This window comes from Pinus tabuliformis, chromosome 4_1, assembly GCF_031772625.1.
Source record: "Pinus tabuliformis cultivar Carrire ecotype Pingquan chromosome 4_1, CPIR1, whole genome shotgun sequence".
Lineage (NCBI taxonomy): Eukaryota > Viridiplantae > Streptophyta > Pinopsida > Pinales > Pinaceae > Pinus > Pinus tabuliformis.
Genome location: NC_142303.1, coordinates 80007541 through 80151719, shown reverse-complemented (window position 1 = coordinate 80151719; position 144179 = coordinate 80007541). Strand labels below are relative to the sequence as shown.

Genomic DNA, 144179 nt, shown 5'->3' with positions numbered 1-144179 from the left:
CTGCACAGAATTCTAACTGCTTATGAAATGAGGAAAGGAGGTCCATCAGATAGGAGAGAAGCTGCCTTCAAGGCTTCAGGCAAAGGAGAGTACTATGAGTCAGGACACATGTCAGAAGAAGAAGAAGAATCAAATTTTGTCAGAAATCTTCAATGGGGTACTGGAAGATTCAGAGGTAAGTTACCTTTAAAATGCTTTGCTTGTGGAAAAGTAGGTCACTATGCTGCCAAATGTCCTCATAAGGATAAGATTGACAAGGGAAAGGAACCTGTTAGATGGAACAAGAAACAGAATGCAAATAAGAAAAGCTACTATACTCATGAAGACAGTGATGGGCTATCAAATAGTGATGAAGATGAATGAGGTAATGACTATAAACTTTTAATGGCTTTTGAAGATGATGATTACATGGATGCTATAGATGTGGATAACTTTTATGAAGAGATTTCTAGACTCAAGACATGTTTAGAAGAAAATAATGTGATCTTTGATACTCTGCAATTTCAACTTGATGAAAAGGAAAAAATTCTTGAGAAGTTAGAATGTGAAATTGTTGGCCTTAGAAAAGAAATTGAGAAAACAAAGGCTCTTAATCTTAAATTTGTTAAAGGATCTGAAACTCTGGATGAGATTATCAATGTTCAGCGTTCTCCACTAATCAAGACAGGTCTGGGTTATAATGGAGAAACATCTCAAGCATCCACCTCAAAGAGTTATCTTGATGCAGCAAGGAGGAATGAGCAAAAGACCAATGGAGATCATCAGGTAAAACAGGGACGAATTACATCAAGAACAAACAAAGACTACCAGGTAAACCAGGGGCAATCCATCTTAAGGATGAACAAAAGCTACAACCAGCCACAGGTAAAAACTTCTCAGTTTGCTTCAAGAATGGATGACAATAGAAATTACAATCATTTGGCTGGTAGATTTGATAATCGCAGAAGTTTCTTCAATGGCCAATGTTTCTCTTGCCATAACTTTGGTCACAAAGCAGCTCAATGTGTTGCCTATAAGACAATCATGACTAGAGAAGCTCAAAAACAAAGAAGTATGACTGGGATTACGAAAAGGACCTATAACAACTTTTCGGCACTTGAAAATGAAATTGAATGTTCTATTTGTAATAACTTCGGTCATGAAGATTCTGAATGCAGGAGCAGGTTTCGGCAGACAAAGGAACAAGCCTCAAGCACCAGAACATGGAGAGTAAAGGAACCACAACCAGAAAGATGTGGGATAGCTTTTTATGCAGAAGGACAGGAAAATCTATGGTACATCGATAGTGGATGTTCAAAGCATATGACAGGTGATAAAGAAAAACTTGAATCATATACTGCTTTAGAAAAGGGAAAGAAAGTTTCTTTTGGAAATGATACCCCTGCAGCCATAAAAGGAAAAGGCACTGCTCAGTTGAAAGAAAAGGTCAAAGCTGGAAATTTTTGTATGTTGATGGCTTGAAGCTAATCTTCTGAGTGTCAGTCAGATGTGCGATCAAGGAACCGAGGTAATATTTCGATCAAATGGATGTAGTGTTCGTGATCTTGATACAGGAAAAACAGTGATCAAAGGTAGAAGAACTCCAAATAATTTATACATATTTGAAGAAGGACAACAACAATGCTATTTGAGCAAGGATGATGAACACTGGTTATGGCACCGGAGGTTGGAGCATCTAAGCTTTTCACAAATAAGGAAAGCATGCAAATATCAGGCAGTTCGTGGTCTTCTAGATATCAAAATTCCAGACAACACAATATGCAAATCATGTCAGTTTGGTAAGCAAACCAAAACTAACTTCCCTGAAAAGGAAGGATCAGCTAGTAGGCCTCGTGAGCTAGTCCATATAGATGTGTGTGGTCCCTTTAGGACCAGGTCACCTCGAGGAGAAGAATACTTTATATTATTCATTGATGATTTCTCCAGGATGGTTTGGTTAGGACTTATGAAGCACAAAGATGAAGCATTTGAAAAATTCAAATCCTTCAAAGCTTTGGCCGAAAATGAATCAGATCACAAAAGTAAGTGCCTCAGGTTTGACAAAGGTGGGGAGTTTACCTCAAATGAATTTTTCGATTTCTGTGAAGAACATGGAATAAGAAGGGAATTCTCTACAGCTAGGACTCCTCAGAAAAATTGAGTGGTGGAAAGGATGAACAGAACGGTCCAACAAATGGCTCGTGTTATGCTTGATGAGTCTGGAACTCCCGCAACCTTCTGGGGTGAAGCTGCATTTTCTGCGGTGATTATTCTCAATGAAACAAATGTCCGAGTGAACAGCACTCAAACTCCTCACAAGCTCTGGTATGGTGAGACTCCTTCGGTAAAGCATTTCAAAATTTTTGGAAGCAAATGCTATATTAAGAATATTGATGAACAGCTTGGAAAACTTGAACCTAGAGCAGATGAAGGCATTCTCCTTGGTTATTCTCCCCACAGCAAAGCATATAAGTGTTACAATAAAAGACTTCGGAAGAGTTGTTGACAGCATTGATGTAGTGGTTGATGAAAAAGGATACATCCCTAGGCAAGTAAATCATGAAAATATCGAAGAGGATGAAGACTACTCTCCAAATCAGACAGATTATGAAGAAGAACCTCAAGAGGCACCTGAGGAACAAATAAGGATAGAAGAGAAGACTCCATCCAGGTACGTTCAGAAGAATCATCCATAATCTCAGATTTTGGGGCAGAAAGAAGCAGGTGTACAAACAAGAAGAACAATTGCAGAAGCCTCAAGCTATTTGGCATTACTCTCCTCCACTGAACCACAAAATGTAAGAGAGGCATGCAAAGATGAATGTTGGGTCAAGGCAATGGATGAAGAACTTGAGCAGATCGAAAAGAACAACACTTGGGAGTTGGTTCCTAGACCAAAAGATAAGAATGTCATAGGGACAAAATGGATCTTCAAAAATAAGTTGAATGAAAATGGGGAAGTAATTAGAAACAAGGCCAGACTTGTGTGTAAAGGGTATGCTCAACAAGAAGGAATAGAATTTGAAGAAACTTTTGCTCTCGTTGCTAGACTTGAGTCCATCCGAATGTTCCTTGCTCTCTCAAGCTTTCAAAAGTTCAAAGTTTTTCAAATGGACTTGAAATCAGCCTTTATGAATGGGGACTTAGAAGAAGAAGTGTACATTGAGAAACCAGATGGTTTCATCCTTGGGAATGATCCAAATCTTGTATGTAGACTAAAAAAGGCTCTATATGGTCTTAAACAGGCTCCAAGGGCTTGGTACTACCGTTTGGACAAATATCTTCATTAACAAGGTTTTTCAAAGGGATCAACAGATAGCAATCTTTACATAAAAATTGAAAATGACAAATTGCTAATACTTGTTGTGTATGTAGATGATATTATCTTTGGCAGCAATGAAGAAGCTATGAGTCAAAGCTTTGCCTTGGTGATGCAGAAAGAATTCGAAATGTCTTTGCTTGGAGAACTGACATATTTTCTTGGATTGCAAATCCAACAAAATGAAGGCAATATCTTCTTGTCTCAAACCAAGTATCTTAAGCAGATTTTGAAGAAATATGGCATGGAAGATGCCAAACCAGTATGTACCCCCATGGTCACAGGATCCAGCCTTAGTGCAAATGATGAATCAACAGCAGTGCATCAACCAACCTACAGATCTATGATTGGAAGTCTACTTTATTTGACAGGTACCCGACCAGACATCATGCATGCAGTGGGAATAGTTGGAAGATTTCAGGAAAATCCAAAGGAAAGTCATCTTCAGGCAGTCAAGAGAATCTTCAAGGAACTCAAAACTATGGCTTATGGTATCCTAGAGATACAGATCTCACACTTCATGCTTACACAGATGCAGATTGGGCCGGAAGCATGGATGACAGGAAGAGCACAAGTGGTGGTGCATTCTTTATGGGTTCCAGATTAGTATCTTGGTTCAGCAAGAAGCAGAGTTCGATTGCTTTATCTACAGCTGAAGCAGAATATGTGGCTGCTGCACTCAACTTCTTTGGATGATGCAGACCTTGCAGGATTTTCAAATCACTTGTACACCACCTATCTCCATCTTATGTGATAATACAAGTACAATCAACATTTCAAAGAACCCAGTCATGCATTCAAAGACCAAGCACATACCGATCAAGTATCACTTTCTCCGGGAACAAGTGTTGGAACAAAAGGTCAAATTGGTGTATGTTCCTTCTAAGGAACAAGTTGATGATATTCTCACCAAACCACTGCCCAAAGAGACATTTGAATACCTCAGACAGAAGCTGGGAGTAGTTGATGCATCATCTTGTTGTTAAATCGTGTCTGTTTCAGAGAAAAATGGGTGTACGTGAGTTGAATGAGGAGGATCCGCGTACATACGCCGGTTTGTGCAGAGATAGTCGCGTATATGAAGTTCTGAAGAAAATCAACAAGGACAGACTCTGGTTGAAGAGAGTCTAATATGGGTCTGGCAGAGACCATCTGGCACAGGTTCAGGGGGAGCAGATAATCTTCTAATAATGCATTGTTGGCATTATCTTAGAAGCTTTTGGTTCTAGTTCACAGCTGTTGTTAGGTGGAGCAGAGGCAGAGGGAGAACAAAAGGAAATCTTGGTTACTGATCTGATTTGTGATTGACAGATGTTGCTGCTATCAGTTATTGGTGACTTTCATAAGTCTTGTTCTAGATATTTTGTCTCTATGTCATGTATCTCTTTTATGGTGTCAAGGTCATGTAACGGCCTATCTTGGTTTCCCCACTATGCCTGGGATGAACATGTAATGAACTTGGTTGTCATATGTAATTTTCTGATGATCCCCACTTGGTTGGGTTGAGTCTTTTGGTGATAGGAAGGTCTTTTATAATGTATAAGTCATGGTTCTTCTTGAAGAACATCTTTTGCAGATATTGCCTACAGTCAGGGGGAGCATGGTCAGCACAACAGGGCAGAAAAATTTTAGCATGTACTCAGGGGGAGCACAACCCTTTTCCCTTGATGACAAAGGGGGAGAATGAACTTGAGGATTTTGGGTTGCCATCAAGTCCAAAGGGGGAGATTGTTGACATTATGGCACGGGTTTGGAGCTATGGCATAGGTGTTGTCCTTGATGGCAACTCTCTTTGGTAACAGATCTCAGTTCAGGCTTCCAGAATGAAGGAAAAGACATATCCGCAGGTTCATCTAGACAAAGACGCGTATACACGCGGGTTTGATGTTTCAAAGGTGCGTATGCGTATACACGCACTTTCATGCAAGGAAAAGCGCGTATATGTTGGAGAACATACTTTTGGTCCGTGGTAGTTAGTCCTCGGTATTTGAACCTATGGTTTTGGACCATGGTATCTCGACAAGTGTGTTGATCCCAAGTATTGGGCCCTTGGTATTGTTTTGTTATGGTTTTGGACCTTGGTATTGAGAAATACCTAGCACTATAAAAGAGGGAGGAGATCATTAGGAAAGAACACCATCTGAATTATTGAATATCTGATATTGTGCTAGATCTGGAATACTAGTGATTGGATTATGGTGCAGATCTGGATCTAAAGGAAGGAGGAACCTGAGTGCAAGAAGGATAAGGTTTATTGATGGATCAAAATCTCAAGGCTTGAACATTGGTATCTTTGTATGATTTTGATCTATTGTTCAGTGAAGTGCAGGCGCATATACATGCTTTTTCTTTAATTAAAAGATGCGTATACGCAGGTTGGTTATGGTACAGAAGCGTATACACGCAGGTTTCTAAATAGTGAAGTAGCGTACATATCTTGATTTATGCTCTAGCTACTTCTGTTTTATTTCTGTAGTGTTTTGGGTTCAAAATTTGGTGTTTGGTTACAGTTACTGTGTTCTGGGTACAGCGGTCAGAGAAGGGTTTATTTGATTCAACTTTGATTGGTGAAAAGAAGTTTGGTTGATGCAGAAATTCTTGATGTTTGATTGTTGTTACTTGTGGATCTAGTCTGAAAATTAATGAAACGAGGTCCCTAAAAGCAAAGAGAAGGTTGCAGCCTTCTGCAGGTAGGAGCCTGCGTACTAGTATCTCAATGCTAGTACAAGAACTAAGGGGGTTGGAGCTCCCTTCCAGGAAAGCTGGAGAACGAGAGAGAGTTGTAGCTCTCTGCAGGTTGCAGCCTGCGTACTGGTAACGTCTGCACCAGTACAAAACATTGTAAATAGAAGTTTCTAATTAAAAGGAAGATAGAGATGAATTGCAGCAGGGGGTTTTCACCCACATTGGGTTTCCTCCTTATATCTTGTGTCCTTGTGTGTGACTATCTTCTACTCTGTTTCACTGTTTCTGGTACTGTTTATTTACTTCTGATTCATAGATTAATCACTGATATCTGAAAGATAAATTAAATAATAAGTCTGCTTTATATACGCGGGTTTCTTTATCTGTAGTTGCGTATATACGCAGTTTTTATTAACTGAAGTAGCGTATATGATCTGAAGTTGAAAAAGAAAATATTTGACTTAATAATACTGATTCAACCCCCCCCCCCCTCTCAATATTATTTCCAACACATCTATCCTAACATTTTCTTTGATATGGACATATTTATGAAAATATTTCCTAACATTTTTATTTAATATTCTTTTTGTCCATATCCTATCTTAACATTTTGTAAACATATTTTTCATTTTTTGACTAATTTATTCTATCTTATCAAAACCAAAAAATGCTACAACATCGGCTCCAACTGGGGACTGCTTTCTCCTGTAGAATTCAGAGAACCTGCAGATCCATGTGCCTTCTCCTCGAGCTCTGGATTCTTTGTTGTAGAAAATCTCACTGACAGCTTAAAAATAAAAGAAATTGGAATATTTACAATGAAATGTATCCCAACTTCTTAGTACTGAATGAAATGTTTGAAAAACCTTCCATTTACAGGATAAGTGGAATATTGTCCCTCAAGATTTTGCAGCACAAAGGTGTTGTTACCCTTTACTTCAGCAATTGCTAATTAACCAAACCATAGATTATCAAACTTGCCATGCTTTCCCTTTTCCTCTCTCCTGGAGTCCCATCTTAGAACTAGGTCACCTTCTCTGAAGTCCCTTTCCCTGGCTCTTCTGTCAAATAGGCTTTTCATCTTATTCTGATATTTCTTCAATTTGTATTGAACTTCATCTCTATTTTCATTAAGTTCAATAATCTGATTTATTCTCCTTGAAAAATCATCAAGTTCATCTGTTGAATCCTGCAGGAATTTTAAAACAGGGAAGGCAAAATTGGTATGGAAGGTTGCATCTTTCCCATAGACTAATTGAAAAGGTGATTTCCCAATAGCTCTTTTTGGAGTTATTCTGTTTGCCCATACTGCATAAATCAAATGAGAATCCCAGTTCTTTTTATGATCAGCTAGAGTCTTTTTTATTACCTTTACCAGACTTTTATTTGAGGATTCTGCGAGGCCATTACCTTGAGGGTAGTATGGAGTTGAATGATGTAACAGAATCTGATATTTCTGGCAAAACTCAATCATTTTAACACTAGAGAATGTTGTTGCATTATCTGTGACAATTTGAGTTGGGCAACCAAACCTAGATAAGATGTTTTCTTCAATGAATTTAATTACTACTAAATCAGTAGCATTTCTTACTGGAATTTCTTTTACCCATTTAGTGAAGTAGTCTGTTGTTGTGAGAATCCATCTATGCTAATTACTTAAAGTGGGATGGATTTCTCCAATAAAATCTAATCCCCATTGAAGGAAAGGTGCTAAGATTATTGATGGTACTAGTGGAAGAGCTGCTAGTTTCTGCTTACCAACAAACATCTGACAAGGAACACAACCTCTGACCTTTGCCCCTACTTGCAAGAACAATGTTGGCCAATAAAATCCTCCCCTTAATATCTTGTATGTTGTTGCTCTCCAAACATAATGTCCTCAACAAAATCCTGTATGAAACTAATCAATGATTCCTTCAGTTTCTGATTCTGTTAAACATAATAACAAAATATTTAGTGGATCTTTCAATTTAAGACTCTTACACTGGGCTTTGGAAAATGATGTTGGGCATTCAAAATGGAGGAGAAAATTTACAATGTCTTTATACCAATCTGACAATAGAAATTTGTCATCAATATGTAAAGGGCTAATCTCATCTGAAGGTAAAGGTTCTTGTTGATTCTTTTCTTTAGGTTGAAGAGAAGGTTCTTGTGGATTCTCCCCTTGTAGAATTAGGAAAGGTTCTTGTGGATTCTTTCCTTGTGTAAGGACAGAAGGTTCTTGTGGATTCTTCCCTTGTACTTCTAAAATAGAATTGATTCCAAGCACTTTGCAATTAGATTCTCCTAGAATCTTAGCTAATCCCTGGCCTTTTACTAGCTTTGTAGTTTTGATAGTTAGATCAAACTCAAGTATTTGAGTGATCCACCTACCTCTTTTCCCATCAGTGTCAAGCTGAGTTAAAACAATTTTTACAGCACTATTAGGAACATAAACCGTAATAGGTGAATGTAGGACATACATCCTGAAAGATTTCAGGGCTTGAATGAGGGCATAAGCTTGCTTCTCGATTATGTCATATTTAAGCTTGACATCTCTCATAACCTTACTAAAAAAGGATATGGGCTGGTCATGGGAATCTTCATTCTTTTGTAATAGGACAGCAGCAAGGGTTGTTTCTGAGGCAAAAGAAAAGATACTGAATGGTTTAGTATAATCAAGGTTGGCCAAGGTGGGAACTTCAGAGATAGATTTCTTGATCTGATCAAATGCGTGCCTGGAAGAGTTAGTCCATTTAACTTCATGATCCTTTCAGAGCATATCAGTTATATCTTTTACAATCTCTGCATAATTCGAGATGAATCTCCTTAAAAAATTAATCTTACCCAGAAAAGCTTGAATTTATTTCTTGTTTCTAGGTAAGGTCAATGTTTCAATGGCATACACACGCTTAGGATCAATTACCACTCCTTCCTTTGAGATTATATGGCCTAATATTTTTCCTTCTTTAATAGCAAACAAAGACTTTTTAGGGTTCAATGATATCCCAAATTTCCTACACCTGTCAAAAACCTTGTTCAAGTGCTTTAGATGTTTCTGATCAGATTTAGAAAAAACAATAATGTCATCAAGATAAATAACTACAAATTTGTTTACCTGACCCATGAAAGCTACATCCATAGCTCTCTGAAATGTTGCTCCAACATTTGATAAGACAAATGGAATTCTAGCATACATAAATGTACCCCAGGGTGTAGTGAAGGTTGTCTTTTCCCTGTCTGCTCGATCAACATTCACCTGATTATAACCTGAAAAACCATCAAGCATAGAAATTATTTGTGCTCCTGAAACCATTTGAAGTAATTGATCCATCTTGGGCAAAGGGTAATTATCTTTTAATGATGCTTTGTTCAAATTCCTAAAGTCCACACAAAGCCTGATTTGTCCATTCTTTTTCCTAACTGGAACTAAATTTGCAACCCAATTAGAATATCTAAGAGGGAGAATGATCTGGGCATCTAGCATTTTCTTAATTTCCCTTTCTACAGTTGGTAGAAGGGCTAGATTTATCCGCCTAAGTTTCTGTTGATAAGGTTTTGCTTCTGGCTTCAAAGGAATCTTATGTTGTATTAATGAAGTGTCATAGGTCTTAAGATCAGCATAAGTCCATGCAAAAACATCCTTATAATTTTGAAGTAACTTAAGATACTGAGCTTTGATCTCAGGGTCTAGAGATGCACAGATTTTGATGCTTTTGACATCATCATTTGTTCCAATGTTAATTTCCTCTATGTCCTCTTCAGAAGAAATGGACTGAGGATTTTGGAGAACATCATTTTGATCAAACAATTTTTCTAAAGGTATCAAGCCTTTTGGAATAAAATTGTTAGACAATTGAATAATATTATGATCAGCAATTTTTGAACTGAAATCTGAAGTATCATTCTCACTTGTATTTTCATTTATTTCAAATCTATCTTCATCAATTTGTAGAAGAGAAAATTGATCTACAAGTTGCAGAAAAGATTTCAAGTGTTCATCATCTTCAAAAATTTGCTAGTGTTTCAGATTGTCTGGGATAGATGGTCTATATTTGACTTGTATTTGGTAGAGTACATTAGTCTGATCAGGAATTTTAAATGAACTAGCAGAAATAGCTAAGGCATCTGCATGAATATTGTAATCTCTTGGAATATAAGTCAAATTAAAGGCATCAAAGAAGTTTTCAAATAAATCCCATATTTCATTTCGGTAAGACCTAAGTCTAGGATGTTTAGTCTGGTAAATACTTCTCACTTGTTTGACAATAAGCTTTGAATCAGTAAAAACACTTAAGTTTCGAACCTTTAAGATTTTGGTTAATTGCAATCCTAAAAGGAAAGCTTCATATTCAGCCACATTATTTGTAACTTCGAAGTCGAGCTTACATGATTGGGTAATGTTTTCTTTTTCTGGTGATATTAAAACTACTCTAGCTCCTGATCCATCTTTTGTACAGGAGCCATCAAAGAATAGTTTCCATATATCAGTTTTATTTGGTACTGGACTTTCAATTACATCTTCAATTTTAACTTGAGTTTCATGCACTTGGTTTGAAGAGAGTTGAAAGCAACCAAAATCTTGGTCAATTGCATAAATGGGATGGTTCCTTGGCTGGTCTGTTTTACAAACAGTGTGTACAAATCTCACCTCCCTATATAATCTTAGTTGTTCTCCCCCATAAACTGGAATAGTAGCATAAGACATGTCCATCTAAAGAGTTCCCCCTAATTTGGCACAACAAGACCTTGAAAGGAGCATTCCAAATTTGGGAGGGATATCTATGACAATTATATCAAGTACTATACTTTTCATTGGAATTTGGGCTAGGGTGACTACTAAATCCTTAATCAATCCTAAGCAAGGCACCCCCTTAGAATCAAAGGTGTACAAGTCATGATAGGATCTAGTTATGTCAAGTTTCAAATGATCCATGATAGTTTTTGGCATGAGGTTATGTGATGCCCCAGAATCAAGCATACAATTATAAAACATGGAATCATTTGTCTTAAGAGTTACATAGAAAGGAGGCACTATTTCATCTATCATATATGAGCTTGGGCCAAAAACAACTGCTGGTTTTTCATCTTGCAGACTAATGATATCACCTTCAGCATCAACCGAGGTATTTTGTATCCATTTGGAGACCTTATTTTTATACCTAGGGTTTTTAGAAAGTTCTGAAAGAGGAATTGGGATTTTAACTCTTTCTAACTCTTTTTCAACATTAAAAGTAGTCAATGCATTTTTTTCATTTTGAGGAATATCAATTGGCTGTTCTAATGGTCGAATAAAAGTAGTTTGAGTTTGAGAAGCTTTGGCACGAGGTTCAATTACTGGAGTTTCCTTAGGAGGTCTTCCAGGGCCAGGCCTTGGCCTAAGGTCATATCTTTTGTTCAACTCTGCAATTAAAAATTCAGAGAAAGCATGGTATTTAGAAACCTGTGAAGATTCTTGATCTTCTTGAACCTGATTTTGTTGTGAGAGAGGAATGATAACTGTTTGATCAGAGGAAGTATCCATATTATTTATATCTTCAGTGATGGTCATAGTATTATCATCAGGTTGTTGATCATCTATCAACAAAGGAGTGGGAACTTGTTGATCATTACTAGGTCTCTGAAGAATTCGTAATGGTGGATTTCTTTGATTCTGACCTTGATTTTGATTTTGGGGTCTGAAAACTGTTTGTTGAGTTGTCCTAGGTTGAGTCTCAATCTTGGAAATTCTATTAGATAGATTTCTAAGAAGAGAAGTTATGTCAACTATTTGAGAATCTTCAGTTTTAGTCTTAGAGGAACTAGAAGCCTCTGGTGTCGATTTGAGTTTTCTTTGGGCCTTTTCCTCTTTAGCTCTCAAAGTAGTTGAAGCAGCCATGTTTGCTTCTACCTAAATAGCATTTGTTTACATATCTTCAAGAGTTCTTGAAGTTCTCTCTCTCAGATAACAATAAAATCATCATCAAAGGCTTTAGAATATCTAGACTTTGTTGTTGCTACAGGGGGTTTACAATCAGGGGGCATTTTATGATAAAGCTTATTGAATCTTTTGATAAAGTCTGATACAGGTTCACCAAAATTTCTTTTAAGTTAATCAAACTCAGTAAGAAAGTAAAGAGGATCTTTTTTCACACCCCACTCATTTTTAAATATAGTTGTAAGCTCTTCCCAATTTCTAATGGTATTTGCAGGTAAATGCCTAAACCAAATTCTTACATTTCCTTGAAGTGACTGTACAAACAATCTCATGTAGATGTTTTCTCGTTCAATATCGATGTTATCTGCAAATTATAAAAAGGCTTGAAGATGGTCTTCAGCAGAAGGACCGCTCCATTATACCTGGGAAGGTATTTCAAGTATCAAGTTGGGAATGCATCGAGATTAGGAGGTAAGACTAAAGTTGCATATCTAGCCTGTACAATAGGTTGGAAAGCCATAGTGGGAGGTGGTGTATGAGGTGTTTGTGTGGATGTAGAAGTTGAAGAAGATGAAGAAGAAGTTGAAGAAGGTGATTGAGGGGTTGAAGAACTAGTTGGAGGTGAAGAAGGAGGGGATCTCCTGAGTGATTTCAAAGGAGTCCTAAGAACTAACTTTTGGACCTATGGATGAATACCTTCCTTTGTTTCAAAGAGTGGATTTGAATACACTGAGAAGGTCTCTTTAGGTTGTTTAGAAGTAGAAGCTTCAGGTTGTCCAAAAGTGGGAGGAAACGAATAAGTGGTAGGGGATATGAAATCTGTTGGTTTATATTCTGGTAAATTAACACCCAAGTCAGATTCAGTTTTAGGAGATCCTGGTGGTAGTGAGGGTTCTGGATGAGTTTCAAATGAATGAATGAGGAATGCTGATTTAAAATCAACTCCTCTCCTCAAGAGTTCAGCAACCCTAGGTGATAGGTGGGAGTAATCTGGACTAGATGGAATGTTACTATAAGGATCAAATGATGGTAAATCTTCAAAATGCAAGACTGAAGAAGAAGAAGAAGAAGAGGGTTGATGTCCCCTTTTAGAACTGGCTTTTCTCATAATTTTTTCAGGATCTGACAAAGGATCAACTAGGTTACCCTCTGAACGAGATCTGGTGTGCTTAAAAGGTGCCAGTTTGAGAGAGTGGAGTCGCTAGGTGAAGGATTTTAACCTTTCTAGACCTTTAATCACCTTAAAGGAATAGAATACATATCGTTTCCCCAGGAAAACTTAATGAAATTCAAGTCCCCGGCAGCGGTGCCAGTCTGATGTTGTACCTCTGAGATAATAGTGGTCAGCTATCAATGCCAGAGCATCTAAGATAAATGTTTTGGGGGTTTTTGTTTTGATTTGGGAGACCAATGAATAAAAATATAGAACTGATATACCTAACCCTTTGAATAATATCAATATCTCAGTAAAGGGCTGCTATAAAATTTCACACAGTGATAAAGCTTGAATAGTGGTGAGCAGAAAACAAAAAATAATATGATTATCACAATTCTCAGATAGACAATTACATAATCATAAGTATGAAAACCTCTGACCGATGTTCAGAAGGTTCAAGAGAATATGCTTATGCTTACAACAAGATGTTGATGATTTATTGATTCAGAGGGAATTAATTAAACAGACAGTCCATTAATCCATTCTCTTTAATGATTATCACTTCAGAAAGCTTATAGGAATAGATTGAAACATAATTATTCCTACCTAGTTATCTATGTAAAGTCATAAGAATATGAAGAAAAACATAATGAGTAATACTGGAAAAACTTACATGAAACACAAACTGTGCAAAACAGAATTCAGAATCCTTTTCTTCGTATTGAGGTTCTAGAAAAGTCAAGTACATCAAATGTCTAGAAATGCTTCATCAAGGGTGCAACCAGGTTCAAAGCTGAATAGTGAGTAATGACCAACGAACAATGAACCCCTAGATAACTCGAGAAGAGAGTTATTTATACAAAAATAAGAAAATATCCTAAACTGTTTAAGGATTTATTCTAGGAAAAGGAAGAATCTTCATGCAAGAAGATAGAGACAGCTATTGAACTGCTTCTTGTTGTCCCTGTTATTTAGGTTCTACTGGCTTTGGTTTTTGATATTTTGCCTTTTAAGCTGCTTGTCTATTTGATCTTTACGCTGGATGTGATGTTCACTTATGATCTTTCATCTGATACACTTTGACCTCTGTGAATATCCTTTATTGTGTCCTTTTACCTTTACTGTACATTTCAAGTTTTTATTGTATATTTCAACAGTAAATCATTTAACTTTTATGTCTCAGCATCAGGTAATTTGGATTTTGATCATCTCGTTTGTCCTTAACTATATGCAGGATTTTGAATTCATTTTCTTGTAAACCTGGGACAACAGGTTTTGTATGATCACCTACAAAACACAACAAATGTTAAGAAAAACACAGGTTGGCAGGGAGGGCCGAAATGGCTTCATTTTGAGTTGAAAGGTCTATGTAAGGAGTCTGGAGCGTTATCGGAAGGTAAACAATGGTTATATGGGTTGCAGAGGCTTAGGGTGGGGCAGGAGGGTTTATATAGGTTTTTATGTGTAAACGGGCGAAAAGAGCGAAGGTGAGGGTTTAACGTTTAAACGGGTAAACGTTCAACTTTTCAAAATTTTGGTGCAAATTAGAGTGAATAAGGAATACCACATTCGGGAGTACGGTGGAGTGGTAAGCGGAGCCATCGCACTGCTTTTGTGGCGAAGGTGGTTTTTAGAGGCGGTCACCCAATTCCACTTATCGTGTGACACATAGCGTCGGGGGTCAGGGGGGAAACCACTTTATCGGGCGGGTAAAGGATGGACATCGGGCGCGGCCGATATGATCACGAGCCATTGGATGATGGGGAGGGATAATCAACAGTGATCGGGAGGCGAAGCTGCGCGGCGATTTAGACATAAAGTTTTTTTGTGGGGGCCCATGGGTCCAATTACCGGCGGTATAAGATTATCCTAGGACTTAATCTCATCAAGGACGCTTTAATACAGGCTTAAAGACTGTGGGCGGGGTTTTAATATATTTGTGGGATATGGGGTAGTAATATAGTTTATAAAATAAACTAAGGGGCGGGGTTAATTTATATAAAGGAGTTAAATACATACAGGACAATGGGTTTCTCGGAAATTTATATAATAAAGTTAAAAAAGTTAATATGTGGTGAAATGAGCAGAAAGGGTATTGTACTTATATATAATGAAATGTTATGCGTGTTACATACACTTAGTACTTTAGGATAAATCTATTTGGTGGGTTTTTGCATAAAACATGTTTATAAAGGGGTTTTCCTAGGCAAAAGAACTTAACCTTAAGAAAAGGGGTTTTGTGAGGGGGATGAATGATTTATAAGGGAATTTAGCACCTTTCCTTCTTAAGTCATCAATTCGAGGGTCCGGTCCCACCAGAAGTCAGAGAAATGCTCTGAGCCTTTATAACTGAAGGTTTTAGTATTGGAGAACATTTGGGAAGGGGAAATTAATAAGTATGTAGTGGAAGATGAGATGAAATGAGGGGGAAGTTAACTAATCAATTGTGAACTTGAGCAACCTTTCTTCTTCTTACCCTTTGCTTATCCTAACATTTTTCTTCACTTAATGGGTGCATTTAAGCTAGCAAACCCTTTTCTTTTCCCTTTTTCTTTTGAAAAACAAACTATCTAATTCTAACCTTATAACATCCAAGGGCTCAGATTAAACTAATGAGCTCCTTATTATTCTTTACCTAACTACTGATCTGCCAAGATTAAACAGTTTGGCTAGATCTTTATTCTCTAACTATAAACATGAAATTTAAAGCATGAAGCAGTCAAGATTAAATTATTTGACTGTCATGGGTTGTGGCATTTATGACAAGTTGCACACAACCATTATTTTGCAGAAAAAGGTAAAATAGTAGTGGCATTTGAACTTGCACACTTTTAGAGTTTATTTCTTTTTCTTTTCTCCCTAACCTAACGTTTTCTTTTTTTTGTCTTGATTTTTTAGGGCATCTATCCTAACATTTTCTTTGATATGGACATATTTATGAAAATATTTCCTAACATTTTTATTTAATATTCTTTTTGTCCATATCCTATCTTAACATTTTGTAAACATATTTTTCATATTTTGACTAATTTATTCTATCTTATCAAAACCAAAAAATGCTACAATAGATCTCAGGTTGGAAATGAAAATAGAGAACATCTATAAACAGAGAGACATAGATAATCAGAAAGCCAAAATAATAGAGCTCAAAAACAAATGCAAGCATCTTGAGGAAGCCATAGCCTATATCAAGTCAATCACTCAGAGCCAGCAAGGGGAAAACTCCACTCAGCAAAGCAAGAAGCACCACTCTCAACAGGAGCAGTCAGTCAACTAGTATTGAGAAATCATTTAATTTTATATGTATTGCAAGTTTATTTTACTTCTAGGACAGTATGTACGGCAATACGCCAAGCTAGTCAAAGGAATACATAGAAAATTGGATTCAAGCTTAGAAATAAGGAATGCGCTCCCATTTTCATCTTTCTACTTGAATCCAAACCCCATCGAATGTAATAGGAGTTTGCTTCTCTCTTTTTTTGCAATATAATCAATATTCGATCGTGTTAAAAAATATATATATAATAGTATCTGCCATTCTTATTTTATTACATTTTTATTTTTTATTTTTTATTATTGATTTGAAATGAATACTTCTCTATATAAAACTAATAAAATATTTAATATTAATAACAATAAATATTTAAAATATTAAATTATATTTTTGAATTATTATATATTAATCTTTTATTTATAACTATAGATTTGAAGTGGATGCTTACCTATATAAAAGTAATATAATATTTAATATCAATTTGGATTTTTTTTAATGTATATATGCAAAAATATATTTTTATAATGGAAGAGTTTTTTCATGATAAATAAAGTAATATAACATAACATTGCACTTTGAAACTAAAGGAATTTATGATGATAAATAAATACCCATTACCTAATAATGTAAGAATCTAATGTACTATTTTACATGTTTTTGTCATTTTGATATTGGAATTTTGGCTAGTTTCATGTAAGCAAGTACCCACATCAAATCCCTTTGGGTTAGGTGCAATAATATACATTAAGATGTTTATGATGATAAATAAATACTCATTACCTAATAATGTAAGAATCTAATGTACTATTTTACATGTTTTGTCATTATTGATATTGAATTTTTGGCTAGTTTCATGTAAGCAAGTACCCACATCATAATCCCTTTGGGTTAGGTGCAATAAAATACATTAAGAGTTTATTAGGAATAACACTCACTAATATGGGGAGATATGCCTTGGGCTTTCCCTTGACATTTTTTGGGTATATATATATATTACATATTTTAAATTTCACTAGCATGAAAAGGTGACATCAAAATAGATGATGGAGATTTTAGTAAACATGTTTATAGTGTATTTTTAAGAAACTCATGGGGCCTATGCACAAAGTTAAGTCCACTATTTTGGGCAATTTTAATGCATCCTTGTTACTAACTTCCATAATGCAAATGTGTCTTCATTGTTCAACCTTAATTACTAGGGCTATGATTAATATTATAAAATGTTAGGATTGAGTAACACATAGATATTAGAAAGAATAAATGACTTACATATCTAATGAAAAATATTGTGCATGTGTTATGTTGTTCATAGAAAAAAAATGAAAACATGTGTCCCTATACTTCGTTTGCTTCTTCCAATGCACCAATAGTCGAGAACAATTGGGAGAAAAAACATACATGTGATTTGGAGAACATAATATTGTCATCTTTTCCATTAGGTACTACTTTTTCCTTATTCTTCATCAAATAATTGAATCTTTTTCCTTGGTCTTTTTCGAATGAATTGGAATAAAATTTCAACTTCAATGAAATCATTTTTTGTCTCATAAACAAAGTTCTTATTTTGTGTCTAATGGATCCTTGGAACCTAAAACCTGAAACTCATACTCCCAAGACCTTGATCATAGGAATGTGAACCAAAAACCTCTAATGCAAGAGGTAGAAATGGAAAACCAAACATTCAATTCCTAACCTTCATTATAATATAAATACTAATATATTCATATAATTGATATTTTTAAGACACCTAAGCTTTACATTTAGAGGGGGAGGCCATTTCTATTTTCCAAGATGTTTCACCAATTTTAACACCCTAGCACTAGTGAGATTCTTTAAACTAATAGACCACACATTTCTATCAATTTGCGCACAAAAATAAATATTAAGATTGGCTAAAAAGATTAAATCTAATCTAAAAAGATTTGAAATTAAAATTAATCTATATAAAATTACTCAAATATTCAATATTAATTAGAACAAAAAATATATAAAATAGTATTTGAGATTATAATATTATTAAATATTAATTTTTTATTTTTTATTATAGATTTGAAGAGGATACTTCCCTATATAAAACTAATAGAAATTTTAATATTAAAAACAATAAAATATTTAAAATATTACATTACATTTTTTAATCCTTATATATTAATCATTTATTTATCACTATAGAGTTGAAGTGGATGTTTATAGAGTTGAAGTGGATGTTTATCTGCATAAAACTAATCCAATATCAAATATCACTTTTGGATTTTTTAATGCACATATGCAAAAATAAATAAATAAAATTATAATGAAATAGTTTTTTTCATGATAAATAAAGTAATAGAAAATAATATTGCAAGTATGTCTCCACAACTAAAAGAATTTATGATGATAAATAAATGATTATTACCTAATAATGTAAGGATGTAATGTACTAAGGGAAATGTGAGCCTCTGAAGAGCGACGACAAGATTGAAACCCTGCAAAACCCTGAGCTCGGCTCGGCAAGCCAGCCTGCAGAATCGACCAATACAAGACAGATCTGCAACGGAGCTCTCACCTGATTCGCTCCATGCACAACTCCGGGGGGGGTTCGACCCCCCCTTACTTTACGCCTTTCATTTTCGGCAGCATCCCTATGGAAACCCCCAACTTCCCTACCAGCTCCAGATCTGAGGGAACCAGCCATGAATCGGAGCCAAAAGGAACTGAATCAATGGGGCACAATCCCAAACGACACAACGAGCAAGAATCGTCCCCATGCAAGCCCATCTCAAAGGAAATACCAAGACTAATCATTGAAGATCCATGGATAGACGAATATAGAGACCACATGAGCAAACATGCCCTGATCTGCAGATTCATGGGGGTTTGACTGAATGAAAAGGCTCTATGTTGGTGGATAAACCATAAATGGAAACCCAAAGTGGATTTCAAGCTCCAGCTGGGATCGAGAAGCTTTTTCACCGTCATCTTCACCCACAAGGAAGACCAAGATCGTATCTTCGAAGGAGTACCATATTTCTACAACTCTGTCGGACTATATCTCATGTACTTGAGGCCAAACTTCGCTCCAGAACAGGAGGATTTCAAAAAAGTTCTAGTATGGATTCGCCTTCACTCTATGCCTGTGGATTACTGGAACAAGCGAATCTTGGAGGCCATAGGAAACAAGTTGGGAGCCTCAAATCTAACATCACAAGGTAAGTACACGGCTTATGCTAGAATCTGTGTTTACTTGGATATTTCAGGACCCCTCCCAGGCCATATGGAGCTGATCCACAGAGGAGTGCACTGGAAGCAAACCATTGATTATGAAAATATCCCATTCAGATGCCGAACCTGCCGCCAGGATGGACATCTCAGCCATGGATGTCCTGTCAATCAATCACATCCCAAAGCACAACAGGAACAAGGGGAAACTCCAGCTCTTGGCTTCACCCCGTTTCAAGAAAGAATAAAGGGAAGAGAGGCAAAAAGGCTCCAAAACAACCCACCAACACTACCCGCACCAATAAGACCCCCACCCAGCAAAATAGCTTTGAAATTCTGGGCAATCTTGACTCATCAGAGCACCCAACAGCACCTCAGGCCCCCACTGATCATAATCTAACAGATTCAAGCCAACCCACACCTACCACCAAAGCCCTAAGCTCAGTATCTGACCTAATCCATGCCCAGGCACCGCAACATCATCAGGACTCCTCTTCCCTCCAGAATACCACCAGCCAAACCTCAAAGCAAACCCAGCAAAGCATAGAAATGCATTTAGATCAGCCCTCCACAACCCCCTCAAGCAATCCTCTGGAGGAGATCCTTGGTGATATAGATCTTCAAAAGGTCAACGAGCAATGGTCCAAATTGGGAGTCGATTCCATTCCTCAAGACCATTTGGAGAAGATAGAAATGGCCTACTTGCAGCTGGAATACATCAACCAGAATGCAGCCAAAAGGCAATGGGGAAATAGCAGCCAAACAGGAATACAAGCCAACATGGACCTGGATCAATATAAACCATAGGGACCAGGTAGGAAAAGAGGGCGCAAATCCACAAGACAACAGATACAAGAGCTGGGCAGATGCCTAATCAATGAGGGGAAAATCAGGGCATTGGTCCTTTCTACTCCAAAGACTGCTCAATGAAAATCACAACCTGGAACATCAGGGGGCTCAATGGTACCTCCAAAAGAAGGATCCTGAAAAACCGTCTATTCTCGCAGCACCCAGACATTTTCCTGCTGCAAGAATCCAAATGCTCTTCCAAGAGCATGGAAACTCTCAAAAAACTTGTTTCCAACAGTCATCAATGCATCAGCATAGATGCAATCAGGCAAGCAGGAGGGTTGATCACATTCTGGAACAAAATCAAATTCATAATACAAAATGCTTTGTCCACCAAGCACTCTCTATCAGTGATTTTTAACATGCCAGATTCAGGCACCCAACGACTTCAGGAAAAGCTCGAGATGCTGCTAGACCTGGATGAAGTCAGACAACACCATGGGGCAGATCACTGGATTTTAGGAGGAGACTATAATATGATTACCAATCTAGTAGAGAAAAATGGAGGACTACGAAGACTGGATAAGGACTCGGAAGCATTCAACACTTTTATTGCTGCTTCCAAACTCATTGACATCCCCACCGTCAATGGTCTACATACCTGGAACAATAAGCAAGGAGGAAACCGACAGATAGCTTCAAGGCTTGACAGATTCCTCATGTCGGAATCCATTCAGCTGCAAAACATAGACATGGAGGCCAGCATTCTACCCATAGGGGGATCTGATCACTGGCCAGTGCAGATCCACTTCACCAATTTGGATAAACCCCAAAACAAACCTTTCAGATTTGAGGCCTTTTGGACAGAGCACCCATCATTCATGCAGAATATACAAAACTGGTGGACTCAAACCACCATAAGGAGCGACAACATCATGTACATAATCCAGCAGAAGCTCAAAACCATAAAGACCAACCTCAAAAAATGGAACAAAGATACCTTTGGCGACATAATGCAAGCCAAAAAAGAACTCGAGGTAAAAATGGCGAACCTCCAACAAACTTTGATCACAGAAGGGCCCAATGAGGAGCGGAACACTCAAGAATCGATTCTGCAAAGGCAATGGGAAGAAAGACTAAAACAGGAAGAGCTACTGTGGAGACAGAAATCGAGAGTGCAATGGTTAAAACAAGGCGAGCGCAACACCAGCTTCTTTCACAAGTCTACCATCCAGAATAGAGCGTTTAATCGCATCCTATCCCTCAAAACTGCAGATGGCGATCAAGTCTTCTCAAGGGATCACATCGGATCTGAGCTCAACTCCTACTTCACCTCTCTTCTCAGCGAACCCCTTCAAGATCGATCCCAAGCCATAAAGGAAATTTTGGGGGCCATACCCAGCTTAGTTACAGAGGATCAAAACGCCCTGCTTCTAAGAGAGTTTACTGAACAGGAAATTGAAGAAACCGTCTTCTCCATGGCCACGAACAAGGCCCCCGGACCTGACGGATTTACTATTGAATTCTTCAAGGCGTGTTGGCCCATCATTAAAGCTGACCTTCTTATTCTTGTAAGAAACTTTCACAGAACCAAGAAAGTCCTTCCTGCCATTAATGCCACTTTCCTTACCTTAATTCCCAAATCGAACCAGGCTGACTCCCCTGATAAGTTCCGCCCCATAGCCCTTTGCAATGTCCTCTATAAAATCCTTTCCAAATTGATGGCTGACAGACTTAAATCCATCCTCCCCTCAATCATTTCTCAAGAGAAAACTAGCTACGTCGAAGGAAGACAGATCACTGACATCATAATCCTCACCCAGGAAGTATTGCACTCTCTCAAAACAAATAGATCTCCAAGCATGTTAATCCAGCTTGATCTGTCCAAAGCCTTTGATAGAATCAACTGGAAATACATGAAAGCAATCCTCCAAGCTTTTGGATTCAGCCAGCTATGGACAAACTGGATAATGGAACTGGTTTCAGGTGCCTTCTTCTCTATTCTGCTAAATGGAGGACCCCTACAACCCTTCAGTCCATCCAGAGGTATCAGACAAGGAGACCCCCTGTCTCCTTTTCTCTTCATCATAATGGCAGAAGGGCTAGGAAGATCCTTAACCAAGGCAAAGCAGCAGAACCAACTCAAAGGCATCAAACCGGTACACCAAGGACCCACTATAACGCATCAGCAATTCGTGGACGATACCATGCTCATGGGCGCCCCCACAGTACAGGAAGCTCGCACCATCAGCAAGGTGTTAAACACTTTCTCGAAAGCCTCAGGTATGGAAATAAACCTAACCAAATCCAAACTTTTTTTCTTCAACACATCCATTCATGTGCAGAGAAATCTCAGCAAAATTCGGAATATTCAAAAGAACTCCCTTCCAACCAAATACCTTGGTATACCGCTTTCGGAACATGCCTACAGATCGAGCAACTGGGAAGCCCTCCTCAACAAGATGAGAGCTAGGTTAAGCAGTTGGACCCACCGGGCACTAAACATGGCCAGCAGACTGATACTGATAAAGTCCATCCTTCAAACCATGCCAGCCTACATGTTCTCAGCACTTGCAGGCCCCAAGGTGACGTACAAGACCATCTGAAACATTCAGCGCTCCTTTCTCTGGAATGGACCCTCTAAGAAATCCAAATGGGCCCTCCTCAAATGGACAGACATCTGCAAACCAAAAATGGAGGGAGGTTTGGGCCTCCGAGACCCTGAGATATTAAGCAAGGCCGTAGCAGCAAAAATCTGGTGGAGATGGGTTGAAAATCCTGACTCCCTCTGGGGCGCCCTGTGGAAAGCGAAGTATACAACCCAAATCAGGGACAAAGACCTCATCTGGCTTACAGGCACCACTCAAGGATCCCCAATCTGGAACAAAGCCTGGGAAAATAGACATATTGTTCAGCAGCATAGCTTCTGGGAAGTACACCAAGGCAACACAGCCCTATTCTGGGAAGATGCCTGGCAGCAGCTTCCAACCTTGGAACACCCAGACTGGAACACTCTTAAAAGAGCCATGCAGGAGGAAGGCAAGATTACGGTAGCAGACTACTGGCAACCGGTAAGCGAAGCAACCATATGGCAGAACTGGATTTCCAGAGAACAATGGCATACCCCAGCAGAACGAAGGAATGTAGACATTTTTCTACGAGAATTGGACAAAAGAAGAATCCTCAAATCCAACAAAGAAGACATCCTAAGATGGGGAAGTAACCCCAAAGGCATGTTCAATCTCAAAGAAGCTTATAAGCTCTTGGCAGCCTCCCCGGATCAGCAATTAGACCACAAATGGCAAACCCTGTGGAGCAGAGGAACTTGGCCAAAAATTACACTTTTCTCTTGGCTAGTCTTGCATAACAGGGCTCTCACATGGGACAACCTTCAGAAACGAGGTTTTGTAGGCCCTTCTCGATGTATGCTCTGCAAGAATGGTTCGGAAACGCTCAATCACCTGCTCAACACCTGTCCCACGGCTTGCTCTCTGTGGGATGACATGGCCATGGTCTTCAGACAATCAGATAGAGACAGAAATTCCATCCAAATTTCACTAAGCCAGTGGAGATCTTCCATATCCTCCAATCCCCTGGTCAACAGTGCCTGGAATTTAGTTCCGGGCGCATTAGTTTGGATCCTATGGAAAGAGCGAAACGCAAGAATATTCAAAAACATAGCCACAGGAGTTCATATGATGATAAGGAAAGTTCGACTGCTAATCACAGAAACAGTCAACGCCATGGGCATACAGAAGATAGAGGGCAACGCATCTCCAAACGAGGCAAGAATAATACAGATACTGCATCTTCAAACAAGGACCAACTCTGCTGGAAGGAACCAGACCTCAACAGGCACGACACAGGACAAATGGACCCTGCCCCCCTTTAACACATTCAAACTCAACTTCGACGGGGCTTCAAGACAAAACCCGGGCATGGCAGGCTATGGGGGAGCAGTACGGGATCACACAGGAGCAATTCACCTCATCTATCATGGCAATCTCGGAGTGAACACCAATAACGCAGCAGAACTAATCGCTCTCCTCCAAGGCCTCACTCTGGTTGGTCGATACAAACTCCTACCTCTGATAGTGGAGGGCGATTCAGAGATAATAATAAGGCTGATCAGGAAACTCCAGATGGGCGCACAGGTGCACAAAGTAACCCCAAGCTGGAGGCTGTCAACAATACTAAAAGATCTCCAAGGCCAACTCTGCAACATGAAAGGGATCACCTTCCAAGTCGTTCGAAGGAAAGCAAACAAGCTAGCTGATGCATTGGCAAATGAAGGGATCGACTCCAATCTGGAAGAGTACCACAGCCTTTGGCAGGATCAGGAGGTGGGAGAACTCAGAACCAACTTCCACAATATCCATCAATCGGATCTGCAAGCACAAGCCTAGGCCACTTGAGGTCCTTGTTATAGGAAATCATGGCAATCTCAAACAAGGCCCAACGAAGATCAAAGCCAATAGGATCGGGCAAAATCAAGCAGCATCCCGTCACACCGGTCTCTGGAAACGAAATGCAAAATGCTTGATCACAATCTCGACCACAATGCAGAATGCTCGATCACAATCTTCAGACAGCGCAGCTCTGTGCTGACCGGACTTTCTGGAAGCGCCAGAGCGTGTAGGGCCACAAGGACAGATCTACTGGCCAAGCGACCTCAATCTTCCGCGAATATATCCATTGGAAGCAATATCACCGGGAGGTCACATTGACTCCCAGGAATCTATGTAATTTTATCCAACAAAATTAATATGATCTGCTTAACTTTACAAAAAAAAAAAAGGATGTAATATACTATTTTATCTCTTCCCTTATTATTGATATTGAACATTTTGCTAGTTTCATGTATGCAAGGACCCACATCAAATCGCTTTGGGTTAGGTCCACTAATATACATTAATAATTTATTAGGAATAACACCCACTAATTTGGGGCAATATGCCTTGGGTTTTCCCATGACATTTTTTGGGAAAAAATAGTATATATAATTACATACTATTTCACATAGTATATAATTGCATATTATATGTCAGGGCTTGTCCAAGTGTCATCACAAAATCGTGTGTGTCAATGTATTTTGCCACATCATTTGTGGAATATAATTATTGTATTTCTAAAAAGGAGGAAATGCAAAGTGTTTAGAAGACCAAGGGTCCCACATGGAATATGAAGAGTCACTAGAAAGTTCTAAAGTCATGTAGAAGCCTAAAGGTTACTTAAGAAATTGAACATTCATAGTAGAAGCTCAAGTGTCATGAGGGAGGTAAACAGCCACATGGGAGGTGGAGAGTCACCTAATTTGTTATAAATACATCTCCATGAGTCAAGAGAAGGGACTTTTGGGACTAGAACTTTTCGCATAAAACTAAATATTAAGGCTAGCTAAGAAAATTACATTTAATCTAAAAAGATTTGAAATTAAAATTAATTTATATAAAATTACTCAAATATTCAATATTAATTAGATCAAAAAATATATAAAATAATATTTGAAATTCTTATATTATTACATATTAATTTTTTATTTTTTATTATAGATTTGAAGTGGATACTTATATAAAACTAATAAAATATTTAATATTAATAGCAATAAAATATTTAAAATATTACATTACATTTTTGAATCGTTATATGTCAATCTTTTATTTGTCACTTTACAGTTGAAGTGGATGCTTACCTGCATAAAACTCATCGAATATTCAATATCACTTTTGGATTTTTTAATGCATATGTGAATCTTTTTTTATATATATAATGAAAGAGTTTTTTTCATAATAAATAAAGTAATAGAAGATAATATTGCAAGTATGTCTCCAAAAATAAAGGAATTTATGATGATAAATAAATTATTATTACGTAATAATGTAAGGATGTAATATATTGTTTTATATGTTCTCTTATTATTGATATTTAATATTTTGCTAGTTTCATGTACACAAGTACCCACATCAAATCCCTTTGGATTAGGTACACTAACCTACATTAAGAATTTATTAGGAATAACACCCACTAATGTGGGACAGTATGACTTGGGTTTTCCCATGACATTTTTTTGGAAAAAAGAATATATATTACATATTTTTTATTTCACTAGCACAAAAAGGTGGCATCAAAAGAGGTGATGGAGATATTCATAGTGTATGCTTAAGAAACTTATGGGGCATATGCATAAAGTTGAGTCCAATATTTTGGGCAGTTGTAGTGCATCCTTGTTACTAACTTCCATATTGCAAATGTGTCTACATTATTCAACCTTAATGATTTCCATCCTATTACTAGAGAAAGGCTTGGCTTGCAAACATCACAATGAAGTTCCATGCCATCAATGCCAAGTCATGGCTTGTCCAAGTGTCATCACAAAGTCACATGTGTCAGTGTATCTCACCACATCATTTGTGGAATGTAATTATTCTATTTCTAAAAAAGAGGAAATGTAAAATGTGTGGAAAACCAAGGGTCTCACATGGAATATGAAGAGTCACTAGAAAGTTCTAAAGTCGTGTAGAAGCATAAAGGTCACATGAGAACTTTAAAAGTCACAGTAGAAGCTCAAGAGTCATGAGGGGGGTCAAGAGTCACATGGGAGGTGGAGAGTCACTTCATTTGTTATAAATACACCTCCATAATTCAGGACAGGGGAATTTTGGGACTAGAACTTTTCACCTTGGTTTCTCTAGTTGGACATAGGAGAGAAGATCTTTCTTTGGAGGAGCAACTGGTGACTCAATGTTCCACTATTGGGACTAGTGTGACAACATTGTACTTGTATATTTTCCCACTTTCACTTAATATATGAAGCTATCAGAGTTGGTGCACTTTCATGCATATCTCGTGAATGATTGTGAGACTATTCTTTCATTGTTTACGATATATGCTTATGTGAACACATACTAATGAAAATGATCTATCTCATTGGCTTCGGTATGTACCATGTTGAATGTGCGTTGTTACTTTCTTTTATGATCATTGTTATAATGTGAACGACTTTGCATCTTAATCAACAATTCTCCTTTCAAGCTCTTGTGTGTATCTTTTAAGATAGTACTATTACTCTCCTTCTAGAGGCTCACTCTCTCTTTCCTTGCCATGAAAGTACCTTATATAATTTGAAATTGTATGTGTCACAGTGTCAATTTAGTTTCTTGTTTCAAGGATTGTTGTATAATATCTTTTGTTGATAACTGAAGCCAAGGAAAATTCCTAAGAGTAATGGAAAATGACATTATTTCTAGTTTGGGATCCTACTCCAAACTGTGTGAGGTCTTATTGGGACTTGATACCGGGAAGACCCCTTGGTAGATGGATTTCCAGCATCATCAACAGTTGGTAATAGAAGGAGGGCTAGATAACAAGCTAAGCCCGTTGAGTCTATTTGAATCTCTTATCTTGAATGGCTCATTTCCAAATCATAATATTGGGATGTTTCTCTAATAGAGAAAATCTTAAACTCCCGGTAGAACTTCTTTCCACCATGTCTCAATTAAAATTTGATGGCGAGGATGGAATATCCATAACTGAGCATACATCTCAATTTCTTAAGTTTTTTGATATTAATGAAGTAATTTACGAAGATGTTGTTTGTCAACTATTCACCCTCACAGTTGACGACCAAGTTAAATTATGGTGTCATACCTTACCATCTTCTTCTATTCATTCATTTGAACAACTCTTTAAGGAATTCATCAAGCATTTGACAAGTATGATTACCAAGATGTTTAAAAAAGGATTAATCAACTTAGGATGGAATCTAATGAATCAATAGAGGATTTTTCTAATAGATTTATGCACATGTGTTATGAGTTTCTTGAAGAAGATAAGGATTAGAATTAATTCAATGAAACGTTTCTACATTTGGCTCAAATCTCCTTGAAAGAGTTTGAATCTCAATATTTGGTTGATTTTCCTCTCCCAACTTTTGTTAATCATGAGACACCTCCCATCTCAAAGGAGGAAATTATTGTTCCTTTTGTCACTTATCCTCCTCCCTTTTCATTGCCTAACAAGGTTGTCTCTAGTGCTATTGTTGAAGTTGAGAAGTCTGAAAATTAGATTGATGATCCATTCACGCCATCCTCATTTTATCTTCTTGTTCGATGCTCTATGCACAAGAAACCTAAGGTGAATATTGGTCCCTTGACTCCCCCAGATCAAATTAATATACATAACTGAAATCTTGAATCTAACAACATTAAAAGTGTTGTTTCTTCAAAGGACACATGTCATCCCCTATCATCTACATGTCATGACCCTTTGTACCTTGATTTTATTTATCAATCTCCTCTACCAGTCAGTACTTCAAATAATTTTGATTTTCAATTTGTTGGTTCAAATGGTGATTAGGTGCAAGGTGGTTACATTTCACAGGTAGGGGGACAAGAGTTTGAAGATGATATAAATCTCTTTTCTCTCTTTCAAAATCATTCCTGTCAAGATGATGGTTCTTCATTCTTGGTTGATTTAGAATCTAGTGATATTGGTAGTCAATCAGATGAAATCGCGATGCTTAATCAATCGCAAGCCTTGGGAAATCATAATTTTGTTGACCATGACTCCATTGATGTATGTGGTGATGATTGCCTAGGTACATTCATTGATTTCATGATTTTTCAAGAAGGCTTCGATTTGAAAAGTTTAAATCTCATTTGAGGAAATTTCAGCCTAAAAGTTCCCATGGATTTTTCATGTAATTTCCATGTCATAATATGTAAACCAATCAAAATACTTTAAATTTAAAAAGAGGTACGTGTAAATATTTTGGAGCAAAAATAATAAAAACTACTTTTTTTAGTTGTATTTGGCTTATCTCCTTATAGGTTTACTCAAATTTTAAGTTTAGACACTCGTTGGATGAAAAATTAAATTCCACATCCAACGAGTACCCATTATGAATACATTTGAGAAGACCCACCTTGATAAAATGTGAAGATACATTAAAAAACATGTTGAACACACTTTTTTAATGTATCTTTAATTTTGATCAATGTGGGTCTTCTCAAAAGTATGTATAATAGGTACTCATTCGATGTGGAATTTAATTCCACATCCAACGAGTTTCTACTCTTAAAATTTGAGTAAAACTTTAAGGAGATAAGCCAAAAATACAATTTAAAAAAAAATATCTTATTTTCCCTCCAAAATTCACAGATCTTATTTTATTATTTTAACTATTATTTTATTATTTTTCCTTAAGATGTCACTTTTAGGATGAAATTTACTCTAATGATAATATGATTTTTCAAAGAATATTATGTTATGGACATTCTTTCTTCATCCCACTATCTTTTGTGTTCTCCTACTTGCAATGAATTAACTCTAGATGAAAATATGCCATGCTCTTCGTTTTCACAATCCTATGAGCTAAATTTTAAATCGACACAAGATAGTGAGATCATTCATGAAGAATAAGAAAGCAATCAAATTATCAAGCATCCATCAAATGCTTCACAAACTTCAGCCTTGCATCAGGATAATTCTTTAGTACATGTTGCTCATGAGGTTTATATATATATATATATAGATACACAATCAATAGAACCTTATGACTTAAGTAATATGTTTGTTGAAGTTGAAAAATATGATCAAACCAATGAAGTAGATGGATATTATTCAGATATTTGTGATATTGTTGTAACTGGTAGTAGCTGTCCACACACAGTGCATAATCTGACCCAACTCTCAAATTGTACTTATCCAACATTTCAAAGTTTTGGGACTTGTCAGGGAGTAGAGACACTTCAACTCCCATTGATGGTTATCATAGGTTCTTGCAATCCTAATGAGATCCCCAAACTATGTCAGATATGGATTCTCTCGCAAAATTCTTTTCTTCATATTGTTTCACTGGACGCAGACTCATTTTTGATAATTTTTTTGGTTTTTCGAGATAACACTTCATGTAAATCTCTTGCATCGAACTATGGATTGGAGTGCTCATTCTCCATGGATGCATAGAGTTATGAAGCTTACCATTTTAATCATGATGACAAAGATTCTCATCGGTTGAAAGAATCACATATATCAAATGCTTTTGACAATCATCAACTCTTGATCCTTATTGTGAATATTGTAATGCTAATCATTTTCCTTATGGCACAAGTTATCCTATTGAGTATTAATGAATGATTAAGTTATTTGATGAATCAAATTCCTCATCTTGACAGATTAATTTCCCAAGTTGATATAAAGGTTAAATCTGATTCAGCACGTGTTGATTCATTGTACCTTGATTGGTTTCCCATATTTTCTATACTAGCAGTCATCTTTAATTTTTCTAATTAGATACAAATTAGTGACTTTTCATATTCAAAATGTGAGGAGAATGATTCCTTTATTCAAATCATTTGTGAAGTTGCTCAAATTGATCCCTTTTTATGTTCAAATAATGGATAATATGACGTCCTAATCAACCCATATGATCATAACTTTGGCCTTAACAATAGTCTTTCAATTCATTATTTTCCCACGAGTATATCTGATGATAATTATTTTACATTTGTTGATTCCATCAAGGCCATAGATTCTTATGATTCATCATTTGATTTTTCAAATACTTGTCAAGTAGTTAAAGCACTTCAACTATTGTGAAGGTTATGTCAGGCCTTCATGATATTGACAAGCCTTTTGAACATGATCAAACACATTTTCCCTTACAATATTCTCCCCTTGATTTCATGCCATTAATTGAAAATTCATTTTCTCAAGGATTTCAAGGTTTTCAAGAGGATTGTTTTGGATTTCATGATCAAATATATGATTTGTTGGAAGCATCTTACTTAACAAGCTTTGTCACTAATAATAAGCTTCAAAATTTCTTGATTTTTTCTAATGATGATAACACAAATGAAGGTATATTCACAAGAAGCTTTCAAGGTTGGTATGATTGTTTTTCTAACCAAAAAGTTAAGGATACAAGATGGTTAAGGTTAGTTTTTAAGGCACATATTTCTACTTTTAGCAAATACCTTTTATCTTCTATGCAAATTACTCACGATCATATTTAAATTTTATTTTTGCACATTGCTTTATATTGTTTTTAATTGCTCATATCTTTGTATTTGTGGGTCTAGAGTTGCTTCGGTGGCTACATTGGAAATTTTAGTACACTTAACCCTGACCTTCTAGCGGGTTAGATTAGGAGTAGGTCTAGTTTCATTTTAGTTCTTTTTGCATTATATGGACCTTACATTATGCTCCACATATATTTTTTGCATTTTCTTTATCTCTTGCTTCCATCTTGCATGTTGTTTTTCTTTTTAGTCTTACATTTGTTTTTTTTATTTTTCTTTTGTCTTTCTTGTTTTGTCATGTCTTTTCTTTTGGGTTTTGTTCAATAAGACCATGCATAAAATCTTCTTTTGTCTTTCTCATGAGAACAACATGGTAAATTTTTGAAAAGGAAATTGCATTGGCGAGTGACTCTTGGCTAATCTGTCTCCCTCTTCTTTGTTTGGGCCTACATATCTTTTAAATCCTATCATGTTTGAATGGAAAATATGATTCATTCAAGTAGAAATCCATAAGCAGAACCATGAGGCCTGTATCTACTTTAGAATATTCAATCCATGACTCAATATAGTACTTGAATGGTGCTCGACATGCCAATCCAATCAAGTAGAGAAGGGGAAGGGGAAAACTAATGGCGAGCATATTTATTACAGAGGTATATAAATTTTCTCTGAAGGAACAACCTCGTTTTCTCTCAATAAGTCAGGATCCCTCTTCCACCTTGGCAGTATAAATGTTGATAAAATTCCAATGAGCACATTGAAATAAAATAAAATAAGACATGGAAGAAGAGAAAGGCTTCCTTTGTAGGGAGGTGAAGTAAGTAACCTCATCAGGGTACTGAAAAGGATGAATGGCAGCGAAGAAAGGCTTGTGTTCTGGTAGTCACTCTGTCGATGTATTGAACAAGCTTGCTGACAGCTGAGAAAAACCAGAGATGAAATGAAGACTTTGATATTTCCAAACTCACAACTAAATATTATCCTTCTCCTAGATCAAAACAATTCTGATATGGTAAGCTTCATGAATATGTTTTCAGCTGAGAAGGGGATAGAAGAAACTATACTTATAACCATGATAAATGGGGAAGCTGAGGCAATCCACATGGTGAATTAATATTTCTTAAAAGAATAGACCTTGTGCATAAAGATAAACCTAAGAAGGGAAGCAACAGTTCTTCCAATGTGCCTCCAAGTGTTGTAGCTACGACAAACACCCTCCAAAATTTCGACTACATTTGAATTTTGGAAACTACTTAAGATCCCATGATTTGTCACTTCAAATTGTTCCCAATGTGTCTCCAAGTGGGATCCAATGTGTCTTAAAATGGGATCCAATGTGTCTCCAAGTGTTGTAGCTACGACAAACACCCTCCAAAATTTCGACTACATTTGAATTTTGGAAATTATTTAAGATCCCATGATCTGTCACTTCATGACCGGTTTATGATTTTCTATGTGTTTAAGTCTCCTTGTGAGATTTTGAGTATCCAAGCCACTTGCTCACACATGGGCAACCTTTCATGCATTTGCAAGCGCTCTTCTTTCCAACAAGTTCAATGGTCAATGTTTACCTTTGAAGAGAGACATTTTAAAATCCTTGAGAGTAGTCACTACGCAATATTTGATAGTAGTGCCTCTACAGTCCCTAGATACAGTGATTGTGTAGTGCCCAATGATAGTAACTATGCAACTTGTGATGATAGTCACTGCGCATCCCTTGCTGACAGTGAATGCGCAGTTCATAACGATAGTGACTACGTAGTTCTTATTGATTGCAAGTGCACAATCTTAGTTGATAGTGAACATGCAATTGTATGAGATAGTCATTCTCTCGCTAATAGTTGCAGTTATATTACCATTCTAGTGAGTTTCCTCAATTGTCATTTTTGTGTGCTTTTTCTTTCATAAGTGTCTCTTTCACTTTCACGACTCTCATTTATGCTTTCTTTCACTTTATCAAGTGTTACTTTTTCTTTTTCTTTTCTCTGGCATGTTCCTCTTTCACTTTTTCTAGATTCTGCAAGTCTATTTTCACCTTTTCTTATTGTTGCAAGTATTGCTTTTGATTGTTTTCACTCCTACATGTGTTGTACTTTAGCAAACCATAAGAGGAAACCCTAGCACATTATTTTATATTATTTGATCATATATATTATATGAATATGTGGTAGACACTCTCCTGTAGCTTAGCGCACTTTTCGGTTGCAGTCGACACTCCTGTGGTAACTCACATCCTAAGTGTCACAAAGTGATGTTTCAACTATCACACTTAGAAATAAGTGTCACTTTGTTGTCACTTCAGGGTATGCATGTGGATTTTGAGTCATGTGTTGATGTTATCTAGGTGTGTGATCATCATTTCATGGATTTTTTCTTCTCTCTTGTCTCACTGATCCCACACTTGGCTATTTTTGGAGCTTTCACTGTCTTTACGACTTGCTCAATATTTGACCAATGTTTCTACCCTTTATAATTATGCATTGTGTAGCCTTATCTCACAATGAAGCACCCTTGCCTCCTCGTTTTGTGTAGTATGTAGTCACTACCTCCAAGGATTGCATATTACACAATCATAATGCACAATATATGCTTCGTGCCCTTAAAACTATGCAAATTTCTCTCCTACTGATTCTTCCATTGTACTTTGTGCAGTCTCAATCAATATTCAGGCCTCACTATCTCCCTGACCTACAAAACTACACAATCACCTTAGTATTCTCTGAATTGCGCATTGTGCAATCATGGTGAGAAAGCATGCCTCACTACGTCACTCTCTCCCTTAGGTGCGGAGTTTTATCTTCCAGACCCTCAGACATAACACATTATGAAATCATAGTGAGCAAGCCTTTCTCACTGTCTCACTGAGTTTCTCAAATGCATGGTTCTTTGTCTCTTTCCTTCCAAAACTGTGCACTATGAAATCACAGTGAGCAAGCCTTCTCCCTTGCCTCACTAATTCCCTTGATTGTGTCGTCCTACTTCCTTATTCCTCAGTTACTGCACATTGCATAGTAACAGTGACTAGACCTTTATCATTGCCTCCTGGAAACACACATTATGCAATCCCTGAACCTCCTCCTCAGTATGACACTCTATCCCGGGTTTAATCAGTTGATTGCATGAAGAACTTACACTAGGATATTTCCAGATTGATGTCGTCTTTTCATGAGTAAATTTCATCTATAGGTACTCTACCTTCACATGAAAGGATGGTTCTCTAGGAGGATTCCAAGGAGATCATGCAATAACACACTTGTGAAGCTGAGGATAGAAAGAGACTATGCAGCAAGAAGATGAAGGGACCTAAGATCATGACAAAAAATTTAAGATCAAAATCACAAGGAAGACTTCACATCATCCAAGATTTGAGAGGATGGAGATGAAACACATGAAATATTTATCATGAAGATATAAGGGAGATCATCAAGAAGAAGCTACAATAGAACACATAAGGCTAAGAAGCACCATGTAAACCATCATGAAGGTATGAAGAAATCTTGGACCATGATAGAATGGGGATAAATCATGCTAACTTGGAAGGTTCTAATGCTTATCCAGGTCCTTTAGAGGATGAAGACAAAGAAAAAGCAAAGATCCATTATGAATAAGATACATGATTGCAGCCAGGATAAAGTATTTGCCCACACACATCACATTGAAGTTCCATGTAATCAATGCCAAGTCATGGCTTATCAAATTGTCATCACAATGTCATGTGTGTCAATGTATCTCGCCACATCATTTGTGGAATGTAATTATTGTATTTATAAAAAATAGGAAATGTAAAATGTGTGGAATACCAAGGGTCCCACATGGAATATGAAGGGTTCTAAAGTCACGTAGAAGCTTAAAGGTCAGATATGAACTTGAAAAGCCATAGTAGAAGCTTAATAATCATGAGGGAGGTCAAGAGTCACATGGGAGGTGGAGAGTCACCACATTTGTTATAAATACACCCTCATAGATCAAGAGGGGAATTTTTGGACTAAAACTTTTCACCTTAGATTCTCTAGTTTGGCATAGGAGAGAAGATCTTTCTTTGGAGGAGAAAGTGGTGACTTAATGTTCCACTATTGGGACTAGTGTGGAAACATTATACTTGTATATCTTGGCACATTCACTTAATATATGAAGTTCTCAAAACCGACACACTTTCATGCATATGCCTTGAATTATTGTGAGACTATTCTTTCATTGTTTGCAGTATATGTTTATGTTAACACATACTAATGAAAATAAACTATTTTGTTGGCTTTGGTATGTACCATGTTGAATTTGTGTTTTTACTTGCTTTTATGATTGTTATTATCTTGCGAACTAATTTGCAGGTTAATCAACCATTATCCTTTCATGCTCTATGTGTCTCTTTTAGGATAGTACTATTTCTCTTCTTCTAGAGGCTCACTCTTTCTTTCCTTGACATGAAAGTACCTTCTATACTTTTCAATTGTATGCATCTCAGTGTCAACTTACTTGCTTGTTTCAAATATTATTTTATAATCTATTATGTTTATAATTGCATCCAAGGAAAATTCCTAAGAGTAATGGCAACTAGTAGTATTTCTAGTTGGGGCCCCTATTCCAAATGGTGTGAGGTCTAATTGGGACTTCATACCGAGGAGACCCCTTTGGTTGACGAATTTACAACACCGTCAACAATTGGTGCTAGAAGGAGGGCTAGATGACAAGATGAGCATGTTGAGTCTATTTGAATCTCTTATTTTGAATGGCTCGTTCCTAAATCATAATCAAAAGATGTTTTTCTAAAAGAGAAAATCTTACACTCCTGGTGGAACGTCTTTTTAACTTGTCTCAATTAAAATTTGATGGCGAAGGTGGAATATCCATAGTTGAGAATACATCTTAATTTTTTAATTTTTTGTGATCTTAATGAAGTAATTAATGAATATGTTGTAAACTATTCACCAGCACACTTGAAGGTTGAGTTATATTATGGTGTCATACCTTACAATATGCTTCTATTCATTCATTTGAACAACTCTTCAAGGAGCTTCATCAAGTTCTTGAAATGTACGATTAATGATATGTTTATAAAAGGATTAATCAACTAAGGATGAAATCTAATGAATTAACAGAGGATTTTTCCAATAGATTTTTTCACTCGTGTTATGAGTTTCCTGAAGAAGATATTGAATGGGATTAATTCAAGTAAATTTTTTGACATTTGGCTCAAATATCCTTGAAATAGTTCAAACTTGAATATTTGGTTCATTGTCCTCTCCCAACTTTTGTTAATCATGACACACCTACCATCTTGGAGGAGGAACATACTGCTCCTTTTTTCCCTTGTCCTCCCCCTTTTCCATTATCTAACAAGGTTACCTCTAATGCTAATGTTGAAGTTGATAAGTCTAAAAATCAGATTGATGATCCATTTATCCCCTCCTCATTTTATTCTCTTGGTTGATTCTCTATGCACAAGAAACCTAAGGTGAATTCTACTCCATTGACTCCCTTAAATCAAATTAATGTAAATAACTTAATATTGAATCTAACAACCTTAAAATTGTTGTTTCTTCAAGGGACAACTATCATCCTCTATCATCTACATTGTTAGGCCCCTATAATATTAGTGATTCCCCCATTACTATTGTCATTGTATCCCTTATTTTTATTATCATGCCCCTATTGTCCCCATATTTTTATTAGTATGCCCCATAGAAACCCACTATTGTTATTTTTGTGCCCTTATGTTATTACTATTATGTCGGCTTGATTATATTGTGACCCCTTAGACTCCTATATATAGAAGGGAGGTTTAGTCATTTGTATCATCCAAGAATTGTTCATTTGTGTAATGTAAAGGAGGTTTCCCCCTCGAAGAGGCTGAATTCTAAGGCGTTGATCTATCTTTTCTATCTTTTTGTGAGTTGGTTTCCTAACATTTGGTATCAGAGCTTTGGATTCTAGGGTTTCACTGCTCCAAACAGGTCATCGTGGAATTTTCGCTATAAATTTTCTTCTGCGATGTTTCCGAAGCTACAAAACAAACCCATTTGATCTGAAATCGTTCTAAACTTCGAGTCCGAATTTCAGAGCTTGTCTCGCTATATTTGCGGAGATATGATCTGAGGAAGTTAGGGTTTTTGCAGACTCTTGAAATACATTCCAAACAGGTGACCTGGTGAAAATCATCATAACTTTTGTTTTGAGAATCAAATTGAAATTTCATAAGAAGTTTCATAAATAGGATGGCCTGTAGTTTTCCGTGTATCAGTTTCAGATACTAAGGTAAAAACAGTGCCACATGGCACGTCGTACAAGCTCGCTCTACTGAACTAGTTTATACTCAAGTCACCGTGGGATATTTGGCATAACTCTTCCTTGGAGAATCCAATCTTGATCAGACTTGTGGGCTTAGAAAGAGGACTCAAAGTGCTACCGCAGGACGAGATTTCAGATATTCGAGATCTGCAGTTACAGAGATACAACAAATTCAATATCGAGCTCTTACAAAGTAAAAAAAAAAAAAGGTCTGTAGTTTTTTCAAAATTTTGCATAAGATTGGTTTGAAAAATTAGTTTGAAGGAATTCAAAGGGAATAGTGAAGAATTATTAGCATTAATTAATTCCCCAAAGAAATAAAATGGAAACACCTAGTAAGAAACCTGAAAGCTCTAGCATGACTCGTGAAGAAGAGGAAGAAATGCAACATGATATATCAAAATTACAAGACCAAGTACAACAAATTTCACTTTCACTAAAGGTAAATGAAGCCAAGATGAATGGCGTGGAAGCTAATATGAATGGCATGCAAGTTAAGATGGATGGCGTGGAAGCTAAGATGGATGGCATGGAAGTTAAGATGGATGGCATGGGTGCTAAGATGAATAACATGGACGAGAAGATGGAAGAATTGAAGATAAATTTGAATAAGTTGCTACAAGAAATGATCACTAATGGTGAAAGGGTAGTAAAAGAAACTCATGATGAGAACAAAAGAAATGTTAATCATGATTTCATAGACTCTAATGTTGGATTGAATACCCACCATGTTCCAAAAATCGATATGAGGAATTTTGATGGCAAGGATCCCGGAACATGGATACTACAGATGGAGCAATTTTTCGATCTCCATAATGTGCAAAACACACAAAAGGTACGTATTGCAACTTTATATTTGGAACCAAATCAGTTTGTATGGTATCGATGGCTTTGCTCTTGTAAACAAATTGTCACTTGGGCAATTTTTATGAAATACATGATAGCACATTATGAGGATACAAAAAGCAACACCTTGTTTAGCCAATTGATAAATCTCAAACAAAATGGTTGAATGATGGAGCACATTGAGGACTTCCAAAAATTGAACATAAGGGTAAAGATATTCCAGAGGAGCATAGGATTTATGTGTTCATAAGGACTTTAAAGGATAATATCCAACATGAGGTTCGTCTTTGGGAACCCGATTCATTAGAGAAGGCATTCAGGTTAGCAACAAAAATGGAAAGCAAAATTATGGAAACCATGAAGCCTACCACTTACAACTATAAATATGGAAGTGTTGTTGCCCCTAGCCTTCCACAACCTACAAGGTTGACTCCACAAAAATTGGAAGAAAAAAGAGCAAAAGGGCTTTGTTACAGTTGTGATAGCAAATACACTAAAGGTAATAAGTGTGCTGAGAAGAAATTATTCTACATAGATTGTGAAGAGGAGGAAGAAAAGGAACAAGAAATGTCAAAAGAAGAGGATATACTCCAGGAACAAACCCTAGATAAAGAAGAAATGAATTCGACCATATCTTGTAATGCATTGGCTGGAATTACCACTCGTCAAACTATCAAGATAGAAGGACATATCAAGAAGAAAAAACGTAATAGTGTTGATTGATTCGGGAAGTACCCATAATTTTATTCATTGTAAGATAGCAAAGGAATTAAATTGCTTCCTATATCCAGCACCAGAGTCTCAAGTGATGGTTGCAAGTGGAGGAACCATAAATTGCTCTGGAAAGTGCCATAATATCAAGCTATCCATGGGAGAATATGTATTGAATAGCCCAATGCTTTCCATTCCAATGGGTGGTGCTAATGTTGTACTAGGAGTCCAATGGCTACAATCCTTGGGTACAATACCTTTTAATTTTCAAGAACTTTTGATGAAATTTTGTGCGGAAGAAAAGGAAGTCGAATTAAGGGGCATTGCAGGGAAACCGAGAAAGATAATCAGCTCTAATTGTATGACAAAGCTTCTAAAGAAGGAACAACGAGGTGTAATTGCACATTTATGTTCGCTAGAGGTTCCCACATCGAAATCATCTATTTCTCCAGATCTTCAAAAAGTCTTGGACAATCATTCCAAGGTATTTGAGACTCCCAAAGGTCTCCCACCTATTCGTGACCATGATCATGCTATTCATTTGATTCCAGGAAGTGTTCCTCCAAACATCAAACCGTACAAATGTCCCTATGCCCAAAAGAGTGAAATTGAACGTATGGTTGCAGAAATGCTAGAGGCTGGTATAATTCAACCTAGTCAAAGTTCTTTCTCTGCTCTAGTAGTATTGGTGCACAAGAAGGATGGATCATGGCGCATGTGTCCAGATTATAGGGAGCTCAACAAGCTCACTATTAAAGATAGATTTCCCATTCCTGTCAATGATGAATTATTGGATGAATTTCATGGATCAATTTGCTTCACCAAGTTGAATCTTCGTTCAGGATATCATCAAATCAGAATGAAGACTGAAGACATTCCGAAAACAACATTTAGAACTCATGAGGGTCATTATGAATTTTTTGTCATGCCTTTTGGCCTTACCAATGCACCTTCTAAATTTCAAGGTTTGATGAATTCCATTTTCAAACCCTTCCTTAGAAAATTTGTGTTAGCACTTTTTGATGATATACTAATCTACAGCAAGTATTGGAAGGATCATGTTGAACATGTTGTCAGGGTGCTCAAACTATTGGAGGAGAAACAATTATATGAAAAAAGCTCCAAATGTTTCTTTGGAGTACAGGAGGTGGATTATCTGGGTCATATTGTATCTCATGAAGGTGTTAAGGAAGACCCTAGCAAAATTAAAGCCATTAAGGAATGGAAAATCCCCACATCCATAAAGCATCTGCGAGGATTTCTCGGGTTGACACTGTATTATCGCAAGTTTGTTAAGAATTATGGGAGAATAGCATCACCTCTAACAAAATTATTGAAGAAAGATGCATTTTCATGGACTCTAGAAGCAACAAAGGCCTTCGAACACCTTAAAGAGGCAATGTGCCAAGCACCAGTCTTAGCTACGCCAGACTTCACAAAAACCTTTATTGTGGAATGTGATCCTTCAGGAATGGAATTGGTTTTGTTTTAATGCAAGATAAAAGACCCATTGCTTTCGAAAATCGTCCAATCAAGGGAAAGTATTTACACAAAGCTATTTATGAGAAGGAAATGTTGGCAATACTACATGCACTTAAGAAATGGCGACCCTACCTAATGGGAAGACACTTCAAGGTCAAAATGGATCATGATAGTCTTAAATACTTTTTAGAACAAAGATTATCCTCTGAAGAGCAACAAAAATGGGTCATAAAGATGTTGGGTTATGACTTTGAAATCATCTACAAAAAAGGGAAGCAAAATGTTGTGGCAGATGCACTCTCAAGAAAGGATGAGGATGTGGAAGCATTGTTGTGTGCCATTTATATTATCCAACCAGATTGGATAAACGAAGCAAGGGAGGAATGGAAGAATGACGAAGAAGTGTGGTCACTCATTCGAAAGTTACAACAAGATCCCGGTACATCTGATACATTTAGCTGGAAAAATGATTCGTTATGGTACAAAGATCGCTTATACCTATGTAAGAATTCCCAACTCAAACAAAAGATTCTTATGGAATTGCACACTTCTCCCTTAGGAGGGCACTCAAGATTTTTAAAAACTTACAACAGGTTTAAGAAGGATTTTTTTTGGGATGGCCTTAAATCACATATTCAAAAGTTTGTGGTGGAATGATTGGTTTTCCAACAAAATAAAGTTGAAACAATTAAGACCCTAGGTCTATTACAACCTTTATCCATTCCAAGCCAACGTTGGGAGGAGGCTTCAATAGATTTTATCACAGGTTTACCCAATTCTGAAGGAAAGAGTGTCATCATGGTGGTAGTTGACAGACTTACCAAGTATGCACACTTTTGTGCATTATCACATCCATTTAAAGCCAATACAGTTTCTACTGCATTTATGGAAACAATTCAAAAGCTACATGGAGACCCAAAGATTATTGTAAGCAACAGAGATCCCATTTTCACTGGAAAATTTTGGACATAATTATTTTCTTGTCTCGGTACTCAGTTAGCTCATATATCATCTTATCATACTCAATCTAATGGGAAAACTGAAATAGTAAACAAATGTTTGGAAGGATATCTTCGTTGCTTTGTATCTGATAAACAGACATAATGGGTCAAATAATTTCCTCTCGTTGAATGGTGGTATAACACTTCCTTCCATATTGCAGCAAAAATGACCCCATTTATGGCACTTTATGGATATCATCCACCATCCATCACATCATCTTTAAGAGAAAATTCTAAGGTTCAAGCAGTGGAACATCACATCGAGCATCAACAACAAGTTCCCCAACTCTTAAAGGATAACCTCACGTTGGCACAGAATAGAATGGAACAACAGGAAGATCAACATCGCAGCGAAAGAAGTTTTGATGTAGGTGACTGGGTATTCCTACGGCTACAACCATATAAACAAATTTCCCTCAAACAAGCTAAGCAAGATAATAAATTATCACCAAAGTATTATGGTTCATATTGGGTGTTGCAAAATATTGGTACTATGGCATACAAATTGGAGCTTCCTGCAGCTTCCCGAGTGCACCCAGTTTTCCATGTTTCATGTTTAGAGAAGGTTATAGGTGACAAGCTCCCAGTTCAAACAATATTTCCAGAACTTGATGAGGAAGGAAAAATCATATTGGAACCGGAAGCAATCACAGAAACAAGAACTTGAAAGCTACGAAATCAATCAATTTCAGAGTATCTCGTCAAGTGGAAGAAATTATCCATTGAAGATTCCACATGGGAGGATGAGAATTTTATATAGAAGCATCCAGAACTACTCAAGCATTGAGGACAACGCTTTTCGGAAGGAGAGGGGCATGTTAGGCCCCTATAATACTAGTGATTCCCCCATTACTATTGTCATTGTATCCCTTATTGTTATTATTGTGCCCCTATTGTCCCCATATTGTTATTAGTATGCCCCATAGAAACCCACTATTGTTATTTTTGTGCCCTTATGTTATTACTGTTATGTCGGCTTGATTATATTGTGACCCCTTAGACTCCTATATATAGAAGGGAGGTTTAGTCATTTGTATCATCCAAGAATTGTTCATTTTTGTAATGTAAAGGAGGTTGCCCCCTCAAAGAGGATAAATTCTAAGGTGTTGATCTATATTTTCTATCTTTTGTGTGTTGGTTTCCTAACATACATGTCATGAACCTTTGTACCTTGATTTGCTTGATCAATCTGATCCATCAACTAGTCCTTCAGATACTTTTGATTATCAATTTGCTGGTCCAAATGGTGATCAAGTACAAGGTGGTGGCATTTCATAGGTAGGGAGACAGAAGTGTGAAAATGATCTTAATCTCTCTTCTCTCTTTAGAAATCCTTCATGTCAATATAATGGTCATTAATTCTTGGTTTATTTAGAATCTAGTGATCTCAGTAGTCAATCAGATGAAATCATGATTCTTAATCAATCTCAAGGCTTAGGAAACCATCATTATGTTGACCATGACTCCATTTATGTATGTGATGGTGATTTCCTAGGTACATCCATTGATTTCTTGATTTCTTAAGAAGGTTTCGATTTGAAAAGTTTAAATATAGAATTTGATGTTGTCAAAGAAGATTCTATTATGGACACATCTTCTTCAACCCACTGCATTTTCTATTCTCCGACTTGTAATGAATGAAATTGTGATGAAAATATTACATGCTCTTAGTTTTCACAATTTGATGAGCTGAATTGTAAATCCACATAAGACAATGAGACAATTCGTGAAGAAGAATAAAGCAATCAACTTATCAAGCATCCATCCCACGCTTTGCAAACTCCATTCTCGCATCGGGATAATTCTTTAGTACAGGTTTCTTCGATCTATATATTATTGGATACAAAATTAGAAGAACCTTTGATTAATCTGTTTGTTGAAGTTGAAAAATATGATTAAACCAATGTTGTAGATGGCTATTATTCATATAATAGTTCTCTTGTTGTAGTTGATAGTAGTTTTTCACATACCATGCACAATCTCACTCACCTCTCAAATACCATTAATGGTTATGTCAGGTTCTTATAATCCTGATGAGATCCCCGAACAATGTTAGATATCAATTTTCTTGCAAAATTATTTTCTTCACATTGTTTCCCTGGATGTAGACTCATTCTTAATAATTTTTTGGATTTTTCGAGATAATCCTTCATGTAAATAGCTTGCATCAAACTCAATATTGGATTCCACATCTTCCATGGACACACAAGGTTCTGTTGTAGCGGCAACAATTACCCTCCAAAATTTTGGCTTGCATCCAATTTCAGAGCCTCCTTTGAGAGTTTTACTTGATGACTGCACGCACTTGGGTTCACTTCATGAGCTCGTGTGAGTCCTCACACCCACCTTGCTTGATCATTCCACCCAAGCTTTTGCATGTTGATGTCACTATCATGCTTGCGCCAATGTTCTGATTGTACTCAAGGTTTTCACTTCATGTGTACATGTTGTGTTCGATATGTAAACATCTTTCGCACTCACATACGGAGTCGCATACACTATCGTGTAAGCATCGTCAAGGTCGGCCAACGATCAATCAAAAGTGTCGCGGTTGTCGCTCACACCATCGGTCAGTCATGTCGAGCATGTGTGTCTGGATGGTTTGAGTCGCCTTGTCGTCTAGTCATGTAAGTGTGTGTTTGCAAGATCACGTATGCATCTTTCACTCATTCACACACTTAGTCACTTTGTTGAAGTTCTGACGACTGGATTCCCCTCTGAAAGTAGGACCATCACCATCACCATCGACTTGATCGATTGTCACCTATAACAACGCAGAAGCACCAAGCAAGTGATTTAAAGTTGCGCTTCCTGCAAGCGAATCAATCAACCTTCATGGTGGTCAACTGAAGAGTTTGACCTGGCAGCCACCCCGGGACTGACTCCCTTGAAAAATTGTGCAGAGGATCCAGAGCTTACCCGCTCCGCTAACTGAGAAAATTTCGCAGACAGGTCGAATAGACACCAAGTGCCCATCCCTATCTCCCTCAGAAAATTGCGAAGTTTTTCCATCCATCCCTCCCGATAGTCGACCGGCTGCTCACCCAGAAAATTGCACTGTTTTCATGAGCAAGTCCTCTATTGCCCAGCAGTTCGCTCAACTCAGAAATTGTGCAGAGGTGACCAACAGGCAGCCTGCCAGCATCAGCATAGTTTTTCTCGCCAATAGCTAATTGCCAGATCCCCTCAGGAATTGCACATTTTTTGCTACCAATGACCCAGCAACTACCTGCTAGTTCCCCTAAGAAATTGTGTTGTTTTGACTGTCGGGCTCCCGCTTCCCTCTCGTTCCAGAAATTGCACATATTTTTCCTGCCTAGCCTTCCTGCAGGCCAGATAGTTCCTCCCAAAAACTGTGCAGTTTTGTCCTCCAAATGAGCCAGACCCTACGAACATTCATTGTCGATCTGGATTTCCCCTCTTCATCACCCAGTGACTCCTGCGTAGTTTTCATCAGCAGTTCCCAGAGCCTCCATCCCAGCTCAGAACCTTGTCTCCTCTCCCGATCACCTACATCCGAAACAATCATGAATCATGGTATACTAGGAGGTTTTTGGACTTGATGTCATCTCATCATGAGTGACTGCAGATATAGGTACACAAACAAACATGGCGCGACGATAGATGGGATGAACAAAGGGAGCACATGCAGGAGGACATGTTCGCCAACAGACAAACAAACAATGCATGCAAAGAGATGTGCTCGCGAATGGATGATCATGAAAATATGTGTTCGCAGACGGACAGACGAGCAAACATGCAAAATGTGTTCAGGGATGGACAGATGAGAAAACATGCAAAATGTGTTCATTAACGGACGGATGGACGAATATGCACTTTCACAAACAGACGAACCTTTCAAGCCTTCCAACATACAAGAAAGGAGCAACATGCGAATGTAACATCAAGCGAACCCAACAACCATCGAAGACTCTGCACATGTTTCCATGCAAAGGTGAAGCTATGGCACACCATGAGGACATCCATCACTAGCAACAGTGCAGCTCGACATGCACACCAACAACAGCGTGAATGTACCAGCACTGTCATGTCGAGTCTTGTCATGAGTCATGTTGTCCACATCTCTTCTGTGGGCCATACTGTCAAACAATGTAATGTAACGTGGAAGTCCAAGAGACCCACTTGTTTTACGAAAAGTCATGGAAGTCAAACAGTCATGAGGGTAATCGAACAACCACAAGGGTCAGTTTCACCCTTGGCTATAAATACCCCCTCATTTGTACATGCAAAGGAATTTTCACCTCAACTCCTCCCACATAGCCTTGAGTGTTTGTAATCTTTTCTTTGAGGAGTAAGTAGTGGCTCCAAGCCCCGCTCACGAGGTAACTTAGTGATTTATGGTGCAACGATGTGTCTTGGAACTTTCACTTAATTTAGAAGCCTGCTAACAGGCCAGCATGTTTTCACACATGTATTGTAACTATTGTAAGACTAATCTTGAACACTTGTAATGCATGTTGCTTTAACCTGTGTTTAACACTTGAACTAATTCACTTGTTGTAATACACATATGTTAATGAAAATGTGTTGTATCTGCTGTTAACACTGTCTCGCCCGTGTTGACTACTCTCCCGGACATCAGACAGACCTTTCACATAAAACTTTCTATAACAACCTCTTCACTCGTGCAGACTAATCCATTGAGTGTTATATGTGTTATCTTCCCTTGTGTGTTGTGACTACCGCATCCATGTGGATTGTTCCTTCGGAAGTTGTGCACGTCCTATTGTGTTATGTGTTCTTAGCAGAGCTGGGGCTTCCCCAAACTGACTTGGGACTCACTCCCACCCTCTCCCTCTACAGTGAAAGAACCATTAACACAAGTGACACTTACAATCACCAGGCACGCGAACCCCACTTCTGGAAAGACAAAGCAGACGACTCTCCTGTGCTGACAAGTAAGAGTTGAGGAAAATATTTAAGATAATGGCAATCCGATTATTATACTGGATGGGACTCCCACACCAAACAACTTGAGCTCTAGTTGGGACTTCATACCGGGGTGATCCCCTGAATGTTGGCATGTCTAGCACCGTCAACATTTCTGGCACTAGGAGGCCAGCTAGTTGTATATGGTTGTACATCCTCTCACACTCACTCATCAACCATCTGGTCAAGGCAGTAACTCACATTCCCTCTCACTTACACGTAACTGCGCAGATGGTTACTTCTCACCTCCTAGGAGTGAACATGAGATTTTGTATCATTACCTTCGCTACATCCGTCCCATCACCGGCTAGTTCACGAAAGGAGTCGGACTTCATATGCATCAAGGAAGCCAAAAGCCACTCCCACAGGGATTTTTGTATCATCAACGAAAGAAGAAGTTCTTGGCACACTTGAAGGTCTGGCAGAAGCTATTGAAGATGGAGAGGAACCTCCGTCTTTCGACAAGGCAAACGAGACACCCTTTTGATCTTGGGATCAGACTCTGGTATAGGAGGCGGAGGGGAAGGCAGCATAGGAGGTGGAGATGAACCAATGGACTCAGAGCCGGAACCATCAGATTCTCAAAGAGAGGAGGAGGACGAAGAAGAAGAAGAGATGGTTGACCCAAATCTAGAATGGATGACTCAGGGACCATTGGCTCTCCTGGATATTTTTCACAAGATGCCGAAGAGAGCAGAGAGAATGATCATCAAGTTCAACCCTGACAACATGGTGAAAGCAAAAGACCATTTGGATAACTTATACCTGCAGTTGCAGACCCTTGAGGTACGACATGATGAGGTAGCTTATAGATTCTTTCCATGCACCTTGGACGACCACGTAACTGCATGGTATCACAACCTTCCACCAAATTCCGTACAGAACTGGGGTTCATTTAAAATCATGTTCCTTGAAAAGTTTGTTGATGACAAGATCCTAGCTATGTTACTCAAAGAATTGGGAAGCCTGAAGATGGAGGGGAAAGAAAAGGTAAAAGACTTCAACCATAGGTTTACATGCATATTGATAAAATTTGCAGCGGACACCAAACCTCATGACACCATCATTGTTGATTACTACACATCTGCACTGTTGACCAGCATTGCGCAGTTCGTCAAGCGAGCTGCAAAACCAACACTTTTGGAAAAGTGTGAAGAGGCTATTGCTATAGAAAAAGAACTGCACGTGATTGGAGTCATCAAGGATGATGAATCAGGAAAGGAATCCAAAGATGCGAGAAGGAAGTCCCAAGTGATGGCAAGCAAGGGTAGAGACAAAGAAGAAAATGATATTGAAACCCTCACTCGCCTCGTCAAGTACTTGACAATAAAAGTGTCCGAGATTAAACAACAAAAAACGAACACATCTGTAAGCAACCATCTACCTAGACAGAGACAGGGAAGCACCTCATCAGGCAGCAACCAGTTCGCTCAAAAAACTATGCAAAGCTCTGTGTTCAATGTCGAACAATGTGAAGATCCTGAGTTTTTTTTGTTCCAAGAAGAACATCACCCCGAGAAACTATGTTCGGACTGGAAGCGAGTCGCAAGCTCGATATGCAGCCATACATTCAATGCAGAAAATAATATGTAAGAGTATACGGATGACAGAGATGATGACGAAGGCATTGCACCTGGTGAAGCATCAAGGTATGGGCATGTGATGAACGCATATCAGTGCTTGCAAGCAATGCCAAAGACAAACACCCAGAAGCAGCCCCCAAAGAAAAATGACCGTTACAATCTTAGGAGAAAAGGGGCTCCCCTTACACTTTGGGAAGCATAAGAAAAGATGAGAATATTGTTGAGGAAGGACGATCCACTAGCCGCTCCAAAGCAGAAAACACAAAACAAATCTGGGAAGACAGCGACAGACAAGAGTATGACCACGAGCAGTAAACTGCAGAACACTCCACTAGACAACACGAACATCAGTCCTGCCCCAGACACCTCGGTGAGCCTACCGCCTCTGGACTACAACATTGTAGATGACATGAATAAAACTCGAGTGAACATCAGTTTGTTCGAGTTAGCTAAGATCGAGAGTCAACGAGACATCCTGTTGCGTGCATTGGGGGAGACAGCAACGGATAGTGCAACCTCTACCAACAAGGGAGCTAGCACACCTCCCAGATCACTTTCTACTATCCTCAAGGCACTCCGGATGGAATAGGAAAACGCAAGTTGTCCTCCATTCCATCCATCATTTGAAACTTTTAACTACAATGTTCACAATTTCTTGGTTGATTCTAGCGCAGTAGCCAACATCATGCCACTCTCCATTGCGAAAAAGATCAATGCACAATGGAACGAGACATCCGCGCGAATCATCCAACTTGATTGAACATCGCTACCAGCCATTTGTGAACTGTGAGACATGATCATCTGACTATCTCATGACAATCGATTCCACCAATGCATCAACATAGTTGTTGTGGACATACCGGAAGCATACAGTCTACTACTCAGCAGAGACTAGTCTAGCAAGATAGACGAATATTTTGCTACAGACTGGTCCCACATGTGGCTTCCGTACAAGGGCAAATGCAACCAAATATGGTATTTTCTGAGAGGTATATGAAGCACAATTTCACTCCCTTTAATGGCAAGAATGAACCATTGGCCTTCGTAGAACTTATGTTTGGCAACTGCCTCCTAGAAACATCATTGGGGTGTTATCTTGCACGACCAGCTCCAACCCCACTAGACACGTAGTTGGGACTCCTTCCATGCCCAATTGATGGTAATGAAACATGTACAGTGAATTGTACCAATAGTAGCAGTAGCAATAGAAATAGTAGTAGCAGTAGAAATAATAGTAGCAGTAGTACTAGCATGTCAAACGGTTCATGTATAAACAAGTTGTGGACCATGTACTTTGACGGATCAAAGACACAGGACGACTCAGGAGCCAAGTGTGTCTTGATCGACCCATACAACAAAAAGCATCTAGTTTCAAGTCACTTGGATTTCGAGTGCACAAACAACGTTGCTGAGTATGAAGCACTCGTGTTGAGCTTGCAGAAAGCCATTAGCCTCAACATGGTCGAGCTCAAAGTGGTAGGTGATTCAGAGATAGTGGTACGACAAGTCCGTAACACCATTCATTGTTTGTCATCGCATCTCAAAAGTTACCAGCAAGAGATACTGCATTTCAAGTCCAACACTGACATCTTCAAAGATACATCAATAGATGATGACGAGCAAGAGCACTCTCTGCAAGCAGAAGATGGTAATAGGAAAGGTCACCTTATCACAAAGAGTGTGGCAACATTGGAAAATCTTTATGACTTGCAAGAATGTTTTCAGGGGCCAAGGAACAACAAGACCCACAGTTCCACCATGATGCACGAACTGATCAACCTGGGAACAAACCAAGATCCGAAGTTTGTCAATCTTGGTACATGTTGCACACAACAAGAGCAGCAAGCCTTTGTCTGCTTCTTCAAACAATACCGAGATGTGTTCGCATGGACGTATGATGATTTGAAAACCTATGACACGTGAATCATCCAACACGTCATTTCGATCAAAGAAGGGGTCAAGCCATATCAACAAAAGCTAAGAAAAGTACATCCGTCACTTGAACCCCTCATACAGAAAGAGCTCACTAAGTTGTTGGATGCACAGATCATATACAAAGTTCGTCATTCCACGTGGGTTTCAAACCTTGTTCCTGTATGTAAGAAGTCCAGGGAAATCCGCTTGTGTGTTGATTTTCGGAACGTTAACCGCTCCTTAGACAAAGACTACTACCCCATGCTGTCTATGGACCACATTTTGCTAACAGTATCTGGGGCACAGATATTTTCTCTTCTCGACGGTTTTTCAAGATACAATCAGCTTCTGGTAGCAGAACCTGACAGACTTAAGACTACCTTCTGTACCAAGTGGGGTACATTCGATTACAGACGAATGTCGTTTGGGCTTGTAAATGCAGGCGCAACCTTTCAGCACGCCATGGACATCGCTTTTCACAGACTCATCGAACAAAGCGTAGTGGTATACCTTGACGACATGAATGTGTTCTCAAGAAGACAAGAGGACCACATACGCCATCTAAAAAAAAAAAATCTTTGAGTGATGCCGGAAATACGCGATTTCCTTGAATCCAAAAATGAGTGTATTCGCAATGTATGAGGGGAATCTTCTCGGACACATTGTTTCCAAAATCAAGATCAAGGTGGATCCTGACCAGGTTCAAACTATTACACATATTCCTTGCTAGTTAACAAGAAAGTTATGCAATCCTTCTTGGGCAAGATAAACTTGCTCCGAAAGTTCATCTCGGATTATGCGCAAATAGTCAAGCCCATGTAGGACATGATCAAGAAAGATGGAGTCTATAGATGGGGCAAGAAGGAAAAGTTTGCGTTCACTCAGATCAAGCAGGCCATTGCAAAAGCGCCTGCACTCTATACCCCAAACTTCAAGTAATACTTCCTGCTATACAACTTTGCCTCTGATAATTCGCTCACTACAGTAGTCACTCAGAAGGACGAGATGAACGATGAACACCTGATCTCCTTCATGAGTGAAATCATGCAGGGACCAGAATTCAACAACCCCGCCACCGACAAACAAGCATATGCAGTTTACAAGGTGGTGAAACACTTCAGGCCCTACTTGCTGAAGAACCACTGCACAGTCTTCGTCCCTCACCCAGCAGTCCGCACATTGCTTGTACAACAAGAACTGCGTGAATGACATGTGAACTGGATGACAGTCTTGCAAAAGTACGATCTTTAAATCAAGCCAATTCATATGATCAAGGATGCACACGCTTATGCCCAGAAATGTCTGGTCTGTCAAAGATGCGCCGACAAGACACAAAGATCAGTAGCCCCACTGCACCCTGTTGCAGTGACCGAACCATTCCAACAGTGGGACCTAGACATCATTGGGAAAATATTCTTGCATTTGTTAAAGCAACACCGCTACATTCTAACAACAACTAATTACTTCACGCGGTGGACAGAAGCAATTCCGCTCAAACAAGTGAACAAAGAGGAGGTCATCAGCTTCCTCCAGCAGAACATCATTTCACGCTTCGGTGTTCTGGTATCACTTGTTTTTGATAATGCAATGTAATTTTCATGTTTGAAACTTTATGATTTTGCATTATAGAATGGTATTGTGCTGAAACACTCATCTAACTATTACCCGTAAGGAAACGGTGTAGCAGAATACACGAATAAAAACCTCATCCCCATAATCAAAAAGATTGTTTTCTCTGAGTAGCGCAACTGGCATACCGCCCTGACGAATGCAGTATGGCTGACTATGTAACACCCAAACCCTATCTAAATTCCTCACCGTACTTCCTAGTCTATGGTAAAGAAGCCATCCTCCCACCCAATATCTACTTTCCTGCACTTCAGCTTTCCCAAGAATCCCAAGGCAAGCCTTGCCGGCTAGTTCAGCGTAGGATGGATGCTCTCCATAAGCTTCAGGAAGAAAGGATGAAAGAAACTTAAAAATTGACACTCCACCAGAACAATATCAAGGGATGGTTCGGTAAGAAGTCTACAGGTAAAGTTAACTTCGGTGTTGGTGACTTAGTTCTGAAATGGGATAAGCCCCATGAAGACAACGGAAAACATACAAAGTTCCAATCCCTGTGGATTGGTTCATACACAATCCAAGAGAAACTTGGCCCACACATGTACCATCTGCAATCGCTTGATGGGAGGGTTGACAACCTTCCTATCAACGGCCAAGATCTTAGGCATTATTTCGAGTAGGTCGGGCCGTGCCCCGTGCCATGTACATAGTCTGCTTTTTGCTTGTTGTTTTCATTTTGTTTTCCTTGCTTACTATCTTTGTTCTTATTTGGTTTGTTCTGCTTACTATTTTTGTTTATGTTTGTTTTGTTTTCTTGATACGTTACTATTTTTGTTTTCGGAAATAAGTGTTGCCAACTACTGCGTTCTGGCTTTTGAATAGAGTATGTGGCTGAGATTTGAAGAAACTTGTGACACTGTAGCACTTGGCCAGTCTTCTATCCGTCTTGTCTGTGTTTGCTTATAACCTTCAACCGATGAAGTCTTGACGGAAAATACGAGCCGTCTGCAAGGGAAGTTTTGGTCCAACCATGAACCTGTGCCCACACTGGGAAGCCCCATGCCTATACTCATCCTTTTGCTCTGTGTGTTCAAGCTCATCCAACTAGTAGAAATGGAGAAGGGGAAAATCTAAACGAGAAAACCTATGTCAGAAGTCTTACATGCTTCTCTAAAGGAACAACCTCTTTTGCTCTTAATAATTCGGGATCCCTCTTCCGCCCCAAAAATAAATAAGTGCCTATGCAAAGTCCTCTTGAAAAAACAAAAAGGCGAAAGAAGAGAAAGGCTTCTTGCGCAGAGAGGTGAAGCATGCAACTCCATCGAGGTACTAACCAGGATCGCTGGCAGTGGAGAAATATGTGTGTTCCTGCATGACTTCGTCGGGGTACTATCTAGGCCTGTTAGCAGCAGAGCAACACTAGAGATGAAAACTTATACTCTAAAAATCTTCAACTTGTGAGCTAAACTACCCTTCCTGATTTTGAAACACTGTGATTAAGCTGAATTTTTTACTGTGTTTGACTAAGTTAGAAAAGGTGAACTATGTATGTCCATGGGCTAAGTGGGGAAGCCGAAGTAACCCGCACAACGATTCAATACTCCCCGAAAGGCCAAGGCCCTGTCCTATCAATGAAACAAAACAGAGAAGCTGGAGTTCTACCAGTGTGTCGCCAAGTTTTGTAGCGGCTACAAACACCATCCAAAATTTTGGCCTGCATCCAATTTCGGAGCCTCCTTTGAGAGTTTTACTTGATGACTACACTCACTCAGTTTCACTCCATGAGCTCGTGTGAGTCCTCACACCCACCTTGCTTGATTATTCCACCCAAGCTTTTGCATGTTGATGTCACTCTCATGCTTGTGATCATGTTCTGGTTGTACTCAAGGTTTTTGCTTTGTGTGTACATGTTGTGTTCGCTATGTAAACATTTGTCACACTCACACACGGAGTCACATACACTATCACGCAAGCATCGTCACGGTTGACCAATGATCAATCACAAGTTTCGCTCTTGTCGCTCACACTGTTGGTCAATCATGTTGAGCATGTGTGTCTGGATGGTTTGAGTTGTCTCGACGTCTAGTCATGTAAGTGTGTGTTTGCAAGATCATGTATGCATATTTCACTCGTTCACACACTTAATCACTTTGTTGAAGTTCTGACGACCAGATTCCCCTCTGACATTCAGACCATCACCCCGCCATCAACTCAATCGACTGTCACCCAGAACAATCCAGAAGCACCAAGCAAGCCATTTCAATCTGCGCTACCCGCAAGTGAATCAATCAACCTTCATGCTACTCAACTAAAGAGTTTGACCCAGCAGACACCCCGGGATTGACTCCCCTCAAAATTGTGCAGAGGCTGCAGACCTTACCCGCTCCGCTGATTGAGAAATTTGTGCAAACATGCCGGACACACACCAAGTGCCCGTACCTATCTCCCTCAGAAAATTGTGTAGTTTTTCCAACCAGCCCTCTCGGCTGTCGACCGGCTGCTCACCTAGAAAATTGAGCAGTTTTCATGAGCAAGTCCTCTGCTGCCCAACAGTCTACTCAGCTCAGAAACTGCATAGAGGTGACTAGAACACCAGCCTCCCAACATCATTGCACTTTTTCCTGCCAGCAGCTCCTGGAAGTTGACTGCCAATTCCCCTCAGGAATTGCGCAATTTTTGTTGCGAGTGACCCAGCAGCTGACTGCCAGTTCCCCTCAGGAATTGCGCAATTTTTGTTGCCAGTGACCCAGCAACTGAATGCCATTTCCCCTCAGGAATTGCGCAATTTTGACTGTCAAGCTCCTTTTGCCTGCTCGTTCCTGAAATTGCACAGATTTTGCCTTCCCGTAGCCTGGACTGTTCCTCCCAAAAACTACGCAGTTTTTTCCTCCAGCTGAGCCAGACCCCGCGGACATTCACTGTCGATCCGGATTTCCCATCTTCATCACATAGTGACTCCTACATAGTTTTCATCAGCAATTCCCAGAGCCTCCATCCCAGCTCACAACCTTGTCTCCTCTCCCAGTCACCTTCATCTGAAACGAGCATGCATCATGGTAGACTAGGAAATTTTTGGATTTGATGTTGTCTCATCATGAGTGACTGCAAATACAGGTACACAAACAAACATGGCACGACAACGGATGGGATGAATGAAGGGAGCACATGCAGAAGGACATGTTCGCCCACGGATGAACAAACGATGCATGCAAAGATATGTGCTCACAAAGGGATGATCATGCAAAGATGTGTTCACAGACGAACGGATGAGAAAACATGCAAAATGTGTTCACGGATGAACGGACGGACGAACATGCACTATTCACGAACAGACAAACCTGTCAAGCCTTCCAACATACAAGAAAGGAGCAATATGTGAATGCAACATCAAGCGAACCCAATGACCATTGAAGACTCCACGCATGTTGCCGTGCGGAGGTGAAGCTGTGACACACCATGAGGACATCCATCACCAGCAACACTGCAACTTGACATGCACACCACTAACAGCACGAATGTACCATCACTGTCATGTTGAGTCTTGTCACGAGTCATGTTGCCCACATCTCTATTGTGGGCCATATTGTCAAACAATGTAATGTAACGTGGAACTCCAACAGAACCACTTGTTGTACGAAAGGTCATGGAAGTCAAACAATCATGATGGTAATCAAATAGCCACAAGGGTCAGTTTCACCCTTGGCTATAAATACCCTCTCATTTGTACATGCAAAGTACTTTTCACCTCAGTTCCTCCCACATAGCCTTAAGAGTCTGTAATATTTTCTTTAAGGAGTAATTAGTGGCTCCAATGCCCCACTCACGGGGTTAGTGATGTATGGTGTAATGATGTGTCTTGGAACTTTCGCTTAATTCATAATCCTGCTAAGAGGCCAACACAATTTCACACATGTATTGTAACTGTTTTAAGACTAATCTCGAACACTTGAAATGCATGTTGCTTTAACCTGTGTTTAACACTTGAACTAATTCACTTGTTGTAATACATATATGTTAATGAAAATGTGTTGTATATGTTGTTAACTTTGTCTTACCCGTGTTGACTACTCTCCCTGACATCAAACAAACCTTTCACATCAAACTTGCAATAACAACCATTACACTCATGCAGACTAATCCACTGAGTGTTATACGTGTTATCTTCCCTTGTGTGTTGTGACTGTCGCATCCATGTGGACTGTTTCTTTGGAAGTTGTACACGTCCTGTTGTGTTGTGTGTTCTTAGCAGAGTTGGGGCTTCCCCCAACCGACTTGGGACTCACTCCCACCCTCTCCCTCTACGGTGAAAGAACCATTGACACAAGTGACACTTACAATCATCAGGCACGCTAACCTCACTTCTCAAAAGACAAAGCAGACCACTCTCCTGTGCTGACAAGTAAGAGTTGAGGTAAATGTTTAAGATAATGGTAACCGGGACATCATACCAGATGTGACTCCCACACCAAACGGTGTGAGGTCTAGTTGGGACTTCATACTGGGGTCATCCCCTAAATGTTGGCGGGTCCAACACCGTCAACAGGTTCTAAAGCTTATCATTTTAATCATCGTGACAAAGATTCCCATCAGTTGAAATACTCACGTTTGTCAAACTCTTTTGAAAATCATTGACTTCTTATCCTTCCTGTGAATATTGTAATGCTAATCATTTTCCTTATGGCACAAGCTATCCTCTTGAGTATTAACGAATTCGTAAGTTATTTGGTCAATCAAATCCCTCATATTGATAGATTAATTTCCCATGTTGATACAAAGGTTGAATTTGATTCAACACATGTTGATTCATTGTATCTTGATTGGTTTCTTGTATTTCCTATAGTAGCATTCATATATAATCCTTATAATTGGATTCAAGGTAGTGGTGTTTCATATTCAACCCGTGAGGAGATTGATTTTATTATTCAAATAATTTGTGAAGCTACTCAAATTGATCCATCTTTATGTTCAAATAATGGAAAAGATGATGATGTCTTAATCAACCCATATGATCATAACTTTGCCCTTAAGACTTGTATTTCAATTGATTATTTTCCCATTAGTTTATCTAATGATAATTGTTTTAAATTTTTTGATTCCATCATTTCATTTTTCATGTACTTGTCAAGTAGTTGAAGCACTTCATCTATTTTCGATGTTTATGTCAGGCCTTCATGATCTTGATAACCCTTTTGAACATGATCAGACTCATTTTCTTCTACAAGATTCTCCCCTTGATTTCATGCCATTAATTGAAAAATCATTTCTCAAGGATGTTAGGGTTTTCAAGAGGATTTTTTTGTATTTCATGATTGAATCTATGATTGACTTGAAACATCGTACTTAGAAAGCTCTGTTACTAATAATAAGCTTTGATATTCCTTGATGTTTTCTAAGGATAATAACATGAATGAAGGTATATTTTGAAGAATATTTCATGGTTGGTATGATTGTTGTTCTAACCCAAACGGTAAGGCTACAGGATGGTTAAGGTTAGTCGTTATGGCACATGTTTCTACCTTTAACAAAGACCTTCTATCTTTTGTGCAAATTATTCACGATCATATTTTTAATTTTGCACATTTCTTTATATTTCTTTCAATTGCTCGTATTTTTGTATTTACAGGTCAGAAGCAACTTGAGTGGCTACATTGGAAAATTCACTACACGTAACCCGAACTTTCTAGCTAGTTAGATAAGGAGTAGGTCTAGTTTCGTTTTAGTTTTCTTTTGCATTGCATGGACCTTGCATTGTGCTCCGCATCTAGTTTTTTTATTTTCCTTTTTTCTTTCTTCCATCTTGCATGTTGTTTTTAATTTTAGTCCTACATTTTCTTTATTATTATTTTTTTCTTTCTTGTTTTGTCATGTCTTTTCTTTTGGGTTTTGTTCAATAACACCATGCATGAGATATGCTTTTGTCTAGCTCAAGAGAACACTGTGTGATTTTTTTTTAAAGGAAATTGCATTGACGAGCGAATCTTAGCTAATATGTCTTCCTCTTCTTTGTTTGGGCCTACATATCTTTTAACGTGAACGATATTTGAACGGAAAATACGATTAATTCAACCGGAAATCCATAAGCAGAACCATGAGGCTCATATCTACTTTAGAATATTCATTCCTTGACCCAATATGGTACTTGAATGGTGTTCAACATGTTGATCCAATCAAGTAGAGAAGGGAAGGGGAAAACAAATGGCGAGCATATTAATTATAGAGGTATATAAACTATCTATGAAGGAACAAACACTTTTTCTCTTAATAATTTGGGATCCATCTGCCACCTTGGTAGTATAAACACCTATAAAACTCCAATGAGCATATTTAAATAAAATAAAATAAGAGGTGAAAGAAGAGAAAGGCTTCCTGCGTAGGGAGGTGAAGCAAGTAACTTCGTTGGGGTACTGAACAGGCTCCCTGGAAGTGAAGGAATTCTTGTGTTCCTGTAGTGACTCTGAACTAGTACTAAATAGGCCTGCTAGTAGCAGAGCAACACCATCGATGAAATTAAGACTCTAGTCTTTTCAAACTCGCAACTAAATATTACCCTTCGCCTAGATCAAAACAATTGTGATATGGAAAGCTTCAGGAATATGTTTTCAACTAAGAAGGGGATAGGATAGAATATATTGATAACCGAGATAAATGGGGAATCTATGGAAATCCACATAATGAATCAATTCTTCCTGAAAGACTAGACCTTTTGCGTAAATGTAAATGTTGGCTTGATGGGGCCTAACCTAGGTTCAACGCTACTTGCGCCAATCAACAAAACCCTTAATTGCTGGCCCTTTCGGCAACAACCCGCGTAGCGCAGGCTGTAGTCTCACCTGAAGTAGTATTGGAGGATGACAGAACCGTGTTTCTACATCTAGAGGCATGTGTGATGGGTTCCTGCAGCTTCTAGGGCTTAGTTTTGTCTCCGCGAACCCTAACCCTTTCGGTACAGTTAATAATAATAAATATCATACACAACAATTATATCTTCATGAAAGTAATTACCTAGTCATAACATGCATAAATGATCTTGATCTACCACTTTTTCACATTAGATAAACATATATTCATATACTTTCAGAGACAGAGTGAATACACTTAATTGCATAAAGAAACACAAATGAACATATAGGCAAAGTATGGATCAGAATTGTCTTTATTAGATGGGATATTCAAAGTAAAAACTCTTCTTCCCTACGCACTTAGCTGCAAGGGCCCACACACTCAACTTGCAGACTTACCAAGGTCTCTACACTCAGCTGTAGGAGCCTTCCCCTTCGCCTAAGTACAAGAAATAGATTTTCCTACCTTAGCTTCCTTTCCCAAAACAATGATCTTCTATCTTCTTATTTTCTTCCTAGAATTGCTATGACTTCTATTTATAGCCTTTCCTTTTACAATATCATGGTCCGCAGACCATGGGCGGGTCTCAAAACCTTCCTAACACCTAACCACCTAAGGGACTAAAGTCCCTTTTACTCTTACTATCTTCGTGCTCTGCTTCCACAAATCACAAATACTTTACATTTTTACAAAAAGTAAATATAAAATTTAACCCCAAGGACCCCATCCCAACATGCCCTCAACACAATTTAGTGACTAGTCCTTGAGTCACTCAACTGGCACTTCAATATTTTCTTGGAGTTCGTGGAACTACAACTTCAGAACCTGCAGATCAATTGTTCCTTGTGTAGTTGCCTGCTGCACTTCCTTGACTAAGTTTTTTGTAGTGGGGCCTTCCACCGCGAGGCCCATTGTCCTTTGAGTCTATTGCATGCCCTTTAGCTTTCTTTGCAGAGTGATATGGCTGGCCTCCTCTGTCCAAGGCTATATTCTTGCCATAAGAATGGCCTCTTTCCAATGCAACTCTTCAATTTCATTCTGAAGTTGCTTCCCTTCTTGTAGTCTCACAAACTACTGTACTAGCGCCAAAGTGTGCGCAGTCAACCTAATCTCATCAAACTGCTGTTATTTTTCTCTAAGGTCAATGCCAATATTCTCTAGAGTGGGGCCCTCCTGTAGAGAAGTCCATAGCTCCATGGCCTGCTCGAACAACTCTGTGCAGTCCTTGACTGCTTCTTCTAATGTGGCCATTCCTTCCTTTATAGAAGCTCCTCACTACTCTTGAACCTCTAGTGGAGTTGTCGGCTGCAGCTTCAATTGCAACTCCAAAATTTACAGCCGTAACTCAAATCATACTCTGTTGATTTCATCTTTGGACTCCTTGAGCGACGCAGCCAACTTCTGGATCTTTTCTGTTGACGCTGCATCAGCTGCAATATTAAGTTCAGGCAGCTCATTACACACCTGTTTAATTGTTGCTTCTAAATGTTGGCTGCGCGTAGCAATTTCTTCCTTCTCCTTCAGTTTATGTGCCTTTTCTTCAAAGATCTGCTGGTTATTTGTTTTGATAAGCCTTGGTGCAACTCATGTAGGGTTTGGATAAGGAGTGTCACGAGGTTGATGCCTAGATCCTTGATTTATGAAATATGGGCATTGGCCTCTTCTGAGTCGATGCATAGGGTCCCTTCTGGCAACTGCATCAAGTAGAGATCCAAATTTTGATCCGTGTCCAACACTATCGCGCTTGCTTGATGCAAGCTTGCCTGAATCCCGCTCACTTGACCTATGCTCGCTTGCAGTCGGCCTGTCTGGATCTGTAGATCGTACAGATCCTTCTACACATTTCCCAGTGCCTACTGGTACTGCTACTCAAACTGGGTCCATAATTCTATTGTAGTGTCCCAAACCTTATTGCCAATTTCCTCTAAGTCCCCTTCAGTGAGGACTAACGGATCCACCTGGTAGAATCTAGTTGACTTCTACTTCTTCCGCGGCCCCGAGGTTGTCTGCTTCATTCTTTTCCTGACCACAAAGGGGGTTCCTTGCTCCGTGCCCCCGCCCCCTTCTACATCTGACCCTTCTTGGTCCTGGGTGTGCTCAGAGTCAGACTATTCAACCTCAATCTTGTTTTCCTGGGTCGCTCGCTCTTTGTCAGTAGCTTCCTTAGCAACAACTTTCTCCCGAGCTATAGCCTTCTAGGCCTCCTTCTATTTTTCTGTTGCTAAGGTGTGTAGTGGTACCTTTTCCTGCCTTGCTCATTCCTGCGCCTGGATCTAATGGGTAAATCCACTCTCTTGGCCATTTACCAATAATCTCTGTGACGTCTTCCTCGCCAACAAGATAAGACAACTTGTGACATATCTTCTTCGGATCCCTTCGCGCGCAAACATATACATTATGGAAGTCAACCTTGAAGTCGACGTAGGGCTCATATTGATCATGTAAGGTAGGTGTCAGCATCAGCCTTTGGCTGGTCACCGTGCATAGATCCATATCCACCAGTACCCAGAACATCTTGGTCTCTGTGACCCACGCAATGTTCTTCGTTTCCCTGAGCAAAGCAAACTTCGCTGCCTCCGGAAGGTCTGATTCTTGAGGAGGAAATTGGTTGTCCTCTGACGTCCTCCATGCTACTAATGTTATCGAGAGTAACAACCTGCATAATGAAATGCCTTGCCCTCATCCTGGGCCTCTCGACAATTCTCCAAGAACTCCTTACACAAGTACTGAGCCTAGTTGTACTGGACTCCTTTGACACATTGTGTAACAAAAGAGATCACGGTTGTTGAAACCTCGTCTGTGCGACACTTCCGCATGATCTTGCATGCCAATATTTGTGTGGCGAACTGCACTGCAGGATATGAAATGGAGCGGATGGAATATCGCACGACTTTTTAACTAAATCGAACTCGCTCTTCATCTGATATGTGATTTTCTTCTCCTTCATTTTCCCTCCAAATGTTTCTGTTGGATCCACACCTTGATAGGGTAGTGAGGTGATCCATTGGATCAACATATCAGTAATTGGGATGGATTCTCCCAGCTAGAGACACCCATCATGCACCAAGGTGAGTAACTCCCACTTTCTCAACTCCCAAGACCCACTTCATAGGTTCTAATCGTGTAATCCAGGTTTCCTCATAATATATTTTGACAAGTATCTGGCTGGCGCAAGCTAAGGGAACTTCTCATGATCTCCCAAATCCCAATCCTCCAGCTTGAGCGTCGGAATGCGGCCCAACAACGCACCCTCAAACACCACCTTCTCTCACAGCAATGGTGTAGAGATCATAAATTTAGCATTGTTCGGGTCTTTAGGCACCTTGGTTGTGCCCTTGCACAGTGGGATGTACTTCGGGAGCCGAGTCATAGGCTCATCCTCCTCGTCATCCATCTCTTAGATGCCTCCACATAGTTCTTCTTCATCTAAATCAAGGGGCTCATGTGGCTACTGCGCTCTGTCCATCTTCCCCTTCTCGTGGATTTTCGTGGGAAGTTTTTGCGGTGATTGCCTCACCAGAACCTACTGTGGCTTCTTCTGCTTCTTGTCAGCTGCAGAGGGCTTAGATCTAGGAGACCTAGGTGTTGTAGTAAGAAATCCCGTAGGAATAGAGGGTGTTGCTTCAATGGAGGGTGCGGCTTCAGAGGGCGCAACTTTTGTTGTGGGGGAAGTTGCAGTCATTCTCTCAAAGATGATATCACGGTGTCAATTAGGTAAGTTGGTGAACTCTAGTTGTGCTAGAATGTCCTCCCAGACCTTCTCAGACATACAACACTCGTTCTGGTAACAAAGTTTAAGGAAAACTTGTTGGAAGCAAAGTGTTAAAATGCGGGGAAGCCTGCTAGATTTATAAGTGAATTCTAATTTGAATCCAACTGTTCCCTCCAAATTTTGATCATTATTTCATCTTTGGCAACATATTTCCAAAGATTTTCCCCATAAATGCCCCCTCCCCACTCCTCCTAATGGAAATTTTTCCATCCAATCATCTACAGTGCTTCCAATGGCTACCTTTTGACCAGGCTATGTGGCACCAACCTTTATGGCGTAGCTCCCCTCGGCGCCCTACTTTCTTCCATCGCGCAGCCCTCTTACTTCGTCTTTCCAATTTTTGGGCAGTGTAGTTTATAGTCTCGTACTTCCTTGCAACTACCTGAAGTACTAAGACTATCCTGCCATCCTATAGTCATTAAGCAGGAGCGAGATCACCCTTGTACAACTTCAATCAACTGCCATTGACTATGCCTGGAAACAATTCTCTAGTCAGCTTCATGAGCATAATTGCGCCACCATCTGTAATTTCCTTTACCACATAGAGTCCAAGCCAATGCATTTGAAACTTTCCAGGAAATGTCGTAAATTTTTTGTCATATAATAAGACTAAATCATTAACCTGGAAGGTGCGTTGCTTTATATGTCGATCGTGCCATGCCTTTTTGTGCTCCTTTTGCACCTATTGGTGAAATCCTGCTAAAACCAATCCTCCTCTAATTCCATCAGCTGCACGAGACGTTCCTCAATAGTATCACAATCAGCCATATCGGTCAGTGTTGCAATCCGTAGACTTGGCACAATATATTCCATGGGCATCACAACCTCTTGCCCATAGACCAACCTGAAAGGGGTTTGGCCTATCATATTTTTACAAGTGGTTATATACACCCACAGGACTACTCGTATGCGCACATCCCAGTCATTTTGCTTCGCATTACAAACCTTTGTTAAAGCGCTCTCCAGGGGTTTGTTGAAGGCTTCAACCGTACCATTAGCTTGAGGGTGATAGGGTGTACTTTTCTAATGATAGACCTAGAATTCTTCGAGCATCACGAAAATCATTTTGTTTAAGAAGTGTGTGCCCCTTTCACTCATTAATAGCTTAGCGCAGCCAAATTGGGACAGGATACACCCAAAAATAAACTTCGTTGTGGTAGCTGCACTACATTTCTTTACCGGTTGTACTTCCGCCCATCGCGTCAAGTATTTGGTTGCTATAATAATATATCGTGCTCCAGTATTTTACCCTGGTGGCTGGATCGAACCCACAAAATCAATCGCCCTCTTATCAAACACCTGCAAAGTTATCTATGGATTTAAGGGCAATTTGTCCCTCCGTGATGGTCTCCGGATCCTTTGGCAAGCATCGCATGCCCTACAATATTCTTTTACATCCTTATGTATCGTTGGCCACCAAAGTCTCGTGCATAGGATCTTCTGCACGATCACTCTTCTTGAATAGTGGCCTCTCGCTACTCCTCCATGTTCTTCTGCAAGGATTCTTGGTCGTTCAAACTCTGGGACATATCGACGCACTGTCAATAGTTAGAATCTATGAGTACTTCTACCCATATTTGTAAACCTCTCCTTGGCAAGGGGAAGCCAAGAAAAATTACCCTAGAGAATCTTTACGATGACATTGAATCTTTAGAAAAGTGAAGAGAAGAAAGAGAAAGCCAACTTAAACAAGAACTCTCTACAATTCTCACAGAACATAAAATCAAATTATCTATAATGCTTGAAAATAACTACAAATCATTAGAGAATAAAATGATAGCCCTTGAGATTGAAACCCAAGGAATGAAAGATAGGATTCAATAAATTGAACACAAAAAACAATCAATGGTTGAACAAAATCACATTTTGAGAGACGAGATCAAAGAATTAAAAAGAAAAACTAAATAATAAATCAACCCTAAGTAGCATAGAAAATAAATTAGTATCAAACCCATAAAAGAGGAAATGAAAAAAGTAATTGAACTAGATCATGAGCGCCACAAAAGAGCTCTAAACCTTATAATTGTTGGCATAAAAGAGGAAAATGACGAGGACAAATTAGAAATAGGAAAAGAAAAACTAAAAACTAAGTCCCAAATCCAAACAATTTATCTAACAGAAGAAAAAAGGGTGGGAAAGATGCTTGAGCATAAACATACACTCATCCTTGTTAAGGTAAATTGTGTTGACCATAAATTAGATGTACTTACTGAATCTCCAAGCCTCGAAAGGTCAAGAATCTTTATAAATGAAGATCTTATTTCAGAAGATCAAGCTGAACTAAGGAAAGAGGTTCAAAAGGTGAAGGAAGAAAGAAAGGAAGGGAAATGGGAAATCATTTGAAATAGAAAATATATCATTAGAGATAGAGTGCAAAATAAATGTGATAAATACGAATTAAGAACACTCTGGATCCTCTTCTGGAACTGTTGTGATTTTGAATGGCATAATTTTCCTATTTTAAGTTGGATCCCGAGTGTTATTGATCTTATTCTCTTAGTTGAAACTTGGGAACATGAGGAATCTAGGGCCCCCCACATTGATGGATTCATTATCTAGTCAAATTCGAATAAGAAATTCTCTCATAGAGGTTTTGGTGGCATAAATGGCTATATAAAAAATCTTATATCTTCTCACATTCAGCTTCATAAGATCAACCCCTTCATTCAATACATGTGGATCGATATTTCAGATCCTAACGCCAATAGGATTTTTCTCACAATTTGTTACTTCTCTCTTATCTACTCTACCTCCTACAAGAAAAAAAACCTAGATAGGATTTTCCCCTTCATCACCTTCGAACAGGACACAATCTAAGGAATGAAGGTAATATCCTTTTGATCAGGGATTTCAATGCTAGAACCACTACTAACCAAGCTGCTCTCCTAAGTAATAACTCTAACCATAACCCTCTATGGCTTGATGAGGACTATGAATTAGCTAATAAATTCCAAAGAAAGACTAAAGACACTACTGAGAACCTATTTGGTACCGATCTTATCAAGATCTACAATTCCTAGGACATGGTAATTTGTAATGGGATTAATAAGTGGCCTTCCTCTAGCCCGATGACTTGTATTCATGGGTAGGGAAGTAGTATTGTGGATTATACAATATCAGACACCCATGTTCTCAATTGTATTGTAAGTTTGGACATCCTAAATGACCACAAGCCTAAATCTGATTATAGACCTTTATCCTTAGCCCTAAATCTTGACATGCACACCAACCACAAGTAAAAGAATATTGAGGTTCAAAGGCATATCCTTTTTGACAGAAGTAAAATATATCTCTTCTTACAAGTTTTAAAGAGAGATTTAGGTTTCTTGATGTACAATGATAACATTAATATCATCTAGAAAAATTTTATTGAAAACCCTTTCCACTACCATTAACAAATTCTCTTCCGAGGTGTCATGTAAAAAGGATAATAAAACTTCCAACCCTTGGTATAATAATGACCGTAAAAGTGCCAAGAAAGCTATTATAGATGCTCCTAACAAAACTATGAAATTGGAAAAAATAAGTGTGTACAAAACTCATATTAAAAGGAAAAAAGGTCCTATATTAATAAGAGGCAAGAGCGTCTTCTTTACCTTGCTAAAGTTGAGCTTCGAAATTTTTGGAGGAATGTTCTCGTTCATAAAAATAAAGAAAATAATTTGATCCCCTTACATAACTGGGATATTTATCTTAAGAATCTTTATGACTCTCCAAACACCATGAGAAATATATTAAACACTCCTATAAAGGAGGATATCTTTTATTTGGAAGATGTGGAATTCGAGATTAAGAAGCTTGCTAATGGGAGAGTGAGGTATATTGAAGGCTACCAAACTAAAATGTTCAAAATGTGAAAGTATATCCTCATCCCTCATATTCATAAACTTCTCAATCTGGAAGTAAAACATGGCTTCTCTAAGCTCTCAACGCAAATCCTTATTGTGCCTATCTTTAAAAGGGGATAAAAATTCATGGCTTCCAATCTCGACATATTTGTGGGCCAACCATATTCCAAAGCGTACTCTATCTGCTAGTCACATAATTGAAACAATAACATAACATCATCGCATACTCTAGGCCCAAAATTGAAAAACATCACTGCACCACATTGTGAAATGAAAGAGGAATGACATGATGATGTATTTGTAGTGCTCATTGTTATCATTTTGTAAGAGAAAAAGTGCAATCAAAAGAAATTGATTTATTATATTGTAATAGAAATGAAAATGCGGCTGATATATTCACTAAGCTTTTTGGAAAGGCTAAATTGCCTAGCTAAGACTTAGATTACCAGAGAAATTAACATGTAAGTAGTGATTAAAGAGAGGTGTTAGAGGTTGCTATCACTATTCAATTGTAGGCCGTAGATGGATAGTCAGCTGGAATCAATAGATAACAAATTTCATTAAACACAATTACTATTCCATCTGAGGCTCAAGCAGAGTATAAATTGCAACCTTTAGTAATGAAATGAATAGGTTTTTAAGTTGTGTTTGCAACTCTGATACTCACCTCTTGTGAAAGACTGGACACGGGAATCTCTTGCATGGCTTCCTTCAAATATTTTGAGGAGAAGATTTCAGCATCTTCCATAACTTTCTCCCCAGGAAAAGCAATGAGGGAAGCACGATATAAATTAAGAGCACTTCTAATCTCTCCCTCCATTTTACTGGGAGAGCACGTAAACTGTCCGTTTTGGTCTTGGAAATCCTTCAAAACCTCTGAAATGAATACAATCTTTTAATGACGTCCTTTAAGAAAAAGACACAGTTCAAAATAAAATTTAGATCGCAGCTTGGCTGGCTTCCTCAAAGAAATTCATCCAATGGCCAGAATTCAGATCCCCAAACGTTCGACACTGTCGACCATCCAAAGGCGTTGAATCAGATCATCGAGGGGAGTGATTGATCCGCCATCTTCGTTTGACACTGAATTCAACATATTCTTTACTTCCTCAATCATTCCCTCAGCACGTTCCCGATAAGAAGGTTCCAGAGCCATATACATTAAATTGGGAAAATAAATTATTGCACTCATTCTGAAGGAATTAGGACTGACTATAAATAACAATAAATTCAACTGAAGCTGAAGCTAAATAAGCTGAATACTCATCCCATAAGGCGCGGAAAGGGACTGTATGAAATTATCGTCCCGTTGAAATGGTAATCGCCTCTGCGTCCTGTAGCAGCATCATCAGATACGGCAGTCGTCAAGCGTGTCACCTCTGAGAAAGCTTGAAATAATGAACCAAAATTTATACGGTATGTCCCTGTTACTGCCAATGGTACATATAGGGCTCATGCTCATCGATTCTACCAATTTGAGGGCAGTTGTTGGAATTTCGCAGTTGTCTATAACGCGACTTTTTGAAAGTTTTTCCGGCGGGTTTTTCCGGTTGAAATCTGGCAGGAATTTATTGGAATCGCAAGTTTGATAGCTAGTTTCTGCACAGTGAAAGCGTCCCAGGGGTTTTCGAAAGTGCTGAATCCAAATATGCAGTTAAAAAACCATTTTAACCGCAAGAAATCAAGATTTAACCTTAATTTCTTCCTCCGAATTCCATCACCAGAATCTCCAAAAAAATCGCATTATAGACAACTCCTTTGATTTCAGGTAAGATACCTTACATTTGTCCGAACACTCTGTTCAGCACTGCGCCAGTACACTCTTTGACTTTAGCACTGCGCTAGTCAAGTCCTTGTCCGGAAGTCCTTACGTTGTTAGGTGATAATCCTTCAATTATCATCACAGATTCCTTATTGTCCATAGTGCTTTCTTTCCTATATTGATGGATATAGTAAATTCATCATGTAAATTTACGCACAAAGGAGTTTGAAGTGGACATTTTATAAAACTATGGAATATCAACCCCAACAAACCATTTATAAAATTATATATTTGCATTAGTACATATTCATCTTTTATTTATTATAATAAATTTATTTCCTTATAAAATGTTATACTCTAACTCTATTTTTTTTTTCCTCTGGTGGTAAGATATACACACTATGTGATGTTGTCTATATGTTTTCTTTCTTATATTGATGGATATTGTAATTTTATCATTTAAAAGAGTATGTTCCTATTCTATAGGAGTGGTTACATCTATATGTCTCTAGTTTGGTGTGTGGTTTAAATATTCTCTCAATCAACTCATTGTATGTCCAAAATAGTTTCCCTATCTTGAGGCACAACTTCTTGTACGTATGTAATATCATAGTTAATCAATGTGAATAGTTTGCACTATGAAAATTTATCTTGGTATCAGAGCCCGTGAGGGCTTGGGTCTTGGCCCCTTTTGGGCCGAGGGAAATAAGAGAATATATTTAAATGGTTTTAGTTTTTTTTTGTTTGTCCGTAATTATATAAGGAAATGACATGTTTAAGCATTGAGCGCTAGAAGTCAAAGTTGGCAATCGGCGAGCGTGATTGCAGATCCGAAGTGTGGCTGCTGAGGAGGCACACACATTGTAAATTAGCATAAGGCAGATGTCATTGATCAGGAATGGGATGTTTGCAACATGTGGATAAAAGTTTTTTTGTGTTGCAGATGAGTTTGTAAAGCCAAATGTAGAGAAGGATGATCATCATACCTATGTCGCTTGTTGTGTGGAAGAGGTGTCATCGTCGACAAAGCTTTGCGATGGAGGCAGTGGGTTTGTTGACGTGGAATGGACTGTTGTGATTGGGTTACAACATATGGTGAGCTGATGGACAATCAAGAATGGTGTCGAAGCCCGCATGAGGTAGAGTTTGGAGTCGAGATTGCCTTCAGTGCAGAAAAATACAAACACATGTTGTTGATGTGTGAAGGCTGTCAGATCTCTAAGTCAATGTATGCCTTATTAAAGCTATTTTCCAAAGGTAGTAGTCTGGGGTTCTTCTCTCGACCGAGCAGCATCAAGACTACCATTGCTTCTTATTACAACAATGTGTGTGGGTTCTATGGACACTAGCGATGATGTGTTGTGCCAAGGGACGTGTCTAGTCTCACCTGTGCTATTTTTCTGTGTGCATAGTGTCTATGGTATTATTGTGCCACTATAAGCTAGAGCATCATTGTATTTTGTTGCAACATATTTTGGGTCTTATGGAAATGGTGGTATCATCATTCCGTAAAACCTTAATTCTCTAAATCATGATGTTGAGAAGTGTTTTTTTTTTCCTTAGAGCACAATCTTTCCGTGGCAGAATTTGTAGTTTCAAAAGGTATCAATGGCAGTTAATTGGCTTGGGCCACTGATAGTGAACTTGGAGACATCAAATTGAAAGAGGTCGTGGAGATGCTGATAATGCGCCAAAGATTTATTAATTTGAAAAGGTAAATACTTTATTTCAAATATCATCGAGCCCTTTGTGGGTGAATTAAAGTCAATGCCATGGAATTGTCATGGACGTATATGGAATATACAAGGAATGTTCCTCAGATAGAACACCAAAGGACATTGCTCACAAATAGATCACATATCAATACACCAGTATTCTTGACGTGGTTAAAACCCTCAAGAGGGAAACAACCCACAAGCTGAGCCAATGCGGCCACTTCAGGCAATTTATTAATAAAAATAAATCAAATTTACATAAGCTTCTCTCATGAACGGTCACCTTACAAATGACTCTCCATGCTCTTTAAATAGAGATCATGGACCAATTGGGTGTTAAGCCACGGATCAAGTGTCGGTAATACCCATGAGAGAATGAACTGTCAGATCGCTTCATGTCTAGAACATATCGTGATCGTCAGATTGTAAGCTACAAAAGTACATATTAAATAGACACACTTTACCTAATTCTACACTAGACCAAGTTATACTTAACTATTTCCTATGTGTCGGAATATCATAACATTCCCCCTTAAGAACAACTTGGGATAGGATTGAAGGATGTACAAGTATGACAATAGGAGAACGAAGGAGGCATTAGAGCCTATCCCCCCTTAGTGATAACTTCCTAAGCTCCAGCCATAAATTGAAGTTTAGTAAACTTCGCCTTTGTGAGAGTCTTTGTAAAGATGTCTCCAACTTGATCATCAGTTGAAAAATATTACACTTCAAGAACATGGTCATGAATGAGCTTTCTGATGAAGTGCATGTGTAGTTCAATGTGTTTGCTGCACTGATGTTGGACTGAATCTTTGCATAGTTGAATGACACTTTGATTATCACACCAAAGTGTAGTCGGATGTTGCTGCTGAAAGACAAACTCTGACAGGATCTGATGAAGCCACAAGGCTTCCTTACTAGCTTCTAGGGTGCCATGATACTCTTCTTCTGTTGAAGAAAGAGAAATGACACTTTGTTTCTTACAAGCCCATGTAATAGGTCCAGAACCAAGTGTGAACACATAACCTGCAGTTGACTTCCGATCATCAAGGTCACCAGCCCAATCGGAATCAGTGAAATCAACCAATAGAGGAGATGCTTCTGCACTGTAATGAATCCCAAACTGAATTGTACCTCGAACATAACGAAGTATTCTTTTAGCTGCTTTTTGATGACTTTCATGTGGGTTTTGCATAAACCGAGCAATAAGGCCAACAACAAAGGAAAGGTCAGGATGGGTATGGGTCAGATACAAAGTTTTTCCTACAACTTGATGGTATAAGGTAGCAAAAGCTTCAAGGGAAGTACAAGTGACTAAAAGTTTGAATCTAGACTGAAAGGGAGAAGGGGCTGGCTTACAGTCTTCCATGTGAAAGTGACGTAGAAGATCACAAGCATACTTGGGTTGGGAAAGGGAAATACATTCCTTGGATTGCAAGACTTGACACTAGTAGAAAATGAGAAATTAGTGACTAGGTGACTAAAAGAGTTAGTCACTGCAACTTTTCCAAGTGAAATACTACAAAAAATGAGCAATCTTGAGTGACCCATATAAAAACAACTACATAAATGATTAATTTAGTCCCGAGTTAAAATATACGACTAGCTAATCAGTAATACAACTAAGAATGACTAACGCAAATGACTAATTTAATTTAGGAACAAGTACTACATAATATGAATGTTAATCATTTTAATTATATCACTTCAACAATCTAAACTTACAAGGGGTTCAGAGGCTATTATAGATTTGTTAAAAAATTATACTTCCTTAAATACTTATTTTTGATAACCTAACTTTGTAGTTAAGTTTCAACATCCTACAAACTAATATTAATTTTAAAAAGTCATATATTCAAATCTTTAAAAAAAAAAAAACAAAAAAAAAAAAACTCTACTAAATCAACATATAAAATAATTATCCTCAACACATATTAACATGGTCCACATCTTTGTCTTAGATAGAAAAAATAATATAATAACATATGTATCTGTACTATCACATTTTCGTTTTAATTTATTTTTATTAACAATTGAATATATAAATATACATATAATTGAATATATAGCTTTATCTATGTGCAATAAAGACGGAAGAGGTCCTTCTCCATCATTTTAATAAAATAATTATCCTCAACACATATTTGGTCCACATCCTGTCTTAAATAGAAAAGATAACATAAATAAATAAATAAATAAATATATATATATATATATATATATATATATATATATATATATATATATATATATATATATATATATATATATATATATATGCTATCACATTTTCGCTGTAATTAGGCCGATAGGCCTTCCTTTGAAAGAGACTTTCGTCGTCCTTTTGTTTCTGACGTTGACACGTGGCGTCCACATTTTATATCGTCTCCCTCACCAAAACTGCTTCCCCGATTTTTGTTCCGGTTAATTATCTCAGACCCAAAACTGCTTTCTCGATTTCTGCTCCTTCACCACGACCTGCTTTCCGCTTTCTGCTCTTCCACGAACTGAACTGAACCTGAGCGAAATGAGCCTCCAGAAAGTTCCAGAATCGAACTCATTCTCTATAAATATTTACTTTGCAGAGGCATCCAGATAACAACAACATTTCTAGGATTTTGTTTGATTTAAATTCTGCTCAGTCCCTTAATCGCAAGAAAGTCATGGCAAATCTATTTTTCAGCGAGTTCTGGGATCGATTCCCGTAGAGAAGGCCACAGTGTAGTCCTTACATTGCTCATCCATACGCTGCATCCAATGTGACTCCAAAAAAACCCGAATATGATTTCTGGGGCGCTCCGAAGGTTAAGCCCAAGACATTCACAGTTCCAGTCCATGGTCCTTCTGATCATCCCTCACCAAGTCCGAGTTCGGTGACCATTGGAAATGGTCATTCAGAACCTAATCCCAAGAAGGTTATTTTGATACCCGTCAATTATGAGACTCCCGTATCGTCTTCAGGGATTAAGAAGGTTTTGGTTCCTCTATTGGATGAGACTTCTGCAGCCAACAAAATTCAGTCGGATTTCAAAGGGTTTTTCACCAGGAAGGGTGCACCTTTAAAGAATTTAAGGGTTATACGGGATGTGAAGGCAAAGGCCGAAGATATATGATGGCATTTTGTTGATCGTGAAGTGGTGAGTCAATCCTTCAGAATGAGAAGGAACACTTGAAGATCACCGAGGGCATAATGTCACTATTGCTTAAACTTGACGCAATTCAAGTATGTATTTGAATGTCCTATGTTGGATTAAAACTCGGTTTGAATTGTAGGTCCAAACTCTGTTTTAACTTTCTAGAAAATATTTTGAACTGCGACCTGAATTCCGGGCCTGTTCTAAAATACTTTTTGATTTTTTGGTCCGGCCCAACATGTTATAAAAAAAATTGACCAGCGAAAAATTCGTTTAAATAATAGGCAGAACCAGTCCATGGTCCTTCCGATCATCCCTCGCCAAGTCCGAGTTCGATGACCATTGGAAATGGTCATTCAGAACCTAATCCCAAGAAGGTTATTTCGATACTCGTCAATTCTGAGACTCCTGTATCATCTTCAGGGATTAAGAAGGTTTTGGTTCCTCTATTGGATGAGACTTTTGCAGCCAACAAAATTCAGTCGGATTTCAGAGGGTTTTTCACCAGGAAGGGTGCACCTTTAAAGAATTTAAGGGTTATACGGGATGTGAAGGCAAAGGCCGAAGATATATGATGGCGTTTTGTTGATCGTGAAGTGGTGAGTCGATCCTTCAGAATGAGAAGGAACGCTTGAAGATCACCGAGGGCATAATGTCATTGTTGCTTAAACTTGACGCAATTCAAGTATGTATTTGAATGTCCTATGTTGGATTAAAACTCGGTTTGAATTGTAGGTCCAAACTCTGTTTTAACTTTCTAGAAAATATTTTGAACTGCGACCTGAATTCCGAGCCTGTTCTAAAATACTTTTTGATTTTTTGTTCCGGCCCAACATGTTATAAAAAAAATTGACCAGTGAAAAATTCGTTTAAATAATAGGCAGAAAAATTGGCTTAAAGCCCTTTTCTAACTTTTGGTTTCGATCAAAACCCTATTTGATTTTATGTTTGGCTGGAAACCCAGTGTGAATTTCTGTTTGGGTCAAAACCCTTTTTGAATTATGGATCAAAACCTTCTTTAAATTTTCGTATAAACCCCTATTTTAGTTTCTATATCAGTTCTTTATAGCTTATACTCTTTTAATATCTTGAATGCTAAGAGTTTAGCAACATTGAGTGATCTTAACATCTTTTTCACTGTCTGGTCACATTTTTAATGTTTTAGATTGTGGCAGAAAATTGTATATTACGCATTTTGATTTGCAGGGCATGAATTCATTTGTGAGGGAATCAAGGAAAGCGGTAATTTGTGAGCTTGTTAATCTGCAAGAAATGGTAGATGTCATATTAGCTGGAAAATCGATAAGAGGGGGAGGTTTGACGGGTGCAGAATCTGTGGTGGAGGATATGCATGGTGATGGGTTTGATTTAAATTCTGCTCAATCCCTTAATCGCGAGAAAGTCATGGCAAATCTATTTTTCAGCGAGTTCTGGGATCGATTCCCGCAGAGAAGGCCGCAGTGTAGTCCTTGCGTGCATTGTTTATTTTCTTATGCTTTGGTTTCATGAAATTGTTTATTTTTTTCCAGTGGATTGGAATGGGAAATAAATAATTACTGGAGTATTTCAAAGGATATAAAGCCATGAAGGCAAGACATGCATATGGCCCAAAGGGACATCGTGGAATGAGTGTTCTTATATTTGAGGAATCTGCAATGGGATACTTGGAGGCAGAGCGGTTACAGAAACAGTTTTTAAAGGAAGGGAGAGGAAAAGATGACTGGGAGCGACGTCGTGTATTGTTTTATCCAGGTGGAAAACGTGTACTATATGGTTACTTCGCAACAAAAGAAGAGATGGAGATTTTCAACAGACATTCAAAAGGTTTGTATTACTTACTTCTTTGAAGTCTATATGACATGTATCACAAAGGGGTGGATTGCAGAAATTTTATTTCTAATTTAAAGTGTGCAACAAATTTCTGGGTGTCTCCTAACATAGTTACAGCTCATTAAGCATAGACACATTATTTATTAGGAAATTCTGATTACGCACAGGAGGATTCTTTGATTGATTGTGTAATGTCTAAGACGCATTAGGTGGGAGATGCTTTTTGGTTCATGTACTCTGATGCTAGTGAGTAATTTTTTATTTTTTATTGGAGCTATTATAAAAGTGCAAGAGTATTTTGCAGGCAAAGCAAGGTTGAAGTATGAGATGAGATCATATCATAAAATGGTTGTGGAACCCATGAAGCAAATGGATGAGGACAATCAGAAGTTGTCTTGGTTTAAGACTAAAGTTGCTAAACAACAGGAGCACAGTAAAAATTTAGAAGAGACAGTTAGTATAGTCTCATCAAAATTGCGTATGAAAGATGAAGAAATTAAGATTATTAGACAGAGGGCTACAGAGCAGCATGAGGAATGTAAGAAAGAAGTATGATTAATTTATGGTTGAGACTAGAGCACATGGAAGTTGAAACACAACAACCTATAGTAGTTCAGTTAGTGTCTTGGACTTGCACCTTGTGTATAATTTTATGTGAGGCTTAAACTGTTGTTGTCCTTTGGACATGTAGTTTTAATGTTAAAACCCAATATGTTTAACTATATATGTCTTGTTCAGAATTGATCTTCTTTTGTTTTTTTTGAGGTTCCCACGAGTGCTATGCTAATTGAAAACTGCGGGCAGGTGGATTATTTGGAGCAAAGTTATAGAGAACAAATTGATCAGCTGAATGCCGATATTACAAAAAGAGAATCAGAGATGGAAGAGATGGAAGAGGAGTTCAAGAAAGCACACTTAGATCGTTGTCACCAACTTGAAGTTAACTCTGCAAAGCTCCCAAAAGGTGCACAAGTTGTGAATGATGAACAACAGGAACAACAGATCAAGTAAATTTCCTTTCTATTCTGGACCTTTCTTTGATTTTCATCTATTTACTCTTTCTAGGAAATAACTTATTATATGTCATCTGTGCACAATGCTTTTTTTTCCCTTCAGTTCCTAAAGTTTAGAGCAACCAACATGTTTGTTTTGGCCTGTATCTTATTGTAATAATACCTTGCTTTGTTCAGGGTGCTAGCAGGGTAGAATACACTTATTCTTAGTGGTCAGTGCTGTAACAGGCTTGCAAAATGTTTTGTCGAACTACTTAGATCTTGAAGAGTGAAATAGTCAAGCATTAAAATTAAAAATGCTGTGCGATCAAACAATTCTTTTTGGCTTTGGTATGAATCATTTACTCTTGGGGAAAGAATTGCTTGGACTTCCTTGTCTTGTGTATATGCCTACGAAATAGAAGCCATTTTTCCTTTAGTACTCTTGCCTTGAGATTTCACCAATAATCAACCACATAGTACCATACTAGCTGCATACTCAGCTCCAACCAGCTACATACTTGGTCCAAACCACTTTCATACACAACCAAACAAGGCTAAGCATAATCAACATCCTTGCTGGAAATATATGTCACGAGTTTGGTTTAAAGTTAATATAGGCAACATTCATGCCGAAAGCACCGACTTTGAACTTGGTCCAACAAAGGAAGCACAAGAGATCCTTCTGTACAAATCCATCAATTAGTTGATGTAGACCTCTCATCTGAAACTGACATGTATACATTATAATGCAAGTCAAAATGGAGGAAAGGGAAACATCAAGATTTAGATGAAATTGATCGGCTGGTTACTCCACTAATAATGAAAATTTCCTTGGAAATCAATTGCTGGCCTTTCGTATGTAGACACATGCCTTTTAGCGTAGTTTCCATACACTACCTATGGAGATGAATGCTTAGAAAATGTGAATATTTTCACCCAATATATACATATTTTATATGGTCTTGATTTGAACATTGGATACCTAAAAGTACCTCCCTTTAGGCAAGAAATGTCCTCGCAGCCTTGCATCCCTAGTATATTGGACACTCATGGGAAATGTGCCCTATGCAAGACATGCCCATGCGGGTTTGGCACTCGGATAATGCAAGCCTCGACATGTTTAAGACTTGGGGCACCAATAAATGTTAAAAAAAAATCTCAGAACATTAAAAAATGTGACCTTGTTCTGATGTGCCTGTTTTAGGGGTCTATGTGTCCCATGTTGGACACTCATAATCTCGTGTCCCTGACTTTCCTCCTATTGGCAATCAAATACAAGAGGAGTTTGAGAGGCCAATTTTTTGAAGTTCAATTTTAACTGCTAACTGCTATGATGTGAAGCGGAACCAACAATCAAATACAAGAGTTTTAAGGGCCATTTTTTTTAAGTTTAATTTTATCTGTATGATGTGATGCGGAACCAACAATCAAATACAAGAGTTTGAGAGTACAGTTTTTTGAAGTTTAATCTTAACCTCTATGATGTGATGGGAGACCAACAAACCCAATACTTCATTCTTTAAAGCAACTTTAGCCTGTTAAATTGACTCATCTTTGGTATCTTAAGTTCCCCATTTTTTATTGAATCTTATAGCACCCGAAGGTGAAAAATAGAACAAGGTGATGGATAGTATCAGAATGTGAAAATTAAATTGAAGGCAAACACTCTTTAAGTAGGGAAACGATTTTGGTTTTTGAAACAAAACTTTTCAAAATTTTAGGAAATAAGAAAACAATATTTCTAATATTTTTAAAAATATTTAAAAGTTTAAAATGCTAAAATATTTCATAAATATTTAGAGTTCAATAAGTTTTGGAATCGTTTCCTTGGGTCCTGTACCATCGTAATTACTTGACAACCGACTAGAAGATTGCAAGGTAAAGATAATATGTTAGATTTTTTCAATGATACTTTATAATTACCCATACATTTGTTAGATCCATTAAAATCAAAGTATTCATAGCTATGCTTTGGCTACATGTCTCTCTCCTATTTTCATCATTTGTGACATTCTTATACTAACTTTTTTTGTTTTCTTAGAAGGCAGAGGCCAGGAAATTTTTTTAAGATATCATTGAAAATATTTTTGCCTATTGAGGGGCTCAAGGATCTTTGCACTTTTTAAGATATGGTTATGGATTTCTGCACTTCTTATGATATGGTTATTTGTAGGCATCACTTTTAATTTACCAGATATATGTCTTCTCTGTTTTTAATGGTGTCAAGCGTTGCTTGTGATCTTGCTGTCTTGCAGAATTGATGAAGAGATTGCAAGAAGAAAAATGATAGTTGAAGGCAGCTTCAAAGATTCTGAAGAATATGAACGTGAGAGGCAAGAACTTGTTAAAATGCATGACAACAAGAGGAGGGAGATCAAGCTAAAACAGTTACAGGAAGAAGTAGCCTTAGAGAAGGAATTGGAGCGTGAGAGAGTTGAACAACTGGACAAGCATCTAAAGAGAAGGCAAGAAGTACAGAATGTTGTTGTTTAATTGTAGGGGTCGGAGAATTTCTATGCAATTAAATAAGCATGCTTTGTATTATAACCGTTTTTGAATTTTATGCACCCCTTGAAAAGCTACCCATGAAGAGCAAGGAAACTTCTGTAGCCATCCTGTTGTTTGTATGTTGTGATCACTAGAAATTGGAGAACTGAATCATACGGATTGTAGAATCTATTTTGCCTTTTGATGAGAATGTTGAATCATTTTCCCTGGATACAAATATCCCTTTTAAATATACACCAAAAAAGGAAAAAGGAGAAGATTTATAAAGAGTTTCTGTTTCATTATCCTATATGATCCTTCTGTAAATGTGTTTTCCTTGGTTCTTGGTCGGAAAGCTAGAAGGGTAGAGAAGAATTGACTTCAAAGTTCAACTTGGATCTGTTGGATAGATGATTTTAAAGCATGTGGGCTTGGAAGGGTTTTTTTAATTTTCCTTTGAAGTTGTTTATAATTCTAATGATGATAGGCGTTGTTCACGACTTCAGGCCTTGAACGTCTCTGATAAATTTTAGTATTTCTGCATGGGAAAAGGTGCAATAGATTTTGTCCTTTTTAAATAGACGCAGTGCATAAAAGGCAGCTTTATGTTTTTTGTCAAGACACTAGTGTTGAACTTTTGCTTAAATTGAGAAAGAGGATCTCCTTTTCAACTTGTCATGATATGTTTGTCAGGACACCCGTGTTGAACTTTTGCTTATAGAGTATGTAATTGTATAGTTATTTACTTGTTATGACCCTCGACTATGTGTGCCCTAACGCGTGTTTGTGGGCACTGAACCAAGGCCCTGCTTGTGTATAATGGATAACTTAATCATTTGTAATTTGATTAAGTATTTATTTTAGGTTAAGTCCAAGACATTCACAGTTCCAGTCGATGGTCTTTTCGATCATCCCTCGCCAAGTCCGAGTTCAGTGACCAATGGGAATGGCCATTCAGAACCTAATCCCAAGAATTGTAGGTCCAAACTCTGTTTTAACTTTGTAGAATACCTTTTCAACTGCGACCCGAATTCTGGGCCTGTTCTAAAATACTCTTTGATTTTTTGGTTCGGCCCAACATGTTGTAAAAAAAATTGACCAGCTAAAAATTCATTTAAATTTTAGGTAGAAAAATTGGCTTAAAGCCCTTTTCTAACTTTTGGTTTCGATCAAAACCCTATTTGATTTTATGTTTGGCTGAAAATCACTCGAGTACTGCAAATTATTGTAGATTGTTGTTTAAAAATTGCACTTTGTTTTGTTATATTACCTGTAGGGCTCATCCATTTCGTTGCCTCCCATCTTAACAATGAATTACCTGTAGAGTTCATCCAGTTCCTGCCTCGAGTATGGGAACACCTCATCACACTTTATTTTCACATTAAAAGGAAAAAAAATATTGCAAATATAAAAGAACCATTCAAAATGCATCAATCACTTGCAGATTAAGTTTAGCAGACATAGAAGTTAATCGAGACCTTACAATGCTACGTTTTAACGTTCTTTCACATTAGTTTCTTTGTTAAGAAGACCATCCTTCCTATGGTCATTAACTTATAGGTCATTATGAACAAAGGATCAGTTACATCTACTATTAGTGGAAGGGGTCCTTTTAACAAATAAATTAAAGTGGAAAAAGGTCCTTTAAGAGTGATAATTTTTTTACATTTATTAATTATTTTTATGTCTTTTTAGTGATGTTGTAATGTAATATTTATTATTTTGGTTATGTCAAATTATATAAAAATAAAATAAAGTTAGATAATAACATAAATGTAATGTAAATATTTTAACTCTATAAGAATAAAATAATAATAAAAATACAAATTATTCATGGCATTGAGAATCCATAATATTCATGTGGAATGAAGCTTATTTAAAGGGAGAAATTAAACCAGCTTAGATCCATCATAACTTTGAATCTACCAAACCAAGAAGGATCAAATCTCTTGATATGCAAACCTCTTTTAAAGTGAAAGAAAATTTAATCTCTTGGTAAATTCCAAATTGCGACGAGTCGAGGGTGGTTTAAAATTTACATAACTTATACATATAAATATAAATGATAAAAATACTTTGTAATGTAATTTGTAATTAATTATCAAATATATCATCTTTTACAATATTTATATAAAATTTAAAATTTCCAATACATATGGGATATGGCATACATATCTACAAATGTGTTCCTCATACTTTACAATATCTATGTAGAATTTAAATTTGCCAATACATATGGCATATGGCATAGTTCCTCATACCATTTTTCCAATTTTCATAACATTTTTCAAATTTAAAAAACTTCGGCCTCTCTTTGCACTTTTGGGGCAATTGCTAGTTTAATTTTTATCAACCATTCAATATATTAATTTATCAATGTGTATTAAAGACGGAAGTGGTCCTTTTTTATTGTTAGCATGTGCTGAAGCAGTAACAAATCCCTCTTTGTTTCCTCCTTATTTTTCAGTGATCCAGAGTTTGCTTTATTTTTCCTCTTATATTTCGTGGGCTCATTTATTATTTTGGTGGGAGCTTCAACATTTTAGAGTTTCAAACTCTGTTTTTATTGGCGTTGTTGCATTCCAGAACAAGTAGCCATCCCGACCGTAAGGCAAAGCTTATCATCCCAAATGCTTACTGCTTTATTTTGAAGGCGGTGGCAATCCGCATTTAGGGTCTCTTCTTGTTGTTTTGACCAATTATGAGTGAGGTTACAGGAGGATTTCATGTAATGTTGAAGTTAATTTGGGAGATGTTTGGAATCAAATTGTCTGTATATGATGTATTTTTAAATACGCAACTGTTATTATATCAAGGATTGACTATCACTTGCATAGAATGTGATGGATTCAATCCGTTATTGGTAATGGTTTTCAACGGGGTTGCTATATAATTGGATTTCTGAAATAAGTTTGTAACCGTGGGCATTTTTCATTTTTGCTATATGATTGGATTTCTGAAATAAGTTTGTAACCATGGGCATTTTTCATTTTGGCGGAGTAGGGTTGTGAAGTGGAGCAATATGGAAAATTGGGGGCGTTGAAGAGTGGAATGGGTCTGGTTATGGCATAGACAGGCAGAACTTGAAGTCACTCAATCTCCTCAGTCTTATATTGTGAATGTTGGAAGGGAGCGGGGGATGTTGTAGGTGATAACTGCCAATGAGCAGTAGAAGAGGCCACTACCTTCGAATGTCGATGGAGCAGCGAGTCATCATTCGATGGGCCATCATTCAATGAGCAATACTTCTAGTACTCCTCCCCTTCATCCGCATCGGTTAGAAGGCTTCAAGGGAAGGATGCGTTGTTGTATGCCAGTATACAGCAATCGAGGAATATGTTTGTCGGTGCACTTGGTCTCTATGAAACTGTTCTGGAAATAGAACCTACCAATGCCGAGGCTAGCATTGGAAAATGAATTTGTCTCCAAATACGTCTCCAAATACAAGCTCTTATTCGGAAGGAATTTGAATGCTTTGCAGAATTTATTGCGCCTAATCCCCAGAATGCTTGTGCTCTCACTCACTGTGGAGTTTTGTACAAGGATGATGCAGCAGAGGTTTATTTCTCCCAACTAACACTGTTTGAATTTTTTTCTTTTTTCCTTTGTGTACTATTTTTTTGCGTTACTTGTTTTTTCGAGCCTCTTTAGAGTAGTAGGTGTTTTGTAATTGATTTTGAAACTGAATGCATTTCAGCATGTATGTTAAAGAGATCAGTCCTGCTTTCTTAGCTAAAAAACGTCAGTGTACACCCAGGTGCTAGTTTAGAAGTTAGGTTTAAGTTATGGATGAGAGCCAACAAATCTTTATACTATTACAACCAGATTGGCAAAATCTCAAATCTTTTTTTTTTTTTTTTTACAAAATCGACTGCTAGATGTGTTCAAAGGGGAGACTAAGCTCCGGTGTTACAATGGAAGAGCTCATAGTATGAGCTTGCAGCTGAATTACATTGAGACATTAGCTGGAATGCTTTTATATTCCGTTTGAAAGATTCTAGCGTAGATTCTGATAAATTGAGACAAAAGCAAACTGACTTTACAATACATCTAGTCTATACTTATGTCACTGATCTGTCGAGCAGTGGAATCCTCCGGGTGGCTGTCAGCTTCTGCAACCTTTATACTAGAGGAACTGGTACTTGGGGCGTTGAGCTTGTCCATCATATACTTGAGGATATCAACAGACTCCTAAATGTGCGCACAGGTATTTGTTAGAGCGTTGAATTGCTCCTGCAGAGAAGAGATGCGATGAAGGAAGAGGTTGAGATCGGCCTCATATTTGGCTGTGATAATCCTTGTAGCAACATCGATTTTTTTGTCCAGGAGACGCTGATGCGTTCTGACTTGTTCAAGTTCAGCTTGTAAATCACGACAATGAAGGCAATCTTCACTGCGATCCATCCAAAGAGCTTCAAAACTGGCCTGGAGCGACACTGGAAGAGGGCTCTCACAAGCTGTTGCGGTGACACTGGGAACCCAAAGGAGGGTCAGAATAGCAGGGGAGAGAGTTGAAAGAAATCTCTGTGACTCGGGAACAGATCTGAAGGAAATATCAGACTTTAATTCAGGGGCTAAAACTGGGCGAAAGGAAGCATGAATGTGCAAAACAGAAATGCGGTGAGGCGAAAAGGCGATCCTTATCAAAGCGGAGAGGAGGGATCGGGCATTAGGGAGCCTGAGAAAAGAAGCGTAACCATTAATAGAGATCGTAAGCCGACTGTTAACCACTGAAACGAGAGCAAAGGTGTCAACGAACATGAAGATGGGGGCTTGCGGGTGAAGGGGAGGCTTCCTGGAATAAATAACCGGCGGGCAGAGACCTATGAAGTACCGGATCACGTGAAAGAGGCATGGGCGATCACAGATTTCACAGGAATAGCTTAGATTCAGAGGAACAGCAAAATCTGCAATGAGATACGGAGTGATTTTCGGCGGCTTGCGACAGAATGCATCGGGTTTACTGTGGATTTGATCAGGGTGCTTTTTTGCTGAAACGCGGATCATTTGATATAAACAACTTAAAACAATCATGGAAATCAAGGGATGAAATGGTGTAGGTCCTCATTGTTGTAGAGAATGCTTCCTTTGGGCCGAGAGCAAGCTTGACTGGCCCTTTTGTCAGCTTCTCGATTAATGGATCGAAGGATGTGATAGAAATGGAACTCCTGATCATGAGATATCAAGACTTTGCATCTACTGATGGTTTGCTGCAAGAAAATGTTGGAAGCTTGCCGCCTGCTGTTCATTAAATTAATAATGATGGCAGAGTCGCCAAAGATGAGGGCTTTTTTGATTCCTTGGGCCTGTAGCTGAAGAATGCCTTGATAGAGGGCCAGAGCTTCAGCCCTGTTATTTGAGAGGATTCCCAATCCCCATTCAAAGGAGACTAAGTATTCACCAGAAGGGTTGAAGATAATGCCCCCTGCTCCCGCAGCTCCCGGGTTTGATTTAGAAGCTCCGTCAAAAAACAAGGAGTGGGAGTTACTTGAGTGAAGCCAATTGCTGAAGTTGTCCTACTTTAAGCGGATTTTCCAACTGTGATTGTTAGCTTTGCCCAGATTGCTGCAGACTTTCACTGTTGGTGGGATACTGATCTTGTCAATTAGATTTCTTATAAAGTCTCTTTCCTCAGCCCATAGACTAGTGATGTCAATTTTTTTGGTAATCTTAGAAGCAATAGTTTCGATCGCCAGACTTTTTGCCTTGATATGAAGGTGCCTGATCGAAGTCTCTTTGTCTCTAAATATCATGTTGTTCCGAGCAATCCAGATCCTCCATAAAAGAGCAAATGGGAGGGCGTCCCACACTCTCTTAGTTGGATTATGTTTCGTGGATTGCCAGGGGTAATTTCTTTTCCAATTATTTAGAGCTTCGCCAATGGAATGTTGAGGATTCCAGATGGGAGGCGCGGAAGGATTGATGCTGTTCCAGCATGAGACTGCGAAAGGACAAGAGATAAAAAGATGCTGTATAGACTCCTCTGCTTCTTTGCAATTAGGGCATCTGGAGGGTCCAGCAATACCTCTTTTTTTGAGGTTCTTTGCAGTGAGAGTTTTTTCTTTCAAGAGGATCCACATGAAGAATTTAACCTTAGGAATTGCTTCTGCTTTCTTTAAAGTCTTCCAGTGTATCCATGCTGGCGCTGGGTGTTCCTTGCTGTTTAAGTAATCATAGCCTGCTTTAATTGAGTAACTGGTTCCTGTAGGGTCCCATCTAAATTCATCCTTGTCGTTTTTAAAGGTGGGAGCAATGCTGTGCAGATGTTTGCAAAAATTGTCAAAGCTGCCTTTGAGTCGTTGAGGAATGGGAGGAAATTTCCATCGCATCCAAGCATGGGTTATTGCATCCCATTGAGAGATTTGGTCTAAATTACATATACCTTTACTTTGGAGAAAGAGAATTATTGAATCCATACCTGGGAGGCTGTTGATTGGTGGGTTTCCCATGATTTTATCAGTGCCGATGTTGACTTTCATACCTCCTTTAGGCACCTTGGAAACATTTTGCGCCATGAATGTGATGGCTTTTTTACAAAGCTTCCAAATCTTTGTGCAGTTTCTGTTGGGAATATCAGTCGTAAGCAGATGCTGCCTTGGTTGATTGAGGTATTTTGCCTCCAAGACTTTTTTCCACCAGGCTGTTTGGTTTTCCATGAGTCTCCATATCAGCTTTCCACCAAAGGCTAAATTCATGAGAGTTGGAGATCTAATGCCAAGGCCTCCTTTCTCTTGGTTTTGGGTGACTTGTTTCCATCCCACCAGGTTGAATTTTTTCTTCTCATTCTTCCCTCCCTGCCAGAGAAAGAATCTGAGAACACTGTCCATTTTGCGAAGAAAGGAAGCTGGAGCTTGAGCCAGGGAAAATTGATAAAGGGGAAGAGAGGAAAGGCCCGATTTGAGGAGCACCAGCCGCCTAGCTGGATTGAGCCAAGAAGTTCCCCACTTCTGAACTTTTCTTTTCATTTTGTCTAAAGTTGATTCCCAAACATCTGCCCTTGCATTCCCTATACTCACCGGCATTCCCAGGTAGCTGAAATAGTCCCAATTTAACTTACAAGGGACACCAAAAATGTTAGCAATACTTTGAATCGTTTGAGCTGAAGCATTCCATTCGTGAACACAGCTTTTGAGATGGTTAATTTGGCCCCCTGAGTATCTCATGAATTTATCGAGCAAGGATTTGAATCTTCGAGCTATGATTGTGGTCGCCCCACTCAACAGCAAAGTATCGTCAGCGAATTGGGAATGGTTGATGCTTTTTATGCCATCTTCAAATTTAATACCAGTGATGAGGCCTGCCTGCCTCTTATGGTCAAGCGCACAGCTGAATGATTCTGCCATTAAGATAAAGAGGTAAGGAGATAAGGGGCAGCCTTGTCTTAATCCTCTTGAGGATCGAAAGGAGGGTCCAGGTCTTTGCTGTTTGGAAGTCTTTCTTCCCGGCTTCTTTTGACCATCTAGAGAGGACCCCTGATCCTTGGAGTTGCTACGAGTGATTCTAGGCGGGAGTGGATCTGATGATAGGTTGGAGGGAATGATCATGGAATGGGGGGAAGAGGGGGGCTCAGAATGATTCAAAGGAGCAGGGTCATCTTCGGGGAGGGAAAGGACGTGGAAGGGGTTGGAGGAGGGAGAAGAAGGAAGAGGGTTCAACTGGAGGTCAGAAGATTGAGGTGGATGAGGGGAAGAAGGAAGAGGGGACGAGGGCGGAGGGGGAGGGAATATGAGAGGTGGGAGGGAGATGATTGGAAGGTCCAGCTTCATTGGGTAGTTTGTGGCCAGGGGCTGTTTTTTTCTTTTTGACCACTTCCCATTGCTCTTCTTGCGTATTATTATCAACATTAGAAAGCTTAGTGCAACGGTTAGCAAAATGACCGTACTCGTGACATACCTTACACTTGAAAGGGATCTGCTCATAGTCGAGTTGCTGAATGTGCGACCAGTCGTCAACTTTGAGCTTGATGGCTTCTGGAAGACCTTTACCCAGATCAACCTCGACACATATACGGGCACATGCCTGCATATTATCTCTTGGCTCGCTTCGATCAATGTATTTTCCGACCGCATTTCCAATGGCACGCACTGACTCATCTCCCCAGCAATGCAATGGGAGGTGAGGGAGACGAACCCAAACAGGAACCGCATTAGGGATATCTAGCTCCGGGTCGAAGTCCGGCGTCCATTTGTTTAAGTACAAACCTCTGGAATCCATGAAGTAAGGGCCATTGCGGAATATCAAATCCTTGTCTTCCTTTGTCTCAAAATGAAAAGTGAAGTATCCCTTCCTGCAGAATCTGATAGAAATTTTCCCTTGAATTTTATCTGTCCAATTCCTTTCCACCCACCTCTGAACAGTTTTTGGTGAGGGCCAGAGACCTGTAAATTTCCCTATCAGTCCCTTTTCCGCCAGAGCAAGAGCAGCCATTCTGGGCAGAGTAGGAGGGAGAGAGACTTCTTGTAACCCCTCGATTTTTTTGACAAACTTGGAAATCGAAGGGCGAGCACGTTGGGGCGGTAAGGAGTTTATCAGTGCAGAAAATGCTTGTTGTTGAGCTGCCTCCTCCGGTGGAGCCTCCGGAGGGGCCATCTGAGCAGCTGAGGGTCGATCCGAAGAAGGTTGCAGGCGGTCGCGCGTGCTAGGATCTTCAAACAGGTTGCAGGCGGCGGCTGCAGCAGGAGCGCGCGCGCTAGGTCATCTCCATCCTGGAGAAAACTTTGTTATTTAGCAACTCCACTTTCATTTCTAGCAGGGATGTACTTGGATTCAATCTCAAATCTTAAAAGACTAGTAATTTGCTACTTTGGTCTACAGGCAAATGAATTTCAATTCTAAGGTATGTGATTGAAAGAATAAGTAAATTATATCAAGGAAGTATATCTGAATATAACCCCTTGCTTTTGTTCGGCATGTGATAACACCAGTCAAACTATGGTGGAGGTTTCACAATCAAATATTTCTGCAGAGAATGTTATTTGGGAAGCACAAAAACTTGGGCAAGAGGTTCACAATGTGACTATGGAAGTGCTTGAGAAAGTGACAAGAAGAGCTTCGAAAATACAAAGACAAGGTTGAGGCAATGGAGGTTAGTTTAGAAGTTGGGATCTCATTAGAACCTGATAATAAATCTCCTGAAACGGATAAAGATGATAATCATTTGCAGAGTTGTATGCTCCTTCCAAATGTTGATGGGCCTTTTGTTGAAAATAGTGATATTGTTTAGTCTGTATAATTGTCTTATGTTTCCAATGAGGGGATGATAAAGTGGAGAAGGTTGGGAATTAATTTGGAGATTTAGTAGCTGAGTCTATGTCTCAAATTAGCGATACTTTCACATAAGAGATTGGATGAAGAATGTCCCCACTGGAGAGGGTATTTATGGCTCAGTCGATTTCATCCATTCTGGTGAGATAGATAAAAATGTTGGATGCTGGAAACCCTTTCAAACTAGCCAACCAAGTGAAGTGATTCAGGTTTGCTTCCATTTATGATGTGAATTTTGTTTTTATTATGTTAAAACAATGGCATTCTTCATGTAGACCAAGTTTTACAAATGAAGCTTATGTTCATTACAATGTCATTTGGAATCATCGAATATGTTGTGATGAATGAAACCAAATTCCTTTCTTTTTTCTAAAAGATATTGATTATTTAATTGGTCGGGTATTATTCATTTTGAGTTCATTGTTTGGAGTCTACCAGACTGCCTCACAGGAGGCCATACTAGCAGCAATGTACTCTGCCTCGACGGTGCTCAAAGCCACCGACTTCTGCTTCCTGCTCATCCAGGATATCGAGGCAGATCCCAAAGAGAAACAACACCCTGAAGTGCTCTTTCGGTCCACCACACTGCCTGCCCAGTCAGCATCGGTATATCCAAGTAGTCTCACATCTCCGGCAGTGTATCTCAACCCATGAGTGATCGTGCCACGAAGATATCTCAACAGATTCTTGGCACCAATCCAATGTGAGTGGTGAGGCTCAACCATATGTTGACTGCAAAGCATATATCCGAATGGGAGTTCACCAAGAACATCAATGCTCCGACGAGTTGATGATACTCGGTAGCATTTCGTAAAACAGGTCCGACAACACTACCGCTTAACTTCTTGAAGTCAAGCTCCATCGAGGTAGTTACGGGCTTGCAGTCCACCATGCCGAATCTCTCCAATATCTTTACCACATATTTTTCTTGAGATAGGAAAATCTCCCCTGGCTTCTGCCAAACTTCTAGTCCTAGGAAATAGTGCATCAGTCCTAGGTACTTCATCTCAAACTTAGAAGCCAACTCCCTCTTACATTTGTGAATGAGAGGGTCTACCCCTGTTAGAAAGAGGTCGTCAACGTACAACACCGGTATGAGAGGATTGTCATCTTCAACCTTAAAGTAAAGGTTAGGGTCGGCTTCACTCCTAGTGAATCCCAGCTTCATCAAGTAGCTATCGATCCTTTCATACCATGCTCGGGGTGCTTGCTTCACCCCATAGAGGGCCTTCTCCAACCTACACACATGAGATTCTCGATCATGAATCTCAACCCGAAGACTTCCTCTTTGATCGAACCATGCAAGAACTCAGTCTTGACATCTATCTAATGTAGGTTCCATCCTTGTGAAGTAGCAAGGGCTTTGATCGAGCAGATGGTGGTATATCGGGCAACAGGTGCAAATATCTTGTCATAGTCTATACCTTCCTTCTGAGAGAAGCCACGAGCGACAAGACGAGCCTTATACTTTTCCGCACTTCCATCAACTGCATGCTTTATCTTGTAAAGCCATTTTGAAGTGACAACTGCTTTGTCCTAGGGTTTGGGGACCACATCCCAAACACTGTTTTTTTATGATGGACTCATATTCCTCGGTCATAGCATCCTTCCATACTTTATGCTTGATAGCTTCTATGAATGACGAAGGCTCATTTTGGATGATCGTGCTCATGATGGTCAGGTATCTCTGATACCTGTTCGGCTTCTTACTTTCACGGAAGGTTCCTCTGGGTGCAATGTGTCCTTCAACATCATCAAGTGTCCCCCTAAGCCATGAAGGCCTTTTCCTAGAAGAGGAAGGCTCTTACGGAGGAGGATCAATAGGATCCATAGGTTCTTCCACATCGAGAATTGTCTCATCTTCCTTTTCCTTCGGTTCCCTGGTGTCCGCTTCTTTAGATCCTCTTAGAGTAGGAAGATTGTCTACTTTGCTAAGAGCCATATCTTCATCAAAGGCGACGTCATGGCTAATTTCGACTTCCCTTTGACCAGCCACATAGATTCTATAGCCCTTAGTATTTTCGCTATAGCCCACGAAGATTCCTTTCTTTCCAGATGCACTGAATTTATTCCTTTTGTCCTTGGCACATGAAAATATACAGGACTTCCAAAATTTCTAAAATGAGATACGTCAGGTTTCTTACTAGTGAACATCTCTTCGGGAGTCTTGGAACCCAATGCTTGATGAGGGCATCAGTTTTGTACATACATGGCAGTATTTGCAGCTTCAGCCCATAGAAACTTCGGAAGTCTTTGATCATGGAGCATAGCACGGACAACTTCCACAATCGTACGGTTCTTCCTTTCCGCCACACCATTCTGCTTAGGAGTATATGGTGTAGTAGTCTCCCTCTTAATGCTAGCCTCTTTGCAAAAGTCATGAAACTCATTGGATTCATATTCAGTCCCATTATCAGTCCTTAAGATCTTGATCTTCTTTTCGGTCTGATTCTCAATCAAGGCTTTGAAGTGTCGAAACCAGGAGAACACTTCATCCTTCTTTTTCAAGAAGTATATCCAAGTCTTGCGAGAATAATCATCTGTAAAAGTGAGTTAATATAATATCCTCTCAAGGAGTTCACAGGCATCATACCGGATATGTCTGAGTGAACCAACTGCAATATATCAGAGGTCTTGCTTTGGCTAGAGGGGAATGGTCCCCTTTTGAGCTTCCTTCAACACATCTTTGACATACACCTTCTTGCTCTAATTTGAACTCGGGCATCCCAGTCACCATTTTTCTCACATCAGGTATAATGAAGGTGAGCAAACCTCCGAAGCCATAGTTCGGACTGAAGAGATGTGTCACAAGACATGACACCCAGTGGACTTCCTCCGACCTGATATAATGAATCAACTCGAAACCCAAGAGTGAAAGCATCTTTAAAGTTCTTTTTCCATACACGTACCTTGCCATCGCTGAAGGCCACCTTGTAGCCTTTGTCTTCCATTGCCGAAATGGACACCAGGTTCTTTTTGAGATCAGGTACATATAATACATCTTGTAAATGGATTGTATTTCCCTGATTCAATTGAAGAGTGACATTCCCTACGCCTTTCACGAGATATTTTGAATTGTCCCCAAGAACAATTTCCAGGTTGGTCTCCTTCTCTACCAGATTAGAGAGAGCTTCTTTGTAACCAGTGAAGTGCCTTGAGGCACCACTATCAATAAGCCAATTTCCCAGCGAGTCCGGGGGAGCAGTAGTAGAGAGAGCCGCTGGTAGATAATATTCATCTTGCTTATTGTTAACAACGTTAGATTCATACCTGGAGTTTCTTGCCTTCTTGAAGGGTTGTCCTCTTCCTTGATTTCCGGCATTTCTTTTACCTCTGCCATTTGACCTGCCATTCCTTTGATTTCCTTGAGAGTGATTTTGATCATCGTCCTGGTGTGAGTCCCTTTTATCAGGGCACTCCCTCGCATAGTGGCCCGTTTTATTGCAATTGTAACATCGTCCTTTTCTTCCACCCTTCGGTCTAGCCTTTCCTTTGAATTTAGCCCCGGAATTGTTTCTTTTTTTAGCATGAGAAGAAAAGGCAGAGGGATGACCTTTAAGTACGGACATTTCTTGCTCTTCCATCCTTGTTTCTTCTTGAATGCATCTGGCCATCAATTCCTCAAATCCAGGAATTATGTTATTGTTGAGAAGAGTAGTCCTGAATATATACCATTCAGGTGGTAGTCCTCCAAGAGTTGTGAGTGTCATTTCTCTGTCAGGAATTACTTCCCCAATAGGTAGGAGATCGTTCTTGATCTCAGTGATCCTTAAGAAATATGCTTGCATACTCTCATCTTTGCCCTTCTTAATTTCCTTCAGTGTATTTCTAAGGAACAAAACTTGATTTGCATCATTAACTTTAAATAAACTCACCAGTCTATCGTAGATTTCCTTGGAAGTGGTCAACTCGGAAACATAGGCCACCGAGCGCTTGTCGATAGAGTCTCGGATGATCTTCCTTGCTTTGACTTCTCCCTTGGTCCATTTGTTCCTAGCAGCAACGAATGCATTTGATGGAGGCTCAACAATCCTACCTCTCACATGGTCCAACACTTCTTGCTCTTCCAATGTTAGATCGAGAGACATCTTCCATCTGTGATAGTCAGGATTCTCACGGAGTTTGTCTTCAGCAGGGAAGTGTGTTGAGGACCCCATGACTTCTTTAAGATAGCTTTAACAGCCTTCGGTGATTGCTCTTGCTCTTGCTCGGGCTTTGTCTTCACCTCAGCTCTGATACCATGTTAAATTATGGTATGTTCTATGCTTAGAGCAATTTACTTCTTTTACTTTTATTAGCCACTGATTAGCAATCACAACATAAAGTAAAATGTAGATAGAACATTAAATGATCGACAGAAAACAAGCCAAGACAAGAGACACAAGATGTAGCGGCTAGCAAGGGACAAACCCCAATGCGGGGAAACCCTTTGATCAAATCTTCTTTTATCTTCAATAGTTAAGCAGAGAGAAATAGTACAATGCAGAATTCTGAAATTTTATAATAGCAGCAGCAAAACCCTAACCAACAAAGTCAAAGTTGGTCAAACAAGTCAGATTTGACCTCCAATCAGCTTGGTCAATATCCTAGTCAACTTGGCTTCCAACAGCAAGAAGAGTCAACCCAAAACAGTCCGAAATTACAGTCAAACTTCAATCAACGCTGGACAGATCTGCGGTCAACCTTTTGACAGTCAACGCTAGTCAAACCTGAGATCAAATCACCTCGGTTTCCATGCCAAAATTTTTCGGCTTGCCAAGGAGAAGCAACCACACCTAATCCGTAGTCAAAGAGGAGTCCACGCTGGTCAAAGTACCTTCATGCAGCCTTGGTCAAACTTGGTCAATGCTGCTCTAATCAGAAATCTGCGTCTTCCTTTTTCAGCCACACGTGTGAGAGAGAGGCTCATCTAATGCGTAGGAGAGAGAGAAGATGAGTTGCAAATGACTCAAACTCTCTGCTATTTATATGAAACGCTGGGCATGTGTGCCACACACTTAGCTGTTGGCCGACCTTGACAATTTGTCAAGTAATTAGAAATAAATTCATATCTCCATAAATACTTGTCGGAATTGGATGATCATTCGATCAATCCTACACCTCTCGACAAGAGGAATCTAGGAAAAATATCAACAACCATAAATAAGGTGACCCACATGGAGTTTGGCCCTAGTTGCCAATTTTAACAAGTACCAACATCAATGTTGTTTCAACAACTTTTCATAGATTCACAACAAGTACTATTGCTTGCACAGATTCTTGTGTACCGGTCGCTTATGTGAGTTATCTATGTTGTGTTTATTCTGCCTCAGAACCCACTGTTGTTCTTAATTGGGATCTGCATTCTAACTAGCAATGCATGATGTGTTTTGGCAATCAAAGGTCATTACCATATGAGGCGCCGATGATAACAACTTTTTCTGATATAGCGGGAGGTGTGTGACCATGTTCTATGTTGAGTTTGTTTTTTCTTTTCCCATGAAAAAAATCATAATTTCCATTGTCAAAAAGAAAATTACATGTTGTATCATCCGCATAATGGATATTCAAAATATAAGAAATGGACCAAGCCATTCTATCCAATGCCATGTTCATTAGGACCATCAATATATACATAAAAGACATAACTATATACATGTAAATAACATCATAAACCAATCATATAGTTCAAAACAGAAAATAAAAAAGATGCTTATAGCTGCCGAATGGTCATGGCAGATAATTCAGAATCATCCCCATCCTGTTCAATGAAAGGTCGATGGAAGTACTGATAAATATCCTGATCTCGATGTTCTTGAATTATCCACTGCCCCCCTGTGTTGCTGCGCGACCTCCTTGGAAAGAATGTTAGAGATCAAATTCCTTTCCCTGTATATATGCGAGCATACAATAAAATCAAAATGTGATTTTAGTGTGATGACTTCATCTAGTAAACCCCTGAGTGTGTGCACGTGACAATGAGATGCAAAGTTGATCCAATTGATAACAAGTTTTGAGTCCTCGAAGATCTGAATCTTGTTGCAGTTTTGGTCAAGTGCAAAGATGAGAAGGTGTCTGAGACTGTTGAGTTCAGAATAATTGTTGGTGCCTCTAACCAATCCCATTTTGAGCTTGTAAAAATGTGTTTCTGTAATGTAAAGTATTGTTCCACCCCCACGTCTGTTGTCTTGTGCCGACCCATCAAAATATGCCCAAGGGAAAGTATGATCAATTACTTCAGGAGTAATGACACAGATGGGTTTTGATGCCAGTTCCTCAGGAATCAAGTGATATAATGCGACAATGTGATTGCAAGTCGTTGTCCATTGGAAGGGTGCGTCCTAGAATATGGATCGATTCCTGACCAACGATATACCCCAGCATACTAGCAGAGGGAGATTCTTGATTTTTTGTGATGCTGCAGAATTCCACCAAATTTGCCAAGCATTTGTGAGATGAGTCCCATTCCATTTGATATTGATATTAAGGGAGAGATAAATTTGTTGCCACACCTGACATGTCACTAGGTAGTGTAGGAAGAGATGATCAATGTCTTCAGCCTGATCCTTGCAAAGACAACATCGAGATGGACCATGAAATGCACGACGAAAGAGATGATCAATGTCTTCAGCCTGATCCTTGCAAAGACAACATCGAGATGGACCATGAAATGCACGATGATTGAGATTATCATCGGTAGGCACTCTATTTGATAATATGCACCACATGAACAGTCGGGCTTTATGTGGTGCCTTAAGCTTCTAGAGAGGTTGCCACCACCAATCCGCCCCCACAGGTTCCTGTTCTGACATAAGAAAAGTGTATCCATCCCGGGGAGTGTAGCGACCGGGAGGTGCTGCAGCCCATATGATTTCATCCTCCCGGTCAGTAATCCTAATATGTGACTCTTCTAGTGCCCCAATAAACCTGTTCCAATCCAAACTCTACCTCGTTGGTAACTTGAGGTCCTGTGTAGATAACCATTCTTGTGAGAGCCATGATGTGTTCCTCCCATTTGCAATATGTGAGAGTTGAGTGATACCTTCCAGTTCAAGTAACTGTCTGAGCTCCAGTGGTAAGATATGAGCATTTCCACATCTCGACCAAGCATTAATGCCAAGTCGAACAAGCTCACTATTTCCAACCCGCCATGCCAATCCTCGCTTAATGACAAATATGGAGTGTGTGATAGCTTTCCATATGATGGAGGAACCAGTGATACCCCGGTTCGGTCTACGAATCCATTCCATTACTGATAGAGGGTATATATATTTGAAATAAACCACCTCTTTCCATAAGCTATCAGATGTAATAATCTGCCACCCCATCTTTGCTGCAAGCGTTGTTGCGAATATGTTCAGATCCTTTATACCCCATCCTCCCCATTTTTTTGGTTTTCCAATTCTCTCCCATTTTACCCATGCATACTGACATTTTTCCCTCTCCATAAGAATCTACAACATAATTGTTGTATTATGTTGATGATGCCTTTTGGTATCCAGGCCAGCGCCATCCAGTGTATAGGTATGGCCTCCAATACAGATTTTATAAGTGTTAGTCAGTCTGCTCTAGACAGCGATCTCTCTTGCCAGATGTTGATGTGACCTTCGATTTTTGCAAAAGTCCAGTCTACAATGCAGTAATCATTAGGCTTGAGTCTGAAGCTAAGATACTTGAGACCAACCTCCATTTCTTGCCTCGTGAACTAAAATTGATGAAGTGCATGTCTTTTCTCGTTTTGTAAACAGGACACCAGCAAAATGGTTGATTTGTTGTAATTGGGCACCATACCTGTAGCTTTACAAAACATGGATAGAATATTCTTGAAGCAAGTGGTGTCACAGATTGTTAATTTTAGGTATGTTCTATGCTAGAGCAATTTATTTCAATTTTCACAGTTAGCTCAATATCTTTTCCAGATTAGCAATCACATCAGTATTAAAGTAAATTACAGATAGAACATAAATATAAATCGCAGAAGACAAGCCAAGACAAGGGGACACAAGATGTGGTGCTAGCCAGGGACAAACCCCAATGTGGGGAAACACTTGATCAATTCTTCTTATATGTTCTTCAATAGTTCAGCAGAGAGAGAGAGAGATAGTACATTTACAGCACAAGTCAACACTTTGACTTATCTAGATAAGAGCATAGATCATCTCTAGGAAGATGATATGTGAGATCAGTTGAAGACATGCTACTTCAACTGATTCTCTAAGGTGACTCCTTCACCTATCATTGTGCTACATCTCGTCATCATGCTGCACCTCACTGTGTTGCACCATGCTGCACCCATCATCACAATGCTGGACCTCATGCTGTTGTTGTCCCAGTGTTTAGCACTGCTGTACCTAGTGCCACGGCTGCACCATGCTGTCACCCATGTGCTTGCTGCACCATTGCTGCTTTGTGTCCTTGCTGCACCAAGTACTATACTGTTGTCCCAATGTACTTGCAGCACTGTGCTTGCTGCTGTCCATGCTTTACCATGCTGCTGCTGTCCATGCTTCTTGCTCTGTCCATGCTTCACCATGCTTGCAGCTGTCTCATGTGTCACCATGCTTGCCACTGTCCCATGTATTAGCTTGTTGTCCCTTGCATTGCTTGCTGCTGTCTAACTGTTGCATCTAAACATGTTGTTCCATGCACCTTATTGCACCATGTTGCTGCAATATACCATACTGCTGCATCCATCACATCATGCTGCACTCCTTTGGGGTCTTTAACACTCCATGTTAACCCAACACGTGGCTCCCACAGGCTGCTCCGAATCTGATCCAAATCTGGTCAATATCCTTAACCCAACGCACCTCTAACACTGCTCCAAATCTGCTTGTCACTTTGCTGTTCCTAACTATTTTGGTTAGGGCACTTGGGCAGCCCTAAAATCGTCCCAATAGTGCTTGAACAACCCTCCAAATATGCTTGTCACTTTGTTGTTCCTAACTGTTCTGGTTAGGGCACTTGGGCAACCCTAAACTCTTCTCAACAGTCCTCGAATAGCCCTCCAAATATGCTTGTCACTTTGCTGTTCCTAACTGTTCTGGTTAGGGCACTTGGGTAGCCCTAAACTCCTCTCAACAGTCCTCGAACAACCCTCCAAATATGCTTGTCACTTTGTTGTTCCTAATTGTTCTGGTTAGGGCACTTGGGCAACCCTAAACTCCTCTCAACAGTCCTCGAATAACCCTCCAAATATGCTTGTCACTTGGGAAACTTCAACATGAATTTGTCTTAGGCAGCTTCACCATGAAAATGTCCTAGATCTAGGGCACATAGAGCTAGGGCATCATCTTCTAGGAGCTACGTAGATCCTTCTTCCCCATGGCAGCATCTAGGGCAGCTCTTCTTAGGGCAGCATATCTCTTAGGATCTATCCTCCCACCAAAACCCAAAGACAAGTGGAGGGGAAGAGATCACAAGAAGAGTGTGTACAAATGTCTAGCAGGCCACCTCTTTTTATACTAAAACGTTGAGCACATGTGGGTGTTATTTAGTCGCTGGCTGACCTTGATGAATTTTCTTATAGCACAAATAAATTCATAACTCCATGAATACTTATCGGAATTGGATGATCTTTAGATCAATCCTACACCTCTCGATGAGAGGAATCCAAGAAAAATATCAGTTGCCATAAATAAGATGACCCACATGGAGTTTGGCCCTAGTTGCCAATTTTAACACTCCCTCTCAACTAGGGAGAACTCCATTCGCTGATTCGTATGTCCGACTGTACTATCTCTGCCATCAGTGCCCTGCATTGCTCTGCTCAGTTCTGCTATGTTGAGCTCTGCTTTGCTCTGTTCTGCTCAACCATGAAGAAGAAGAATTGATCGAGAATGTCTCATATCATTCTCTACTGACCCGGAGTTAGTTCCATTGAAGAGAGTGTGTCATATCACTTTTACTGACCCGAAGTCAGTTTTATTGATCCGAGATCAATATCACAAGAGAGTGTCTCAAACCACTCATACTGATCCCAAATCAGTTGGAGGTCATCCTAGCATAGGGAGTACGGTAGATACAACGATGCGTCCATCGGTAGTACTACTATGGTCCCTAACCTCATTTCCCTGCTCATTGATCAGATGAGAGGTACTTCCCATGAGTCCCAGACAACATGGGTAGGATGCCTCGACAGGAGAACTAATCATCCTATCCCATAGGAGAACTAATCATCCTGGCTCATAGGAGAATGAATCATCTTGGCTCACAGGAGAACGAATCATCCTTTCCCAAAGTCGCCTCGGGGTATCACAGGGGAAGGCTGAGCTATTCACCTTGTACACAATGCACCATTAGGGGAGGGTGAGTCGCCCTATGGTCGTGTGTTGCTCTAGTAAGTACCCCAAGTGCCCTAGAGCTCCCAGAGCTCAATATATGCAACATGCAGGACCCTTATACGAAGGTCTCTCAACGACTCCAAATCGTTCGGGAAAGTCACAAATTTGACCTTTCCCTCGGGCTTTGACAAAATGTTTGCGACCTGTACATCAGTCTCAATGTGATGGAGCCTCTTCGCTCATCGACTTACCATATCCCAGATAAGATAGTATCTGATGTCTATTTGCTAGAGCAATAATCGAATACGAGATTTGTAGTTACTAGAGGTTAATTTAAACAAGAAAGAAACGAAACCGAATACAATCACACAAGTAAAAACTCAAGATGTAAAACACTCAAGATTTTACGTGGTGAAACCTTGACAGGGTGTCAAGGAAACATCTACGGGGCAAGGGATTGGATTTTCTATTAAAGAAATAATGATTCTCCTCATTATAACAGTTCGGGCATTCATCATTTTATAGGAGCCCCCTCCGTTACATAACTGCTGTTTCGGTATAAAACTAACTTGGCATTAAGTAATACAATTTTTACCTATATTTACATAATTAGTTGTCAATTTCCAACAAACTCCACCTTGACAACAATTTCCTAATCCCTTGCCCATGCCCATTCATCATCTCTTTTGCAAGCCAAGAGAAGCTAAACACCATCGCAGCTTCTCTACTGTAACTGGCTTCGTGAATATGTTTGCACAATTCTCCCGTGTATGGACCTTCTTGAGAGCTACTTTTCCGCCATCGATCACATGTCTCAGAAAATGATACCTTACATCAATGTGCTTGGTCTTGCTGTGATAAGCTGGATTTGTAGCCAAGTGAATAACACTCTGACTATCACAGAGTAGATTCACTTTCTCCTCCGTCCTTCCAATCTCATCAAGATGACCCTTTAACCAGATTGCTTCTTTACTGGCATCTGAAGCAGCTATATATTCTGCTTTGGTAGTGGACAACGCAACTGTTTCTTGAAGCTTTGACATCCAACTATTTGTTCCACCTGCAAGAGTAAAGACATACCCTGTAGTAGATCTCCTTTTGTCCAAATCACCTGCATAATCAGCATCTACATATCCGCAGACTGATCCTTCACTACTATTAAAGATGATGCAATGGTCACTTGTGCCTCTTAGATATCGAAGCATCCATTTCATTGCTCACCAATGTTCTTCACCTGGATTTGCCATGAACCAGCTGACAACTCCAACTGCATATGAAATGTCAGGTCTTGTAGATACCATCGCATACATTAAGTTGCCTACAACATTTGCATATGGTACATGAGACATATACTGCTTTTCTTCATCAATTCTAGGACTCAAAACCGAAGAAAGCTTAAAATGGGAAGCTAATGGAACATTAACAGGTTTCACATTGTTCATACAGAACTTTTGAAGTACTCTTTCCGCATACTTCTGCTGTGATAACCAAAGCTTACCATTTTTCTTCTCTGTGTATCTCCATGCCCAAGATATGTTTTGCTGCTCCAAGATCCTTCATATCAAACGTCCTAGAGAGTTGAGCCTTTAACTTGTTGATCTCTTCCATGCTTTTGCTTGCAATAAGCATATCGTCAACATACAAAACTAAGATAATGAATATGCCACTGAAACTCTTGAAGGATACAAAATGTTCATACTCACTTCTAATAAAGTTTTGGCTCACCATGAAGGAACCAAACTTCTTGTACCATTGCCTGGGAGACTGCCTCAGACCATACAATGATTTCCTGAGCTTGCAAACTAATCTTCTGCTGCGACCTTGTACAAAACCTTCTGGTTGTTCCATATATAACTCTTCATTCAAATCACCATGTAGAAAAGATGTTTTAACATCTAAATGTTCTAACTCAAGGTTAAATAATATAGTTAGTGCCAACACAGTACGAATAGAAACAAGTTTTACAACTGGTGAAAAAATCTCATGAAAGTCAATACCTTCAACCTGAGAATACCCTTTTGCTACCAGTCTCACCTTATACCTTTTGATACTTCCATCAACTTTCCGTTTCAGTTTGAAGACCCATTTGCATCCAACAACACTTCTCCCTTCAGGAAGTTCTACAAGATCCCAAGTATTGTTCTTGGCTAAGGAATCCATTTCTTCTTCCATAGCCATTTTCCATTTTTCGCTATCCGTATCATCTACTGCTTCCTGATAACAAGAAGGTTCCCCATCTTCAGTAATCAAAGCAAAAGATGAAGCTGAATCTTCATACCTTTTGGGAGTTTTTCTTTCCCTTGTAGACCTTCGTAGAGTGACTGGTTCAGAAACTTCAGCAACTTCCTTTGTATCTTCAACACCTTTTCCTCCAAAAGGCTCTTCTTCCTTTTGACTTTCACAGAAAAGTCTAGCCTCCAACTGAATTTTTTGATTTGGCGATACCTGTTCTTGTTCAATTCTTTCAACATTTGATTTTAAAAGAGAAGATTCATCAAATGTTACATCTCTGCTAATGACCATCTTCCATGACGTAGGATCCCACAACTTGTACCCTTTCACCGCATAGTCATACCCAACAAGGACATAACATTTCGATTTTGGATCTAATTTTGAACGCTGATTTTTATGAATAAGAGCATAAGCCTCACGACCAAATATCATTAAATGTGAATAATCACAAGACTGACCTGACCAAACTTCTTCAGGAATTTTACAATTAATTGCTACTGAAGGTGATCTATTAACTAAGTAACAAGCAATGGATACTGCTTCTGCCCACAACTCCTTTTGCAGGTTAGCATTGCTGATCATGCTTCTGGCTGTTTCCATAAGAGTCTGATTCATACGTTTAGTAACACCATTTTATTGAGGAGTATAAACAATAGTTTTGTGTCTAACAATTCCTTCATCCTTACAGTATTGTTCAAATTCTATTGAAGTAAATTCACCACCATTGTCAGTTCTTAAACATTTAATTGATTTGCTTGTTCTTTTTTCTACCATTGCTTTAAATTGTTTAAAGACATTGAATACATCAACTTTCTTTTTCAACATAAAGACCCAAACTTTATGGGAGAAATCATCAATAAACGTTAAAAAATATAGAGCACCTCCATATGCTACAACAGGAGATGGACCCCACAGATCAGAATGAATAAAGTCTAAAATTTCTTTACTATTATGACTTCCAGTTTTAAATCTCTGTTTACACTGTTTTCCATACACACAATGTTTACAAAAATCCAACTTCAAGGATTTCAAATCATGAAGTGATTTACGTTTCATCAGTACCTGAAGACCTTTCTCGCTCATGTGACCCAATCGCTGATGCCATAGACGAGTACCTTCTTCTTCTCTCTGACACAATCGCTGCTTCATTGACCTGAGTACTTCCTTTGGGTCTGTAAAGATTTCCAACCTTTTCTGCTTTCATAAGCGCCTTTAGAGACTTTCAGCACTCCATTATGACCTATAAATTTATAACCATCTGAATCTAAAACTCCCAGAGAAATCAAAATTTTCTTCAATTCAGGTACATGTCTAACACTAGTTAATGTTCTAATTGTGTTATCATACATTTTAATCCTGATATTTCCCATCCCAACAATCTGACATGATACATTATTACCCATAAACACAGAACTACCATTTACATCTTCATATGAAGTAAACCAATTTCTGTGTGGACACATGTGATGAGAAGCACCAGAGTCTAATAGCCAACTTTCAAAATCCTGAGAGACATTACATACAGGTAAAGTTTCATCTATCATACATAATTCTTCAGCAGATAAAACTTCGTCTATCATACCTGAATCAACCTGATTTGCTTCCTTCTTCGGGTTATCAGACTCTTTTCGTTTCCAACAGTCTTTCTTAAGGTGTCCAATTTTATTGCAGTGCCAACATTTTACCTTACACTTCTTTCCCTTTGATTTTGATCTGGAAGACCCCCTTGTTTTTTCTCCTCTTTCCTTTGATCGTCCTCTGGCTATCATGGCTTCTGGTGCAGCTGTTTCAGTACTGGATTTCCTTCGTACTTCTTCAGATAAGAGAGCTCCCACAACTGATTCAAATTTCAAAGAATCAGCAGTGCTCAAACTGATTGAAGTTACGAAGTGGTCCCATGACTCGGGCAGAGAACACAACAAGGTTATAGCTTTGTCTTCTTCCTGAATTTTAACTTCCATATCTGATAATTGGCATATAAGTGTATTAAAAACATTTAAATGTTCTGCAACTTTTGTACCCTCCTTCATCCGAAGACTGTACAATTGTCTTTTCAAATAAATTCTATTGGTTAACGACTTTGTCATATATAGTTTTTCCAGTTTTTCCCATAAACCTACAACTGTACTCTCTTCAACAATGTTGAAGAGAACTTCATCCACCATGCATAACCTGATGGTACTAAGAGCTCGGGCATCTAAGTCCTCCTAGTCTGAATCTGTCATGCTAGTAGGTTTCTTCTTTGCCCCGTCTAATGCTTTGTGCAACCCTTGTTGCACCAACAAATCCCAAACTTTCAGTTTCCATAGAGCAAAGTTGTTCTTGCCGGTGATTTTCTCCACCTCGAACTTTGCATTTGACATCTTGGCCATTTCTTTCCTCCTAGGGTTTCGGTCTTTCAACTAGGGTTTCTTAAAAAAAATTGATTTGTATTCTTTCGACGAGGGTTTTCAAATTTTTTCTTTTACTCCAAAAGAAATTCAGAATTCTGTTCACAAATCAGTTTTTTGAAAAAAAATTCCTTTTAATTTGAGTTTCCTGGACAAAATCTCTGTTCTTCAATGAAAACCTTTTTTGGAAAAAATTTCACAAATTCCCCCTTTTTTTAATTTCAGTTTCCTAAAAGAGAAAAAAAAAATTCTCTATTCTTCAATCTAAAGAAACCCTTTAATGAAACCCTACTTCATCTTTTTGGAATTTTGTTACTGGTTTTCTGAACTCACAACAAATGATTTCTGAAAAAAATTTGTTTAAAAAAAAATAAAAAATATGATACCTGGATTTCTTTTCAGTGGTTTTTCCTTCGAAAAAATCCTCTTCATGCAACAGCAGTGACCTCTTCCTCCTTGACAAACAGCTCCTCGATTGCACAGGCTAGCAGGTTTTCTTTTAGGCGGCTCTCGACAGGCCAATGATTTCCAGAAACCACTGAGTTCGACCTTTTTTTTTTTTCTCAGACAGCAAGACCACCAGCATCTGAAGCCCTTGACAAGGTTCCTCCAATCGTGCAGGGACAACGTTCCTCCAACTAGCAGTTTTCAACGATTTCAGCTGCACCGGCCTCCTCGTTTCATAGCGAGCGAGTTTTCCTTGTTTGCGTAGTCTTTTTCCTTACAACAGATGCTCACGGCTGAATTGTGCACGTTTCCATGTTTTCAACAATGTCGGCTATCCGCAGAACTGTGCACGTTTCAATAGCCATGAAATCTTCTTCTTCAACCACTCATCCACTCTTGCTCATCCGCTCATTTTAACTGAGGCTCGACAGACATGCTCTGATACGCTTTGATACCATTTGTAGTTACTAGAGGTTAATTTAAACAAGAAAGAAATGAAACCGAATACAATCACATAAGTAAAAACTCAAGATGTAAAAAACTCAAGATTTTACGTGGTAAAACCTTGACAGGGTGTCAAGAAAACATCCACGGGGCAAAAGATTGGATTTTCTATTAAAGCAATAATGATTCTCCTCATTACAACAATTCGGGCATTCATCATTTTATAGGAGCTTCCTCCGTTACATAATCGCTGTTTCGGTATAAAACTAGCTTGACATTAACTAATACAGTTTTTACCCATATTTACATAATTAGTTGTCAATTTCCAACAAGATTCCTCAACAATCGAATCCCCCGCTAGTTGTCACAGAGGATATGGTGGTATTCATCATGTGTACAAACAACTCATTGAAGAGCTTCCACAACTAGGCAACTTCATATGAGATCATACTCGTGGCTCTGTATTCGGTCGGCGGTGTTTATATCAACTGACTTCTGCTTCTTGCTCATCCATGATATCGAAGCAGAACACAAAAAGAACCAATGCTGAGAAGTGCTCTAGTGATCCTCCACACTGCCTGCCTAGTCAACATAATCACGCAGCTTCATTTTTTTGGTAGTGTATCTCAATCCATGAGAGATTGTGCCCTGAAGATATCTTAGAAGATTCTTGGCACCAATCCAGTGAGGCTCAACCAAATATGAGCTCACCATGCTAACTGTAAAACATATATCCAGACTGAAGTTCACCAAGAACATCAATGCAAATGAGTTTGTGAAACTCAGAGGCATTTCCCAAATCTGGTTCGACGCATCACCACCATATAACTTCTGAAAGTTAAGATCCTAGAGGTAGTCATGGGCTTGCAGTTTACCATTCCACATCCGGAATCCAACTCCCTCTTACTTCTGCAAGTGAGAGGGTCTGCATCTGTCAGAAATAGGTTGTTCTCAGAAGGTGCCGGTATGAGAGGTCCATCATCCACAACCTTCAAACAATGGTTTGGATTGGCTTCATTCTTCAACTTCATTTGACAACTATCAATCCTCTCATATCAAACTCGGGGTGATTTGCTTCAAGCCATAGAGGGCTTTCTTCCACCTGCACACATGAGATTCCTGATCATGAATCTCAAACCTTCTCGGGTTGTTCCAAACTTGTGGACCTACTACATGAGGGGAATGGTCCCCTAGTAAGATTTTCCTTCGGTACATCTCAGACATGTACCTTCATGCTCCCTTTGAATTCATGCATCCCTGTCATCATCTGATTCATAGACCTCTAGTGCTATATGTTAATTGACATGGTCCCCAATGGACTTCCTGCAACTTGATACAAATTGCCAACCCTGAACCCATGAGTAAAAGCATCTTTGAAAATTCTATTTTCAAACACGTACCTTTCCATCGATGAATGCCACCCTACAACCTTTGACTTCCATTGCTGAAATGGACACCAGGTTCTTCTTGTGATCAGGTACATAAAATAGATTCTGTAAATGAATCGAGTTACCCTCATTCAATTGAGGGGTAACACCCTTTCCGGGATAGGTGGCATTAGCTCCAAGTATAATCCCACGAATGTTTTCATCTCTACCAAATTAGAGAGAGAGCACCCTTCTATTCGATGGAGTGCCTTGAAGCACTACAATCAATAAGCCAGATTCCCAAAGAATCTGAAGGAGAGGGCCAATACAAGATAACACTTCTTTATCTTATCAGAAACAACATTTGATTCTTCATACCTGGGGTTCCTTGCTTTCTTGAAGAGTCAGCCATTTCCTTGATGACCTGCACTGTCATTCTTCTGATCATTGAAGATGTCCCTGGAGTGATTGTTATCATCATCAAGTGATGTGTCCCTGCCATTTGGACACTCCTTCGCATAATGGCATCTGCCTTTCCTTAGATCCGGACTTCCCATTGAAGTGATCTTTAGGTAGGCCATCAGAAACTTCCGCTGCGCCATTCTGATAATATTCTCTGCTTCGACTTCACCCTTGGTGAATTAGAAGAGGGATGAGGAATCCATTGATCCTTTTGTCCTTTCCCAACTGTCTTTGGTGATTGCTCTTTCACTCTTGCTTGGGCTTTGTCTTCACCTCACCTCTGATACCATGTTAATTTTAGGTATGTTCTATGCTAGAGCAATTTATTTCAATTTTCACAGTTAGCTCAATATCTTTTCCAGATTAGCAATCACATCAACATTAAAGTAAACTGCAGATAGAACATAAATATAAATCACAGAAGACAAGCCAAGACAAGAGGACACAAGATGTGGCGCTAGCCAGGGACAAACCCCAATGTGGGGAAACCCTTGATCAATTCTTCTTATATGTTCTTCAATAGTTCAACAGAGAGAGAGAGAGAGATAGTACATTTACAACATAAGTCAACACTTTGACTTATCTAGATAAGAGCATAGATCATCTCTAGGAAGATGATACGTGAGATCAGTTGAAGACATGCTGCTTCAACTGATTCTCTAAGGTGACTCCTTCACCTATCATTGTGCTACATCTCGTCATCATGCTGCACCTCACCGTGCTGCACCATGCTGCACCCATCATCACAATGCTGGACCTCATGCTGCTGTTGTCCCAGTGTTTAGCACTACTGTACCTAGTGCCACGACTGCACCATGCTGTCACCCATGTGCTTGCTGCACCATTGCTGCTTTGTGTCCTTGCTGCACCAAGTACTATACTGCTGTCCCAATGTACTTGCAGCACTGTGCTTTCTGCTGTCCATTCTTTACCATGCTGTTGCTGTCCATGCTTCACCATGCTTGCAGCTGTCTCATGTGTCACCATGCTTGTAGCGGTCCCATGTATTATTGTCCCTTGCATTGCTTGCTGTTGTCCAACTGCTGCATCTAAACATGTTGTTCCATGCACCTTATTGCACCATGCTGCTGCAATCTACCATATTGCTACATCCATCACATCATGCTGCACTCCTTTGGGGTATTCAACACTCCATGTTAATCCAACACGTGGCTCCCACAGGCTGCTCCGAATCTGATCCAAATCTGGTCAATATCCTTAACCCAACGCACCTCTAACACTGCTCCAAATCTGCTTGTCACTTTGCTGTTCCTAACTATTCTGATTAGGGCACTTGGGCAGCCTAAACTCCTCTCAACAGTCCTCGAACAACCCTCCAAATCTGCTTGTCACTTTGCTGTTCCTAACTGTTCTGGTTAGGGCACTTGGGCAACCCTAAACTCCTCTCAACAGTCCTCGAACAACCCTCCAAATATGCTTGTCACTTTGCTGTTCCTAACTGTTCTGGTTAGGGCACTTGGGCAGCCCTAAACTCCTCTCAACAGTCCTCGAATAGCCCTCCAAATATGCTTGTCACTTTGCTGTTCCTAACTGTTCTGGTTAGGGCACTTGGGCAGCTTTAAACTCCTCTCAACAGTCCTCGAACAACCCTCCAAATATGCTTGTCACTTGGGCAGCTTCAACATGACTTTGCCTTAGGTAGCTTCACCATGAAAACATCCTAGATCTAGGGCACATAGAGCTAGGGCATCATCTTCTAGGAGCTGCATAGATCCTTCTTCCCCATGGCAGCATCTAGGGCAACTCTTCTTAGGGCAGCATATCTCTTAGGATCTATCCTCCCACCAAAACCCAAAGACAAGTGGAGAGGAAGAGCTCACAAGAAGAGTGTGTACAAATGACTAGCAAGCACCCTCTTTTTATACTAAAATGTTGAGCACATGTGGGTGTTATTTAGTTGCTGGCTGACCTTGACGAATTGTCTTATAGCACAAATAAATTCATAACTCCATGAATACTTATCAGAATTGGATGATCTTTAGATCAATCCTGCACCTCTCGATGAGAGGGATCCAAGAAAAATATCAGTTGCCATAAATAAGATGACCCACATGGAGTTTGACCCTAGTTGCCAATTTTAACACAGATAGATCCATCTAAAAAAATAAGTACATCATCTACAAATAATAGTTGCATTAGATAGGAAACATTTGTCATCTTGACACCACCTAATGACCCATCAACACGAGCATTGGAAATGAGTCTACTTAACCCTTCCATGATCAGGGGGAATAATAGGGGTGATAATGGACACCCTTGTCTAAGGCCACGTTCAGCATGGAAAAATTGGATGCAGCCCCATTAATGAGTATGCTATATGATGCATATGTAAAACAACACAATCCATTTTATGAATGAGTGAGGAAAGCCAATATGGGTCAGAATAAGTTGTAGGTAAGTCCAACTTGCTCTATCAAATGCTTTTGATAGGTCAATCTTGAGTATGATGCTCTTAGTGTTCTTGAGCTTAATGGAGTGGATCCCTTCTTGTGCAGTCCCAATGGCTTCATGAATCTGGCGATGATTGAGAAATGCAAATTGTTCCTTGGATATCATCTTAGATAAGATGGGCTTGATTCGGATTGCAATGATTTTCGAAATGATTTTATATATGCAATTGCATAAGGAAATAGGTCGATAATCATCAAATGATTGAGGGTTATCAACTTTGGGAATGAGTGCAATAAATGTAGAATTGAACCCCTCGTGCATCTTCCCTGATAGTCTGCAGTCCTCAATTGCTATGAGTAGATCAACTCCAATATGATAAAAAAGGTAAGGTAGAATTCAATAGGCCATCCATCTGATCTCGGGATTTTGTCTTTTTTGAACCACTTCAGTATAGCTTCGATCTCCCCCAATGTGACCAACTTGTTTAGTGTCTCCTCTTCCTCTGCCTCCATAAATCTAGGTAATGTCCCGGCTATGCGAAGTACTTCTGCAATGGTAGCTTCTCTAGGCACCCTGAACATTTGGGAGAAATGTCTAGTACCCATGTCGACAAGCTGATTGAATGTATTGGCTTCCCTTCCATTATGATCTCTTAAAGTCCAAATTGTATTACTCAGTTTTCGCCCTTGGCACATTGTTGAAAGAATTTCAAATTTTCATCCCCAGCCTTTAGCCATATAAGTCTGCTCTTTAATGTCCAAGTCTCCTCTTGTTGTCTCAGGAGTCGAATCTTCTCTGTTTCCAACCTTATCAGGTGTTCCTTTCTTTCCATTGATGAATAACTAGCACTACTAGTGCCCTCCATCTCCAATATGTCAGATTCAATTTTCAGAATAGTAGTTTCATCCCTTATCTTTTTCCCTTTAGCCCATATTATAGTCCTGTGTTTGATTCGAGCTAAATTGTTGGCTATCACCTCAGCCAGTGTGGAGTTGTTATCTTGTCCATAGCGAATCTAGGATTCCATAACTATTTTGTGTAATTCTTCTTCCACCAGCCAAGCCGAGTTAAATTTGAAAGGAGAATTTGGCTTATAATTGGAATCCATAATTTCCAAATGTATCGGGAAGTGATTTGATATACCCCCCGATCCCACCCACTATCTGATTCTGTCCAGCCTCTCCACTAGTGGTGCTTTAATAATAAATCGATCCAATCTTCTAGCCAGTGCATCCTCGCCTATTCTCCTATTCCGCCATGTAGGCTGTATCTTGCCTGAGTCAATGTTCATGAGGTTATTATTATCCAACAGGTGCTCAAAATACTTCGTCAAGGGATCAGTCTGAGCCCTATTACCCCATGATTCGACATGTCCCAAGGAGAAGTTCAGGTCTCCTCTTATAATGATATTATCATTATTCATAAGAGATGTAGTCATAAGATTATCCCAATATCCCACCCTATTATGATAGGGTCCATATATATTAATCACTCTGAGAGGTACATCAATTTCAGTGGCTGTAATGCGAACTCCCAATAATCGTTCACCTCCCCATATATTGTCAATCTTGATAGTCTTGTTATTGAAACCCATGGTGCATCCCCCGGATCTCCCTCTCACGTCTAGTGTATGGAATGTCCGGCCAGGGAGTATGGTCGGCAGTATAGTGTTGATAGTTCCCCCCTCTCCCAAAGTCTCTTGTAGAAATAAAATGTCAATCCTCACCGTGCCTAAAAGTCTTCTCAGTGCCAGTTTCTTGTCCGGGCTAGCCAAACCCCTGCAGTTGAAGGATAGGCACTTCATGGGATAACCCGATCAGGGTTGCCGTGTGCTCTAAGAACTTGGTCAATGGATATCTGAATACTAGTCGCCACCTCGATACTAACCCTGTGGATGGCTTTAGAAATGTTGGATTGCTTGCCCGTGGGAAATTTCTGAGCTTTTGTGGGGGGGTCCTCACCCAGTCTGTAGGTGTGGGTTTTGGGGTGGGCTAGTGATCAGAGGTTATATCTATGTGAGCTATTTCTTGAAGAATCCTCCCATTCGGGATGCATTGTAGGTGAACCCATAATAATGGAAGGTTCAATAGCCAATACAGTGGGGGGAGCTGATGCAACAGGACAAGTAATGGGACTCAAGTTACATGCATCTAAACCGAAACCTGATGCTTCTAATGATAACATAGCAATGCTAGTATTCATAAAATTATGAGAAGAGGGAGGAGAGGATATGAGAGTACCCAGAATCATTTCAGGCCCCTTTGAGTGTGATCGAGTGACCTGAGCATCAGGTGTCTGGGCGCCCACTTGATGAAGATCCTCCCCAGCCACCCTTCACCTTCTCGGAGGTTCCGTTGCTATGTTCAGTATAGAAGTCGAGTCAACATCCACTTGAGTCTGAGTGCTCGTTGTAACTAGTCTTCAGGGGGTCTCAATAAGCACATTTGTAATCAACGGGCAATCCTTATACAAGTGCCCAACCTCATGACACCTTCTGCACCGAAATGGAATCCCTTCATAATCGAGGATCTACCATCTTATTATATCACGGAATTGTAGCCGAAGGCTTTCAACTAAACCTTCTCTGGTATCTAGATGTACTAGAATCCTGGCAATGGCTAAGCTGTCGGATTCCATATATGATCTATCATGATCAAGATAAATGCCCAGGCCGTTCCCAATGCATCTGAAAACATCATCCGACCAAAATTGTAGGGGCAATCCCGGTAGTCTAACCCATATAGGACTCGCCCCCATTTTCTCTTTCTCTAGGGCGAATAGTGGTGTCCATCGCTTGAGAAGAACTAGAGTCATCTCAATGTGCCAGTACTTGGACAAAACCCAGTTGGCCTGGTTTGGTCGCGCGAATATAAGAGCAAACCAACCTCTCGTCATGGTAAGAACTGTCGACAACTGATCCAGTAGGTGTCCTCAGATCTCCACTGTCCAGTGCTTTAACCTAGCAGGGGTGTAATTCCGACCTCTAACCCGACCAACAATCACAGTGCTCTCAGTATTCGCGGCCTGTGCCATACTGATGCCCTCTCCAAATACCAATAATCGCCCCTTTCACGCACCTTGGTACATTTGGATTTTTTCTTTCCCCTTGACCTTTGTGAGTGGTTTACCGGATTTTGGTCAGTCTCCTCGGGTTGATTCTCGTCTGAATCCGATGCTCTGATTTCCTCATTTGCTTTTTCCTATCATGGAATGCCATCAAAGCACCTAGATGTGCGAGCCAAGTGTGGAGGTCGCAAGCCTTGTGGGTCGGCACCTATAAAACCTTGTGTGATATGCCCTATATTGTCAATGCCAAATGTGTCTTCCCCAAATACGCTTGTGCCCCCACCTGCCATGAAAGTCTCACCATGAACATTTGTCTTTTATCCCTGCTGCTCGTATTCCCAGTATTGGAGCTCAGATGGCGACAAAATTTTCAAAATTGGGTGAGTCTGGTCCTCCTGGTAGTGTAGGTAATCCACATTTGCAGTTGTGCTCGGGTGAATAAACCCTTGGTCATTGATGTTTCCCTCCACATTAACCATCTCCGTTATATATGCTTCTACCTGGGCGTTCGGTTCTTGGGGTGGCTCCGGTGTACGCCCAATTGGTTGTTGATGTGGATCCTCCGCCCAAATTTGGGTAGCATCCATTGAATCTGAAGAGTAATCGACGAGTTCCTCTTCCATACAAATGGTGTTTGCACTATCGCCGTTCCAATGTCCCTATGCTCTGTTGTTTACTACAATCTCTGACAAGTTCTGGCCCAGTTGTTCAAAATCTATCATCCACCATTCATTCTCCGCTACCTGTTGGCCCAGCTAAACTGCACTAACCCAGTGATACTCCCAACTGCCATGGTCATGTGCCCTTGGTGCTTCGTTCCATGTCTGCCTATGCCATTGTCAGTTAGCCACTCACCCATATGCCTCCCCCGAGACCGAGGGTTTCACCATTTTCGCACTAGGGTTCTCCTCGCTAGGGTTTCCTCCCGTTGTGGTAAAGCCTCTCCTCTAGGACCAAATGTGTATCCATGTTGAGTTTGTTATCTATGTGGGATGATCATTGCTTATGTAATATTTCATTTTTATTTTTTTCTTGTCTCTCCAATATTTCTAAGACGAACAATTTGTTTGTGTGATAATATTATGTGTCAACATCTCAAAATGGTTCCTTTGCATTAGATGGAGGCAGCAATATGTGGGAGAATGCTTGGTATATTGCTGCAGATCGTATTCATGGGAAGGGGTTCTCTAGTACCTCAGACATACCTATTCACACCCCTTTACTTAAGCACAATAGCAATAGTATCTAGAAAAATTGTTGAAGTCATGGAGATTACAACTCCTGCATCAGTTAATGCCACTGATGCAAGGAATCTTGTTTCAGGAATGAGGTCAGCAGACTTGGCAGTGTCAAGGAGAAATTTATTGCCAGCTAGAAGGACTAGGGCTTCTAACTTAGGGAGGGGTGGGGGTAAGCATAGCCCCCGGGCAATTATGAGTTCACCTCCCCCACTCACATTGTCACCACCAGTGTGGAGTACTCCAATGAATGAAGGGATGCAGGGGTCCACCATTTAGAGCAGTATGCATCGTGAACCCCATCAAATGACTGCAGCAAGGCATCTCTATCAATCTTAACAAATTGGACACAACCCTACACCATAAGTGCTGCTCCATGGATGCCTCACTTACCTTTCCCTGGACCATGGGTGGTCCCTCCTCAAGAACCACCATAGAGTCTGGCTTACAGATTTTTAATTTTGCAGTTCAGAAGGAACTCAGGATGCACTTAATAACCGGAGGAATTCTGTATCACCTTCTGTACGATATATGCCAATTAAACCTATTATTCCTCATTTCCCAAGTATGGTGGGGGATAATACAATTCACATTGCTACGAATGCTGGTACAAATGTTCCAAAAATAGGTGTGGTAGTTGGTAGGCAGTCCAGCAAGGAGCAGAAACCTAGAAAGAGGAAAAAGAAAAGTGTTTTAGAAGAAATTGTTCGAATTGGTGGTTTGCAAGTGACATCCAGTGTTCCTAAACACCCTACTGAACCCACATCATTATCTTCCCTTGGGCTATCAATGATTGTCTCAGCTACTTCAAATGCTCTCATTGCATAAGGTACTGGCATCCCGGGTACACCTTCTATTTCTCTGTCAATAACAGACAAATTGTGCCCTATCTAATGGTCAACAATGGTCATGGCATCAACAAAACAGTCCCTAGTTATGGCTTATTATATCAATGCAATAACTCCTTTTCTCACTTCCAGACTTCCTTCAAGGGCTGCGGCCTTCCTTCTAGCAATTCAAATCATCCTTCTAGACTAATTCTAGTCGTCAAACATGCCTCAAGACCCTTCTGCTTCCATAAGACAAGGTCTACAGCTTACCTGGGCTGTTACTTACCTTTTCGGCCCCCTGTCCAAGCACTATTAGGCCTGTGACCTACTTGATGAAGCCTCCTAGTGCTGTGGCGTACCTGAAGAAGAGTGATCCCACACAAAATAGTCCCAACACACATTCTGAACTGCCCTTAAGTCTGCGACTGCCTTCCTGTAGAATCTCAGCCTACAAAAGAGGATAAACACCACCCAAAACATGCATCAAATTAACCCCGACTTGCTCCTAACAGCATCAGCCTCCTGCCTAAGGAACTCGGCCCATCAAACAACCCAAAACAACCTTGCCTTCTTCATTCGCTGGAGACATCTTCCTTTTGCGGCTATTTCATAGAGGAGAAAATAAGATATGTGTATGTATGAAATGAGGTTGGAGGTCACTTCCTTTTATAGGAGATGGAGAGGGTTTCAACTTGATTAATTCACACCAAGCCGACCTTGTTAAATTGCAGATGTGTGGGCTTGAATCCAAAAACATATTTCTCCTTGTCCAAATTTGCAATCTTTAGTTCAATTTTGGTCCTCTCAAAAAGAGGAGTTCAATGCCACAATTATTTTCTTCAAATAAGCTTCCCAAAGTGGAATTTGGCCCTAGTTTCCAATTTTAACAGTGGTGAATTCCTCATCAATAAAATTCCTTCCTACCATAAAATACGTAACAAAGCTCAAATATCTTTAACTGCAGTAGCAAGAGACTGCTCTCACATTCCAGATCCTAAGCATTGGATTCATTCATTCTTGAAAGCTAATGGAAGCATTGAAAGCTGACATTGGCATCCCATGCAGAATAGCATACAAGTATTGCACTGCTTTGAAAGCTGACATTGGCATCACATGCAGAATAACATACAAGTATTACACTGCTCGCAGGATCCCAATGTCCAGTCTAGGTTACTGAGAATTTCATCAACGATGTATTAGTCCTCAGAGACATCATGGTAACAAGATTTCATTGTTGTATGTTCAGGTTTGAATGACATACATGCTTCAATCAAACCTTATACAAATCACCTTGATACGGGCAATCCTCAAAAGATCTCATATGATCTTCCTGCATCAACCTAATTAGTAAACGATATCTACAAGTTCTACTGCTTATGAAACTTTATATGGCATGGTATCTAATATGACATTGTGGTGATTCTCATAGTCACAGAGCATTGTTTCTTTGCATGGTTTTGTGCACCAGTCATGAAAATTGAGTGTTGTTCTCAACTATGCCTTGCTACTGCATAAACATTCCCTGGCAGCATTTCCATTTGAGCATATGGTAACAACGACATGCAATTTCCTGAGTCAAAAGAATTCTATTATCACCTGTTGTAGTCCAGCGGTGTGCCATTCCATCGCTTTTTTAATCCCAATGTATATATCCATTGCCAAGGAAATCTTGGCATTTACTTAAATTGATTTATTGTACAAGCATAAGGTCTTGTGGCACTACACGGTTAAATCCAGGTCTCCACTATGCACATGAATATCTGTTTTTAAATCCAAATCCCTGGTTTTTAAGTCTACCTTCCCTTTAGGTTGATATAAAATGAAGATTGTTTGAGTGTTCCGGCAGATTGCTATCACCGAAATTTAATCTCTGGGGATGGTTGGATCATTAAAGAGATTAGGAAATAAGCTCCATGCCAAGTTTGTTGGTTTATTTCGGGTCAAGTTCCCCTGCTTTGGTACAGAGTGTGTACGTCTTAATGGAAAAAGTATGCTTTTCCGAGACTTTGCTGGTGATATGAAGAATCATCTTCCAATGCCTCAATTACTTTTTACAGGAGTGAGCCTGCATTAGTTTTTCATTCCGTGGGGAACAATTTACATAGTGTAATGATGATATCAAAAGTAGGGTAACAAATAATTAATTCAAGCAAAAGAGATACAAAAGAATTAAAAAAAAAATGTAGAATGTTGTGAATGATGAACTGTAACGGGTTCCCCACCTATGCATTGCAATTTCCCACTACTGCTCTGCAGTATCTCGTGGAGAATCAATTATGGAATGAAGGTGTGACTACTCTGCCTTATCTGATTTTTTAAAGGGAAAACTTGTGAATATCATTATTTGGAAGAATAGGGGCCTGTGGTTAATATTTCCCATGCTGCCCACAAAGTGCCTGTCTAATATGCTGGGCTAAAAGGCAGATTCAAAAGGCATATATTTTGGCCTATTGCTGTTTATTGCTACCATGGTGGATCTTTGTTATGCTAGCCCCTATTTTGACAAAGGATAATTCAAATGATAGCAATTTCCTATCCATTATTGTCGATTGTGTACCTTTTTCTGTGGCCATTGCAACATTCCTTGGTTCAAAGCATGTCCAATTACCTAACTCTTTATGTAGTTGATTGTTGCTCATCTTATCTAGTACCTTTATTTAAGATTTTTTTTACTAGGAATTCTTGGGTTTTCATGGAAAAATGATCTTAAACCAACCCCATTTCTATGAGTGAAAGGAATGTGCCTTATTCAAGGGTACTGGAGAACAAAAAGCTCAGTGTTTTTCTCTCAAATCTCACCTTTTGTCTCGACAAAGTCAAGAGTACCATCTTGGGTCTTGGACCTGCTAGAATATGGGATTATGTTGGCCTGCAAGATGATGGTGATGATTGTTGAGAAATCTAGCTTTTTGCAATGGTTGTCATTCATATCTCTTTGAGCCACAATTCCTTAGATCCAAGCTTGTAAGAGTTTTGTTATAGGTTGCTCCACTCGAACTCCAAATGTAAACCTTTTGATTATGGTGCCAAATGTTTCAGTATAAACATCTTATTGAGGATTCTATTTATACAAGAATTGGCAGATTAGGTGATTGTTGGACAAATCAATAACCAGATTGACTGTGTAGTAAAAGCACACTACCACAACAGAAATAAATGCCAAGTAATGCAGTCTACGAATATGCTCGAAATTGACTAACAATATTCCATTTAGAGATAATGCTCGTGGATTATTGCAAGGCAAAGCTTTGTTACAATACTTCCATAATTTTCATTTCATAATTGGGGCAGAGAAGGCCTCTACCTCCCAGGTATCATGACAAGAATTTCATACTGGGTAATATCGCAGTATTTTCTTGGTAGTATAGTTTAACTCTAGTATTGAATATATATTCCTGGTTCATGAGTTCATATTGTCCTATAATAAAGATAGATTGTACAGTGCAGTTGGGCACTTGGAATGTAGTCCAGCGAGACTACTGTGTAGACAATCTATGTAAAACATGTAAATAGAAGTAGAAATTGATATTTTCCTTTTGTAGTAGGCAATGATCATAGATAAGGATACGATAAAATGCCCCTTTTGGTTTATCGTATTATTTTGATAAATAGTGGGCACTTCATCACAATTTAGGATCCTTGTTCATTGCTGAATTCTGGAATTTATCTGTCAGTTGTTACTCATTAAAAAAAACAACAACATAAATTTTACAGGATGTGTTACAGTTAGCATCTCAAAAGAATTCTGGATTAGTTTCGGACTATGAAGCTAAGCTTGCTTCTGCAGTTGTGGCAGCAGCAGCTGCTGCATCAGTCACTAAGGCTGCAGCAACAGCAGCCAAGATTGCATCTGATGCTGCTTTACAAGCAAAGCACATGGCAATCTCTGAGTTCTGATGGTAAACAGGATGTTATTTTCTCTAGTGAAGTTGGATTGCTTGAAGGCAGCTAGGGCCATTCCTACTCAATCATTGCAACTGCCAAGGAAGCTGCCAAAAAGAGGATTGAAGCTGCTTCTGCTGCTACAAGGAGGGCAGATAATTTGGATGCAGTTGTGAGGGCAGCTAAACTAGTTGCACAAGTTGTATCTCAAGCAGGAGCTGTTGTGGCCATGGGTGATCCTATTCCATTACTGCTGAATGTTTTACTGGAAGTTGGTCCAGAGGATTATTGAAAGCTAATGGTCCAAGCATAAAATATTCAAAAATATGATAATGTTCACAGTGAAACACCAACTCAAAAATCTGTTATTAAAAATGACATTATTGTATAAGAGAGATGCGTTCAAGAACGAAACCTCAAGGAATACGAAAGAAGGCTTGAAGGGTTCTGCAACAGAATTGTTAAAGCATGTGGAGAAGGATGTCACACAGATGCCAGATTCTTCACAATATGATATCTCGACAAAAAAGGATGTGGAAGCTCATAAGAAGAATCAAGCTCTTCGTACAACCCAACTTGTTGTACTTGTTTCTGTTACAGAGACAGTCACAAAGGGGGAAATAACAACTCTTGTAACTGAACCTTGTTCTAAAAATCACAGGGATCCATTTGCTTCAAAGGCTAGCGACATTAAGGAGGGATCACTTGTGGAGGATGGTGATCCAGCAAGGATCTTTTCACTTCTCTGATATTTGCTTTAGCATTGCAATATCCTTTATCATTCCCTCTGTCATTGCTAAGAGAAAACACTGATTGGAAATTAAATTTTTGTAAACAACCTAAATGCCTTGTTCGGTTCTCAAAATCATGTTGAATCATTGACTAGGTTGTCTCCGATGAAGAGGGTCTTTAGGCTGTTTGGTTTTCAGCCAAAGTACTGAGCTTGAAGGATGGGAAAACTTTTATCTGCTATGATTAACTACTTACAAATGAAGGTCATCTAAATCATCAAACTTAGTATCTTGCATCTTTCTCTATTTTACATATCTCTTTCTAAGTTATTTTTTAAGTGGAAATCATTGATTTAATAAAGGAAGCATACATGATATGATTTATGGTATGTCCTTCAACTTATGCAGGTCCAGGTAAGCTTCAAGAATGGATACCTCTGAAGCGAGATACTTGTTCTCCAGTACCCTTGAATTCGTATGGCTCATCCTATGACCGTAATCAAATTTGAAGGCAAATGGAAGCGCTGCAGAGCAACTATGGGTAATTATATCTGGTCTGTGGGAGATCATGTGGATGCATGGATTCGTGATGGCTACGCTCTTGTTATTTTCTCACATAAAGTTTAGATTAGAGCACCAAACAACTTTTGCACAATCTCTTAATTTTTATACTTATCTATGGCTTTTTGTCTATATTGCATGATTTAAAGGGAAGTGGCCCTGAAATTGTTCTTCCTTCTTACATTTTATTGTCTATAAATTAACATCTTTGATTTCTTATATTTCTTCTTATTTTTGTGACTTGAAGCATGAAGTTATACAGCTTTTTGTCCATATTGCATGATTTAAAGGGAAGTGGCCCTGAAATTATTCTTGCTTCTTACATTTTATTGTCTATAAATTAACATCTTTGATTTCTTATATTTCTTCTTATTTTTGTGACTTGAAGCATGAAGTTATGCATATGCTTCACTCAAGATCTCTCATTTCTTTGATCTGTTGTTAGTGAACGATGTGGCTTCATGGGTTTGTTCCTGCAACGGTCTGCTAAAATGGGTCATCAACTGGTCAGTTGGTTTGACTGTTGTCTGGAGTCAACCATTTGGGTTGCTGGGTAGTAACTTTCCATCTGATTTGTTGCCTCACAGTTGTCATACTCATTTTGACTCATTTCTTTTCAAGCCTCCCCACACACCCCCAATACACACTGCAATCATTCTGGTTACATCAGTTGAAGAAACCAGTTGGTTTCAAGTCATTGGTACCATTCCATAATGGTTGCTCCTGATATTAGCAAGCAACCATTTGGGATTATGGCATGATTGGTTGGGGTGAGGGTTTTCCCAAATTCCCATGGTTGAGTATCGTCAAACCAGTACAATTATCGGAATATGTTGTTTGCTTCAGCTAGCTGATTGTTTTTTTCTTTCCCACATCAATGGCATCTGTAAACATTTTCTTGTTTTGTAAAACATCATAACAACTAAATCCTAACTTGCTTAAAATTCTCCCCTTTATCTTGAAGATATATAAGTTTCAATTGTTTTCTACATATGTTACTATCATGTACACATTATGCTGAATGATTGTTCACTGGACAAGTGTTTGAACAATGCTTTCCCTTAGGCTCTGACCATACGTGTTTGAACAATGCTGGCAGCTGCAATAGTGCTCACTGCTCAGGACTAGCCCAAGGTCACATATTTTAGCACTAACAGTATACTAAAAATGCTTATAAGATACCAACTGTTCAATATAATTGTCAGAGCTTGTCGTTTGATCCTCCAATGAACTTCATCCTTAAGGGGAATAAATGAAGATGAGGCATGCATATAACTATTGAAATTGTTGTAATTTTACAAAATTCATGAAGGAATTCACACAATTTATCACCAAAGCTTTCAATTTACTTGCCATTTCAAATCAAGATTTAGTATAATTAATATTTATTATGGTCACGTAAGTAAATAGTTTTTTCCTTTATGTAAATAAAAGTACATTAAAGTACTTTAGTCTAATCAATAAATTAATGGAAAATTGGTATGCAACCTTTTTCGCTCTTCACTTGTATAAATGTTAGAAGACTTATTGCTGAACAAACAAATATTTGATTGTTTTCTCTCTTTGCTCTACTAGTTTATTTTTCTGATTTGGTATCAGAGCCAAGGTGTGAATAAACTAAGGCTGAAAATGAGTGAGGGATTCAGGGATTGGCCTGCCTAGTGATGGTTCGGTGAACTACATTAGATTGCAGAACCCCTGACTTTGTAGCTGTCTAATAATGCCTTCTGGTAAAAAAGTTCTCTCCACAGCCAAGGATAGCATCAACTCCAATCTGCACGTGGGCCCCATCTCTGACCCTCCAAGCCAAATGGTTCTCGATCACTGAGAAAACTAGGGTGAGTGCTTTCCAATGATTGGAAACATTTTGTATGCTCTTCCTCCCAGATTAAAGCTAGTCAATTAGAGGGTTGGGTGCAATGTATTTCTGAAAGATTATCTTGCTCCATAAGCTTTATGAAAAACGATCTTAGTGTTCTAACTGCTGGACTTGCTTCTCTGACTTGGTCAATCTATGCATTTGAGAGTTTGTAATTTGCCAATAATAATATGTTCCCTGATTGTAAACTGCTTGCTACTAATTACGAAAGTCATTTGTCTAATGTGCAAATCGAAAGGAAAGTATGGGGAGAACCACCTTTTGGGAGAGGTCTACACGAGAAATAAAATCTCACCAGAAACCTACGTCTGCCATGATTTTTGTTTTCCTTTGAACTCTACTTTTTGGCATTGTCTAATGAGAATGGCCAGTGTTCTTGTGCATGTCATGTATGCCCATCTTATCATGAATTAACCAAAACTGGATTTTTTATGGTTTTGATATTCTCTGTGTCACTTTCAGGCCAGAACTCCATAAGGGCATGGATTGAAGAAAGGAAAAAGCACTTCATGCCAGTTCTGCTAATATGTATATACAAGGAGTAAGTGTTGTGATCTAACCCTGATAAAACAACATGATAATTTTGAAGTGGATTATATTTTTATTCTGTGCTTGTTTTAACTGTTAATCATATTAGAGGATTTTAAAAGCTGACTCCCAAAGCTTCCTTTGATTTTTAATTTTTCATGTTGGTGTGGCACTATATTATGTTCAACAGGGTGAAAATCCAGAACCAAAACTGTCATCATCTCAACTTCATATACCTGTTCCACTGGCTAATTTTTTTCTGCAAAACAGTCAGGATCCGATCATTTACAAGCACAATTATCTACATCTGGCAACAGAGTAGGAGACGAAGTACATGATTTTTTTGAACAAGAGAATTTATCTCAACAACAATCTCAATTGGACAAAGCGAATTGGTCTGTTATGAACAATGATGACAGCCAGAACAATGAGTCCCACCACATACAGCAGCCATCATATAACACTGAGCCTAGTAAGTAGCAAAAACATCCTTTTTAAAGCTAACAATGCCTGTGATAATGCAATATTTGATCATTCTCAAAATAATTACGTATTCTCATCTGCGATGCTTTCATTCGTGCCAACAGACATGCAGCCTGATGACGTGCGACATTCATCACGCATGGCATTAGGTGTCAGAAGTCCTCGAGAAGGTCCAAACAATAATGTTATGAAAAGTCAATCAAGGAACCAACAGTTGATTTTTGGCAGTCTAGTGAATGGGTCTTCAGCTGGTCATATCAGATCAAATCAGGCAAATTCAGCTGGAGATGGTCGAATGCGGAGCGAAATTAGTCAAGCACGGAAGCTTGGCAGGGCCTGATATACAACAAGGACACATTGTTGTTCAAGGCTCGAATCACAGTAGGAACAGTTCAGAGGGGGTGGAAAATGTGGAAGCTCGGGTTAACTATGATTTTCTTGGGAGCCAACTTCTCTTGAAAGGTCAGCTTCAAGTAGGTCCACAATTCCATGGTACAAGGTTGCAACCAGGATTAGAAGAGTAGCCGTGGAAACAATTTTCATACCAAAAGTATTTGCAAGAGTTGCAGAGGCAGCAGCAAATTCTGCAGCTAGAGCAGCATGCCGACAGCAACAGGCTCAACAGCTAGAGCAGCAACCAAGGCAGCCACAATCCCAACAGTTAGGGAAGCAAGCAAGACAGGCACAAGCCCAGCTGTTAGAGCAGCAGGTAGCAAATTCTGCAGCTAGAGCAGCATGCCGACAACAACAGGCTCAACAGCTAGAGCATCAACCAAGGCAACCGCAATCCCAACAGTTAGGGCAGCAAGCAAGACCGGCACAAGTCCAACTGTTAGAGCAGCAGGTAAGACGGTAGCAAGTCCAGCTGTTAGAGCAGCAGGTAAGACGGTAGCAAGTCCAGCTGTTAGAGCAGCAGGTAAGACGGTAGCAAGTCCAGCAGTTCATGCAGCAAGCTCGATGGCAGCAAGCCTAGCAGTTAGAGCATCAAGCTCGCCAGCGACAAGTCTAGCAGTTACAACAACAAGCTCGACAGCAGCAAGCCCAACAGTTAGAGCATGCTTGACAGCAGCAAGCCCAACCCTTAGAGCAGCATGTACGACAGCGGTTGGAACAGTAAGCTTGACAACAACAAGCACAGCAGTTAGAACAACACTCTAGGCAACAACAAGTTCTTGCTTGTGACAAACAAAATTTAGGGAACCAGTTTTCTCCATCACCCTATGGTTCTTCTATGCATAATGTGTCTAACTTTATGCATTCTGGTGGCTTGATGTCTCAGATGACCATTGAAAGTCATAACCCATCACTTTTATTAGGTAATCTTCACCGGTTTAATGTCGGAAGTATGAATGGGATGTTAAATTGTACATCCTCTCTTCCGGGTTTATCTACTGAAGCATTATTATCCGAAGGTCCATATTTAGCATGGCTGGACATTACTCTGATGAGTGCACATCTGGATCCATCTGTTTATGGCTCTTCAGCTAGTACCATGAAGGATGCAGCTGGCCAGCCACTGAACTTGTATCCCGGTTCACAGGTAGCAGTGCAAGAACTAGCATATACAACGAATAAGATTCCTTCAGCTGCCAATCATCAAGTAGGAAAACCAGTTGTCTGTACTCCAGTATTAGGAGCTTCTGCGTTGGGTAATTCTCGCACAAGTTCATTAGATCCAATATCTGTTGAAAATGACGGGAAACAAAAGGCACTTAACAAATCCTTATTTGGGCAGAGCTTTCCATATAATTTTACACAGCCATCTGAGACTTCTCAGGGAATAAGTAATTTCTCCAAAGGTACCGCTATTCCAAGAAATTCCCAAGTGCAGGACTTCCATTTGAACCAGTAGCATAGAAGTTGGACTGAAGATATAGGACAAAAGGAAAACTTTCAGGAGGGGCCTTCCCAAGTGTTAGTTAATTCAAATGCACCTTTTGAAAGTGTTTTTTACAATTTTCAACCGATTCATTGGCACTGTGTACATTCTTCTCAAGTTGTAGCTAGTTTTGATTCTAGGATTCAGAACATGAATGCAGGGCAGTATGTGCATCAGGGTTCTTATCAAATGGGAAACACTGATATTTTTGGTAGTCTAGCATCTAAGCCACAGGGAAGCTGGAGTGCACTTATGCAATCAACTGTTGCAGAGTCACCTTCTGGTGAAGCTGATCAGGATGATTGGAGTAGCTTGAGTTTACAGAAAACATAACCATCTTCTGGTGATTACTTGCCCTTGCAGTCTAAACCAAAACAACAAAGCATTTGGAGTGAACAAAATGTTACAGTGTCAAGCTCAATGAATTGGAGATCTTTCAATCTCTTGAATAATTTAAATTCCCAGCTTGGAGTTCAGAGTGTTCAAGGTTTTTGTACTAGTTCAGAGTGTTTCAAGGTAGCTACTATGTTAAAGATATCAAATTCAATGATTCCTTTTAGTTTACAAAAAAAACGAAAAAATTTGTGAGCACTCTTACAAATTGTCAGCATGTAACCCATAATAAACTCAGAAGCAATGATGGGACATAAGTCTCCAAGCACATGTTTTGGGCCAGACAATGATGCAGAAAAGTCTTTGTCACAGGTTATGATATCCCGGGAAAATAGAAAATTGTATGAAGCCATGCAGGTACTGTGTGTATTCTCATCTTCTTATGTAAATAGCTTTATGATATTAGATCAGCCATAAAAATGTGGTGAGTTTGTGTTTGTTAGAAGAGATTTTTAACTAATTCCAAATCAAAGATGGTCCTTTCATGGCTTATCATAATATGCCTATGAACATCTTAGTTTTTTCTGAAAGTAGCTCTGATGTTGGCTGTTGTCTGTGCCCTGAGGAGGCCTCCATTGGGACGTTGCTAAAAAATGATAAAGAACTTCCCCAGTAGGCCAAAAAACTTATATTTAAGGTGGTTGAGTGTCATTGCCACCTTGTCCGTCTAGTGCTTGTTATTGTATTTTCTAGGACAAGTTGGTCATGACAACTATTTTATTAGTTGAACCTAAGTGTTTCATTTAATGAATGTCCAAAACAAACAAGACACCAATGAGAAATCCATATAGGGTGAATATAGTGTATTGAATATATAAATGAGGGAGAAACTTTGCTTTGTGGAGAGCACTTTTCTTGCTAAAAGTGAGGGTTAGTTTTGTAACTTGTTTCCATGGATCTTTTCACCTTAAGCAGATACGACAACCTACATTAGATCCAGAATTGTCATAGCTCATGTGTGTGGAAGAGGTGTTTGTAGTGACAACACAGCTCTGGTCAAGGCTCAAGAGAGGTGCAACAATCTTATAGAGTGTGATCGATCATAGGTGTGTATACACTAACCTTAGGAGCATTGCTATCTTTAGCATAGGGTCTATTTTAGTGTGTTGTTCCAGAGTTCACTGTGTGCTTTTGTTAAGCTTTAGTCAACTATTGTTCTATATTTGGATTAGGCACTAACCTTAGGAGCAATGTTATCTTTAGCATAGTACCTATCTTAGTGTGATCCCTAAATTCAGTTAATTACTACCATGCAACTAAGGTTGATACCGAAGTTGTGACAACACGCAACCTTAGGATGGGTTTGTTGGAGGTTCTAGAAGTCAAGTGGTTGTGACTTCTGGAAATGCCTAATATCCTAAGGCTGAAAATCCAACCTTGCATACCAACACCACCCTGGTCATGAGACTTAGCACCACCTATAGAAAAGTTCCAAGGCACTTCTACTCAAGTTGTGACCTATGGCAGCCTTTCTGAATATTTTCTCCAGTTGGAGGTTAGCGGGACCCTGTACATTCAGTTGAATGAAATATAATAAAGGCATGATGTGTAGTATTTTTTCCCATCTCTTGGACTAACATGTGAGCTATCTGAATCATCTAGTGCAATTCAGCCTCTAGAAGTTGTGAAATCGAGCCTGCCACATCTTCTTTTGCTGAAGTATTGGCTTGAAAGGTGCAGACCCAACCACTACTCTTTTTCAAGTTATTGCTTATTGGTGTTGTTGTTGTTAGAGTGCACATGGTAAATTACCAAGTGTTCATTAAAAGGTGTCAAAATATCTTCAGAGTTGAGTTTCCAGGGTCTATACAATCTGTAAAATGCATGACAAATTGAGAAATATCATGGAAACGCTGGATCTCAATTCAATATCTATCTGTCTAGGCTCAAAGTGTCCAGATTTCCTTCTTAGTGTGACTTGATAGATATCAATAGTACAATTACACATAGCTTTAGGTTTTTGTTTATTATACGCTAAGTGGCCAATGTCATGAAGATCATGAGTTTTATAAACTCAGAGTATATAAACTCAACTCACAAACATATTTAGAAGTGCTAGATACTTTAAATACGGATACCACTTAGTTCGACCATTTTATAACAGCTATTTACAGTTGCTCATTCAAGCACAAATAATAGTGTCATTTTCTTACTTCATGTTGATGAATATTGGCAGAGAAGTTAAAATTGCAAATTTTACTTAGTTTAAAGTTCAAATTAACAACGAATTCAAATTTTAGAGGCATTTGTTTGTTTTCTGCAGAAGTCTCTGTGTTTTCTACAGAAGTATCTGTGTTGATGAGATGGATGGGTCATATGCCTACAATTTATGGTTCAGGTCCCCTGGAATTGTGGAAAACTACTTGTGTGCTATTAGAATAATTTTGAACAACCCCATCTTAATGCCCTTCATTTTTAGTTTTTATATTTTACCTCTTTGTATTACTTACCACTTAGCATAGATCCATCTAAACCCTAGATTTGTTAAGTGTCCGTATTGATGAGATGGATGGGCCATAGGACCACAATTTATGGTTCACGTCCCCTGGAACAGTGGAAAAATATTTGTGTGCTATCAAAACAACTTTGAAAAACCCCATCTTAATTCCTTCCTTTCTAGTTTTATATTTTACTCCTTTGTATTGATTACCACTTAGCATAGATCCATCTTAACCCTAGACCCGTTAAGCATTGAAAGCAATAAAAAATACCCTGGTGCAAATCTTTTGAATGCTCAAGTGGTGGGGTTAGAATAGATATATAGGGTTGTTAATTTTTGACATTAGAGATTGGATGTTAAATTTTAATTTTTATCCAATGTTGACATTAGAAGTCAGATGCCAAATTTGTTTCATTTTAATTGATACACATGACACAAAGGGACATTTGACACATGTCCTCCACATGGGGTGTAGAGTGTACCACTTCGTGCAATGAAGGGATAATGGACAAGTGCATTGTGATTTTGGTTTTGCACCCTTACCTACATATGCAACGGTGCAACCACATCTCCTACAAACTTAATCTAACATGGTATCAAACTGAATGCTTCAGCCCTTGTAAAGTTCAATTAATATGAATAGCAGTTTGGAAGCATGCCATACTAATGTGGTGATCCATTTACTCTCCTAATACTTAGTATTTCTATTATTCTTTGAGTTCAATACAAATCTAAGAGTATGAAATTACTAGATTGCAAAGATTTCTTGAGGTTTTAGCTTTCTTTTCCTTTCATTTGTATTATATCTAAATTGTACTCACATGCGATTGTGTTTACTTTTATTCTGCTTGCAGTTTCAAATGCACAAGGTGATTTACTGGCAATATGTAGGCCTCTTTTTCTCCACGTGAGTGGACGTCACTGATAATGAACTAGTTTATTTGGAGAGCATTCATTTATTTTTTGAGATATTGGATATACTGATATTTCCCATCTGGTAGGTAAAATGGCTTTTGACATCTAGATTAGTTTTTTGTTTTGTTTTGTTTTTCAAAGGAATCGCTCTTTGTATTATGTTAAGTTATCATGTACTAAAGTGAAATTTTGTAATAGTGACGCCTGACAATTTTGGCCATCAAGTGAATGTTTAAGCTAAATCTAAAGCATTGAAAATTTCACCTAGATTCTTATCCTGATGAACTCCCCGACTAACTTGAAGATATTGCTTCTGGTATCTGCGGATTTTGGCCTTCATTAGGATGTTATTGAGGAATATAACAACATCCTTGACTCTACCATCATGTTTTATATCAGTGCATCATGTTGGAGAACTAAATTGTATTACAATACTACATTAGAGATCTAGCTTGCTTTGTTGACATGGATATAGTCCTTTGTATCTATAAAAAAGTCCTAGAGAACTACTATCAATCATTACTATTAGGGAATTAACATTGGAATCCATAACCACGAGCACCGAACTTCCAGTCCTCAATCATCAATGTGCTATATTATTTCCACTTTTCTCATCGTTACCCCTCATACTGCATGAGGATTGTATGTGCAATTTTTATTAAACATTACAGGGATTTGCACGATGATATCTTTATGAGAAGTGAATACTTGGAGATGGTAATTTCATTAGGTTGCTTCAGTATTTTGGATTGGATGAGATTATTTTATCCCTTTGGGATCAATGGTAACGGCTTCTCCATTGGTTCTCTATTCAGGGTGGCATATCTATGGTTGATGGATTAGTATGCTATTGGATATTTGGTTATGGTGCTTAAACTTTGATTCATGTGACTATTCTTAGCATCATGATGTTGTTATTGGTATGTTGCTTATTATGTTTAGAGAGTACTACACCTATGGTTGTGTATGATGGGTCTAATTCAAGGGGTTGGCTATGGTGGTGATGATAAATCATTGGTTGATTGGTTAGGAGGGTACACTTCACATGTTCTCCTTCTTTTATGTTGTTAATCATCACTTGGCACTTGGTGAGACCTAGATGGGGTGATATTTGATCAGTTTGTTTGTTGAGGTTCCTTAGAACTTATTGATATATTTCCTATGGTCTTCACATGTTGGCAAGGATGGGATCACATTTGAGCAAAGTGTTTGGCACATCCCGCTTTGTTCTCTTGATTTATTATTGGGGTTGTATTGGCACATGTGGAAATAACATATTATTATTTTGGTGAAGGCAATCCCTTTTTATACCATGGGGGGCACATACTTTACGACTTGTACTATATCTTGCACATTATATCATATAGTCCTACCCTTGATTTGAGCTGCTCATACATATGGTTGGTCCCACTCTTTATCCATAACACATTTGTTTACATAAAAACAATGTCATATTCATTGGGGTTGTACATCACTATTTCATGGAGTCATGGGTAAACATGCCTACCCATGAGTTATGAAGGACACATTATTGATCACATGGGCTATCAACCTTTTAATATTATGGAGTTGCCATAAAGATGTCATGGGTCCAAATGTTCACATATTGTCACAGAGGTGGATGCATATAGTATGCTATGGAGCTGTTTTTATTTCTTGGCACATGGATCCATCATGTGATAGTTGTTCACGTGAATGGAGCTATGTCTTTGAGTCGTGGGTTGACCTTTCCATTACTTAGACCATGAGCTACAAGGAGGACGTGTGACACTTTAATTTAATGGAGCTAGATTTTTATTACGTTGACTGGTTGAGTCTGCATAATGATTGATTAATATGTTGCGTGTATCAGGGGTATCACACGAATCTACCTTGAATTGGATCCATTGTTTGGTTAGAGTTTTGGTTCCTTTTTCACACTCAAGTGGGTAACTATATTATTTTAACATTGTTGGCTTGTCTAATGGATTTGGTTACATAAGAAATTTTTAAATTTGTTTTCCTTGGATATTTGATTAATTCTTCTAGGAGAAGTAAATGGATCTCAACAACTTATTGCTATTTTTAGTAAGGAAGTTATCGAGGGGGTTATTTTATTGTATTTCTTGGAGAACTAATGGATCTAGGAAAATGGTTACTTCTTTATGTTGAGATGTTCTTGAAGGTTAAATATTAAGTTTCTAAGGTGTTCTTTTTATGGTGACGTTTTATTTGCTTTGTTTATACAGGTCATTTGGCCACATAGTGGCCAGTATCACCCAACTAAAGAAAACTTGTTCGAGTTTCTTGCTTTTCTGGGAAAAAATGGCATTGACATTGTTGATATTGAGGTATATGTCGTATAAATATTTTAGTCTACTTTATTTTATATTCTAGTGTTCATCATCCTTCATGTCTTATATTTTGAATTGTATCTTATTTCATTTTCAGAAGAGGAACTCAGTATTGATGGTAAAAAGCAGGAATTGAAGAAAGAGGAAAACAACAACACTGAAGTGATGGATGTAGAGAGAGAAAGAGAAGAAAACTGGTCTAGTGATACCCTTAAATCCAATATCCTGCATGAGATCCAAATTGATGGTCAAGTTTTTAGAGTTGGTGAATTCACCTGCAATGCCTTGGCAACACAATGTTAATGTTTTGAAGTGATGAAACAATATTTCATGTTTAAGAGAAATTCTTCGGCGTAAATCACAAGATAAATCATTTGTCGACGCGTTTCGAACCAACTAGTGTGGTTCATCGTCAGGACAAGTTGAAGAGACAGATCCAGCTTAGCATGTTAAATAGTTTGAGCAGAGCCTCCAACGACTATCACGACTAACGGATACTTTTGACTATAGGACCATAGTCAAAATTAGTTATATTAGGAGACCAATAAAAATTAATTTAAATGGTGTTTAAGGTTAGTTAAAAAGGGTATAGTTTGTTAATTAAAATTACCAATTAGCTAGAAAAAGGGGGATAAGTTGTATAATTATAAATAACATATAAAAGTTAGTTAGAGTTAATGGATCGAAAAATTATAAATAAATAAATAAATAAATAAGTAAAAAATAAATAAATAAATAAATAATATTTCATGTGTAAATTATAGTCCAACCAATATTAAGTTGGAAACTCATATTGTAATACTTGACATTTCATATAATATAGTTTGTGGTTGAAATTATTTATAGTTGTACTTGATATTATTTAGTATTGTCATTAACATATGTAATTTTGCGTTTTCATGTTATATGAGCACATTTTATGATTTTTTTTTAATCGTAAAATCATACTAATTAATTTATGTTGATTAATAATGAATACATAAAATCAATGGAGTTCGAGATCATGTGGTCTCATGACGCAGGGTAAAACCTTGCTATATCCACAGTATGCATATAAAAATGCATATTCTCATTTGTCCCAGGAATTTCTATGACCAGCTTGGTCAAACTTTCATAAGCTAAGGCCAAGGCCCCTTCATTTAAACCAAATGCGGAAACATTTCATTAGACTTTCTATAGTTTAACCCTTCATCAATCTTTCTATTGGGACTTTATAACTCAACCCTTCATCTAACCTTTAATCAATCCTTAAGCCCGCACATATATAACCAACCCCACTCTATAACTATGGTTATTCACGGACTTACCCATAAACTTCTTATCGGCGCTTTATTTCTATTATAATGTTTACATAATAGAAGTATTCCACAACACACATAAACCATACCTTTTCGCCTTCTCTTCGGTCTTCGCACATTACCCGATGCTTTCCTTTATCGCAATCACAATCTTTCTCCACCGTTAGAACATGCCTTTGGAACTCTTGACTTGCGATATGTGATTGCTTTCCCCACCGTTGATTTCATTCACCAGATCAACGGCTGTCGCAATATCACATCAAACCATCCTGCGACTTCATTGCCTCTCGCATGCGATATGCGATCACAACCGGACTTCAAATAAAATGAAACCGTGCCTATAACCTCTTCGGGTCCGCCTTTTCCAATTTCTTTATCACTTCAATCTCCACCGTTGATCTTACTTTTGATCTGACGGCTGTACTTCTTCCCGATCAATAAACTTGCCCGACGCTTTATAACCGTTGATCAAGATCTGCTTGATCCGACGGTCCACAATGATATCGGGTGGAACACTTACGCGACATTTAACGTCTTTTCAGACCCGATGAGAATTATAAACACTCGATCTATAGAAGTTCGGGTCCGCCCTTGCCGTTAAAGCTCGATCTCTTTACGGCCTGATATTCGTTGGATGACAAGGCTTTTAGATCCTATGATTTGCGGCCCTTCAACTAGCACACGATTTATCCACTCACTTAATCCCGCAATTGACGGTCAGGATTTACTACGGGACTTCAACTACGATCAAAGGAATTTGTTCTTTCCTACCCCCGCTGTTCTTTACTTTGGGTTTGCGCCGTTTCTTCAATGTCCTTTTGTGGAGTCGCTTCTTTCATGGTTCCGCTCCTTCGTTGTTCTGCCACAATTCTCTCTTTAACTTAATTCCACTCGTGCCTTTATGATCCTCCACCTTCACTGTAACACTAAAGGCTTTCTCCAATGTATACAAAGTCGAAACATAGCTCTATGGTTCTCTCCTCGAACCTTTTGCTAACAACAATTCTATCCAACATTCTTTTTGCTGGAATTGTTATCTCTAAGACAACTCTACCCACAATCGCAACTGTGGAGCTACCTCAACAACTTCTACCCAATCGTAGTTGGAAGTTGTTCTGTTATGCTTCTTTGTATCTCGCCTCCCTTCTGGCTCTGTACCTGCAACCTATATTGCACTGAATTACTCTAGCCACACACAGATTATAATTCAGTTACACAGTACACATTATACAAACTCTGAATCGAGTTGTCTGTATTAATAAACAAGTATTTACACAAGAGCCTCTCTCTTTGGCCTGATTTTCTGATCAGTGGCATTTCTTCTCTTGCCCGTAGGCTTACAATTTGACTCTTTGACTCACTAGTTAATTTTCTAACCACTGACTGACTCTCCGTTCTCGCCTTTTAGGCTTACATTTATACAAAAAGGTTATGTTGAACTAATTTTAATTCAGATCCTTAATTTGCTGAACTAACTCCTACTTATCCCTAAGAACCCTCTCTAGCTCCTCGAATCATGAAACCACTTTCTAGTCCAAGACTTTTAATTGATTTCTAACTCTCTCATCATTATTAATCACCCAAGTTCCCCTACATTCGAGAGCATCCTCACAATATCTAATTAATTCCTACTTTAACCACTCAAAACATTAATAATTACATACATAGGAATCCAACTTCCTTGAAAATACAAGACCCCCTATGTCTACTAAAACATAATGAAATCGCTGAGTTGTATGCTCCTGCATCAGACTCCCAAGGTTAAAATAATCATGATCTCCTGATCATGTGATTTTGTCCTTTGTCTCCTTGGATCCCATACTTTGTTCTGTAATTTGCCTTTGGTTGTTGATGTTGTTTGTTGTTGTTCTCCAGGTTTCCACATTTTATGCTGCATTGCCCCACTAGCTATGCTCTCACAGTCTGCTGCTGTCTTTTTCTTGTTGTTGCTTTGCTTTCTTTCTGTTGTCTTCTTCCTTTGAGATTCTTTTCTCATCAAATTCATCATCAATTCAATTTCTATGTCCAACTCACTTCTTTGCTGGACTCTCTCCTCTTCCTCTCTTGCATTTCTTTTGCAATCTTCATCAGGTTCTTTCTTCCCTACTGGTGCTTTCAGCCATTTCTCCAGTAGCTCCAATTCTGTCTCCCATTCACTGATCCTTTAATGAGAGTTTAGTCCTTCTTCTTTATTGACTGCCTCAACAGTTTCCCTAGTTATCTCCACTGTGCCTATCATCATGATGGAATGATGATCCTTTACTATGTTTTCAGCTAACATAGTCTCTTCTTTAAATTTGCCTTTAATCTTCTACTGGTTACTTTCACTTTGTAGTCGCTGGTTCCTTACTGCCACCCTTACATCCTTACCCTCTTTCATGATTATCTTTTTCTCTATTGAATCATGACTTTCCAGCATTCTTTTCAGCAATTGAACATCTCTGTTCCATGGATTAAACTTTTCCACATAATCATTTTCTTCCATCTTTACTTGGTTGCTCATCTGTGCCAAATTTTCTCCAGCATCTGCAACTAAACTTGCACTCACCAAGCAATTATTAAAATAAAAAACATAAGGCCTCTATGCCTCTTCTTCCTTTGGCAACACCTCAGTATGTTGCTCTGATTTCTCCTCTTTTATCAGCACATCAGTATGCTGATTTGAATTCTCAACAGAATTCATGAGACTGTCAGCTAGTCTCTCCTCCACACCATCTATTTCAATGGTTTCTTCTTGTTCTTGTCCACTATAGTGAACTCCTTCCTCTACAATCACACTGTCATACTCTGAATTTCCCAACAAATACTCCAGCAATTCAAGTTCCCTGTGACACTTCACAAGTACTTCATCATCCCTTATAATTCCTGCATTTATACTTAAATTATCAATTTGAAAATTACAGAGTTCAACAGTCTCAACTGTTGCTTCACATATTAGTTCTTCAGATTGAATCTCTTCTCCTTTTTTCACAAGAAATTGTTCTTGTCTTCTAACAGCTTCAAACATCCCTGTTTTACTAAAGTCTTCCTGTTGTTCCAAGTCTTCTACATGACTCATAAATATTTCGATGGTCTTCTCTTCAGCCTCTTCAAGCCCTCTAATTGGTTGCTTGATATCCTTCTCTACTTCTTCTTGCTTTTGGTCATCCTCATGAGTCAAACTTCCTCTGCTTCCGGTCCTTGCAATACGCTGAAAAGTAAAACTTGTTCCCAACTGTGTACAGGCATTTACATTAGACCTATCTATCTCATCTTCTTTCAGAACAAAATTTGGATTATGCCTGTCTTCTTCCTCCTCTACGATAATATCACCTGCAAACATATCCAAATTGTTAGATTTAAAATCATGTGACCGTTCGATCTCACTTGAATTTTCAGTCTTCATCTTCACCCAAAACTTCACCCTGTTTTGCTTCACAAATCAACACTTCCATTTCTAACGCAGCCTCTCTGAGTTCTTCCACCAGGATCTTCACTTGCCTCTGCTATAGTCTTCTCTGTAACTTAGACCACTTCACTGTATTTTTCCTCAAGGCCTAACCTTGTCTTTGGCTTTCCTCCAGTATCCTTCTTAATGCATCGAGTTGTTCTTTTAACTCTGCAATCTCCTTGTCACGTTCCTCTTGACTCATCCTCTTGCCACTTACCTTGGCATTCTCCTTCTTCACTTTTCTTCTGCTGTGGTCTTCCTCAGAACCTCTGTTATCTCTATTATGACTATCAGTAGTAATCTTCTTCTCTATCTTCATGAGTTCCTCACTCATTCACTATGAGCTGCATTAAAGCCTCTGCAACATCAAGTCCTCCCTGCTGCCACTTACCTCACCAAGCTTTCCTCTGTACTTGGTGTTTTGGCAAGCACTTGGTTCTCTATTCTCTGGAACCTCTTTTGAGCACTTCTCTCTGCTCCTTCTAGGCTTCAACTCATCTACATATTTTAAGAACACAACTGTCCTCTTGTACTTCAATCACAATTGAAATACTAGGTTCTAACCACCTCTTCTTTCACTCAGAAACTCTTACCAACATTCTTCATACCTTAGCAATTCTACCCACATCCATTGTGGAATTGTCTTTGTGAGCTACAATAATACCTCTGCAGTAACAAGTCTCATTCTTGCTACATATGCTTCACTAAGCTTCTCTCCTCTGAGCTCAGTCTTTTAGCATTTCTCTAGTTCTTTCCTCTGGAACTAATTGAGCACTTCTTTGCTTTAGGTTTCTGCAATATTCTCACCTTCCTTTGTTGTCACCTGTGTATCAATGTTATTCAAACCAAAGATAATTTCCAAGATTTCAAAAGCTTGCTTCTTAGCTTCCTTCTGAGAACACTTCTTATCCTCTCTGTCCAACCTTCAGTTGGATTCTTCAGGTTCACTGCCACTTGTTTATCTAATATTTCATTTACTTTGTTCTTTAGAACATATCAGCTTCCCTTGTCTATCTACTTAAACCTGCAGAACTCAAACCAGAGTTAAATAAAACAATATCTGCATGGCTTCATAAGCAGTCTCCATCCATTCTTCACATTTGAGTGAACCTTCACTTCCTCAAGAAAACAAACATCACTGTGTTTTCTTTATGCTTCTGCAATGTTTTCTTAAGAGTATCACTTACTCTCATCTTATCTCATGCCTTCTACTTATCAGATTCAAATAACTTGATCTCCACCTGCCTGTATACACATCTTTAAAACATACCACAAAATTTCCTTAACTTGCTCTGATACCACTATGACGCAGGGTAAAACCCCGCTATACCCACAATATGCATATAAAAATGCATATTCTCATTTCCCCTGGGAATTTCTATGACCAGCTTGGTCAAACCTTCATAAGCTAAGGTTAAGGCCCCTTCATTTAAACCAAATGCGGAAACATTTCATTAGTCTAACCCTTCATCAATCTTTCTATCGGGACTTTATAACTCAACCCTTCATCTAACCTTTAATCAATCCTTAAGCCCACACATATATAACCAACCCCACTCTATAACTATGGTTATTCACGGACTTATCCATAAACTTCCTATCAGTTCCTTATTTCTATTATAATGTTTACATAATAGAAGTATTCCACAACACACGTAAACCATACCTTTTCGCCTTCTCCTCAGTCTTCACACATTACCTGATGCTTTCCTTTATTGCAATCGCAATCTTTCTCCACCGTTAGAACATGCCTTCGGAACTCTTGACTTGCGATATGTGACTGGCTTCCCCACTGTTGATTTCATTCACTAGATCAACGGCTGTCGCAATATCACATCAAACCATCCTGTGACTTCATCACCTCTCGCATGCGATATGCGATCACAACCAGACTTCTTTATCACTTCAATCTCCACTGTCGATCTTACTCTCGATTCGACGGTTGTACTTCTTCCCGATCAACATACTTGCCCGACGCTTTATAACCGTTGATCAAGATCTGCTTGATACGACGGTCCACAATGATATCGGGTGGAACACTTACGCGACGCTTAACGTCTTTTTGGACCCGATGAGAACTATAAACACTCAATCTATAGAAGTTCGGGTCCGCCCTTGCCATTAAAGATCGATCTCTTTATGGCCCGATATCTGTTGGATGACGAGGCTTTTAGATCCTATGATCTACGGCCGTTCAACTAGCACACGATTTATCCACTCACTTAATCCCGCAGTTGACTATGATGTAAGCATTGACTTGGCGATCAACGGTCAGGATTTACTACGGGACTTCAACTACGATCAAAGGAATTTGTTCTTTCCTACCCCCACTGCTCTTTACTTTGGGTTTGCGCTGTTTCTTCAATGTCCTTATGTGGACTCGCTTCTTTCAGGGTTCCGGTCCTTTGCTGTTCTGCCACAATTCTCTCTTTAACTTAATTCCACTCACGCCTTTATGATCCTCGACCTTCACTGTAACACTAAAGGCTTCCTCCGACATATACCGAAACACAACTCTATGGTTCTCTCCTCGAACCTCTTGCTGACAACAATTCTATCCAACATTCCTTTTGATGGAATTGTTATCTCTAAGACAACTCTACCCACAATCGCAACTGTGGAGCTACCTCAACAACTTCTACCCAATCACAGTTGGAAGTTGTTCTGTTATGCTTCTCTGTATCTTGCCTCCCTTCTGGCTCTGTACCTACAACTTATATTACACTGAATTACTCTAGCCACACACAGATTATAATTTAGTTACACAGTATACATTATACAAATTCTGAATCGAGTTGTCTGTATTAATAAACAAGTATTTACACAAGAGCCTCTCTCTCTTGCTTGATTTTCTGATCAGTGGCCTTTCTTCTCTTGTCCGTAGGCTTACAATCTGACTCTTTGACTCACTAATTACTCTTCTAGCCACTGACTGACTCTCCGTTCTCTCCCTTTAGGCTTACATTTATACAAAAAGGTCCTGTTGAACTAATTCTAGTTCAGATCCTTAATTTACTGAACTAATTCCTACTTATCCCTAAGAACCCTCTCTAGCTCCTCGAATCATGAAACCACTTTCTAGTCCAAGACTTTTAATTGATTTCTAACTCTCTCATCATCATTAATCACCCATGTTCCCCTACATTCGAGAGCATTCTCACAATATCTAATTAATTCCTACTTTAACCACAGTCAAAACATTAATAATTACATACATATGAATCCAACTTCCTTGAAAATACAAGACCCCCTATGTCTACTAAAACATAATGAAATTGCTGAGTTGTATGCTCCTGCATCATCTCACACTTGCAAGGCAAGGATACAACCCGAAAGATGTGGGAAGTCTTGTCTTCTCTGTATAAAGGCTTTTTCGAACAACGAAAGATGTATTTGGAGCATAAGTTGCAGCGGACTTTGATGCAGAAAGGAGAGGGGGTGAACCTCTATCTTAAGTGTTTCAGGACATTGGAGACCAACTTGTTGCAATGGGGTCCACTCCTCAGCTAACCGTGATGGTGAGGATAGCCCTGAATGGAGTCTCAGATGAATGGCAAGTATTTGTCCATGTTGGGCAGAGAGAAACTACCTTCATGGGAGGAGATGTGGGCGGCTCTTCAATAGGAGGAGTTAAGGAGGGACCTAGTGAAAGTCAAAGACGAAGGAGGAGGAGGAGAATGCAGCTCTGGCATCGAAGGGACAACAGAAACCGAAGTGAAAGAAGGACATTTCGAAGGTGAAATGTTTCAGTTGTTGTGAGATGGGCCACTATGCATCCCAGTGTCCTTTGAAAAAAAATGACAAGGATGAGAAACATGATCCTAAGGCTGCTTCAACAAAGATTGACGAGGATGCGTTTGCCATGAGTGCTCACGCATCTCCAGGAGGGAGATGGGGCGATATTGAGCTGTAGTCGGGAGGACTACATGTGGGCAGTATCCTTGAGGAGTCCACCTCTTGGATCAATTCCTTGCTATGGGAGCCCAAGATTCAACAGTAGCAATATGGACTTAGTGTCAGATAATGTTGTGGAGTGTTTGGAGGAGAGATGCAATAGCTGGGGACCAGAGACTGATCAGCGCAGAGCAAGGTTGGCAGCAGTGCAGTTGGTACAGTGCAGAAGTCAGAAGTAGTGCAGAAAATTCAGAGTGTTAGAATCAGCAGTAGTCAGATTCCAACATTCATTGTATTATGTTGAACACAGTTAAGTTCAACTAATTTTGGATGTTTTTCAGTTGCTTCTCTCAGCAACTGAGTTGCAGTACGGATGCAGTGTTAGCAGTGGCAGTGCTAGAAACATAGCAGATGCAACATTTGAGAGGGAGTTGTAGTACAAATGTAGCAATGGCAGTGTCATGGGCAGCAGTACAGTAGTAGCAACAACACAATGTTGGTGGCAGCAACAGTGCAGAAAGGAGGTGCTTCAGAAACAGAGCAACATGCAGGTGGGCATTGTTGCTAGAGCACTTTCCTCGCTAAGAGGGAGTGTTATGTTTTTGTAGCATCAAAAGTGCTCTAGCCTTGAAAATTGGTGGAGAGGCTAAGGCACATGAGTTTTAAAGAACACAAAAACCGTATGGTGAAATTCCACCGGGATTGTATTTTATTAAAATAATTGATATTTTTTATGGGATTCATAAGTCTAAACTTTGGAAAATAAAAATATTAATGGGTATTAATCAAAATATGGGTGAGAATGATCTAGAAGGTGGATCAAGTTGTGTTTTAATCTTAGTCATTGATTAGAGACTTAATCTCGGTCATTGAAGACTCAACATGAAAAGTATAAAATGGAGGCTTGGGGTGCATTTGGAAACAGAGAGAGAGAGAGAGAATTGATCTAGAGTTCGATTTTTGGGGCTATTGATCCAGATTTAAACAGGAACACAATAAATTAAAGAGATAACCATAAACACAGAGATGCAACTGAAATAATACTTCATTTCATTAATGAAAAATACTGAAATATGCTTGCAAACAGAATTGGAAATAAACCAGCTAGGGCGATGGTAGCTTATCTCTGAGAAGATATGTGGTGGCTACATGCCTCTAAACTGTGTTACAATGAGGCTCGAAGGCCTATTTATTGTTGAGAAACAATGGAAAACCCTTAACATCTGTTATCGGGAAAACTAGTGTCCATTCAGAGCTGCTAGTCCCCCTAAGACGAGTAGCTATCTTAGAAACAAACAAACCAAAGTTACTTGTGTTTTCCTTTATGGGAGATAGATGAGAGAGAAGCAGAGAGTACCAACCTCAGTCTTTCGCTAGTCTCCATGCTTGTTTCCCCTCTCCTTTGATAGAGCTTTCACCACTCCTTTCTCACTTGTCCCGCTTCAAAGAACACCTGTAGAGTCAAAGCAACAAAATACCATCAAAGCATACAGATCTATAACCATAAAAAATATAGGATCAGATGTACATTAACCATACAAATGCATATACAAATACAAGATTCAGAGATATACAAGTATATGGAGGAAAACTCAAATAGTTTTATTGATAGAAGTAGTAGAAGAGAGGATTACAACCAAGCTGTCTGATCCAACATCATCCTCCCAGCATGAAAGCCCTCTTCACCTCATACAAAGCAAGATCACCCAACAATACAATGTCTCAAAGAGAAACCAACAACACTTCCTTACAAATTACAAAATTCCAGCCTCTGGATCTCTAGGATGAGGGATCCATATATAGATGTTTGCAGGAGAGTGAGTCAACTTCTGGGATTTTGATTAGTGTCATTTCACTAATAGTTCTTGGTTCCACTTGGAGATTTCATGATATCTTACTCATCCCTGGGCGAATTCAGAGAGGCAAGTGTCATATGAGTAGTTTCTAGAAGATTCTTTGAGTTTCCACCTAGCGAACTGCTTCTGCTATTTGTCTGCTCTCGCTCATCGCACCCTACAGAAGGGCTTTTCAGTATGCATCGCACCCTTTGTGTGTAGTAGGTGAGATGCATCGCACCCTCATCATGGAGCAGTCTATATGGTCTAGTTTTGACCAGTTCTGAGTAGTTTTTTAGGGAGAACTTCTGGGAAATGATGTAATCAGTTGACCTTGATCCTTTAGGGTCTGAAACAACACTTTTAGGGGTTTAGAAGCCCTTGGTTTATGGACATATGTGATTGGGGTTGCAGTGCCCATATATGTCTATAACAGTTGCCCCCTAAAGCATGAGGTCATAAATCTTTTGATGTTGGGTGAAATGCTTTATTACGAGGATCCAAGGTTTTTCAAACTGGAAGGTGACTTGTAATAAGATACAATACAATACATTATATTCACAATATTTTCATGATCTAGCTGAGGCGGGCATTCCCATACTCAGCTTTATAAATTCATTTTCATGTACATAAGACAGACAATCGTCTGCGTGGCAGATTGATGATTCTGGTAGAGCCATCATCCCTTAGTTTGGATGATTATCTGTGCAGCTATGATGTACATGTGATGTCTTTATTTTCCTGAATATATCGCAGCTCAGATGGATGAAACTAGATCCGGGGTCTTCAAACTCGTTCAATCTTCGCCCGAAGTACAAGTCGATCCATGTGAAAAGATGTTCTGATGTCGAACATGGAAAGACATCACCTGATTACCAGCCATTGATGTACAGTGTTAATAGGTGCGAGAGGAATCACCGATAATGATGATGACCCTCAAGGTACTGCAGTAAAATTCACGTGGTGTGAATACATGAGTCGATGTCGAACACCATGCAAAATTTTTCGGTTGAAGGCCATTGATGTAAACCTGTCGTTGGAAGTGAGAAACTTGCCATTGATGCATGCAAACTTCAAAGTACTGAAAGGGTTGTTCCTAAGTCAACTTCTTGGATAATGAGCTGATGTCGACAAGAAGTGACCCGTCGTAGGAGGGCCTTGATGAATCCCACATCTATGACACAGAACGTAGCAAATGATTTTGTGGAGGTGAAAACGATCTGATGATAGAAGGTTCAGGGTGACGGTCATGAAAGAATGGAGCGTTAAGGTATTAGCGAATGAGGCGTTAACTGGGTTGGTGAATTCTCTAAGCGACTTCTCTTGAACATATCGATGACACTGAAATGGATTGGTAGCCTTAACCCCAAGATGGATGGTACGGAGGACTAATGGTGATATGATCAGTGAACAGAATAACCCAACCCGACTCAATCATGGTGATGGAGAGAAAGTGTCATGTTCAAGAGCGACCTGCTACTAATGAAGTTCTTCAAGTTTTCTTCCCTTTTTCCCCAGTCATGCTGACCAATACCTCTTTATTTTTTTCAAGCTTGAGGAGGATAACATATGCTTGTTCTATAATTTGCCCTTCGGGCAAATCTGTCACTGTGTTTTAACGAGCCTAGCGACAGTGAAACTCACTCTTGTCTGCATGGACAAGTTTGTCGCTATTGTTTTAACGAGTTTAACGAAAAAGATAACTCGGTCCTTTTCAATTTTAGAGAGTTTAAAAAGAGATGGAAAGGGAACTCCAGTAGTCCTTTTTCGTAATATAATCCCTTAAGTTCAAAAAAGTATAAAATAATACGAAATGGATGAATTTTTGATAGTTTTAATGAGCCGAATAAGACAAACGCTCGATCTTTTTGTGTCATGATCCCTCAGGTCCAAAAAGATTAAAATATAGAGAAGGGATGGCACTTCCAATCACTTTAACAAGCTGGAGAGGCAAATTGCTCGGCAATCTTTTCATATTTTACGAGTCTAAAAAGAGCTTAAAGGAGACTCGTTTTTTGAGGAACGAGTGATGTTTTTGGATAGCAACTGGTTCCAGGTAAGGTTTGGAACTTTTCAATCATGGCAGTGTAAAGAAGGTGGCTAATAGAATTACTCGTCGCAGCTGTTCCTCAAAAGGGTAAACAATCAAATGGAGGCATATGATCGGCTAAAAAATGGTGGAGGTGATGGTAAGAACACAACCAAGGTTCAAAAACTAATAGCTATGTGATCGCAAAGAGTATTCGCTGAAGGTGGGTTCATTTTTTAATGAGCTTGAACTCTGGGGAAACATGTGCTCATTGCTAGGTTTATTTTTTAATGAGCTTGAACTTCGCGTAAACCTGCTCGTGCCAGTCGTATAATAAGGATGTCTCTCATTGGTAGGCTCATTTTCTAGGGAGCTTTCCCCATGCGAAAGTTTGCTCCGGATCCTTTTGCATGAAAGCTAGGAATGACCAACCTACGAGGTTAAAGGGTTGAGAGCCTACTGTAGAAATTTTGAATAATAAACACTTATTCACAGAGATTATCTCGATTATACACTATTGCAGAATACATGCACAATACATAATCTCCTCTACGTTGATCATCAATTTAGCAGCATCAAAAATCATGAAACATCAATCGCATGCACACATTAACACAGTATGTAACCCGGGGAAAGCATACAGCTGAAAACCCCACACTATCTATATATTATAATGATTGAGAACATGTAACAATACATAGTACAATACTCCTCACAAGTACTCAGTACTATCTCCACCTGTTACACACAAAACTAGCTCAGATCCGAACAAGTCACAGGTTCAAATCTCCTCCGCTGCTTTGCCTGCCTCCACTGCACAATCCCTAGTGAAAATCACATGAGCACAAGTTACAATTGCCTTGATATTGGCCCATACTGCGCAAACCTCATTGGCATTACTCAATCCCTGCATGTGCAAATCTCATGCACAACTGATAGTCACAACTCACCCTTTCACTTACCTCTAACACCTGTCTCTGCTGAACTGTACATGCACTGAGTTAACTGATGTACTCTTTAGTTGCTTTATGAGTTAATAATTAGTGAATTAATTGATAACTAATTCACACAACTCATCACTTAGTCTATTGGCCAGTTAGACTAAATACAACTAGTTCAACTAAGTCAAACTGAACACAATTCCATTAACTGCTCATCCAACTCCACAGAACTCAACCACATGAGTTCTAACTGTTGTCCTGCATGCAATAGCTCAACTGACCCACAAAGAAAGCGTATTTCCTTCTGACAGCTGCATGTGCCACATCTGTAGCTCAAACTGAAGTGCTCAAAGAGGATAATATAAAGTTTATAGTCTAAATATTATTATGAGACAATAATATTTGACTTTTCTATTTTTGACTAGCAGTCTAAAAATAGACTCTAATCACTCCTGCTGTGATCCAAAAATAGAAGTCCATCTATTTTTCCCAACATGACCAATCATCCATAAACAGCAAACTGCAACTCATAGACCATGATCCATATGTCTAAAAATATACATAGTCTAAAAATATACTTTGTGCCAAAACTTTCCTGCGGGACCACTTAGTGAAGGCGACTCCTTTCCACTAAGCTCCATCATCTTGTTGCATTCTCAACAAACATTTCTTGTTGCACACTTTTCAACACTCCCTCTCAACAATAAAGTCTTCCTCTAAAACCCGATCCTGTAACTCTGGAATGTTCTGCATGCAACACATCTGCCCGGTCCACTTTGCTCCAACAACACTTGGAACAAAAACACTCCCAACTGACCACTCTGTTGGGATAGGAACATACTCTGATGCTGAAGCTCTACCTGCTGCTGACAAGTGCTCTCTCTCTGACATTTGCGCTACTGCAACATCCCCATGCATCTCGCACCATTGCACACTTCTCTGTTCCACCTAGCACTGTGCAAAAGACTTGTGCCTCTCGCATTGTTGCAGCCTGCTAGCTATGTGCTGTCCTGGGATTCCCTGCACTGTCGCTCTCTCTGCCACTCCATTTGCATCTGTCTCTACCCAATTAGTCAGTTCCTGCTACTCCACATCAGGGCTCTCGTAGCAAGGTCTCATCCAAGAGGTTGGGTACCTCAAGGATCCTGCCCCTCCTGCTTGGGACGATCAATCCACATCACTCCACCTCCTACCTGGAGGTATGGCTGCATGTGATCCCTCAGCCCACCTGGCTCGAAGTTTCCCCCTACTGGAGGTCTCTGCATGAGTAGATGTCTCTACTCGATCTCCTCTCAGCTTCCCTTGTTGTGGCTACTCCACAACCTCTTGAAGTTGCTGCACCAATTGTGGATCTTCCACAATCGTCTGAGACTTCTTTTGGCTCTGCATGTTGAGAGGTAATATACGCTCCCTCTCAACCACCAAGTCTCCATCAGTTGCCTCGCTGCTCAAGGCTTTGCATGCATCTTGAACCTCAAGAGCATACAGGTTCTTGACCCGTGAACCAATCTTCTTCACCTATCTAGTGATGATGTGTCTAAGGAAAACCTTTCCCTTACTGAAGACTACATCGTAGCCTCTGTCTTCCAGCATCGCGATCGACACCAAGTTTCTCTTCAGTCCTGGTATATACTTGACATCGGTCAAGGTAAGGTGAGCTCCATGCTCCCTCTGAAAAATAACCGTGCCTACACCTGAGACACTATACTTCTCATCATTACCCATCCCTATGAGTATCTGGAGATATTTCTCCTCCAAAGCACTGAACAAACTTTTGTCACTGGTCATGTGGAAAGAAGCTCCATTGTCAAGAAACCAACCACTTCCCACCATGGATGAAACCATGCATGCGAAGAGTGTGAAATCCAACTCAAACTGCGAAGCAAGTGAGGCTGCCTCACCTTCAGATCCTTCCTCGGATCCCTTCTTGGATTTCTTCTTTGGGAAATTAGTAGCATAATGGCCCAACTCATGACAACGAAAGCATCGCACCTTCGACTTGTCAACCTTCTTCCCATCATTGGAAGAATTGGATTCAGAAAGAGAAACCTTCCCCTTCCCCTTCTTCATCTTACTCGCTAAGGCACAGTTCTTCTCATCATGCATAGATGAAGAACTGTCTCTGGTGCGCCATCTAATCTCCTCTTGCACAAGATCCGACCAAAGTCTCTCCCATCCTGGCAATTTCTCCCTTCCATTCACCGACTCCTGGTAGCTATGCCAACTCTTAGGAAGGCCAAGGAGTGTTAGACTCACCATATCCTCATCCTCAACAG

The 144179-nt window shown here is 39.2% G+C and overlaps 3 protein-coding genes across 10 annotated transcripts; all 3 read left to right on the top strand.

The window, feature by feature from the left end:
- Window positions 1-74264: 74264 nt before the first annotated feature.
- Window positions 74265-75122, top strand: LOC149174271 (protein SUPPRESSOR OF GENE SILENCING 3-like). The gene is made up of 2 exons (XM_089422563.1): window positions 74265-74550; window positions 74861-75122. Exons 1-2 carry the CDS (start codon window positions 74310-74312, stop codon window positions 75109-75111), a joined length of 492 nt encoding a protein of 163 aa, XP_089278689.1. The 5' UTR covers window positions 74265-74309; the 3' UTR covers window positions 75112-75122.
- Window positions 75123-75336: 214 nt separating this feature from the next.
- On the top strand, window positions 75337-78044 carry LOC149174270 (uncharacterized). The gene is made up of 2 exons (XM_089420790.1): window positions 75337-75563; window positions 77807-78044. The coding sequence occupies exons 1-2, from the start codon at window positions 75337-75339 to the stop codon at window positions 78042-78044; spliced, it is 465 nt and encodes a 154-aa protein (XP_089276916.1).
- A 2423-nt stretch (window positions 78045-80467) lies between these two features.
- Window positions 80468-128780, top strand: LOC149174269 (uncharacterized). Of its 8 annotated transcripts, none has more exons than XR_016257913.1 (9): window positions 80468-81596; window positions 117474-117619; window positions 119968-120046; window positions 120224-120505; window positions 120621-122738; window positions 126083-126229; window positions 127996-128067; window positions 128372-128473; window positions 128574-128771. XR_016257913.1 is itself a non-coding variant. In XM_089419265.1 (6 exons), exons 3-5 carry the CDS (start codon window positions 120032-120034, stop codon window positions 120854-120856), a joined length of 453 nt encoding a protein of 150 aa, XP_089275391.1. In that variant the 5' UTR covers window positions 80468-81596; window positions 117474-117606; window positions 119968-120031; the 3' UTR covers window positions 120857-122738; window positions 126083-128473. The 8 variants fall into 8 exon arrangements, 3 of the variants coding, with proteins under 3 accessions (XP_089275391.1, XP_089275390.1, XP_089275392.1); XR_016257914.1 differs by having other exon boundaries at window positions 126083-126135; window positions 128574-128770; XR_016257912.1 differs by having other exon boundaries at window positions 126083-128067; window positions 128574-128779.
- Window positions 128781-144179: the final 15399 nt, after the last annotated feature.

Bases quoted from the DNA above. Each gene is read 5' to 3' on its own strand.
- LOC149174269 (XM_089419265.1), top strand. The intron at 120,506-120,620 runs GTAAGTAGCAAA...TCGTGCCAACAG, and splicing joins ATCATATAACACTGAGCCTA to ACATGCAGCCTGATGACGTG.
- LOC149174270 (XM_089420790.1), top strand. From the start codon at position 75,337: ATGCTAATTGAAAACTGCGGGCAGGTGGATTATTTGGAGCAAAGTTAT. The intron at 75,564-77,806 runs GTAAATTTCCTT...GCTGTCTTGCAG, and splicing joins CAACAGGAACAACAGATCAA to AATTGATGAAGAGATTGCAA.
- LOC149174271 (XM_089422563.1), top strand. From the start codon at position 74,310: ATGAAGGCAAGACATGCATATGGCCCAAAGGGACATCGTGGAATGAGT. The intron at 74,551-74,860 runs GTTTGTATTACT...AGTATTTTGCAG, and splicing joins TTTCAACAGACATTCAAAAG to GCAAAGCAAGGTTGAAGTAT.